The sequence below is a fragment of the Nuphar pumila genome, chromosome 7 (assembly GCF_984573655.1).
Source record: "Nuphar pumila chromosome 7, dmNupPumi1.hap1.1, whole genome shotgun sequence".
NCBI lineage: Eukaryota > Viridiplantae > Streptophyta > Magnoliopsida > Nymphaeales > Nymphaeaceae > Nuphar > Nuphar pumila.
The window spans coordinates 119,170,608-119,292,722 of NC_143255.1; the positions used below are offsets into that span (position 1 = coordinate 119,170,608).

At 38.0% G+C, this 122,115-nt stretch overlaps 3 protein-coding genes across 4 annotated transcripts; 2 read left to right on the forward strand and 1 right to left on the reverse strand.

The window, feature by feature from the left end:
- The first annotated feature begins 4,977 nt into the window (after positions 1 to 4,977).
- LOC149833169 (large ribosomal subunit protein uL13x) lies at positions 4,978 to 8,085 on the forward strand. The gene is made up of 4 exons (XM_090014966.1): positions 4,978 to 5,329; positions 5,475 to 5,591; positions 5,740 to 5,827; positions 7,727 to 8,085. The coding sequence occupies exons 1-4, from the start codon at positions 5,058 to 5,060 to the stop codon at positions 7,868 to 7,870; spliced, it is 621 nt and encodes a 206-aa protein (XP_089871092.1). The 5' UTR covers positions 4,978 to 5,057; the 3' UTR covers positions 7,871 to 8,085.
- A 16,855-nt stretch (positions 8,086 to 24,940) lies between these two features.
- PBS2 (cysteine and histidine-rich domain-containing protein RAR1) lies at positions 24,941 to 69,369 on the forward strand. Of its 2 annotated transcripts, none has more exons than XM_090014968.1 (5): positions 24,941 to 25,108; positions 36,163 to 36,245; positions 48,757 to 48,908; positions 68,827 to 69,059; positions 69,150 to 69,369. In XM_090014968.1, the coding sequence occupies exons 1-5, from the start codon at positions 25,013 to 25,015 to the stop codon at positions 69,243 to 69,245; spliced, it is 660 nt and encodes a 219-aa protein (XP_089871094.1). In that variant the 5' UTR covers positions 24,941 to 25,012; the 3' UTR covers positions 69,246 to 69,369. The 2 variants fall into 2 exon arrangements, with proteins under 2 accessions (XP_089871094.1, XP_089871093.1); XM_090014967.1 differs by having other exon boundaries at positions 24,943 to 25,108; positions 48,757 to 48,914.
- A 34,560-nt stretch (positions 69,370 to 103,929) lies between these two features.
- Positions 103,930 to 118,154, reverse strand: LOC149833171 (26S proteasome non-ATPase regulatory subunit 1 homolog A-like). The gene is made up of 14 exons (XM_090014969.1): positions 117,760 to 118,154; positions 110,152 to 110,215; positions 109,674 to 109,779; positions 109,459 to 109,570; positions 109,211 to 109,379; positions 107,654 to 107,791; positions 107,204 to 107,586; positions 106,955 to 107,090; positions 106,583 to 106,831; positions 106,274 to 106,494; positions 105,919 to 106,177; positions 105,407 to 105,639; positions 104,808 to 105,333; positions 103,930 to 104,626 (listed from the first exon to the last, which is right to left on the reverse strand). Exons 1-14 carry the CDS (start codon positions 117,900 to 117,902, stop codon positions 104,306 to 104,308), a joined length of 3,060 nt encoding a protein of 1,019 aa, XP_089871095.1. The 5' UTR covers positions 117,903 to 118,154; the 3' UTR covers positions 103,930 to 104,305.
- Between the last annotated feature and the right edge of the window lie 3,961 nt (positions 118,155 to 122,115).

Below are 122,115 nucleotides of genomic sequence, written 5' to 3' on the forward strand. Positions count from 1 at the left end.
TTGTCCTTCGCTTAGTACTCCAAGATAATATTCACAATATTGTAGGGCCTTAACCACGTACTTGTAGAACACCTAAACCAAACTTGAATAATGCAAATGAAGTTTATAATAGTACAACCAAAGTGTGATTCCTATAATTTATAAAATGAGGTTTAAGAGAATTCACAACAATAATCATTCATATAACATTCATTCATTCATATCCATGGCATTCATTCATTCACATCTATGGCATTCATTCATAAATAAATAATCATCAAGTAGTTCACATATAATTTCACAGTGTAATTAAGTCTAATCTCATTTAACCTTGTTCAGCATGAAGTACACACATGTTTTTCAATCAAGTCAAGACATAAGAGTCTCTATCAAATATAACATATGTATTCACAAAGTTGCATATGACAAACATGTCAAAATCTCATTTGACCATTCCAGCATACTTTATACGTACATATTTTTCAAGTAATTAAGACATGTCAGTCTATAAAAATGAAAACATTGACATTCTTTTCTCAGAAAGAGCATACGCATGTTCATCTCATGACTATGATATGCATTACATTTATATAATCATTAGGTCTTTTCTTAGGATCATTTATGCACTTTTGCATTCAATCATATAGGGAATAGTCCTTTTCTTTCGACCTTTCTCGTGTGTCTCACACACATGCACCTCTTGTGCAACAATCAACTCTGTGACTTAAATAAACATGTCAATCACATGGCACTAAACATATCTTTTTCATTCACATGTATACTCATATGCAATGTCATATGTAAACATTAACAAACTCTACATGTCTACATCTATATGTTTATACACATGATAACAGTGATTTTATAAATTTAATGCATTGTTTCTATTGATTATTCAGACCCATATGATATAAAAGAGGGTATAACCACCCAAAAACAATAATAGAAGTATTTATTATTCTATGTATTTTATTTTTCTCTCCTATGATTTAACTGAGTTTATCCCAAGCGATCAATCTTGTAATGCAGTGATTGAGAGATGGACATGGAGTCCTCGTACCGGCCTATGCCCATGTACGTAGCCCGAGCTAAAAATAAAAGAGAATATCTTCATTTATTCTGCAGAGTTTGTGGCCCTACCTTATGGATCCCCCATGTAGGCATGTCTCCTTAACCTCTGTGGGGCGGGGATGAGGCATACGTAGTCCTCCAACTTTCAAAATACCCCACAAGGTTTGTACTACCTTTCCCTCTTCAAGAAAGACATGAGATCATGATAGACCTAGTCATCTTGTTGAGATCAGGATAGACCCACTTATCTCTGAGAGTCCGGCTTCAATGACGCCTCAATTGGACCCATGGTCCTAGGGTTATCTTTATTATTAAATCATAGGCCACATTTCAGTGACATTATCTCACAGGATAACTCTTTCATGCTCTCATGCATGATTCAGTGGTTCATGAATTCATGAATGATTTAACAGTTCATGCCCATATGCATGGCTCACACAAATATGTTGTGATACATGGTACATGTCATGATCTATTCATGCCTTTATACATGAATCATTCAATTTAAATTTATATGCATGATATATTCATTTAATGTATAGCATACTTTCATATGCGACATTTGCATAAACATTCAATTTTATCCATGCAATCATATCAATCACGCAACATTTAATTCAATAATGCATATGCACACATGTACTTGCAAAAACACTCCATATTCCGCTATTTAAAATCATGTCAAGTATGATCTCCTGAACCATAACAAAAGAATACTTCTATTCCTATATTTTCAACTCATGCTCAACATGATTTCCAAACTACAAATTTATTTGTGTGATCCTTTTGCATCCATTTCACTTACCACAGGTATTTACCCGGTTTGCATGTTGCATTGCATTTTTATGTCCTTTGGCTTTTTAGCCATGTATGATACTTAGCATTAAGTATCATTATTTGTGGTACCTACATGACAATTTGCATATATGCATGGTACCTACATTCAAGCATTTATAAGATTCTCAACTAAATTTATATGTGCTTCTAAGCACTTTTAATATACGAACATAAACAATGCATGAGCACTTGCGAAAACCGCACTTACGATGTGTGTGTTAACATGGTTAACTGCTTATTCGCGCTGGCTTACATGCATTTTTATGATGTATTCACACTTATTCAAAACCCATGATATAATTATGTTATAAAACTCTTCAAAACGTAGTTTCAAATGCACATGCTTCATATTTAAAAATTAATTTAAAATCCTATTCAAAACCATTTCTAAAATGAAAAACTATGCTTTCTTAGGCATTTTACCGAACACTTAGCATGCAACATAATTTTCAATGCATAAACAATATTTTCAAAATTATAGACATATATATAATTACATAACATAATTTAGTCATGCTAATTGCATGCTTATTTTATTAAATAATTAAATCATGGTATTATTAAGTAATTAGGTATTTCAAAACCTAACTCGTTAAGCATGATACTACACTATGCATATCATTTAACATAACATTAAAACACATTAGATTGCTACCAAACAACTTAATTACGCATTTATCAAATTCAGTTTAGGGATTTTACCTTTGAAGATCATAAATATAGATATGGCAAAACCTGAAAATCCAAGGGGTTTCGCGAAGATCGCAATGAATTTTTGCTTTGGCAATTCACCAAACACTTGCATGTGTATGCAACACCAAGTATAAACACAACAAACTACGCTTAGCTGTGCGCTCTCTCATTGGTGGAGAGTAATACAACGCTGCACAAACAACAAGAAAGTGTGAGAATATCTTTCCGCACATAAACCAATACAAAACAAACTCGGGTAAGTCGATTTCACAAGAATCGAATAAGCAATACAAAAAATAACAATGGTTGAGTTGATCGACTATGATGGGCATCTCCTTTGTTCTGCATGCAAATCTAGGCATCTTCAATGCTGACACAAGTCTCGGGGCACCCGAATTTCAATAGAAAACTGATTTCCTTGAGGAAATTGGTCTGAAGTTGATGGAAATCAAAGAAGATGATGGTGAAGTAAACGAGATTCACTCTACAGCTACTAGCAGAGGCATTGTCAACTGCAGGGCATGATTCCCAATGTTGAGAATCTGGCACAAAAATTGAGATCATTATTTAGGGAAATCAGCTATAAAGAAAACTCAAAAACCAAAAAAATATGATGAAGAAGAAGGAGATGAGGCAGAATACATACCTCCACACCACAATGGGGATGTGAGAGGGCTCGAATCTAATGGCATACTGTTTTCAATGCTAAAAAATGGCACGCAAAATGAGAAACCCGAATTGGGTGAAAATCGGCTAGAAGAACACACAAAATGAGGGAAATTCGATGAGGAAGGTCATAGGAAAGAAAAACTCACCTATGATTGTTGATGGTATTGTGGGTGGCACAAATCTCGAAAATCTGGAAGGCATGAATCCCAATCCAATCGACTAGTGGAAAAGAAGAAGAAAAGGGTTCTTCTTCTCAAAACCCAAAGGAGAGTAGGGAATGAATGGGGTGTGATTGATTGGGAAAGAAAGGGAGGGATAAGGGAGGTTGGGTGCCCTAGTGGGCCCCACCTAACCCAAAAAATGAGCCCCAAAGTGCGCCAATACAAATGGGTTCTATTTGGATCGGTTTTGGGTCCATAAAGCCAAAAAACATAAAAATCGATTTCTAAAATTAAGCAAAAACTAAAATAACTACTAAAAGTTATATTTATACAAATATTTTTTTAATGTTCAAATTAAAATTAAATTTTATTTTATTTTATTTAGTTATTTAAAACCCATAAAACCTATTTTGTGTTGATCCATCTGGGTCCCAACCCACTTGTAAAACAAGTTTCAATAAAAATCTTAATTTTGTTGTAAAACTTTGAAATATATTTATAACTCATAAAATCCTTCAAAGATATTTATTTTAACAATAATTTGTTAAGCATTTTAATGAAATAAAAATAGTTATTTGGTTAAAATGACCAAAATACTCCTTGGTTAAAATTTTAGATTTTAACGGGCTTGCTTCAAAATTTGATGATATCGCTCCCATACAATACAAACCTCATAAAAAATATGTTTTTTTTAAATAATAAAATTAATTGTTAAATATCAAAAATAGTTTTAAAAATATCAATTTACCTTTGTTAGCTAGAAATGAGAAATTAAATATATAAAAATACCAATAAATAAAATTTAAAAATTAGAAACACATTGGATCAAGATAATTTTTTATTTATTTATAATCCTCAAAAATTACAAGTTTTACAGTATCCACTGAAATTACTTTGACTCGGGGTAGACCGCATGGCCCTTAGGGTGGTTGCGAGGGTGCTCAGATATAAAGGCACTGGATCAAACCCTGCTGATGCACGTGTGTATCAGTATCTTTCACATGTGGGTCATGTAAGGCAAGGTGGTCGTGTGAGCCCGAGGTTTTCATCAGTGGCGTAGCTAGGATTCATGTGAGGGGGGGGGCAAACAGGGGTGTAGCAAAAAAAAAATTTTGTGTGATAGTCGGGGGTTCGGGCCGCGCCCCCGATTTTTTTTTTGAGATAAAATAAAAAATGGCTATAATTATTAATAAAAATCTATTGCATATGGACGAATCAAACTATTTGTTGTAGTCAGGGCTGGGCTAGGACTGAGCTGGGCTAAAAAATGGATAAAAATCTATTTCATATGGAATGGGCTGGGGCTGGGCTAGGACTGGGCTTTTAAATTATTATTTTTTTAACTGTTTCGGGAGGCAGGACTGCCCCAGCTACGCCTTTGGTTTTCATTGCTTCAGCGAGGGTTCTCGTTATTAAAAAAAACAAACTAAAAACTAAAAACTAAAAACTTTCACTCGGATTAGATTCAGATAAAGATCCGACCCGCTTATTTACATAGGAAGAAGAAGGGGCATTGTGGTCATCACAATAAAACCTCGTAAAAACCCTAGACCCATCCTAGAAAATTCCCCTTTTCCTTTGGTTCCTCCCTAAGATAGCGAGCGAGCGAGAACGAGAGAGCGAAGAAGAAGAAGAAGAAGAAGTAAGATGGTGTCGGGGTCGGGGGTGTGCGCGCGGGTGGTGGTGGTGGACGCCCGCCACCACATGCTGGGGCGGCTGGCGTCGATCTTAGCGAAGGAGCTGCTGAACGGGCAGAGGGTGGTGGTGGTTCGGTGCGAGGAGATCTGCCTCTCTGGTGGCCTCGTCCGCCAGAAGATGAAGTACCTCAGGTTCCTCCGCAAGCGCATGAACACCAAGCCCTCCCACGGTCCCATCCACTTCCGTGCCCCATCCAAGATCCTATGGCGCACCATTCGCGGGTACCCATTTCCCAACTTTCCCTTTTTATCTTTCTGATTTTTTCCGATTTCGATCGTCGTGTATCCGAATTGGTTTCGCCTTCGTTGTTCGGGCTTGTTTTGTTTTCTGATTCGGATTTTGGATTGTTGGTTGTTTCTGATTCAGCATGATCCCTCACAAGACCAAGCGTGGCGCCGCCGCGCTCGCGCGGTTGAAGGTGTACGAGGGGATCCCGCCGCCGTATGACAAGAAGAAGAGGATGGTCATCCCTGATGCCCTCAAGTGAGTTTCCCTTTCTTATTCCATTTGCTTTGATCTCTTTTTTTTTCGCATATTTTGATGAGGGAGGGGTTTGTTTCGAGGCTGCTTCAAGCATTATGTTGGGGTTGTGTTGACTGAGATTAGTCTTTGTGATGGGTTTGGTGTTTAGGGTTTTGAGGCTTCAGACGGGGCATAAGTACTGCTTGCTGGGCCGTCTGTCTTCGGAAGTTGGGTGGAGTCAGTATGATACCATCAAGGTACTCTCTTCTTCTCTGGTTTATATCGTGAGGATTGCTTTATTGGTTGCATTATTTTCTGATCATTTCTTCAAATTTGTTTTGTAAAGTATACATGTTTAGCACGCTCAAACGCGCATACTTTTGGATGTTTTCTTTTTGTTTATGTGGTGTCATTTTCGTACTGTTTTGTTGCCAAAGATCTTTATTTATTAACCATTTCATCCCCCCCCCCTGTATTTTTTTATATTATATAATGGTGAATTGTTGGTCTGTTTCTCTTTCATTTGAGAATGCAATTTAAGCTTTGTGATTTATGCGAGTTAGATAGATGGGAAGATGCGTGACTCTGTTAATCTCCATTTGTCATTTGATTGTTAGTTGCATGAAGGGTATCGGACGGTAGTGTCATTTGATTGTTAGTTCAGGTAGATGCTATGATGTGTACATAGTGTGAGGAACATTCCATGAAGGGTATCGGACAGTAGTGTCATTTGATTGTTAGTTCAGGTAGATGCTATGATGATGCCACATGGAAATGCAAAGGAAAAGTAGGGGAGCATGCTTACAGGCACGATAGATCTTGGGTAACACTATGACAGATTTTCATCCCTATTGATGACTGTCAGAATTACGAATTCAAGATAAAATGCCTTTTGTAGTTATCCTTCCCACCTTGGAAAGTCATGGAGAGTACCAACAAGAAAACAAGTTGAATAAATAAAGAAGCATCTATATGTTTCCCGATGTTCTCTTTAAAAGGGAGGTCACTTGTCCTGTGGAAGATCTACAATAGTGTTAAAGAGGTCATGTAATATGGAAACATTGATAGCAATATGGGGGGACTTCACCATCAATCACCAATAACTTTGCCTAACATAAACTAGCTCCTCTTGGAAGTGGAGTAGGCCATCATCTTTGTTGACTACATCAATTGTGATTCAAGAAAATCAGTGTTAGATGCAGCCACCTTCTTACCCTTCCTTATGGTGATCAAGGCAAATTTAAAAGATAAAAAAAACACAAATAAATACAAAACAGATAATCAAGATGACAAAAGGAAATAGGACATGGTGTGATGGTGTTGATTGTGTCCAACACAAGAAGTGTTGTGGTGTGTCCACTGTCATGTTTAGTGTCATGTTGGGTCAACACGAGATATGTCTGCTAAGTGAATTGCCTGTGAGAGGTTTGTAGTTTTGGCTGTTATTTTAAATTTTTAAAAATTAAATGAAACTCATTATATAGTTGCACATTTGTATCATTCTTTAATGCTTTTATCCACATACTTTGTTGTATGCCCACTGATAAATGCCCCTCTCTCATGTGTGTGTGATAGATGCATGGCTGTTTGTGCATGTGCATGAATATGCACCACTTGGTTCTCAATTTATCATATGTTGCTGGCTATATGTATCTAGCAATAACAGGCTGAAATATAGTATATAGATGGTCAGATATGGTTTTTGATAATGTAGTATTTCTGTTTGTCAATTCTGTCTGTGTGTTTGATGTCGCACATGCATTTCTGGTCATATTAAGTTATGTGCGGTACTTGAATTGTATATGTTATGACTTTTGCTTGATCCAATCACCTTTAATTTTTTATTATGATGCCTGTGTTCTTGGTCATATGCTTCATATTGTATGATAGTGTACATGGTTATTGCTTATTTATACGATATTTATGTGCTTTATCAGTTGCAATTTTGCTTTGTTTTTCTTGTTTGCCATTGATCTGTTGTTTTGTAACTGCTGATTCATAATGCAATCATGCCTTCCAATTGGAACAATCTATTGTCTATTGATCTGTCTCTCTGTTGGTGCTATTTTATTTTTGTTCCCATCTTTGAGTATTTCGGTTTCCTCTTGTTTGAGTTACTTAATGCAATTTGGCATTGTTTTCTTACACTCCATTAGGAACTGGAGGCGAAGAGAAAGGCCAGATCCCAGGTGATGTACGAGAGGAGGAAGCAGTTGACAAAACTGAGGGTGAAGGCAGAGAAAGCAGCAGACCAGCAGCTTGGTTCCCAACTCAATGTGCTTGCGCCCATAAAGTATTGATTTACTTGAGTAAACAGTTTTGCTTAGAGTATCAAGAAAGTGAAACATTGTTCTTGGGTTCGTGTCTTCTTGTTGCTGTAGGTTTTGACGGTGGAGTTTACAATTATTATCATGTTTTTAGAATTTGTGCCTTTGAATTGAGCCATAGAACTTTGAAGGCTTACTATTTAGAACATCTTGAGGAGAATTTTTATGGAGATGGTTGCTTTTCTTTTGATTGGTATCTTAAGCCGTAGGCCCTGAAAAATTGTGTCGTGTTTTTTGTAGGTTAAAGTTGTGTTTAATTCAGATATGTGCCTGAAACGTTTTGATTTTGTCCTTTTGAATATTGTACTGCCAGTGTAGTGATTGTGCCAACGGTAATGCAGCCGACCGAGTCTGATAACTTATAAATATGTCAATTTCATACGCCCTGGGGTTAAAACTTAGCCAAGGAGTAATTTACTAAAATCTCCACTACATTGGCGTGTTGCATTCAAACACATCCTTTTATGCATTTCAATACTGCCTCAGGGAATCACTAGAATATAAGAACTGGAAATATAAGAACTAATGTGTAAACCATGATTTTCATGGATTTTGTCTTTTTCCCTTGAATTCTAACTTTTCAGATGTGATCTGCATGCTTGGTTTTATAAGAACCCACTCTTGAATCGTCCAATTTTGATGCATAAAGGAGATATTTTTAAGGCTTTAAAATCAATTGCTCATAATCTTCATAAATATTCAAGCATTCAAAAATCACATTTTTTCGTCGAAAATACACGATCCAATGGTTGATTCATAGCAAATTTATCATGCAAGTACATCCAGGCCGTTGGATTTGCAAAAAAAGTGTTGGAAATGCCCATTTTCTAGTTCTCATATTTCAGTTCTCATGTTCTAGTGACTCCCTCCTGCATATAAAGTGACTATTTTTTTGAACAATTCATTTTATGAGAGAGAGAGAGTTGTTTAAAACGGTTAGAACATTTAGTGCTGAGTCTATTATGTTTCTAATAATTAAAGATTGAAATAAAGGAAGTGGAAGGAATGAGGGAGAAAAGGGAAAACTGTTAGAAGACTAGTCCATGTTTGAAAGTGGGAAAATAATAGGAAAAGCAGTGTTGTGAGAGGCGTACGCCTCAGTACCTGAAGCGTACGCCTCAGAGGCGAGGCGCACGCTCAAGGTACTGAGGCGTGCTGTGATGCGCAAATTGCCGGTGGATCCACCTACTGAAGCCTTCCTTCATCCCCAAGTCTTCCTCCTCCGCCCGATTTGTCGGCTGTGCTAACCCCAAGTGCCGGTGGATCCACCGCCAAGTGCCGGCCAGCTGCTCCACCACCGCTCCCTGCCTCCCCTCCCACCGCTTCACTTTCATACCAGTTGTGAGAGGCGTACGCCTCAGTACCTGAGGCGTACGCCTCAGAGGCGAGGCGCAGGCTCAACGCCTCGCTTCGCCTCATCGCATTTAACAACCTTGAGGAAAAGTGAAGGTTGGAAAGAAAAAATTGGAACTTTTTCATCCATTTCAAACAAGAGAATTTCAAAATGGAAGTTTTTTAATAAGTTTGATTTTTGACTTGAAAAATTCCTTCAAGGGTGGAGGAATCTTTCTATAAATGTTTTTTTTGCATTAGGTCAATCATTCTTCTTCCATAATACATCTCATTCCATGGGCTGTCATAGGAAGAGCTTTCTCCATCTTTTCAAACCTCTTTCTCTCTGCTCTTGCATTTTTTCACTCTGTTTTTTTCATACTACACAGACAATAAAAAATAATAATTTAGAAATGTTATTATACCAAAACTTTTCCTAAGCATTTTTTTCTTATGACACTTTCTTGCTATTGGACCAGAAGGGAGGAAAAAAAAGAGCTTAGCAAATTCCCATAAAAAAAGAAAAATATCTGATTTCACGCTTTTTGAAGTGAGCTTTCAAAGATTTTAGAGATACTGGGTAACTGTGCCTGACCGGTGAATGCCATCTTTTTTTTCTACGGATAAAGCCCGGGTTAGGCAGACTCGTAGCAGTTATACTACTATACCATAGGAATTCGAACTTGCTACGTCCCAACACAAGGTGACGTGCACTTGTTGCTCCTACCAGACAAGTGGAGGCCCCCGTGTCAAACTTGTCTCTCGGCTTTACGAGATGCATATGTTGCACTTAAAAAATGTTGATGGTCTGCAATCTTCGCTACCAAACTGCAAGGTCTGGTCCTGATGGCAGCTCAAGGTTGGCACCTAAGTAGAAACCCTAACTGTGTCTTATGTCAAACCCTGATGTGAGTCAAGTCCGCCCATGGCTCATGAGAGAGTGGTTATGTGAAATTTTGGAATGGCCGCAAATGTCATTGCTGGGAGGGCCTAGTGGAACATTTGGGATGGGCCAAGTGTTGCTGGAAAGTGGATCGAGTTCGGGGTAGGGGTGTAACTGGATCAGTTTAACTGAATGGACCGATGTTATAAACCGACCTGATTTTAATAGATCCATGGGTTTGGGTTGGGTAAAATATCTAGAACAGTTTAACAAATGAGTCATTTCTGGCTATGAAAAATATAGACCCAAATACGATTAGATCTGACCCTGTTATACCTGAGCCTAACAGTTTTATGTAATTTATACCCCATCTGACCTTATCATGAACCCAGCATTTACCAAAATAGTTTCATACCCAACTTGTTTTCACACCCTACTGAAACGGTTGTATACAATATGATCCCGAACCTGTCTTAGACCGGACATCAAACCGACTCTAACCCAAACTAATGTATATTAATTATGAGAAATTGAAAAATATAATTATCATTAATAGAAATATAATTATTATTAATCTAATAGTTTTCCTTTACGTAATAATTTTTCTAATACTAAAAAGTTAAAAATACTAACAGAACTTACTTGCATTAAAACATGCTTACCCATTCATACTCTACTTAATTTATATTTGAACCGATTAATCCATACAAGTCTACAATCTTAGCAATATCTAGACCCAACCTGAGCATTTTTAAATTATGACCTGACCCATTTAGAACTGACCCATTTATTGTTTAAACCTGTTAACCCATATGAGTGGGTCTACTTAAGATCTGAACTGTTTGGACCTGATCTGATTTACATACAGCACATTAGCCTATATGGATCTTCAATTTTAGTCATACCCAAATCCGAGCTTAGACCCTAACCAAATTAGTTTGGGTTTAATTTTAGAATCAATCCAAAAACAGGTCTGTCATGATCCAACTCAAACCCAAACCAAACCTGACCCTGTTGCATCCCTAGTTTGGGAGCTGCAAAATTTAGATATGTTTTGTTGCCTTATTCCAATATATATTTTTTCACAAAATGACTGTATTATATGACAAAAAGGATGCATTTTTTAAAATGCCCTATAATTTTTAAAATTAGCTTCATGTTCAAATTCACAAATGTCTGCCTTTTTTAGAATCATTTTACCCTTTGCATGAGTGAACCACCTGAAGTTGGTGGAATATATTGGGTATGCTTTTCGGGTATTGCAAACTCTCACTAAAAGGTGATTCACACATTTTTTTGTGCATACTTTACGAAATTTGTATAATCAAATCTACGAACTTTCTGTAACTGAAACTTATCGAAACTTCACATATATTATGAAGTTTGCAAAACCAAATTTGTATATCTTCTGTAAATGAAATTTGTCATAACTTTGCAAATATTTTACTAAATTTGCATATATAGTACGAAGTTCACATAACCAAATATACGAACTCCTTGTAACTAAAATCTATTGTAACCACATATATAATATGAAATCCGCATAATCAAAATTGTAAACTTCCTTTAATTGAAACGTGCCAAAAATTCGTAAACTAACTTCACATATATAGTACAAAGTTTGCATAACCAAAACTGTGAACTTCTTGTAACTGAAACTTAGAAATGTCGCAAATATTTTACTAAATTTGCATATATAGTAAGAAGTTCGCATAACTAAATCTGTAAACTTTTTATAATTGAAATTTATAGTAACTTTACAAATATTTCATTAAATTTGTATATATAGTACAAATTTCACATAACCATATATGCAAACCTTTTATAACCGAAACTTATCAAAACTTCATAAATACTCTACTAAATTTGCATATATAGAATAAAGTTCTCATAGCTGAATATGTAAACTTCATGTAGCTGAAACATGTCAAATATTCACTAAATTCGCATATATAGAACAAAGTTCACATAACTAAATTTGCGAACTTTATGTAACTGAAACCTGTTGAAATTTCATAAATATTCTACTAAATTCGCATATATAGTGTAGAGTTTGTATATAATCGTGCATATATCCTTTGTAATTGATCTTCAAAAAGATTTGTAAATATGAGGCAATCTACACGATTTTTTTGCGTGCGTATTTTCTTACATTCATGTGCTTGTTGAATCATAGTCATTTTTTGTTTATTTTTTATTATTATTTCTGAAAAAAAAACTAACCCTTTTTCCTTTAGAACCCTCAACATTTTCTTTCTCTCCTTACGATGATTCCTTTGATTCTTTTTACTGTATTTCAATGAGGTTGCGGTATTCTTCGCATCGACTTTTCAGGTTAGGTCAAAAGGTGAGTCTAATACAAACAATATATATGCATATAATTTTATTTTATTTTGAATTATATATATATATATATATATTGTAGATGATTTATGTTCGTTTGTTTGTCTAATATCTTATGTCTTTGTGTATCTTATGCTTTTCACGATATAAAAAATATAAGAAAATATGACAGTAGAAGGGAAAAAAGGTTGATAATAACTAGCCACGTGGAAAGAGTATGACTGTAGAGCTGCCTAAGCATGATTTTTACAATGATACTTTATTGACTAGTAATGTAAGTATGATGTTTGCATGCTTATTTGTTTGTTTGTTATGCTTGTATGCAGATTCATTTGAACAATTGTGTAACATATGTATAGATTCATAGAAAACTTATTTAGAATCACAATCAGGACATGACACTAGGAAATGAACAAATAAAGATTATTTACCTTCTTATTTCTCGGTGAGTGTCCAAAGTGATAGTCCTGTTTTTTTACTGACTTAGAGAAACTAACTGCTTAACAATGTTCACAACAAATAGGTGAATGTCTTAATACAAAAGAAGAAGCTAGTACTTTCTTGGATAACCAAAGTGCATCGTATCTTTTTTAGGATTGTGATAAGGTATTCATTGAACAACATTGCATACTTACATTTATGTTTATATATAGATAAATTACTTATGTCTTGAACTTGATATATGTTGCAGATCTTAATTCTTTTCAATTGAAGTAATGAACACTAGGTCATGTGGGAGATGACTGTGAAAGAAAAAGAGTTCATACTTTATAATTCTATGGGGTCTATATATAATGCAGATACATACATAAGAAAAACTATTACAAACTCATTAGTTATTCAATAATACTTTTATTTTTCTCTCATATATGGTAAGATTAATGTTGGGTTGTAGGTTGCATTTCTTGCAGAGTGCTTTGGATATGACATTTACTCATATTGGATGACATGTCTCATGGATGGTATACCGCAACAATAGAATGAGTAATTACTTTGTACATTGTCTAAACTCAATGCGTATTTTTACATATTGTTGACTTTTTATATGATTGTTATGACAAAGATTACGGTATATTTGTCCTAATGTATACGTTGTACTTGAGCAAAAATATGAGCCTTCATTTTACGTAGGTACAAATTTATATTTCTTGTTTTAAATTATTCTAGCGATGAAAGCTAATTAGTTTTTTGTTGAAAACTATTTTTTCAAAATATAAAAAATTAAGAAAAAAGAAAAAAAAATTAGTCAACCCAAAAGAAGGTAATGAAGGAGATAATAAAGCAAAATAGACAACAACAAAAAACATCATCTGCACAAGAAGCAAAGCCTATTACCTCAAAAGGTCCAGAAGCCAAACAAAGGAATCTAGAGAAAGAGGCACCGAATGACCTTGATGAGGAAGTTAACATAAAGCAAATGTAGGATTTTCTGAGTTGTTGTTAACAACATTATAATAAGATGTTTTCAATATGTACTTTATAAATTATTTTGATTACAAAGTTGTGCACTTGTATTATCAATTTTACTTTAATTAAAAAGTTATGTAGATTCATTTTTCATGAATAGAATGAATATATATAGGAGCAAGTTTATTTTAAATCAATGAAATGAATATACGTAGGAGAAAATTTATTTTTTAATGAATGAATGATTGTATGAGCAAGTTTATTTTTGAATGAATGAAATAAATATATGTATGAGCAAATTCATATTTTAATGAATGAAATTAATATATGTTCATTACAAAGTTTATTTTTTAATGATTGAATGAATGAATATATGTATGAGCATGTTCATTTTGAAATAATGAAATAAATGTATGTATGCACAAGTTTATTTTTTAATGAATGAATGAATCAATATATGTGGGTGCTGGAGGATCTGAGCCCTAGTAGAAGCAGCTTGACAATAGGGAACATATAGTCAAAAAGGTTCATTTTCAGTCGAAGTATGATCTACGGTGCTCAAAATGTCATAATCACCACTTCAGACAGTCGTGTCACAGGGCACCTATTTCTACTGCAAGAAAATGGGCCATCACATCGAGCAATGCCTCCAAAAGGTAGCCAATTACAAGGAGAAGACCACGAGAGGAGTTTGGCCCTAGTAACAACCACAACAACCGCGTCAGTGGTAGACGGTATGAAGAAGGGCATTTTGATAATTGATACTGCATTAATTGATAGTCACATTATTTTGTGTTTTTTGTACGATCATGGTTTATACTATTATGTACTTCAGTGTGCTAAGGGACAATGTATCAGAAACTGCATGTTCATTTTGAATTAATGAATGTAAATGCACATTAGAGTTACAAACCTCACCATAATTGAACAAACACATCATAATGTGCGAACCTGAAACCCTATTTATGAATGTGGTCAAATATTTGTGAATAATTATCTTTGAGATTTGCGAGAGCTGTATAAAAATAACATGTGAATGCCCCCACATCTGCAAATATGTAACCACATTTACATCTAAGGAGTTTTTGTGAAATTCATGATTTTTGCATAAACATCATGCAAATACAGTTTTTAGGGAGAGGTTGCAAGATTTGGAAAGCATAGCAACGTATCGCCCAAAACTCAAGAAAAAAAATTACATATTTAAGAGAAAAATTGCATATTTGTGAGAAAATTTACATATTCACATATTTGAAACAAAAGTCATATATTTAAAAAGAAATTCACATATTTGAGAAAAATTTTACATATTTGCATATTTGAAAGAAAAATCACATATCTCAAAAAAATTCACTTGTGCAAAGGATAAAAAAGTCCTTTTAAAGCCAAAACTTTACGAATTTGGATATGGGGGATTTCAAAAATTGTGAGATATTTTGGAAAACTCATCATTTTTGGCGTACAATATGATTATTTTCCATAATTTTTTGGTATATAAAGCATAAGACGTTAATGAATGTCTTTCATTATTCATGTTACCCTAAAAAATGAATACAAATAGTTGATTTAATATCCAACTCAAATATGAACTTTGATACTCAAACAGGCACCCTTGGATTTTTGCCCGAAATAAAGATTTTTGCCACAAATATGAATCTCAAATGGGATTTTGCCCCGAATATGGATTTTTGCTACAAATAAGGATCCCAAATTGGATTTTTGTCCTGAATATAGATCTTGAATTGGATTTTTGGCCCAAATATGAATTTTTGCCTTGAATTGGATATTTGCCCTGAATATGTATTTTTGCCTCGAATATGGATCTCAAATTGAATTTTTTCCCCGAATATGAATCTCAAATTGGATTTTTGCTCTGAATATGGATCTCTAATTGGATTTTGCCCTGAATATGGATTTTTGACCTGAATATGGATATGATTTTTTACCTGAATTTGGCAAAAAAAAAAGATGTTTATCATATGATTGTAATGTGCGATTAAGAAAGATTTTAAGGTCTCAAAAAATTAATTTCCACAATGTGGTAAAATTTTGGGACAATAAAAAAATATCAATTTTACATAAAAAAATGATAGAAATTGTCATTACAAAGCAGTGGATGTAGCAATATTTAGCTATGGCAAGAACAGGATTTTTCATGACATAGCAGCGGATGATGTAGTATTTACCTTTCAAAAATATTATTAAGAACCCACAGAAAGGCAAACATGTAAGAAAGAAAGACATATCAAACATGACCAACCTAGCGAAGAACATTTAAGATAAACAATACACAATAAAACAAGAAAAAATATATGAAACTAGATGCATCAGAGGGTCACATGGCTTCATACACAGACTGTCAATGTGCATAGAGAATGACCTTCAAACTTCATTCTTACATTTGCTAGAAGTCCTATCAGCATGGAAAATTAGTGCATTTTCGTGAACAATTTAAAATAATGAATAACATTGCCATGTACCAACTGGCATTGCAACATGAACTCCAATAGTCTTTTTATCCTAGCTGTTTTTTAGGGGCAAGCACAGAATGTCGAATGTTAATTATGTGGATACACAGTACTTTCATCATCGGATTTGCAGAACCACAGTGCAAGGCCAAACAGACATGGGATTTGCAGAACCACAATGCAAAAAATGTCACAAAATCTGTGAGGTACAGAAAAATATATTTGGAGAACCACAAAATCTGTGAGGCCAAACAGACATGGTACAAAAAATTGTAATAAAGTAAAAACATATGGTTTTTTAATGTCACTTCTTATTCTTTACTGTAGCGACAGGACGAAGGAACATGAGAACCAAGGCAGGAGAGAGAGAGAGAGAGAGAGAGAGAGAGAGAGAGAGAGAGAGAGAGAGAAGATGTCGGCTGAGAGACTCGTTCTCTTTCATTAGGGCTAATCTCTATGTTAAATAGAGAGAGGCCAAACTAACAAATTACATACAAGTCCCTTATTAAACAAAAAATATCAAAATAACCTATGTTTAAGAAAACTTAAAAACCTCTTAATCTCAACACTCTCCCTCAAGCTGGAGCATAGATATCAATCATGCTCAGCTTGTCACAACATTTTGAGAAATTTGGTCTAGCAAAAGGCTTAGTAAACATATCTGCAACTTGGTCCTCCGACTTTAGATATTTGGTAGTGATATAACCAGCTTGAATCATATCTCTTGCATAGTGGAAATCAACCTCAATATGCTTTGTCCTCTCATGAAAGACCGGATTGTTCGCTATATATGTGACAGCCTTGTTATCACACATCATGGTCATATGAGAGAAAACCTTCACCTGAAGATCATTTAGAGCAGTATGAACCCACATTAATTCAACAGTTGTTTGGGCCATAGTCCTATTCTGATTATGCACTCGACCTAGCAACCACATTTTGCTTCTTACTTTTCCACGAAATTAGGTTATCTCCCAAGAACACACAGAATCATGTGATAGATTTTCTATCCACTACAGATCCTGCATAATCAGCATCAGAGTAAGCCACTATCTTCAGAGTTCCACCTTTCTTGAATAATAACCCTTTTCCAGGAGAGAATTTTAAATACCTAAGAATCATTATAGCTGCATTCCAGTGTACCTCAGTTGGTTTGTCCATAAATTGGCTAACTTTGCTTATTGCTAAAGCAATGTCAGGCCTGGTCACAATTACATATAATAACTTCCCTACTAGAGAGTGATAGCTTTTGCTATCAACCGGTTTCGACCCTTCTTCAAACAGCTGAACTTTATGGTCCATGGGAATATTTGCTGGTTTATCTCCCAACATTCCAATTTCCTTTAATAAGTCAAGAACATACTTCCGTTGAGACAAAACCATCCATTCACGTCTCCTGACAACTTCTATACCCAGAAAATATCTAAGTGAACCAAGGCCTTTTGTAACAAAGTGTTTTTGAAGATGAGCCTTTGTAGCTTCAATATCTTTCACATCATCTCTTGTAAGAATGATGTCATCCACGTATACCACCATCACAAATATGCCTGAGTTAGTTTTCTTGATAAATAATGTATGATCTGCCGCCGACCTATTAAAGCCAAAATTTGACATTACTTCAAACAACTTTTGAAACCATGCACGCGGACTTTGTTTCAAGCCATATATCGCCTTTCTCAATCTACACACCTTCTGACACTCCCCCTCAACCTCGAATCCAGGAGGTTGTTGCATGTAAACTGTCTCAGAGAGATCCCCATATAGAAATGCATTTTTCACATCTAATTGACACAATCTCCAACCATGATGAACAACTACTGAGAGAACAAGACGAATGTTGCCCATCTGTGCAACATGAGAAAAAGTTTCAAAGAAATCAATACCATAAGTCTGAGTATACCCTTTTGCTACTAATCTGGCCTTGTACCTTTCAATAAAACCATCTGATTTGCACTTTATTGTATATACCCATTTGCATCCAACAATGTCAGCATCCACTGAGGAATCAACTAGATCCCATGTATGCTGAGACAATAAAGCATCCATTTCTTTTTGCATAGCCAGCTTCCACCTGTTATCTAGCTCTGCCTGTTGATAGTTCAGAGGAATAGTTTCAGCAGATAAGGCTGACATAAAAGTTTTCATCTGATTTCCAATTCTGAAATCAGACACAAAGTTAGATATGGGATATAAGGTATATTGTCGTTTTCCCTTCTGTAGAGTGATTGACCTATTATCATCATCATGAAGATCACTGTTGTCAGTAGTACTTACCTCAGGAGAAGAAGAAGATGAAGGCACTAGAGGTGGTGGAGCTCTACACACATATGCCAATGGAGGATTATAAAATCGTAAAGAAGATGAAGTTTGGTTCGGTAAAGAGGGCATAGATTCCAATGGAAAAGGAGGTATAGGTAATGGAAAAGACTCAACTGGATCAACTTGCATCTGGAAACCGATACTAGAGTAATATGGAATGAATTCCAAGAAAGATACATCCGCACTGACATACTCTTGGCGAGAAATTGGATCATAACATCGATATCTCTTTTGAGTTTTTGGATAACCTTTAAATATGCATTTTGTAGCTTGAGCAGCTAATTTATCACGATCAGGGCCAAGTTTATGTACAAAACAAACACATCCAAATATTTTAGGTGAGAAAGAGAAGAGTGGGGCATTAGGTTTTAGGATATGTAATGGAATTTGATCTCCCACAGAGGATGAAGGCATGCGGTTGATCAGATAACAAGTAGTGATAACCGCATCACCCCAATATACCACAGGAACATTGGATTGTATCATAAGGGTCCATGCGACATCAAGCAGGTGCATGTGTTTCTGCTCAGCCACACCATTTTGTTGAGATGAATAGGCACATGTAGTTTGGGGTTGAATGCCATGATCTTGGTAGAATTATAACAAGGCTTTTGATTTAAACTCAAGAGCATTATCAGTGCGAACAATCTTGACAACAAATTCAAACTGAGTTTTTATTTCAAGAATTAAGAATTTGATAATACTTGGAACTTCAAATCTTTCTTTTATTAAAAACACCCACGACAACTTAGAAAAATCATCAACAATAACAAGATAATATCGACATTGAGTCCTAGTAGGAATCTTACTAGGATCCCATACATCTGTATGAAGAAGTTCAAAAACTTTATGACTGGACTGACTCTAACGCGAAGGAAATGAACTTCGATGATGCTTGCCCAACTGACATGCTTCACACTGAAACAATGTAGTAGAAGGAATTTGAGGAAAGGCATAACGAAGCTTTGACAATGAAGGATGACCAAGACGACGATGCCATTGAACAAGACTGGATGAGTGTTCCACTGCAGCATAAACATTACCCACTGGATGATGTAGGTAGTAGACTCCATTTTCTTCATAGCCTCTACCAATCTTCTTCCCCATCAGCAAATCCTGAAAATGACAACTCATCAAATCAAATATCACTCTTCAGTTTAGTTCTTTGGTAAGACGACTAACAGAGAGTAAACTTTGAGGAAATAAGGGAGCATGAAGAACATTTTTCAACTATAAGGAAGAGGATATAGAAATATTTCCCTGACCAACAATTGGTGAGGAACTCCCATCGGCTAATGAGACTCCTCGATGACCAGTAATATCCTTTAGATCTGAAAAGTAAAGTGAATTTTCACACAAGTATCTAGATGCACCAGAGTCAATAATCCACTTACTATCATTCAGATGAAGATGATTCCCAGTTGAGTAGGCCACACCAGCTACAGGAGAGGAGGAACTCAAAGGGAGAAGAGCTATCAGCTCATCATATTATGCTCGACTGAGAGTGATACTGTCACTTGCAGAGGTATTATCATGTGCATTTGCTAGTGTAGTAACATTTGCTTTTGGAGCATTTGACTTTTATGAAGAAGGAGTTGGCCGGCCATGCTTATCCCAACAACAATCTTCTAAATGTCCAGATTTTCCACATAATGTACATTGAAGTTTTGCTCTGCCTCCCATACCTCTGCTACGACCTCGTCCTCTGATATTCTGAATATTTCCATGCCCATAACCAGATGAGACAACTAAAGCAGATAACTGGGACACAGGGTGAGATTGTGGAAGAGAGATCGCAAGTCTACTTAGACGATTGTATGTATCAACAAGAGTAGGTACATCGGATCCGGCCAACATTTGTACTTTTGCAACAAAAAATTCTGAAGATAAACCTGTGAGAAATTGAGCTACCACAGTCTGTTTTTGATGATCCTTTTGCTACGAACAACACAAAGGCCTGTGGGCATTGAGTCTTTCGAACACTGCTTTGACAGAGGCATAATACTGAGCCAAGGACTGATCTCCTTGCTGCAGATTATATATCTCTCGTTCGACTTGCAGGATACGACTCACATTAGTTTCTTGAGAATACATATCTCGAAGATTATCCCACATATGTTTTGTTGTATTGTAGTAAATTAGACCATCTGCAATATGCAGTTCTACACTATTCATGATCCATGACATAACGATGTCATTATCTTCGTCCCAAGTACTGTATTTTTCCACATTTTCATCAGGTTCAGTTTCCAGTAAAATATGTTTTCTACGATGTCTAGATACCGACATCATAAAAGTTTCGGACCACCTGACATAATTTGTTTCATTCAACCTCACATACGAACCATACAAGAAGGGGTTCGCAAAAGCCTTATACTCTCCAATAGCCTCAATTTTGGAGTCAAATTTCGAAGCTTCACCCATACTGAATAGAGCTTAACAGGATATGAAATATTTGATGCTAATACGATTGCAAGGGAAAAAATAATCAGATTTAAACTCTTGGACAACGTGTTTTATGAGCACACGTCAACCAAGATCACGACAACATGTTCCATGATCATGCATCAACAGATTCCATGACCACGCACAATTTTCCAACCCAAATCACAATAGCTGATGCAGAAAACATGTGACCATGCACCAACAGATTCCACGACCACGCACAACTTTTCAACCCAAATCACAATAGCTGATTCAAAAAACAGTCTGTTTCACGATTATATCTCAGCAGATTCCACGACCACATATGACTATTCAACCCACATCAGACACAATGGGAAAATCAGATCATAAACATACATTAAAACAAAAAGAACACGTCAATCCCGACTTCCTGGTACATGATCAGATTTAAATTCAAGCAAAGCAGAACAACGTCAACACGTCAAACACGACTTTCTTTTTTCTGATCAGATTTCAGCAACTACGAAACATAATATTCACCGCAGCTTCCACGAAGAATAAATTTAATTTTTTTTTCTCGCATGACAATAAGAAGAACCACTATGCCGTAACACCCAACCACGCTGCAGTCGATCCAGATGCAACACTCTCATCGATCTGTAGATCTGATTACAAATCTATGTCCTGACTTTAGTCAAACATTAGATTTGTGATCAGATCTATGCACTTCAATGGATAGAACAATAAAAAAATTTGACCACACCTGTTTAAGCCACCTGTTCACGCTATGAGGCTCATGTTTACGTTATCAGGCTCCAGAGATCCAGCAGCTCTGATACCATGTAGCGACTGGATGAAGGAACACGAGAACAGAGAGAGAGAGAGAGAGAGAGAGAGAGAGGATGTCGGCTGAGAGACTCGTTCTCTTTCATTAGGCTAATCTCTATGTTAAATAGAGAGAGGCCAAACTAACAAATTGCATACAAGTCCCTTATTAAACAAAAAATATCAAAATAACCTATGTTTAAGAAAACTTAAACTTAAACCTCTTAATCTCAACATTTACCACCATTGTTTTGTCTCAAAGTTGATAAAGACAAAATGAAACAATTGCTTATGCTAAAATTGATAAACGAAAATGAATGTGTTGCATGCCTTGCATCTGTAAAAAAATTCTTAATTTAGCAGCAGTAATTGCGGCCACAAAATGGTCTTTTAGCTACTTTTAACTTCTTGTTGAAAAGGGAATTCCTTTGGATATTTTCACCTTAGCAGTAGATGATATAGTGAACAATGGATATATACAATAAAGGTAATACTGAATTTAGTTGTGAAGCCCCGTGCTTCTTATCTCTTTCTCTCCTCTCACAGTTCTCTTTTTATTAATTTCAGAGTGATACAGGTCCACAAAAAACAAGAGATCAGGAAGGTAACAGTCAGTAATATTCCTCCAGCTTCACCAAGCATAGTCCAAAGTAGCAAGACTAATAAGGGGGCAGGGTGCCTATTGATCATGATATATGAAAGTGGAAGCTTTGCCATAACCACTACCAACTGTAGGCCCCAAGCTTATCACTACACTTTCCCGAGCTTTTGACTGTTCATCATGTAGAAAAGTACATGTATCTCCATAAGGACAGCCCTCATCTGTATAGAACTTCTTGCAGTGTCTCCCTTTGTAAGATCTCTATTCTCCTCCTAAACCTGATGAACTCAAAGACGGTATCTGGTTTTCCTCTATTTGCTCTGAAGTCAGAGAGCGATCCACATCTTGGGTTGAGGCAATTTTTTGCCAATTGGGAGGTGGCTTTCTCAGCTCCTCTATTCCATGAGCAAAATTGCAGTGTTATATAAGGACAAGTACCTTGCCTATTTGCAGCAGATTTTTGTCTTAAAAAACATCCTCCCAATTGCCTTTGACCGACTAACAGATGAGGATTCCCTGCCAAATCCACTTCATTGTGGATCTCCCTGAGCGTTCCTTGATCTTTTTTGAGGAGGTTCACTTCTTGATCGAGATTGTGACTGCCGCTCATCAAAGCTGGAACCTGATAGATAGTCTGAATCTCCATTTTCTCTGATGTCCCCATCATAATCCATATTCAAAGAAAGATCAGTTCAACACTTAAAACTGTATAAATTAAATCCTTCAGCTTCATGTACAAATCAAACTAGTCCTACTGCTTCCCTCCATATTCACTAGTTTGGATTCACCATCAAAGAAATATAAACTTTTCTGCGCAATTCATTATAAAAGTCACTATAACAACACAACAAATCCAAGTAAGCAACACATAAAAAAGGGAAAAGAGAAAATCCCAAATGCAAAAACAACAACCCTAGAAAACTATTATAAGTGAAACAAGTCTCTTCTCTTAACTTTGAGAAAATATTGTGATTGTGATTTACAATCACAGGATCTTGAGAAAATCCAAGAATGAGAGGGCATTGCAAACATCTCAAGAGTGTTTGTTATGCCTGGCAAATAACAGAACTTCATTTGAGCATTCGAGCACGCATGCGTGTATATATATATATATATATATATATATATATATATATATATATATATATATATATATATATATATATATATATATATATATATATATATATATAGAGAGAGAGAGAGAGAGAGAGAGAGAGAGAGAGAGAGAGAGAGATCAAAATGAAGCCCATCATAACACACCTCAAGAAGACCCTGAAAAGATATATATGGCAATGATACATGAATAAGTATCCTAACCCTAAATCAAGTCCAACTAACAGATTCTCCCGATCAAAAGCCACCACCCCACAAATAAGTAGCCCCCAAAAATAAAGGACTTCTCTTAAAAATTCAATCCAAGAATCCTTAAAGGCCAGAGATTTCAATAAGAGAAAAACAACCTCTCACCCTCATCTTCCAGAGAGAGAGAAACTCGCTTTTCCTGAATAAACTCATAGAAGTTCATGAAATCCAAACCCAGATCTTAAAAAATCACATTTTTGACAGAAACCTGCATCACCAAATCAACAAATAAATAAAATAAATAAATGCGTGCACGCCAGAGAGAGAGAGAGTGCTCATTAAAGAGAACGAAGAGAGCCCATCAAAGATCCGAGTAGAAGCCTTCGATTTGTGAGGAGAAACGAGAGAGACTCGAATAAGATTGTGGGAGAGAGATGAGATTGATGTCTATGTTTCACCCTCTTCTCTTTTGGGGCCTAAGTCGTTCTTTTTCTTCTCCCTTTGGTTTCTTTTGCTTCCGTTGGTGAGAAGAGAGAGTGAGAGAGTTGGGATGAGAGAGAGGAGAGAGCATAGAGTGAGAGAGTTGGGGTGAGTGAGACGGAGGATGAGTGAGCGCCTCCATCGAGGTTTTTTTTCACAGGCTAAATGTTTATACTGTGCCTGTTCATTTTGTAACAGGAGGTGAGGTGAAACGTTAATTACATTAAAAGTGGGATGCGGCACGTTTGCTGAAAAACATGTAAAAAATGACATTCGCATTCCGCACCATCAAACATGCCCTAAGGGTTGGGGTGTGGCTGAACTCACTCGGTAATTACCCTGCATGGGGCGGGCTCATTAAGAGTGCATTTATGTGATCCGGTTTTCGGTGAGGGATCTTGGTCGTAAAAAAAATGCGTGATATTTCAAAAGTTAGGCGTGTGTTTGTAAACAGGCAAAGTAAGCATGCTTGTAAATAGACAAAAAATTGAGCGTGTTATTGTAAATTTTTTGAGACATAAATGTGACCGAGTTGGCAATAATTCTTGAAAATCATTATAATAAAAGCAGCTGCACGAAATCGTTATGTGGGGTCTGACTGCGGACTCGAACCGGTCGGTGGTTCACTCGAGCCTCGGCCGGCGATTTTTTGATGGTGGGCGTCTCTTCTTGTAAAAGGAGTGCTCCCCACCATCAAAAAATCTAGAGAGAGAGATTGACCTTGGTGGAGAGAGAGAGAGAGGGCAATGGGGGAGAGCCGGGTCCTGTGCCAACGGATAGGTTGCGACGCCATGTTCACGGAGGACGATAACCCTGACGGATACTGTAGATACCACGAGGGTGTACGTCTCGTCTCCTCCTCCTTTCACTTACCCAACTTTCCTTCTTTTGCACTTTCTATTCTGCCTCCTGCCTTTGGTTCTTCTGTCCTCTCCTCCCCTCTTCTTATCTTTCATTGCATCTTTGTTGGTTTCTTTTTGTTTTTTTTTCTTCATATTCTGCTGAAGTTTCTAATAAGAATTCCTGATTTGTGATTGATTTTTGTCGGTTCTACTAATACCATGATGCTTTTTACCTTGAAGGTTGACTCTAAGACCATGTATTTATGTCCCTCTTCCCCTCTTGGCATGGCATGAATGTGCCTTTTGCATGAACGTGGATAGATGGTATTGATGGGTTTGGTTAAAATTAGAAGATTTGTGGTTTATGTTGTTGTGTCAAAACCGCCACTAATCTGATCGCTCAAACCAATTCCTATGGCAATGAACTGATTCTAGCTTATTCCAGAATTGTTTCCAAAATATATTCCTCATAAGTAGTGTTACACAGAACAAAATACAAAGAAACAAAATAGCATACACATAGAGGGTTTATGAGGTTCAGCCACAAGGGGCTATATCCACAGGCAATCTTGGAAGAAGGAATATGCAATTAGCTAAGAGAGCCATAAGATTGAGGGAGAATGACCTTAACCTCCTCAATTCTGTGGAAACCTGAGCCAATTCTCTCACAGCAAAGCCTCAAGTTGCTGTATAACAACGAATTGCTTTGATCACTTTGCAGTTTTGGAAGGAACCTTGAAACGCTTGGAGACTTTAGGTATCCGATGCGGAATGAGTTGCCAGAGAGATGTTTTTCTGTTATTTCATCGTCTATCATGAGAAAAACTTACCTGTTGTGCTCTGAAAAAGCCGCCCATTCTCTATAAAAGACTGGTAACACAAAGTGTGGTGATTTAATATCACCTAATTCAACAGTTTCCACCTTAAATAAGAAAGTCATGTGCTTACTATTAACAAACCGTCGAGCTCACCTTGATTTGATAAATGGAGAAACTAAAATTCACATGACCCACTTTAGTGAGAATATCTGCTAAGTTGTGTTTACTTCCAATCAAGGTTGTTAGCATGGTATCGTAAGTCAGGCCCAAAATGAGAAATTGTAAATTTTGAAAAAAAAAATTAAAAATTCTAAACAAATCAGAAAAAATAGAAAAAATGTATAACACATGAAACAATGATAAAATGCACAAAATGCAACCATAAAATCACATATGAAGCATTTATGTCTCTATGAGATGCATAAGACAACATCAAACATCAACTATCTTACAAGAACAATGCAAAATATTAAATATCTTGCAATTAAGAACATGCCACAAGACTCGTACTTTCATATTACATAAACAAAAATATTATGACAATAATTGCACTTGATTTTCAATTGGTTTTGACTCATTACTTGAGTGTTTCATTGCCATGCCGGATCATCTGATGTCATCTTTGTTGGAGGAGTGTGAGCTTGATTTCTACTTTGATATAAATATCTACTTTTTGTAGATCCAACTTCGCGATAATTTGGCGGGGCATTGCAGGGAGTAGCGCCCCTCGATGCAGAAATTTTTTTGGAAGGTAGCTTTGTAATTTGACTCATAATAAATTTTTTTTACCTTAACCCATTTTCTTGAGTGAAAAACTGGTCCAAATACACTTTTACTTTTAGCAAATCGCAAAAGCCCTCTCCCTTGCACACTGATCGACCCCCAAATCACTCTAGAGTTCGTGAATACCTCTCTAATGACTTCTACACAAATGAGGGAGTCATTAAAACTAAAAATCGAAAAATTATGATTCAGCCATTTTAAGTGTGTTGACCATGTATCGTACGTTAGAGGCTTGTATCGTACTATAAGTCATGTATTGTACGATACATATGATACAGATATGATATGCACTTGTATGGCGATATGAGTGTGAATCGTATCGACATCCCTCATAGTAATGATATGTATTGTACCGTATTGTATGATACGGTACGATACGTACAACATTGCTTTCAACCTTCAATCCCTTTCACTTTGTCTTATTCCCCTAATTCATGAATATAGTGTTATGGATCTATAATATGATTTTTCTTCTTATTGTAAATTGATTTCTCAAATAATCATACTATAGTCATATTGCTACACGAAAATCATAGGTTTAAAATGTACACCTGTTTTACCAATCAAATCTTGAAGCCAAACCATTTTCTTGTCAGCTTTGTCAATGCTATATATTGTGCCTTCGTAGTAGACAATGCTTCTTACAATGGAAACTTGATACCCAGCTAATTGGTCCATTCTCAAATTGGAATATATAGCTCATAGTTGACTTTATTTTTTTATTAGCACCAAAAAAGTTTAGATATACATAACCAGGATTTGGTTAGGACTTTCACTTTCACTATATGTAATGACAAACATTTTTTACTTCTTGAGTATCAAAGTATCCGCTTGGTCACTTTTAATGCCTTTTTCCAGGATTTGTGATATATTGTCTTATAACATTTTCCAGGAACTTCTGAAACCACGCACGTGGACTTTGCTTTAGACCATATATTGCTTTCTTTAACTTGCATACCTTGTAGCACTCCCCCTGAACCTCGAACCCTGGAGGTTGTTGCATATACACCATTTCAAACAAATCACCATATAAAAATACGTTCACATCCAACTGGCCTAAGCTCCATCCATTATGTACAACCACTGATATTACCAGCTGAATAGTACCAAGGCGTGCCACAGGAGAAAACGTTTCGAAGAAGTCTACCCCATACGTCTGGGTGTACCCTTTTGCCACCAACCTGGCCTTGTACCGTTCAATTGAGCCATCTGACTTGTACTTAATGGTATAGACCCACTTACACCCAACAATATCAACGTCAACCGGAGGAGTGACCAACTCCCAAGTGTTCCGTGTAATTAAGGCCTCCATCTCATCTTGCATAGCAACTTTCCATTTGGGGTCTACGACTGCTTGATGGTGACTAAGAGGTAGAGATTCAGCACATAGAGCTATGATAAACTGCTTCATGTGACTCCCAAGTCTCGCATCTGTAACAAACTTAGAAATAAGATGTAAGGTGCATTGCATTTTACTTTTCCTGATAGCGATGGGCAAATTATCATCCACAATAGATGCTTCAGTCATGGTAGCTGGAGGACTTACTTCTGAAGAAGAAGGTAGTGTAGGTTCTGATTTCGGAGGAGATCTACGAGAGTATACCAGAGGAGGATCATGATACCGTGACTGAGTGTGAGGGGTAGGACCAGGAAAGCTCGTAGGAATTGACTCCAAAGGAAGATGGGGGATAGGTAATGGCATAGCATCACCCTGATCATATAGTAATCTGGAGGCAGTACTTGAAAAGAAAGGAATTGACTCAAAGAAAGAGACATCCGCACTGACATACTCTCTACGAGCAATGGGATCATAACACTTGTACCCCTTTTGATTTTTTGAATAGCCCACAAAGATACATTTTATGGCCTGAGCTGATAGTTTGTCTCGTTGAGGCCCTAGTTTATGAACAAAACACACACACCCAAACACCTTGGGAGAGATTGAGAAAACAGGTGCATTGGGATATAGGATTTTCACAGGAATTTGTTCTCCCAACGAAGATGAATGCATGCGATTGATAAGGTAGCAGGCTGTAAGAATGGAATCTCCTCAATATGAAGGAGGCATACATGATTGTAGCATAAGGTTGTGAGCAACATCTAGAAGATGTCTATGCTTCCTTTCAGCTACCCCATTTTGTTGGGAGGTATGGGCACAAGTAGTTTGAGGTCGAATGCCACGATTCTTATAAAACAATAGTAACTCATTGGTTTTAAATTCGAGTGCATTGTCAGTGCAAATGATCTTGACAAGAGAATCAAAGTGAGTTTTTATTTCAATAATGAGAGACATAAGGATTGAAGGAACTTCCGATCTGTCTTTTATTAAGAATACCCACGACAATCTGGAAAAATCATCGACAATGACCAAATAATAACGACACTGGGACCTACTAGGAACTCTACTAGGTCCCCATACATCAACGTGAAGAAGCTCAAATAATCTTTGGCTCAATGGACTCTCACTTGAAGGAAAAGAACTCCTGTGGTGTTTACCCAACTGACAGGCTTTACACTGGAATGAGGCAGAAGGAGAAATTTGAGGAAGAATTCGATGAAGTTTGGGCAATGGCACATGACCAAGACGAAGGTGCCATTGAAGATAGTAGACTCCTCCTTCTTCATAGCCTCCACCAATCCTCTTTCCCTGTCAGTAAATTCTGAAACATACAACATAAAGGATAAAAAATCACTCTACAATTGTGCTCTTTTGCAATACGACTAACCGACAATAAATTTTGAGGAAAGAAAGGAGCATGAAGCACATCTGTCAACTGAAGAGAAGGAGAGATGAAAACATTTCCTTGTCCCACAATGGGAGATGAACTCCCATCGGCAAGGACAACTTTGTGATGTTCACCCATGGGGTCTAGTTTGGAAAAAAATTTTGAAGACCCACACAGGTATCTAGAGGCCCCTGAATCAATAATCCATCTACTACCTTGGTGATTTAATCCTTCACCTGCGGAGCAAGCAATATCAGCAATAGGAGTAACTGCGTCTGAACTAGAAGGGCAGTGAGACACCAATTCTTTATACTCTGCACGACTAAGAGTGACTGAGTCATTGGAGGGACCAGAGGGAATCTCTATGTTAAGCTTCGCAATTTGGGCCTTGGACACACTTGATGTCTGAGAAGAAGTAGGGGGTCTACCATTTTTATCCCAACACTGGTCCTCAAGATGCCCCAATTTGCCACAGTAGGTACACTGAAATCTACCTCTTCCTCTTGTACCTCTGCCTCTGCCTCTACCACGTGTATTAAAGAAATTTTCCCTTCCCCGACCTGGGGTGACTACAAGAGCAGATGTTTGTGAGTCAGAGTGAGTCTGCGGAAGGGTGATAGCTAGTCTGCTCAGGCGATTGTAGGCTTCGGCAAGAGTTGGGACAACTGATCCTGTCAAGATTTAAACCTTTGCAACTGCGAAATCAGATGATAGTCTAGTCAGGAATCTTGCAACCATGGTTTGCTCCTAATGGGACTTCTGTGTAGTACAACAAAGGGGCCTATGTACATTCAACATTTCAAACACAGATTTTATAGATGCATAATATTGGGCTAGCGACTAATCTCCTTGTTGCAGTTGATAAATTTCTTGTTTGACTTGTAAGATGCGGCTCACATTGGTCTCGTGAGAATACGTATCTCGAAGGTTGTCCCACATTTCTTTCGCAGTGTTGTAGTAAATAAGACTATCTGAGATATGGGGCAATACGTTGTTCATCATCCACGACATAACGATGTTGTTATCTTCATCCCATGTGTTGTATTTTTCAGTTTTATCGGGTGGTTCCAGTTCTAACAGAACATGTTTTTTCCGATGACCAGAAACAGACATCATAAACGTCCGGGACCACCTCGTGTAGTTTGAGTCATCTAGCTTGACAGAGGACCCATACGAGAAAGGGTTCGCAAATGCTTTATACTCTCCAACCAGTTCCCTTTCTTGATCACCATCTTTTGACAGCCGAGATGTCATCTTAGCTGAATCACAAACAGTTACCAGACCTGACTAATCAAATCTGCAATACTACAGTAGCAAGGAAAAAAACACTTTTAGACTTGTCAGATCCGATATAGGCCCGGCTCCACCAACGCCAACACACCCAGATTCTGACGTCAGATCTGATTCCAGATCAGCATCTGACACACACAGAACAGATCCCTTACGACCTTCAATGGATCAGATCTCTGCTTGATCTGATTTCACGACTTCTCTGCATCAGATCTGAACTTCTCCACCATCCACACGTCAAAGATCATTTGTTTTGAGGCCCGCAACATCCAATCAATTTACACCGATCAGATTCCTACCAGATCTGATCATCGACAACGATCAGATTTTTTTATCATGTAAAAATCTATGTCGACAACACAGATAATCAATCAGATCAGCAGCATCACACGACCCATGATCTGAGTGCTTCCACGTTTCACGACACTTGCTGCAGTTTTCCATAATCAGCCACAACAGCATCACACGACCCACAATCAGAAATTGTATCCCAGGAGGGGACACGACTTTGATACCATGTTGAAATAGGCGTGATGATCTTGGTTGCTAGATCAAGATCTAGCGACCAGATGACACCCACACACACACACGGCAGCAGGAAACCCTAGAAAAGAAAAGAAGAAAACAAAAAGAGAGAGGAGAGAGAAGAGGGAAACTCGTTAACTGTCATTAGACCCTAATCCCTCCTTAAAAAGGAATTAGTAAATAATGGGTTACAAAAAGAGTCCCTCTACTTTTCACTAATTACATATGACTACCACAACTAAAAGCATATTTCCTTTTTAACAGAACCAATGCAAAAGCTGTTAAAGCATGCAAACAAGATTCTCTTTGTGCACTTCAACAAAGCCTTGGGGTTATTGTATGTATCCTTCCTCTTCAAGTTTACCATGTAAAATGTCTTCACATTCATATGCATAAGCTCCGAATCAATATTATCTATAAGTATTAACATAAATTGAATGAGAGCCAATTTATCAGCCATGTAAGATACCCAATTTAACACCTTTATTTTGTTCCAAACCTTTGTCAACTTACCTTCCTCAATACCTCCTGGGTGGTTCAATGATTTTTTATTGATTTTATTAACCCATTTGTATCTAATCACTTTTTGACTTTTTGGTAGCTCCACCAATCCCATTTTGGTTCTTATGAAGAGCATGCAAGTCTTAATCCATAGCTTGCTTTCAGCTTGTTAAGTTGGTACTTCCGATGGGTAAGAATACAGTTCTCCATCTTTCATTTGTGGAATTTTGATGGTGGTAGGATCTACACACTCCTCCATCCATCCAACAACTACATGATATTGTTGACGACTATACGAGATATTGTTGGATTTATTTTCAACAACAACAACAACGCCTTCATCCCAAACAATTGGGGTCGGCGATTTGAACCAAAAAGAAAATCATTTTGGGTCCTCCACATGAATCCTTCTCCTCCAATCATTTCTATCCAATGTCATGTCCTCGGTGAGGTTCAAAGCCTTCATTATCCTTTCTTATCATCTCCATCCAAGTCTTCTTAGGCCTACCCCGACCTCTTTTAGCTAATATATTTTCCCATTTCTCCATCCTTCTAACCGGAGCATGATTAGGCCTTTGTCGAATATGCCCAAATCATCGTAAACGATTCTCACTCATCTTATTTTCAATGGATGCAACACCTACCTTCTTACGTATTTCCTCGTTCTAAATCTTATCTTTTAGTGTCTTTCCACACATCCATCGAAGCATACACATCTCAGTTACACTCATTTTTTGAAAATGATGTCTCTTGGCAGCCCAACATTCCGTACCATATAGTAAAGCGGGTCTAATTGTCGTCCTATAAAACTTCCCCTTCAACCGCAATGGCATTCTACGATTGTACAACACTCCAGTTGCACTTTTCCATTTCATCCACCCAACCTTAATCATATGATTTACATCTCCATCAATTTCTCCATACTTTTGAATGATAGATCCTAAATATTTGAAACAGTCATCCACCGCTATTTCTTGCTCACCAAGCTTCACTACACTCTCATCACTACTTCGTTGCTTACTAAACCAACATTTCATATATTTTGTCTTACTCTTACTCAACGTAAAACCTCTTGCTTCCAAAGTCTGTCTCCATAATTCTAACTTAGCATTAACCTCAGCTCTAGACTCATCAATTTTTAGAACTGACTTTGGTGGAGGATACCTTTCAAGTGAATTCAAAAATTATCTTGAAAGTCACAGTATTCTTCACCAAAGATCTTGCCCGAAAACCCTTCAACAAAATGGATTAGCCGAAAGAAATCATAGACATAATTAGAGATAACTCGAACATTACTTGTTTCTCAAAACATCCCAAAAGGTTTTTGGGCTGAAGCAGCTTTAGCATCTGTCTATCTAATAAATCGGCTACCTTTTAAAAACTTGAACAGTATCTCACCTTTTGAAAAATTGTATACCAAAGAACCCGACTATAGTCGGTTGAGAATTTTCGGTTGTAAATGCTTCGTTCTTACTGACAAAAATGACAAGCTTTCACCAAAAGCCATTGCCTGCGCTTTTCTTCGATATTCCGAAACCCAAAAAGGGTTTCGTTGTTATGATATTAAGAATGACAAGCTATATGTTTCCAGAAATGTGAGTTTTCTGGAAAATGTTAATGGTTTTGAAAGAAGTGAACCCTTTGAAGAAAACATGGATTATTCTTTTTTATTTGAAATGTTAGCACATGATGATGATAGTGATGACGATTTCATTCATAATGATGTCAATGATAAAGAAGATGGCTCTTCCCATCCACCTATCTCCCAACATAGAAATGAAGGAGCATTGAGAGATCCTATAACATATACCCATAGAGATAAAAACAGTTTTAGGAGTGCAATTGAAAAATTCAATGAGCCTAGTGGGTCTAATTCAACAAATGATGAAAACGTACGAAGAACTCATTCATTCCTATATAGAACCCAGAAACTTCGAATAAGTAAAAAAGAATGATGAATGGTTGAAAGCAATGGAATGTGAGTTTTCAGCTCTCAACAGGGCAAAGACTTGGAAGTTTCAAGATCTTCCTAAGGGTAAGAAAGAATAGGGTGTAGATGGGTATTTAAGGTAAAAACTAAGAGTGATGGATCTCTTGAGAGATATAAGGCTCGATTAGTTACAAAGAGATATAGTCAAGAATACAAAATTGACTATTAAGAAACTTTTGCCCTTGTGGCCCGAATGGTCACTGTCCGATGTCTTATTACCGTTGCCTCAATCAACAAATGGAACATCTATCAAATGGATGTTAAAAACGCCTTCCTTAATGGTGATCTAAATAAAGAGGTATATATGGATGCTCCACCAGGAATGGAGACTCCCAAAAGGAAAGTGTTTCGCCTTCGAAAAACACTTTATGGTTTAAAACAAGCCCCCAAGGCTTGGTATGATAGATTTAACTTTGTAATGTTAGAAAATGGTTTTTCTTCTTGTTTCATTGTCACTGCCTTATTTGTTAAAAAAACCAATGCAGGGATTGTCATTCTGCTCTTATACGTGGATGATATGCTTATAACCGGAAGTGATTCTAAAGGGGTTAAAAGCATAAAATCAATTTTGAAGGATAGGTTTAAAATGTCTTATTTGGGATTTCTAACTTATTTTTTGGGTATTGAAGTAGCATACTCTCATAGAGGGTATTTTTTATCTCAAACTACGCTTGCCTTTAAGATTATTGACATGTCAAGTATTACGGATGATAAGGTTTGCGAAACTTCTACTATAGTAAGAGCCAAAATGAAGATTGATTATGGTATTTCTCTCTCCGATCCCACCCCCTACAGATAGCTTGTGGGATCTTTGATGTATCTGAGTATTACTAGACTAGATATCTCTTATGTAGTTGATACTGCAAGTCGGTTCTGACATGCACCAACATCAGTTCACATGAGAGCCATCTTGCGGATTGTGAGATACATAAAGGGCATACTAAACAAAAGAGTATTTTTATCCTCTTCTTCTGAATTAAAATTAATTGCTTATACTGACTCTGATCAGGGAGGTGACCCCAATAACCGTCACTCCATCACTGATTTTTGTGTGTTTTTAGGAGACTCGCTGATTTCATGGAGATCTAAGAAGCAACAAAAAGTGTATCTATTCTCAACAGAAGCTGAATATCGTGCTATGTTGACTACTACCATGAAAATTGTATGGATTCATCAGCTATTAGAAGACATAGAGATCTCAATAGAAGGGCCCACCAAGCTATGCTGTGATAACAAGAGTGTAATATACATTGCCAAAAATCATACTTTTTGTGAGCGGACTAAACACATTGAGATGGACTGTTACTATGTTCGGGAAGCGTATCTGAAAGGAGTTATAGATCTTCCATATGTAATTTCAGAATATCAATTGACAGATTTCTTCATGCTTCGCGGTTTAATTTCCTCCTTGACAAACTTTCGGTCATTTTGCCCTAAGTTTGAGGAGGGGGGGGTGTTAAATTGTAATTCATAAGACAATGTATTTTCTATATATATTTTATATATATAAAAGAAGATACATATATATATATATGTACATGTATCCATCTACTTATATATATAAAATATATATTTCTTTCTTGTATTAGCTGTAGGGGTATTTTAGTTATTTTTATATTTTATGCATATTCATGTTTTTTAATATGATTGTAATTCCTTCTTTTTATTTTTTCTTATTTTTGTATTTTTTTTTAATTTCTTATTTTTGTTCTTTTATATAATATTTTTGTGCACAGTCAGTGGCTGACTGTGTGTACAACAGTCGGCCACTGACTGTGGTACAGTGTTTAAAAAAAATAGACGTTGGGCTGATTCCCAACGTCTCTAATAAGAGCCGTTGGGAATAGCTCGACGACTCTTTAAGTGTGCTTATAAATAAGGGCTATGTGAGCCCATTGAATGCAGTATTACAGTAAGGAGTTGTCTCCTTCAGCTTATAAACAGTGTACATTTATTGCACTTCTTTTGTGGTGTAAAGCTTGTAAACACTGTGCATTTATTTTGTATCTTGAGTATTTGAAGTACAAGTTATTTGAAAACTTGATTGTTTGCAAGGATTCTTCACACCGTGTTCCTCTGATTCCGGCTACAACCCTTTTATAAAATTTGAAATTTAGGATGGGCTGAGAGTGGTCATTTGAAAATTTCTGTCGTCATTTCACTGCTATTGGAGCTTTGTTTTCATTTTCCATGATTATGCACACCTCAGCATGTTCTTTAAACGTCAAATCAACTCTTTGTTGATGCTAATGTGAAAATTTACTTTTTGCATGTGCGTGCTTGGTGCTGTTGGCTCATTCCTATAAATTACTTCAGGCGGTAATCAAATTATTATATAATTAATTTTTTCTATTCATAATCTTTTTCTTTTTCATTATCTTATTGTGTTTGGTATATGCATATGTAAATGTTTTTGTCCAGCCAATATTTCATGATGGCACGAAAGAGTGGAGTTGTTGCAAGAAGAGAAGCCATGATTTCAGCTTGTTTTTGGAGATTCCAGGGTATGGTATTTTCTTTTTGCAAAGAAGCTTATTCTAATTCTTTCAGTGGGCAATTAAAATAAATTTTTTTGTCATTGTGAAAGTTTTTCCTGATATTTGATATCCTTATCTTGATACATATTTGTAGTGGTATTTCAGAAGTAACTGATGTTTCTTTTGTTCCTGGCTGTACTTTTTGCGTTTGTTATATTTGTTTAGAAAAAGTTGATGTTCTGTCATAAACTTTAATGCATAGTGCATACTCATTGGAGTTCAGATTTTGTGGGTATCCAAGCTGTAGTATTATAACCTTTTTTTCAGTTTTTTGAATTTCAATTTGTTAGTAGCTTAAGAAAATCTCAGGACAAACTGACTTGATATTGGTAACATGCAATTGGATTGAATAACATAAAAGCTGTGTGTGTGGGTGTGGATGCGCATGCATGCATGCGTGTGTGTGCTGCTTTTTTAGATTGATAACAACTCCAATTTTTATCATGTCAAAATGAAAGGCTTATCCATAATTTGGATGATGGCAAACTGAGTTCTACAAAAAAGTATGGCTCATTGTTGACACACCTGCTGAGCAAGTAGCTCAGTTGGTCATGAAGTTCTTAATGCTGATGTGGGTTCTTGTATTGTAATTTCTCTTTTTTTTCTTCTAAACTTATCCATGACATTGATGGAATATTAGAAAAGTCTGATTAGGATCCAGAAATCCAAAATTGACTCTGTATAATAACTATACACATGGAATGTGTGGAATAGGAATCAATTCCATCTTTTAGCAAGCCTTGTAATGAAATGGATTGAATCCAATAAACATGCAAGAACACACTTTCAATCAAGTAGAATACTTGATTGAATCATCAAACCACCCACGCAAGGGTCTAACAAATTTGTTATTGCATAGAGTCACTAAAAAATGAGTTGAAAATACCTGGCCACAAAGGGCCTATTTATAATACAAATGGACCACTAGGGAGCAGCCCCAATATGGCTCTTGATGACCATTGGGAGCAGCTCCAACAGCTATATTGGAGCTGCCCCAAAAACACAAAAAACAAAAAAAAACAAGAATACAAAATAAAATAAAAGTAAAAGATTGTCAATCCCTAATGGGCTGACGCCTATTACAATAAAAGATCAAAATACCTTTGCTGGGTATTTTGGTTTACAGCAAATATATATATATATATATATATATATATATATATATATATATATATATATATATATATATATATCTTAACACCCCTCCTCAAACTCATGGTGGAACAATCAAGAGTTTGCCAAGTAGGAAGTGAAATCTGGGAGACAGAAGTGTTTTGGTGAATATGTTTGTTAGTTGATAATCAGACGGAACATAGGACAATGTGATGGTCTTTCTCAGAAATTCTTCACGAATGTAGTGGCAATCCATTTCAATATGTTTTGTCCTCTCATGAAATGTATGATTGCTTGCAATGTATACAATGCTTTTGTTGTCGCAGCATAACCTTGAAGGTTCCGCAATATGAACTCCTAAGTTTTTGAGAAGTTGTCTCAACCATACCAACTCAGACGTAGTTACGTAGTTGTTGCCATGGCACGATACTCAGCTTTTGTGGAGAAGAGAGACACCTTATGTTGTTTTTTGCATCGCCATGAAATTGAGGAATCACCTAAAAACACAAATAAATCAGTGGTTGAGTGTCTATCATTTCCATCCCCTCTTCAGTCAGAATCAGAATATGCAATGACTTCTACTGAGGAGAGGGGGATGATAAAAATAATCCATGATTAATGGATTTCTTAATATATCTAACAATTCTCATTACAACACTCATATGTATTGTAGTGGGAGCATGCTGAATTTGACTAACATAATGAATAACATAAGATATATCAGGACGGGTAATAGAAAGATAAGACAAAACCCCAATCATTTGTCTGTAGGGAATTGAATCTTGCAAAGGCTCTCCATCATCTTTCTTTATTTTGGCATTTATGACCTCTGGAGTATCAATCATTTTTTCATCCGAAAGTCCTGATCGTGCAATGATCTCTGTTGCGTACTTAGTCCGTGACAAAAAATAACCACGATGTGAGTAAGCCACTTCTATTCCAAGAAAATATCGTAAAAAACCAAGTTCTGTCATATCAAAGTTGGCTTTAAGCACATCTTTGATATGATCAACTCCCTGCCTATCACCTCCTGTGATTATCATATCATCTACGTAAAGTAATAAGATCACCATTCTTGCATTGCCATACAAGGATTTGCACAACCGAAGAGTTTTTTCATGTGCTAATTCCAAGCCTGGCAGAGGATCCATGTAAACTTCCTCGTCCAGATTACCAAAACGTATTTTTTACATCCATTTGAAAGATAGGCCATTTTTTAATTGATGCTATGAAAATGAGAATTCTCACAGTAGTCATTCGAGCAACTGGAGCAAATGTTTCATCGTAGTTTATTTCATATTCTTGACTATATCCCTTGGCTACTAACCTAGTTTTGTATCTTTTTAATGTTTCATCCTATTTAGTTTTTACCTTGTAGACCCATCTACATCCTATGATCTTTCTTTCTTTAGGTAGTGTTTGGATTTTTTAGGTTTTTCCTTTCTTCAAGGCTTCTAATTTCTCATTCATCGCTTTAATCCATTCTTGATGATTTTTAGCCTCATGATAAGATTTTGGTTCTGAATATGAGTGTATGGCCATGAGGCATGATCTATACCTTGGTTTAAAGGAATCATAAGATACAAATCTACCGGGAGCTTTAGAAATTCTTATGGATTTTCTAAGACTAGACGAATCTATATCTTGGTTTTGAGAATACCTTTCTAAAGCACATGGTGGATGATCTTCGGTACGTCAAGCATAGGTTTGTATATCATTGTGAGATGGGTCTATATCATTAAGATCCTCATTCACACTCTTACTTGCATTATGTATGTCTTCATTTCTACTCTCATGTGTGTCATGAATATTTTCACACCTTTCATGTTCATTGACAAGGTAAAAAATAAACGAATAGTCACAACTTTCTTGGATTTTTCCTTTACAAAAACTAATTTCATTTTTCAAGAAAAGTGACATTTCGAGAAACATACTATTTGTCTCTTTCAATGTTATAACATCTATATCCCTTTTGGCTTTCTCCATAGCCTAAAAAAACACAAGGGATTGCTTTTGGAGAAAGTTTGTCATTCTTATTGGTAAGGACAAAGCATTTGCATCCAAAGACCCTTAACCTTTTATAATCGGGAGATGTTTTAAAAAGTTTTTCAATAGGAGAGATATTTTCAATGTTTTTGGAAGACATTTTATTTATCAAATAAACTGTCGCAAGGGCGGCTTCGACCCAAAAAGCTTTTGGAACATTTCTAGACACAAAAAGTGTTCTAGTGGTTTCAATAATGTGTCTATGTTTCCTCTCGGCTAGTTCATTTTGTTGAGGAGTGTATATACACGATTTTTGGTGAATAATCCTATTTAGGTCAAGATAATTTTTGAATTCTTTTGATACAAATTATCCTCCGTTATTGGTTCTAAAGATTTGAATATTAGTTTTAAATTGATTCTTAATATAACAATGAAATTTTTTAAAACACTCAAATACTTCTGATTTTTGTTTTAAAAAAAATATCAAAGAATATCTACTATAGTCGTCTACAAACACAACATAATAGGATACCCCTTCTTTGGATTACGACTGGAGCTAATCTTCATACATCTGAATGTCCTAGTCTTTTGTGACAAATTTCTATATCTTTATTTTCCATAAAATTACAAAACGGTTATTTTGGTAACTCAAGATTGTCCACAACATAAAGATCTCCTCTTCTATAGCCTCGCTTAATTGACTTCTCAGACTGGAGATCCTGTATTAGACAATCATTAGATAAAAATAATACTTTACAACCATGGTCTGTAATTTGAGAAACTGATAAAAAAATTAAATTTAATTTTGGTACTACTCTAATATTTGGTATGTGAAAGATTGGATGCTTTTGAAAAATCCCAAAACTTTTGATTTTCAAAGATGTTCCATTAGCAGTTGAAACATAAGAGTCATTTGGATTAAACTTATAGTCAGACAATATGGACTCATTTGGTGTCATATGAAAGGAAGCACTGGAGTCAAGGATCCAATAGGTCTTACCATGGTCACCACTTGTAGATATAGCCGCTCCCGAAAAGGATGGAGCTTGAGCTTTAAGCATATGTTGTAGCGCCTCCATTAGTTGAGCCAATGAGAGCGAGCCAATGCACTTGGAGTTGTCTATCTCACTTCTTTCAACCAAAGCAACTCTCTCTTTATGATCATCCTTCTTTCTTTTAGGATAAAAAGGCTTGATATGTCCCGGTTCGTAACAATGATAACAAATTATCTTTTCACCTTTTTTGTATTCATGATCACCCCTCTTTTCATTCCTCTCATTGTTGGGGTTCCTTCTATTCTCATTTTTAACAAAATGAGGAAGTTTGTATCTTGTAGTATGATTTTCGGGCTTTAACATGGCAAGCACGGATTCTTTATATTTTGAAACGGAAGGCTTCTTTAATCTATTATCTTCCATAGTCAATTCTTTAAGAGTTTCCACTATGGAAGGAATACCTCCTCTAGGAATGAGAGCTGATTTGGTTCCCTCAAATTCGGGTCTAAGCCTGTTAATAAATTGGTAAAAATGCTCCGTTTTAATTTGGTTTTCACGGAGTTCTACGTCTTGTGGGCAATGTCACTTTGGCTCAAGAAAAGAGTGTGCATTATAGTATTCTCTAATACTCATCTATTCTTGAGTCATGGTTCTCACCTTGTTTTGAACATTGCATATATGTGCAATATCTTTAAGACTATGCATGTTTTTAAGATATTTTCACGCATCACTAGCGAAATCAAATTTTGTCAAGCTAGAACATTTGTGGATGTCCACACTATTGATGAGTCATCCAATTATTTTAGAATGACCCATCCTCCACTCTTTTCATTTCTTTTCATAGTCAGAAACAACTTTATCCATTTCCTGTCCTTGAAGTGCAACCTCCTTCACATTCTCAATTTTCGTAAGAATGAACTTAGGCTCTTTTTCGGTACCGTCCACCAAACCCCAGTCTTTTTTCCCATATTTTGTGTTTTACTATGGATGCCCACATCACATTGTTAGTATCGTTTAGGCCTACGGGAATGAAGAATATTACCTCTCTCTCATTCTCAATTTCTTTACAATTCGAAGAGAAAGGGTAGAGAAAGGGAGAGAGAGGGGAAGAAGAAGAGAAAGAGAAAGTAATAAAAACTTTCTTGAGATGTGACATACTTCTTAATGCAACAATCCATGATTTGTTGTATCCGCTAAGCTCACGATCCTCCTCTTGATATTGTCACAAACTTTTCTTTAAAAATTGTTGTTGGACTACCAAAGCTCTGATACCATGTAATGAAATGGATTCAATCTAATAAACATATAAGAACACACTTTCAATCAAGTATTCTACTTGATTGAATCATCAAACCACCCACACAAGGGTCTAACAAATTTGTTATTGCATAGTCACTCAAAAATGAGTTGAAAATACAAGGCCACAAAGGGCCTATTTATAATACAAATGGACCAGTAGGGAGGAGCCCCAATATGGTTGTTGGGCTGCTCCCAGCAGTCATATTTATGACCATTGGGAGCAGCTCCAACAGCTATATTGGAGCTGCCCCAGAAACAAAAAAAACAAAAATACAAAATAAAATAAAAGTAAAAGATAAAAAATAAAAGTAAAAAATTGTCAGCCCCTAATGGGCTGACGCCTATTACAATAAAAGACCGAAATACCCTTGCTGGGTATTTCAGTTTACAACAAATATATATATATTAACAAGCCCGACCCACACTAGCATTTGGTGGAAGAATTAAGGCTTTCACATAAATGGGAAATAGAGGACTTTGTTTGGTGGAGTTTGAAGATCGAACCTTAAAATCTAGTATTTGCTTGTCCTGTTCCATAGCTTTAATTAGATTAATCTTTTCATTCAGATTAGATTATGTTCTTTTAAATTATTCATATTCGCATTGTTGCTTTTGCAATAGGCAGACTTGGTTGATCTACATTTCATTAATGTGTTTATCATTGTTGGTTTTGACACCCTAAGATGCTTATAATTCAACTTCAGAGGTTCATGTCCATGTACTCTCACAAAGACAGAAAAGAAAAAGTAGGTTTTGGACGGTACTGATGCTTTGTTTGCATGGAATGTGCTTGTGTTAATAATAATAAAATACCTTCATGTTCTGGTTACTAATGAATGAAAAACAAATATCAGAAGTATGAAAGATGCCACAACTACCTTTCTGCAAGAGGTGAAAGAAGGAGAAAGAGAGAGAGAGAGAGGAAGATGCTCAGAAAAAATCGGCAGCCAGACACAATAGGCATGCCCTAATTGTATTATATGCACCTTAATATACATTAGGTTTAAAATACAAACAAGTTACAAAAGATGCCATTACATATAATAAAATAGAATGTGTGATCTGACGTCCTGGATCTGGATCCAATCCAGATCTAGGACATCTAATCATGTTTTATCACCCTCCCTCAAGTTGTGCATAGTCTTGTACGATGGACGACTTGTTCTTTAGGAACCAAAATTGATGCTTTGTTAGGCCTTTAGTGAACATATCAACAACTTGACTTTCTGTGCGAATGTGGTGAGGCTCAATCTCCTTGTCTTCAACCTTCTGATGAAGTGTTGATCTATTTCAATATGTTTTGTGGGACAATTTTGTATTGGATTATAAGCAATGTTAATGGCACTCTGATTATCACACAACAAATATGATAAAGAAACTTCTCATAGATCAGATAGAAGATGTCTGACCCATGTAGCTTCAACAGTCCTAGCTACCATGGACCTGTATTATGCTTCAGTAGTGGACCCAACAACAGCTCTTTGCTTCCTGCTATTTCATGACACCAAATTTCTTCTAATGAATATACAATATCCAGAAACAGATCTTCTCTCATTTGAATCCCCTGCCCAATCTATATTTGTATAAGTGTTGATTTTGTGACCCTTATTGTCAAGCTTGTTTCTTTGATAAATAAGACCATCTCCAACGATTCCTTTTAAAAATCTTAAAATTCTCTTCACAACATCAACATGACTAGTTCTTCGCTTGTGCATAAATTGAGATACCTGATTAACAGAATAGACAATGTCTGGCTTGGTGAAGGTAAGATACTGAAGCATCCCAACAATGCTTCGATATTTAGTCGAATCATTATATAAGTCTCCATCATTAGAGCTTAGCCTCTAATGCAAAACACTAGGCGTGTTTAGGGGTTTACAATCTGTCAATCCTGCCTTGCTCAAAAGATCAAGAGTGCATTTATGTTGTGTAAGAGTTAAAACATCTCCTCTTCTATCTACTTCAACTCCAAGAAAATATCTTAAATCATCAAGATCTTTGGTCTTGAAATTTTGCATCAACAATTTCTTTATTGTTTGTATATGACTGTCTGAATTGCCTGTAAGAATTATGTCATCAACATATATAAGTAATAAGGTAGTAACATATTTATTCTTGAAAATGAATAGGGAATGGTCAAGTGAGCATCTGCGAAAACCATAATTTTGAATTTTGATAGAAAAACTCTCAAACCAGGAGTTATGCTTGCTTTAACCCATAAAGTGCTATTTTTAGTTTGCAGACATAATTCTTGGGATCTCCTTCAGCATATCCAGGAGGTTGTTCCATGAAAACTTCTTCCTTCATATCTCCATGTAAGAAAGCATTTTTTATATCTAACTGGCTCAGCTGCCATCCATAATCAATTGCCAAAGATATAACAATCCGTATTGTTCCCATTTTAACCACGGGACTGAAAGTCTCATTTTAATCTTGCCCATACTTTTGTGTAAAACCTCGTGCCTCAAGTCTCTCTTTATATGTCTCATTGCATCCATCAGGCTTATATTTAATCTTATAAACCCACTTGCACCCAACAACATTTTTCTTCTTGGGCCTAGGAATAGTTTCCCAGGTTTGGCATTCATGTAGAGCTTCCATCTCTTTATTCATAGTCTCTATCCATTTATGGTATTTAATGGCTTGATAGAAGTTAACAGGTTCATCATGCTTCTCAACTTGAGACCTAAACAACTGAAAATCCATGGAAAATTTATCATAGCTAATCCACCTTTGAATAAGATGACAGATCCTTTCCGATCTTCTTAATGAAGGTTGACTCATATTCTGCTCGGCATTGTCCGTGACAGGATCTCTTTCTCTTCGAACATAAACTTGACCAGAGAATCTCTGAAATTCTCTAGGCCTTTCGTTTTCTAAAGAATGTGGAGGTTCGAGATTTTGTCCATTTGAGCTCAATTCTTCACAAAATAGTTGACAAGTCCTTTCACTTTCAAACAATCCTGCACTCATCCAGGGATCATAAACTTCAACATTTGGAGGTGGGTTCTACTCTTGAGGCAATGACGTGCTCTCAAAATTATGTTCATCAAAAACATTTTTGAAAATCCTGATATATTTAGTTACCGGATCATAACATTTGTATCCTTTATAATCATTCACATATCCAACAAACATGCACTTCACTGCTTTATCCTGAAATTTATTTCTCAGAGACTTGTCAATATGTACATAACAAACACAAAAAAAATGTGCAAGTCATTATAATCAGGATGTTTTCCAAAAAGAGTAAGGTATGGAGACTTGTCCTTTAAAATTCCCGTGGGCAGGCAGTTAATCACATGCACTGCGGTGTGAAAAGCTTATGTCCAAAGATTAATAGGAATATTGCTATTATAAAGCATGCGCATGGCACTCTCAACGATATGACAGTGTTTCCGTTCAGCCACTCCATTTTGTTGAGGGGTATATGGAAAAGACACTCATCTATTTATCCCATTATTTTGAAGAAAATCAATGAATCATTTGAAGAATATTCACCTCCACCATCACATTGGAAATATATAAATATTGGGAGAGAAACGATTTTTAATGAGTGCACAAAAGTCTTGAAATAATCTAAAAACTTCAGACTTGTGTTTCATGAAGTATATTTAGGTGAAACGAGAATAATTGTCGATGAATAAAACATAATATTGACTTCCAGATGAAGAACATACAGGAGTTGGTCCCCACACATCAGAGTACACAATTTTAAAAGCTTTTGAGGCTCTTTCATTAAAAAGATTAAAAGGAAGAACATGACTCTTACATAACTGACAGCTTGAACACTTTTTAGCATCCAACACAAGGTGCAAACAAGACTCTGGAATCAAATTTTTTGACACAAGTTTCGTAATAAAACCATGACTATAATGACCCAAACGATTGTGCCACAAATCTGGCTTATTACATTGAGAAAGACCGTAGACATCTGTATGACAAGACTTAAGACTCTGAGATGTCGGTTTAAAAAAAGGTGACTTCAAGGTAGAAGATGAATGAGATATGGGATCCTCCTTGAAGATATACATGTTTTCTCGTCGCTCCCCGCGAATGTCTCTTTAGTTCGAAGATCCTTAACATACACATAAGAGATAGTAAATTTGACAGAAGAATTTATATCATCAACAAGTTTGGATACAGAAACAATATTCTTTTTAATGTTAGGAGCAAGAAGAACATTGGACAAACTAAGAGAAGTACTAGACAAAGGAATTTTTGCACTTTCAATATGAGAAATGTGATGATGTGTGCCATCTCCAGTGACTATACTACCTTTTTTAAAATAAAAAGATAAATTCGAGAGCTTACCAACATTACCTGTAACATGAGTAGCTGCTCCAGAATCTACGTACCATTCTCCTTGATCATTCTGCTTAATACTCATCTGAGATAAAGTTGCCAGAAAAAGTTGTTGCATATCTTCAATGGATTTCTTCCCATCAGATTCCCTTTTGTTTCCTGCTTTGTTATTATTTCTCTTGTTTTGGGAATTAAACCAACAGTCAACTTTCACATGCCCTTTCTTATTACACTGAAAACTTGTGGGCACTCTTCTCTGATTCCCTGCATTGAAAAATTCTAGCATGCTCGGAGTAGGAAGAATGCCATGACCTCTCTGACCAAAGCGACCACGTCCTCTACCATCTTGAAAACTGTTACCCCCACGCCCAATACCATGAGACATATCCGAGGCCAAGACATTATGTGTTCTTCATGATCACTACCTTTCGTCATGCGTTTTATACTCATCTCATATTGAAGAAGTTTAGCTTGAAGATCTTCAAAACTAGGTAACACTGGCAGAGCCGATAAAGAAGTAGAGAGAACATGATATTCGGAGTCTAGTCCATTAAGAGTTTGTTGTACATTTTCCTTATCAGAGACTGCACTTCCAACAATAGCTAGCTGATCTGTAACAAACTTTACCTTGTTTAAAAATTTTATGACAGACATTGAACCTTTTTTAAGGGTTTGAAACTCGATTTTTAGAAATAAAACTTACTTCTGAAATCTGAGAATATGTTTGCGCAAGCTTGTTCCATAATTGACCAGTTGTACAATCATCCGGTATTGATATCAATACTTCCTGTGATAGAGTGGAAGTAATATAGGAAACCAAGGCCTGATCTCGCTTCATCCATGTTGTAAATTCAGGATTTGAAATATAGTTAACCGATGCAACTCCTTTATCATCTTTCGTTTCCTGTGAAATGAACTGTGGTGGGACTGAAATTGAACCATCCAGATGCCCAAACAGATCTTGGCTCCTTATGAAAGGAACAATTTGCCTCTTTCAAGTCAGAAAATTAGAATGATTAAGTTTTTCAGAAACAAGTTGGCTAAAAAAATTCGAAGAGAGGCCAGTGTAGGTAGACAAATTCATTTATAAAAGGTGAAGAGAAAAAGGATAAAACAAAGAGAAGATTATGACAGATTCAGCCAAGACTGACTATGCATCAGCAAAATCAGATTTGGCCAATAAGCAGGAAAGTTGTAGATTTTATCTAAAACGTGCCCCTTTTTTTTAAATGAAAGGCACTATTCTGGACTCAGTCCAAGCCCTGCAACAAACAGACCTGCTAACACAATAAGATGCTGCCAATATACATGCCGACTGAATATATGTGAAACAATGAAAAGAACTAATAGAGATAACGATAAAAGATGGCGGCAAAGAAAAAGGAAATTTCAGATCAGTTAGCAGATCCCAGAAAATAAAATCTGGGTTAATATCAAAACTGGAGAGATTTTCAGATTAAGATATTAAAAACAAACGAGCACTATTTTGACATCAAAAATATTTTTGGGTTTTAAAGAATGTTTGACGGCAAAGAGGATAATGCGCAATATTGGGCGAACAAATCCAAAGGAGAACCGATTGACAGGAAAGAGGAGGAAGAAAAGAAGAAAGATTAGAGGGAAATAATGAGGAAGAGAGATTCTGACCAGAAGAACAAAGTTCAGATCTATATGGGCATACCTTTTGGAAGAAGTCTGCAGCCCCGCTCTGATACCATGAAAGAAAAACAAATATCAGAAGTATGGAAGATGCCACAGATACCTTTCTGCAGGAGGTGAAAGAAGGAGAAAGAGAGGGAGGGAGGGAAATGCTTAGAAAAAATCAGCCACACACAATAGGCATCCTAATTGTATTATATGCACCTTAATATACATTAGGTTTAAAATGCAAACAAATTACAAAAGATGCCATTACATAGAATAAAACAGAATGCGTGATTTGACATCCTGGATCTGGATCCAATCCAGATCCAGGACATCTAATCACGTTTTATCAACTAAGTCTCATTTTTAAACTCTAATTGACTTTGCTGTTTGTTGTTGGGTATTGGTTGGATTGAAAGGGTTATGGCATCATGGTCTTATCACTAAAAAGAGATACATGTCTATTAACTTGCAAAAGGCAAAATAAGTGTTAAGCATTTTGAAATTTAAGGTCAACTAAAAATCTTCTGTTTCAAAAGTTCTAGTCTTATGTTCTGACGGCTATGGCCAGATGGAGCATTGATCTTGTCCAGTACTGCTTTGACATTGTGGAGGTCATGTGATGCAGTGTTGCGTGTCTAAATGTTAAAAAACAGTTGTCCATGGTCATGATTATTTGTTCCATTTTATTTACTGCTAGGCTATGACATTTTTGTTTTCCAGAATACATGAGTGTGGCTCTGGTGCACCTTGACGTGCTAAAAGCATATATTTACATTGTAAGTGCTGCTTGAGTTGTTTTCATGAACCCTGAGTTCCAGCCAACTATCTGGCTGCATCAGCATTGATGCAGACCATTGTGATTCTTGAGTTAAATAATCTGTTCATGTAATTAAAAAATGCAGTTATTGCCTCTGTAAGAGTCTTGATATCTTTTCCATCTCACAAACAGTGAGCTCTTGCATGCCCAAACCTGCCTTTAGAAAACTTTTGGTCCTTTAAATTGACTTACCATTTCCCACATTTGGTGCATTAAAATTGAATTACATATCTCTGACATGCTTGTTTATGTAGACTTTGTTTTGTCTATCAATATCTGCACTCTCTCATGGAGACTTCATCTTTTATTACTGAAGGTGTAAAACTGGAAAGCATACAACTGAAAAGTCAGTGACAAAGGCTGCACCAAGCCCAAATAAGCCGATTCCTCTTCCTGTACCAGCCAAGGAACCTGCTGATGCGGCAAAACTGAATTGTTCACGATGTCGGCAAGGCTTCTTCTGTTCTGGTCATGGTACTCCAAAACTCTAAATATTCCCCTGAAATTTGCTGACTTCACAAGGTTGATTAGTGTCATGAGTGGGATATATATATATATATATATATATATATATATATATATAATTTGTTGGGGCTGACCTGCTCCTGTCAGGACCTTCACAAGTCCTTTGCAGTTTGTCTGATGCAATAAATCAGATGTTCCGCTGTTTGCCGTGCAGCAGCAGCAAGGTTCAGTAGCCGCCCTTGGTCATCCTCAAAACTGGGTCGCGTCTCCTCACTATGGTGGTTGATGGTGTTAAATGTATTGGTTGACTATATATATATTTGTGTGTGTATTTGTTATTTTGGTTAACATATATATTTTTATTGATATATATATATATATATATATATATATATATATATATACTTGATGTATATATATTTATATGTATATATATATGTGTGTTTTTTAATCTTCTTGATGTAATAGGTGATATCCTCTAGGAGAATTTTAGTCTTTTTATTTTATGTAATAGGTCTTGCCCATTAGGGGCAGTTTTGTCCTTTTTTTCTTTTTTATGTCTTTACTAGTCATTGGACTAGCCCTCTTCTTCCTCCTTTGTTGTTTATATATGGGAGCTCTCCCATATTTTTTCTCATGCTTTTCTTAAGCATTTGAGAGTTAATAAAATTATATTTTTTTATTTTGTGCTCAGCCCTTGCCGGCTTGTGTTATGAACTATATTGTGTTCTTGTGCTTGTGCACAATGTCTCTTGTACTTTGCCCATTAGTGGCTTTGTGATTGTGCTTCTTCTCCGGTTCTCATTACATGGTATTAGAGCCAATAGACCTTTGATCATAGTAACCTTGGTGAAGATCATGCCTTTTCTTGGAAGATGTGTCAAAGCCTCAATTGTGTGAGAAATCAGATGTGGGAGTCACCTTACTATCGTAGCAAGAGATAGAGAGAGAGGTAAGAGGGAAGAGAAAAAAAAAATGTTGGGCGGCAATGATGTCTTCTCCCCTTTCCATTGATATTTATATGTTGTACGAGTGGTACAATACAGTACAATAGTACAATACAGTACAGTATGTTGTACAATACAGTACAATAGTACAATACAGTACAGTATGCTGTACAATACAGTACAGTAATACAATACAGTACAGTATGCTGTACAAGTGGTACAATACAGTACAGAAATATATTCATTTACATATACATATTTAACAGCCTCCCTCAAGTTGAGGATGATCTTCAATCATGCTCAACTTGCCCTTAAGTAACCAAAATTGATGACTAACCAATCCTTTGGTGAAGATGTCTGCTACTTGGTCTTCTGATCTGACATACGAAGCCTCAATTTCTTCTGTTTCAATCTTTTGTCTAACAAAATGCTGATCAATCTCAATGTGCTTCGTGCGACAATGATGAATAGGGTTAAAAGAAATATTAATGGCACTTTGATTATCACATAAAAGCAGAGAGGAAGAGATAGGTTCATTCAACTCTTGAAGAAGATGCCGTACCCAAGTGACATCAGCTGTCCCTGCTGCCATTGCCCTGTACTCTGCCTCAGTGCTGGATTTAGCAATGGCCTTTTGTTTCTTACTACTCCAAGTGACAATATTTGGGCCAATAAAAACACAATATCCTGAAACCGACCTACACTCATCAGGGTCCCCACCCCAATCTGCATCACAATATGTAAGTAAACGGTGTCCTGTAGTGAAGCTTTCATCTTTGTGATAGAGCAATCCATCTCCAATAGTCCCTTTCAGATATCTGAGAATACGCTTAATACATTTCATATGACAATCAGTGGGAGCATGCATAAACTGAGATGCTTGATTTACAGCATAAGCAATGTCAGGTCTTGTAAATGTAAGATATTGCAACATACCAACAATGCGGCGATATAAAGTGGAATCATGATATAATTGGCCTTCTTTTGCACTAAACTTATGATTTAAGACAGATGGGGTGCTGAGAGGTTTACAATTAATCATACCAGTGGTGTGAAGAATGTCAAGAGTATACTTGTGTTGACTTAGAGTGAGTCGATCATCTTGTCTATCGACTTCAACTCCCAAGAAGTATCGCAATGGGCCTAAGTCCTTCATCTTGAATTTGGCCATGAGTAAAGACTTGACCAAGGCAATATGTGCATCATCACTCCCAGTGATAATGATGTCATCAACATATATAAGAACCCAAGTAGTAACATGATCATTCTTATACATAAATAAAGAATGATCAAGTATACTCTTAGAAAAGCCATGCTGCTGAATTTCCATGGAGAAACTCTCAAACCAAGACCGAGATGCCTGTTTTAAACCATAAAGAGACCTTCTCAATTTACAAACCCATGTAGCCGCATCATGTTCACTATATCCAGGAGGTTGCTCCATATACACCTCTTCCTTCAAGTCCCCATGTAGGAACGCATTCTTGACATCCAACTGGCTAAGAGACCAACCATGCTGAAGTGCCAAAGTGAGGATCACACGAATGGTGCCAATTTTGACAATAGGGCTAAAAGTTTCCTCATAATCTTGCCCATATTGTTGTGTGAATCCGCGTGCAACAAGGCGAGCTTTATATCTTTCAATGCTACCATCTGGTTTACGCTTGATCTTGTAAACCCATTTGGAACCAACAACATTTCTATCAACAGGTCGAGGAACAATATCCCATGTATGACATTCATGAAGTGCTGCCATTTCTTCGTTCATAGCTTCAACCCAAGCTCGAGAATGGGCTGCCTGATGGAAAGTAGACGGCTCTTTCTCTTTGGCCACATTGGTTAGAAACAACTGAAAGTCAAGAGAAAAATTGTTGTAACTAACCCAACGATGGATAGGATGCCTTTCACGTGTGGATCGTCGAAGAGGGGGAGCCTCGTGAGATGGAGTTGAAGGGGCTCCTCGACGGGCATAAACCAAACCTGAAAACCGTGAAGGCGCATCCTGGATGATGGAGTTGTCTGCTTCAAACTGAATTGGTTCATCAACAACAGGATCTCTGATAGAGTCATATAGCAAAGTATCACAAAGCCATGGATCATAAGTAGTTTGCTCATATACCTGAGAAGTATCACAAGTGCTGAAATGGTCATCATCAAAAACAACATTTTTAGACACCTTAATCTTACCCAAAATAGGATCATAACATCTATATCCTTTATACCCATCGGCATATCCCAGAAATCTGCACTGAACTGCTCTGTCCTGAAACTTGTTACGTAAAGAATGATCCACATGGACATAACAAATGCATCCGAAAGCATGCAAATCATCATAAGAAGGGTGAGAACCGTGAAGCAAATAATGAGACTGATCTCCTAATAATTTCATAGGCAACCTGTTAATGATATGCACTGCAGTGTGAAAAGCCTCAGTCCAAAGAGAGAAAGAAATATCAATATTGTGCATCATACTTAACGCGGTTTCAACAATATGCCGATGCTTACGTTCTGCTACTCCATTCTGTTGTGGAGTGTAAGGACAAGAGGAGTTACGTGTGATACCATGGTCCTTTAAATATTCACTAAAATCATGAGATATGTATTCTCCACCACCATCACACTGGAAATAAGTGATATTTGAATTGAAAAGGTTCTGAACAAGAGCATGGAATTGTTTGAAAAGTTTGAACACTTCAGATTTAGATTTCATAAAGTAAATCCAAGTGTAACGAGTGAAAGAGTCAAGAAATAACACATAATAACAAGAGCCAGATAGAGATGAAACAGGAGCTGGGCCCCAAACATCAGAGTGAATAATTTCAAATGGCTTGGAAGCTCTTTTATTGATACTTTGAAAGGGAAGTACATGACTCTTGCAGACATTACAACTAGGACACTTATGATCTAATTTGACTTTGGGAATAAAACCCTGAGAAGACAATTTGTCAAGGAACCCTTGACTACAATGACCTAACCGACGATGTCAAGAAACTGGCTTATTACATTGCATAACAGAAGAAGACTGACTCAAATAAGCAGGAAAAGATGGAGACACGGTAGATGACGTCTTCAAAGTCCCGGGGGCTGCTTCGAAGACGTACATGTTTCCGCGTCGTTCACCCTTAGCGAGCATCTTCTTGGTTCGAAGGTCCTTAAGACAAACAGAAGACAGTAAATTCCATGGATGAATTTGTTTCATCAACCAATTTAGAAACAGATAAAATGTTTTTCTCAATGGCAGGAGTGAGTAAGACATTTTTCAATGGTAGTGTAGATTGTGACAAAGAGAGAGATGCATTTCCAGTATGAGAAATAGGGTGGTGGGAACCATCTCCCGTGACAATAGTGCCAGTGCCAATATAAGGAACCATGTTGGAAAGTTTACCTGCATCAGAAGTAACATGTGCGGCTGCTCCAGAATCAATATACCAAACTCCATCATCATTCTGACGCAAATTCATGTTGTTAAATGCAGTCATCAGAATTTGTTGCACATCATGTGGCAACCCTGCACTCTGTCCCTGATCAGTACCCTGTTGTGCTCGAAAATTTCCCTGCGGCTGCCCCTGAAACTGTCTAACATTCATCTGTCCAGCTCTTGGTCCTGGCCTCCCTGCCTTGTTGCAATTCTGTGGGTTGTGCCAACAATCTGCTTTCACATGGCCACGCTTGTTGCAATGGAAGCAAGTAGGGACACGGGTACCTCTAGTGGCAGGTGGAGCAGTAGGAGTAGGAAGGAGTCCTCCACGGCCCATATGAGCAGCAGGTGGACGAAATGAGGTAGACCCAGATGTAAACATGACAGGATGAGGATCATCAATAAGATGATCTTGAGTCAAACTAACTTCATACTGTAGGAGTTTGGCCTGTAAATCCTCAAAGCATGGAAGTGTAGAGGCAACCTGTAATGCAGTGCAAAACATACGATATTGGGGCCCAAGGCTTCCCAATACCTACTGAACAACATCTCTGTCAGAAACAGGATATCCAATAGCGGCCAACTGATCAATGATAATTTTGATATCCCCTAGAAATTCAGTAATGGTCTTAGTTCCCTTTCGCATAGATTGGAACTGCCATTTCAGTTGAAGTGCACGTGATTCAGAAACCTGTGAATAAGAGTGAGCAAGATGTCTCCATAGTTCTGCAGCAGTAAAATGGTCAGAGATAGTTTGTAATATACGATCAGATAACGTGGCAGTCAAATAGGCAACCACAGATTGGTCCTTCTGAAACCAAACATCATACGCAGGATTTGGAATAGCAATGCAACTCACCTTCCCATCATTACCAGTTACCTCTTGCGTAATAGTCATAGGTGGGGCGGGTGATCCCCCATCCAGATGCCCGGAAAGACCATGACTTCGGATAAACGGCAGAATTTGGCGTTTCCAAAGTAAGTAGTTATCATGAGTTAATTTGTGAGAAACAAGTTGAGAAAGAAATCCGGGGCTGATTTTAGAATCCATAAGGAAGAAGATCAAAGATGAATCAAACAGCACGACAGAAATTCGTAGGTTGTACGGACAGAACCGTACGGACAGAAATTTTTGAGTTTTGGAAATCACGATTTTTTTAGTTAATCATGCAGAATGTACGATTTATCAACTATATTGCAAGAAATAGATAAGAAATCACAAGAAGTTTGAGAAAAGAGGCACTTTTGAGAAATGAGGGTTCCCAAATTTGGGGAAAACAGAAATTAGGGTTGATAAAATTGGGGATAACAGAATATGTAAGAAGGAAAAGATGCACGATATGAGGAAATGAAGAAACGACGTCGAAATATAGTGATTCAACGGAGAAACAACAGAGAAAATATGAAAAAAAAAAAACACTTTCCTTGAGAACGCCCAAAAACGCACGTCAAGGTCCTTAGGGGCCTTCCAGATGATCGTGATTACCACGCCCTTGGCTCTGATACCATGTGAGAAATCAGATGTGGGAGTCACCTTACTATCGTAGCAAGAGATAGAGAGAGAGGTAAGAGGGAAGAGAAAAAAAAAATGTTGGGCGGCAATGATGTCTTCTCCCCTTTCCATTGATATTTATATGTTGTACGAGTGGTACAATACAGTACAATAGTACAATACAGTACAGTATGTTGTACAATACAGTACAATACAGTACAATATGTTGTACAATACAGTACAGTAGTACAATACAATACAGTATGCTGTACAAGTGGTACAATACAGTACAGAAATATATTCATTTACATATACATATTTAACAAATTGATCTTGTCTCTTCATTGCTTGTGCATTATAGAGGAGTCTATGTTCGTCATGCTCATCACGTTAAATGGCTCCAACTACCACACTTGAGCCTCTACTATGGAGAATCACATCTTATCCAAAGGACTCGTCAAGTACATTGAGGGTGAGTGTTCAGAGTTCCAACCATGGTTGCCGGTCGAGGAAGCGGGAAGCGATACGGGAAGCGAGGCACTTTCAAAATTTTAGAAAGCGGGAAGCATGGGACGACTTAGAAGCGAATCATGAACCGTCTCGGAAGCGACCTAGGAAGCGAGGGGGAAGCAAAAAAAAAGAAAAAATAAATAAAAAATAAAAAAAAGAGGGAAGCATGCTTTCTCCCAAAAAAAGGGATGCTTCCCCGCGCATTTCGGAAGCACGGCGTTTCGCGTTTTTGAAACGCGTATCAGGGAAGCGCACTTCCCCTACTGTATAGGTGCTTCCAGTAACTCTGGTTCCAACTCATTCATAAAATTTGAGAATGGGAACATTAAATTTCTCGATGAAAATAAGGTCGCCACCCTTGAGTTTGAGAAAAATCACATGGAGTGGCGGATGGACAATGCCAAAATATTGGCATGGATCGTGAGTAGCATGGTCGCTTCTATTCTTGATAGTGTGGCATAGTCCAAAGTTCCTAAGAGACATGTATACCATGAAAGACATGGCTCATTGGTGGGATCTCTACAAAAGAATGATGTCTTTGAGGCAAGGTGATAAATCATTCTGGGATTACTACAACGAGATGACCCTCCTTTGGAGAGAGTTGTTGTCTTGGAACTCAAGTAAGAAACTATTGGAGATCATTGCCTAAGACGATCACAACTCAAAAGCGAACAATTCTTCATGTTCCTTAATGGTTTAAGGTCTGAGTTTGAGAGAATAAGAATGATGTTACTCTACAAATCAAAGGTTCCTTCTCTCCATGAGAATCTCTCTGAGTTGAGTATGGAGGAAGGAAGATTAAAGGAAGACAAGGAAGAAAAGACCAATGACGTCGTTCTTGCCAAGACTTATATACCACCATACTTTAGAAAGCAAAATGGAGGTCAAAGAAAGATTATATGTCACTTTTGCAATGAGTCAGGCCATATCAAGCCGGCTTGCCCAAAATTGAAAACTAAGGTGGCTTCAGTTGGAGACACTGTTATTATTATTATTATTATTATTATTATTATATATATATATATATTGTTTCCTATTTACTCCAAAATACCCAATAGGGGTATTTTGGTCTTTTTACCATGTAATATAAGTTGTGTACAACTTATTTAGGATTTTTTTATTTCTTAATTTTTTATTTTTCCACTTTTAGGGACCATTGACTTGTATATAGGTTGGGGCTCCCCAACGTCTATCTAGTGGGAGCCCTAATGGCCCCCTCTCTCTCCTTCTTTCATCATGTATATAAAGGGGGGTGTTCCCCTTCATTCTATGGGTGTGTTCTCTCACTTTTTCTCTTTAATAATATTCTTCTTTTGCCTTTTGGCATTTCCCCTTAGTGAGTTTGTGTATTTGCACTTTATGTGCTTGTGATACTTTGTTCTCTGTTGAATCCTCAAGTGTTATCACTTGTAATTTGTATTTTCGCATATCTCATTAAATGATATTAGAGCCATTTGGGTTCCTTGTAATCTTAGAAGATTTCTTTTAAGCCCTTTTTTTTTATCTAAGTTCTTTCTCTCTCCTCACCTCTACCGTCTTCTTCAACATGGAGCATGACTCAAGAGTAGAGCTCTCCTTCATGCTCAACGGATCAAATTATTTGATGTGGGCATTGGTTATGGAGAATCATCTTCGTGGAAAGAAACTTTGGGGCTTCGTGATGGGGACCACTCTTGAACCAACATTGAAGCTCACCAAAAATCGAAGGTGGTGTTGAAAAAGCTCTTGATGATGAAGACTAGATTAAAGCTATTAATGAGTATCAAACAAAGGTAGATGATTGAAAAAATAATTACGCCAAAATTTTGGCGTGGTTCATGAACAATATTGACATAAAAATTTGTGCAAACATTGCTAAGTTTAGAAGAGCCAATGAAGCTTGGTTCTTTCTTAAGGGTATGTATACCCAAAAGGATCTAGCTAGACAATTTTTTTGTCAAGAAAAAATTAGACCAACTAAACAAGGGGACATGAGTGTCTGAGATTATTTTAGTGCCTTGTCTCTCCTTTGGGATGAACTTGCTCTTCTTGAGCCCAAGTGAGTGGCTTCGAAAGATATTGAAATGAGAAGAGAACAAATCGAAAAAGAACATTTCTTTCAATTTCTTTACGGTCTTAGACCGGAATTTGAACAAGGGCATCCCTTCTTCAAAAAAGCAAAGCCTTACCTATTGAAGATGCCCTTGCCGAAGTATGCCAAGAGGAAACTCGTCTTTGTATGACTCATAAAAATGATGAAATCTTGGCCGTTACTAGGTCGGGATCCAATGTTAAAGCATATAGGCCTCCCCACTTTACCAAAAATAATAATCGGTTTAGAAAGGGTGTTGTCACTATTATAATGAACTGGGACATATTAGACCGGTTTGCCCAAAGCTTAAAGGAAAGGTGACTTCGGTTGGTGAAAATGTTCCAAAGAAAGAAGAAGTGAACAACAATGGAGGAGACATTAAAGATACTCTCAATCAAATTTCGAAAGCACTTCAACATCTTCTTAAGTCTTCTTTTGCTTCAGCTACCGCCATCGCATCTTCATCATCTCCTTTAAGTATGTTGATTCTAGACTCAGGTGCTTCTTTTCATATGACACCACATAAAAACATTCTTTCTAATGTCTATTCCAACCCCACATTGTCTTATGTTTTAATGGCCGATGAGACTTCTTTAAAAATTGAAAACATTGGAGCACTTAATTTAAAATATTCTCAATATTTTTTTGTTCCAAAAATAAGGATGGTTCCAAAAATCAATTTAAATACATTTTCAGTGTCTCAAATTACCGATCATGGTTGCCAAGTCTCTTTCTCACCTAAAGATTGCACCGTGCAGGATCTTCGATCAGGGAAGCTGATTGGGCAAGGCTATAGGAGGGATGATCTATATTTTATAGATTTTTTTACTCTATCATTCAAGTCATTTTGTAACTTTGTAAATGTCAAAAGTATTGAAGTTTGGCACAAGAGACAGTCACTTGAATTTTTCAAAGATGTTTCTTTCTCCTTTTTGGGAAATACTTGTAATGAAAAAGTCATGACTTGTAAAGATTGCATATTTGTTAAATTAAAAGCTATTCCATTTCCTCAAAGAAGTTTTGTCTCCACACAACCATTTGAATTGGTTCATTCCGATGTATGGGGTCCTTCACCTGTCATATCTAAGGGAGGTTTTTCGTATTATATAATTTTTGTGGATGATTTTACTAGATACACATGGATCTACTTCCTAAATCGAAAATTTGATGTGTTTTCCTTTAAAGAATTTCAGGCAATAATTAAGAATAAATTTCTAAGTAATTTCTCAATTCTAAGATCGGATTTAGGAGGAGAATATATGTCAAATGAATTTCAAACTTATTTACGACAAAATGAGATTTGTCATTAAAGATCTTGTCCCAATACTCCGCAACAAAATGGCCTAGCGGAAAGAAAATATAGACATAGAATAGAAACAACTAGGACTCTCTTGATTTTAAAAAATATTCTAAAATCATTTTGGGTTGAAGCCGTTCTAACTTCAACATATTTAATTAATAGAACTCCTTCATCATCTTTAAACAATGTTTCTTCTTTTGAAAAACTTTATAACATGACTCCGGATTTTAAAAAACTAAGAATTTTTTGTTGCAAATGTTATGTTCTTACTCACAAGAATGATAAGCTTTCTCCAAAGGCTATTGAGTGTGTCTTCTTAGGATATGGTGAAAACCAAAAAGGATACTGACTTAATAAATAATAAACTTTATATTTCAAAGGATGTTACCTTTCTTGAAGAAGAAAATGGTTTTGAAAATAATGAACCAAAAGAAAACATTGATTACTCCTTATTTGATTTACTACCCCAAAAAGATGAATCTAATTCTATTGAGACTTTTGAGGCTCTTAATAATGATGAAAATCATTTACATGAAAATGTAGATGAACATATAACAAGTAATACACAAGTTTATACTAAAAGAAATGAAAGTATTCATTCATGTGCTTTTGACAAATTCTCTCAAAACACATCTTTAGAAGAATTTTTACAAAGAAGATCAAATCGTATTTCTAAATCACCAAATAAATTTGTATGTTATGACTCTTTTTCTCTAAATTTTAGAGCTTGCTTGATAGCCATTCATTTTTTTTATGAACTATCTCATTATAATGATACCAAACAATATCCACGTTGGAATGAAGCCATGGAATTTGAACTTAATGCACTTAAGAAAGCTCAAACTTGAGAAATAGTTAATCCTCCATAAAGAAAAAAAACTTATAGGATGTAGATGGGTTTTTAAGGTAAAAACTAAAAGTGATGGTTCTTTAGAAAGATATAAGGCTAAATTGGTAGCCAAAGGATATGCTCAAGAATATGGAGTAGATTATGATGAAACGTTTGCCTCGGTTGCTCAAATGACAAGTGTTCGAGCCCTTATTACTATTGCATCTATTAAAAAATAGCCTATTTATCAACTTGATATTAAAAATGCTTTTTTTAAATGGAGATCTTGGTGAAGAAGTTTATATGGATCTTCCTCCTGGCATGAATTTGAATGGAAAAGTTTTGAAATTAAAAAAGACATTATATGATCTTAAACAAGCTCCTAAAGCTTGGTATGATCAATTTAGTAATGTATTAATTAATTTGGGTTTTGTTTCTTGCTATACTGACACTGCTCTCTTTGTTAAGAAAACAAGTGATTCTATTGTAATTTTTCTTCTTTATGTTGATATGATCATCACGGGAAGTGACAAAGGAGTAAATAACACTAAGTCTATGTTAAAGAAAATTTTTGATTTGTTTGACTTGGGTTTCTTAAGGTATTTTTTAGGAATTTAGGTGGCTTATTCACATAGCGGATACATTCTATCCCAAATGAAGTTGATTGCAGATATTTGTGCTATGTCGGGAATTTCAAATGAAAAGAAAGTAGAAACTTCGGAAGTTATAAATGCAAAATTAAGACTTGAAGATGACGTTCTACTTGATGATCCTACTCCTTATGGACAATTAATTGGATCTCTTATTTATCCATCACTCGACCGGATATTGCTCATGTTTGTTCATACCGTAAGCCAGTTTCAGCATGCTCCTACGATGGTTCATATGGCAGTTGTTATGAGAACTGTGCGATACATCAAGAACACTATTTCAAAAGGGCTTTTCTTATCCTCTTCCTCATCTTTTGACTTAACTGCTTGTACTCATGCAGATTGGGAAGGTAATCTCAATGATTGAATCTCAACTACTGGTTTTATATTTTTTTAGGAGATTCACTTATTTCTTAGAGGTGCAAGAAGTAGCAAAATGTATCTTTGTCATCATCAGAAGCTGAATATCGTATCATGGCAACTACAACCATAGAGATTGTATGGCTTATAAGTTTTTTTTGCGATATGGGGATTATCATCTCAACTCCTTCAAAGATGTGCTGTGACAACAAAAGTGTGATCTACATTGCAAGCAATCATACATTTCATGAGTGCACCAAACATATTGAAATGGACTGTCACTGTGTTCGAGATGAATACCTAAGAGAAACTATTACCTTGCCTTATGTCACATCAGAATATCAGTTGGCTGACTTCTTCACCAAAGCGCTTCCAACCCCTCGTTTTTTGTTTCTCCTTATCTAACTTTCGGTCTTCTCCCCGTAAAGTTTGAGGAGGGGTGTTAATATATATATATATATATATATATATATATATATATATATATATATATATATATATATATATATATATATATATATTGTTTCCTATTTACTCCAAAATACCCGATAGGGGTATTTACTCCAAAATACCCGATAGGGGTATTTTGGTCTTTTCACAATGTAATATAAGTTGTGTAAAACGTATTTAGGATTTTTTTATTTCTTTCACTTTTAAGGACCATTTGAGGGCCCACTTGTATAGACGTTGGGGGTCCCCAACGATCATTAATATGATTGTTGAGGCTCCCCCAACATCTATCTAGTGGGAGCCCTAATGACCCCCTCTCTCTCCTTCTTTCATCATGTATATAAAGGGGTGTTCTCCCTCATTCTATGGGTGTGTTCTCTCACTTTTTCTCTTTAATAATATTCTTCTTTTGCCTTTTAGCATTTGCCCTTAGTGGGTTTGTGTATTTGCACTTTATGTGCTTGTGATACTTTGTTCTCTATTGAATCCTCAAGTGTTATCACTTGTAATTTGTATTTCCGCATATCTCATTCTAGACACTTCATCCAAAACTAGTAGTGAGGCCAATAACAAAAGAGGTGGTATACTTAAGGATCTATCTTTTGTACAATTGGTGGATGCTCTTCTACAATTCTTGAAGACATCTACTTTGGGAGTCATCGTGTCATTCACTTCTCCTCCGGGTATGACATATTGGATCTTTCACTCGGGGGCTTCTTTTCACATGACACCTAATGTGTTGTATTATCAAATTGTCGCACCAATAAAAACTTTTCCAGTGTTTCTACTGCGGGTATCACTAGTATTGAGGATTTAAAAAATAATTCTAAAAATTTCTTTGTTCCAAAAGTTAAAGTTATTTCAAAATTAAAATTAAATTTGCTTTTGGTTTCTCAAATTTCGATCATGGGTATGGAATCTCCTTCTTATCCAAGGGTTGCTTGGTGCAGAGGAAAGCTAATTGGGAAAGGTCATAAAAGGGGAGATTTATACTACTTGAACTTTTTGTGTATTCTAATAAACACTTTTTTGTAACTATGCATAAGAGAAAAATATTGAAATAGGACATCCAAGTATATTTAAATTATCTCATTTTTCTTTTTTGAAAAAAAATAATGAGAAAAAATGTATTTATAAAGATTATATGAAACTTTAAAAAAATATTAAGCTAGGTTAGTAGCCAAAGGTTATGATAAAAAATATGAGATTGATTATGATGGAACCTTTACACCTGTAGCTAGAATGACAAGTGTTAGGAACTTAGAACTTTCATAGTTGTAGCCTCTATTAAAAAGTGGTTGATTTATAAGTTAAATGTCAAAAATGCTTTCCTAAAGGAAGATCTTAGTGAGAATTGTATATGGACCCTCCGTCTGGGCTTGAAGTTGAGCAAGGTAAAGTTCTTAGGCTTAAAAAGGCTTTGCACAGTCTTAAAGAGGCTCCTTAGGCCTTGTATGACCGATTTAGTAAAATTACGATTGATCTTGATTTTATATCATGTTATACTTGTATTGATCTTTTTGCCAAGAATGCAGAAACAAACATCATTATTTTACTTTTATATGTAGATATGATTATTACTGGTAGCGATAAAAAAATGGGGTTGAATTTTTTAAAAATATTCTCAATGAAACTTTTGCTATATCTGATCTTGGTTTTTTAAGATATTTTTTAGGTATTGAGATTGCCTACTCTCCTAGAGGATATGTATTGTCTCAAATGAAATTCGCTTATGAAGTTATTGATAGATCGGGTTTAACAGATGAAAAGGTGGTAAACACTCCTGAAGTGATTAATGCAAAAATGAGGGCTAATGATGACATTCTATTAGAGGACTCCATGCCTTACCATCAGTTGATTAGGTCTCTCTCGACATAGCACACATAGTTCACAACACAAGTCAATTTCAACATGCACCTACTAGAGTCTATGTGGTTGCCGTTATGAGAATCATCAGATACTTAAAGAGACTATAACTAAAGAGCTTTTACTATCCTCTTTATTGTTTTTAAGTTTAATTGCTTATACTAACTTTGATTGGGGAGACAATCCTAATGAACATATTTTTACTACATATTACTGTATATTTTTTTAGAATTCTCTTATATCTTAGAGGCGTAAGAAGCAACAAAAGGTGTCATTTTCTTCTATCGAAGCTTAGTACCAGACAATAGCAACCACTACTCTATTGAAGGTATATTTAAATTATCTCATTTTTTTTGAAAAAAAATTTGTAATAAGAAAAAATTTATTTATAAAGATTGTATAAAACTTTAAAAAAATATTAGGCTAGGTTAGTAGCCAAAGGTTATGATCAAGAATACGAGATTGATTATGATGGAACCTTTACACCCGTAGCTAGAATGACAAGTGTTAGGAACTTAGAATTTTCATAGTTGTAGCCTCTATTAAAAAGTGGTTGATTTATCAGTTAACTGTCAAAAATGCTTTCCTAAATGAAGATCTTAGTGAGAATTGTACATGGACATCCAAGTATATTTAGCAGTCTATTGAAGGATATTGACATCGACATCGACATCTCTACTACACCTACGAAGATGTGTTGCAACAACAAAAGTGTCATATACATTGCAAGCAGTCACACCTTCCATGAACGAACTAAACACATGGAGATGGACTATCATTATGTTCGGGAAGAATTTTTCAAAGGAACCATTGAGTTATCATATGTAACATCAGAATATCAGATTGCCGACTTCTTCACTAAAGCCTTACCATTGCCTTAATTCTCTTTTTTTTAAGCAAACTGTCGAACGTCATATTGAAGGGGGTGTTAAATGTATTAATTGATTATATATATATGAAAGTGGATCCGTGTTAAACCAATTTGGTGCTAAACCGCATGCTAAATGGGGTTTCCGGGCTTCTTCAATGCTTTTTATGCGGTTTCGGCCCCATAAATATGTTGGGCATGGTCGATTTACTAAGAATCCACACCTGGATCATGTGTTTTTTATGAAAAAAATGATGTTTGGAGCCTCAAAATTTTACAAAGATTTTGGACTGTTGATTTTTTGAACTTTATAAAAAACCACCAATGTGTTGGAATCAAATACTTCAAGAGCTGCTCCCTCTAAAATCAATTTCATGGATCACGTCTGTACGGTCAGAATTTAAAAATAAAATGAAAAAACCTGAAAAACCCATTTATTACGTGGTTTAGCATGGACCCATTACTATATATATAGGGTGCTCCAAGAGCACCTACACATGCCCTTTTTAGTAGAAAGTAAGTTTTGAATCGTGTGAATGTGACATATATGCAGTTTTTTAAAGATCCTAAAAAATCGACGGCCCATACAAACAACAACAACAACTACACCTTCATCCCAAAACAATTGGGGTCAGCAATATGAACCAACAAAAGAAATTCATTTTGGGTCTTCCACATGAATCATTTTCCTCCAATCATTTCTATCCAATGCCATGTCCTCGGTGAGGTTCAAAGCATTCATATCCTTTCCTATCATCTCCATCCAAGTCTTCCTAGGCCTACCCCGACCTCTTTTAACTAATATATTTTCCCATTTCTCCAACCTTCTAACTGGAGCATCATTAGGCTTTCGCCGAATATGCCCAAACCACCGTAAACGATTCTCTCGCATCTTATTTTCAATGGGTGCAACACCTACCTTCTTACGTATCTCTTCGTTCCAAATCTTATCTTTTATTGTATTTCCACACATCCATCTAAGCATCTGCATCTCAGCTACACTCATTTTTTGAATATGATGTCTCTTGGCAGCCCAACATTCCGTACCATATAATAAAGCGGGCCTAATAGTCATCCTATAAAACTTTCCCTTCAACCGCAATGGCATTCTACGATCGCACAGCACTCCAGTTGCACTTTTCCATTTCATCCACCCAGCCTTTATCCTATGATTTACATCTCCATCAATTTTTTCATACTTTTGAATGATGGATCCCAAATATTTGAAATAATCATTCACCGGTATTTCTTGCTCACCAAGCTTCACTACACTCCCATCACTACTTCGTTGCTTACTAAACCGACATTCCATATATTCAGTCTTACTCTTACTCAACTTAAAACCTCTAGCTTCCAATGTCTGTCTCCATAATTCTAACTTAGTATTAACCCCAGCTCTAGACTCATCAATCAAAACAATATCATCAGCAAACAACATACACCACGGTACATTTTCTTGAATTGATCTCGTAAGCTCATCCATCACTATCGCAAATAGAAAAGGGCTTAAAGCAGATCCTTGATGTAACCCAACCGTTATCGGAAAATTGGTTGTCACCCCTCCACAAGTGCGGACATTGGTTACTACTCCTTCATACATATCTTTAATTATACTAATGTACTTGAGAGAAACACCTTTCTTCATCATTGTCCACCAGAGAACGTTCCTAGGTACTCTATCGTATGCCTTCTCTAAATCAATAAAAACCATATGCAAATCTTTGTTCCTCTCTCTATATCTTTCAATAAGTTGTCTAAGAAGATGTATAGCTTCCATAGTTGATCTTCCAGGCATAAAACCAAATTGATTCTCCGATATCATGACAACCTTCCTCAACCTAGACTCAATCACCCTCTCCCAAAGTTTCATAGTATGACTCATGAGTTTTATACCACGATAGTTTGTGCAATCTTGTATATCACCCTTATTCTTATATAAAGGCACCAAAGTACTCTTCCTCCACTCATTAGGCATCTTATTTGTTCGCCAAATCAAGTTAAAAAGATTTGTCAACCATTCTAAACATTTCTCTCCCAAGCATTTCCAAGCCTCGATAGGTATACCATCTGGGCCAACTGCCCTTCTTGATTTCATTTTCTTCAAAGCCTCTGCAATTTCTTTCTTTTGAATCTTGCGCATGAAGTCACGATTTATCTCATGAAAAGGAATGGAGAAGTCTCCAAGATCTTGAGCATGACTATCATTAAATAGCTTATCAAAATAATCTTTCCATCTCTCCTTAATCTCCTCATCTTTGACTAAAACCCTTTGCGTTTCATCTTTGATACATCTAACCATACCCAAATCCCTCGATTTCCTATCTCTCATCTTTGCAAGCCTATAAATATCCTTCTCGCCTTCTTTGGTATCCAACTTGTCATAAACCTCCTTATATACCTTAGCCCTCGCGTTTCGAACTACTTTTTTAGCTTCCTTCTTTGCTATCATATACTTCTCCAAATTCTCATTATCACGACTCTTACTTAGATTTCTATAACACTCTCTTTTAACCTTAATAGCTAATTTGACATCCTCGTTCCACCATGATGTATCCTTACCTAGTGGTGCACCGCCTTTAGACTCACCCAATACCTCCTTAGCCACTTTTCTCATGCCACCCGCTATCTTATTCCACATTGATTCTGAATCCTCCTCGAGACACCAATCAACTTCCTTAACTACCTGCTCTACAAACATTCCTTGTTTAGCTCCTTTCAGTGCCCACCACTTAATTCTAGGATCTATCTTATGTCTATCCCTTTTGCAGCATTGTCTAATTCTAAGATCTAAAATTAAGACTCTATGTTGTGTAGCTACACTTTCTCCCGGTATAACCTTACAATCGATGCAACAACCCCTATCTCTCTTTCTAAGTAGGAAAAAATCTATCTGACTCGTATTAACCCCACTTTTAAATGTTACTAGGTGAGACTCCCTTTTCCTAAACCAAGTGTTTGCTAAGATCATATCATAGGACAAACAAAAATCTAAAATCCTTTCTCCACTTTCATTTTTTTCTCCTATACCATAGCCTCCATGGGTACTCTCAAATCCATCCCTACTAATGCCTACATGTCCATTAAGGTCACCGCCGATGAAAAGCTTTTCTCCATAAGATATCCCTTGTACTACTCCATCTAAATCTTCCCAAAATTCATGCTTAATGGAATCATCTAAACCTACTTGAGGTGCATAAACACTAATAATATTAATAATATCCGTACCTAATATTAATTTAATAAGTAAAATTCTATCACCCTTCCTACGGACCTCAACTACATTATCTATAAACTGACGACTCATAACAATCCCTACTCCATTCCTATTCCTATTTAATGTACCAAAATTTCAAGACTTAAAAAATCTTATTTTCTGTCCAAAAAACATTATTCAAAGCATGATTCCTATCAAATAAACTATGTTGAATGCATCTATGAAGACTGATTGAGAATATATAACTTACACATATAGTTTCTACTAGGTGGGAGTAGGTGCTGAGGGAGCACCGTAGCATTACTCTCTCTCTCTCTCTCTCTCTCTCTCTCTTTATATATATATATATATATATATATATATATATATATATATATATATATATTGATATGTATGTAATAGGTAATGTCTTTTGGGGGCATTTTAGTCTTTTTTATGTAATAGGTCCTGCCCTTTAGGGGCAGTTTTGTCTTTTTTATTTTTTTGTCTTTTTTATTTTTTTGTTATATTGATACCTATGTAATAGGTAATGTCTTTTGGGGGCATTTTAGTCTTTTTTATGTAATAGGTCCTGCCCTTTAGGGGCAGTTTTGCCTTTTTTTTATTTTTTTGTCTTTTTTAGCCATTGGGACTAGCCCAACGGCCCTCTTCCTCCTCCTTTGTTGTATATATATATATATGGGAGCTCTCCCATATTTTTTCTCGTGCTTTTCTTCAGCATTTGAGAGTTAATAAAATTATATTTTTTATTTTGTGCTCAGCACTCAGTGGCTTGTGTTGTGAACTATATTGTGTTATGCTTGCCTGTAGTGGCTCTTGTACTTTGCCCATTAGTGGCCTTGTGATTGTGCCCTTGTGTTCTCATTACAGATGGTTTAGACAGGAGGATGGACTGTCAGACATTGTTCGCTGGCACGATGCCGGCAGTCAATCACTGGTGGTGATGAAGAGGGGTGGAAATAGTTGACAAGGCTTAGGAGATTGATGATGGTCAATGGATCAAACAGGAGGGTGATGGACTACGGTAGATTAGCTGCTGGCGAAGAGAGAGGGGGGGCAAGACTTTTATCAAATTGTGGCAGACTATCCAATTGATTGTGGCACCAGCAGGGATAATTTCCCGTGGAGATAGAACTTTCTAACAAGAACGGTGTGCTTTGATATTTGAAAGAATGGTGTCTCCCATATTTTTGGCATCCTCCAGGGCTCAATTCTGGTGAGGCGATACCATGATATGGAAGTCATCCACAGTTTTGGCCCCTGCAGTGCTAACTTTTGGCCGGGATGGCACTGTCTGGCAAGGACAGATCTCCTTCCAGATTTGAGCCTTGCTGGGGCCAGAGAGCCACCGAAAAAGTCTCCATTCACTTGGTGCCTTGAACCAAGGGTTTATGGTGGTGACTTGAGGTTTTGTCCACCAAAAACACTCGTCTGGAAGTTCTTTGGGGATGTCTGGCCCCAACAATGTGTTGTCTATTAATTTTGTGCGTGCACTTGGGGGATTGTGTCTATGTTCATGTGTGTGTGTATAAAATCATGTATGGAACCATAATTATTGGAACCAAAATTTATTTTCAGAATCGACTTGGTTAAAACCATACTTATCAGCATTTCTTCTTTGGGAGGTGACCCAAGACCTACAATATGGTATTCCAAGCATACCATATGTGCTTTCAGTTCAGATGTTCCTAGCAACCAACCACCCTGATGACTAGTTAGAAATTTCATTATTTGTGTTGCCATAGCCAGTTGTTGGTAGGCTACATTGATTGAGAATGGGAGAAGACAATTTTCTTTTTGAAGCCTATCTGATATTTCTTATTAAGACCAATGGGCACAGAATCTTCTCAGATTCATTGAGACACTAAGTTGGGACTGAACATCTTTCTGTATCAGTGTTTTGATACATGTCCAAATGTTAAGGAGATTGGTGGTTTCATTTTCAGGTTCGCAAGTCAGGCCGATGATTACCAAGACCAACCCCGCAAAGCCACTGGTGCCCCTTCCAGATAGTGCTGACAATGCCCCACAACCTCCTCCGCGTTTGGTAATCGACATCAACCAGCCTCAGACCTGCAAAAACAAAGGCTGTGGGAAGACCTTTAGAGAAAAGGATAACCATGACGCTGCATGTGAATATCATCCTGGACCTGCAATTTTTCATGACAGGATGAAAGGGGTATGTTTTCCTTTATACCCAAGCCAATTACCACCTCTCTCTCCCTCTCTATTTATGTCTTGATGGGTCATATGTTCATTGTCTTTGCAGTGGAAATGTTGTGATGTTCATGTAAAGGAATTTGATGAGTTCATTGCAATACCTCCTTGCACAAAGGGTTGGCATAATGCAAACCCTGCCTCCTGATCTTCGTTTTGTGAATTTATGATTGGGTTGTACCGGGTGAACTTTCCGTTGAAATACTGGATGACTAGTGGGACCAGTGAGTGAAAATTATTGAGTGATGACTCATTTGGAACTGTATTTGTTACATCTCTCTCTCTCTCTCTCTCTCTCTCTCTCTCTCTCTCTCTCTCTCTCTCTCTCTCTCACACACACACACACACACACACACTTTCCAACAGGAGTCACTCATTGGTACTAGCTTTTGAGAAAAACCTCCCTACTCAGCATTTCGATCATTGGCCTGGATTTTAGGCCATTGGAGAGCATTCAGCACGATATTGTGGTCGGAGGCATATTTGTAAATAATATCATCCTTGCTTATATCAGCCAACTAAACGATTCTTGACTTCACCGAATTCCAAATAATTATATTTTCACAACTCCAAGAACAATTAACTTGTATTGATTAGTGATTTCACCTTGGCATTCTCGAACCTACGGATGTCCAATGCAGCGTGTTGCGAGCAATTTGGATGCTATTAAGCGGCAACTCAAGTCATGGAATAGATCATCCTTTGGTAACATCTACCATCATATACGTGACGTTCGCCAAGCCCTTGTAGATGTTGAAACAACCATTAACGATGGCAATATATGCATTGTGGACTCTTTTGTTAGAATGCAGCACCATCTTTCAAATCGAGAAAGCCTTCTGTAAATAGAAGTCTAGATGCCATTGGATCTAGGAGGGTGATCTTAATACCAAATACTTTCATGGCAAATTTAATAAGTTAGTTCAGCACCAACATATACAAGCATTTTACAAACGTCTAAGAATTTTTATCGGTAATTATTCACTCAGCAGGGCATTGAAATGAAGGATTTCTTCTTGGGTCTGACTATCCTCAAGTTTCTGTACAAGAGAATCAGGCTTTGTTGCAACCAGTCTCCAGTGATGAACTACGGAAAGCTATCTTTGACATTAAGCCAGACAGTGTGCCCGGCCATGATGGATTTAATGCTTCCTTTTATAAAGCTTTCTGGAATGTCATTGGCCCAGAGGTTACTAATGCAGTCATCAACTTCTTTGAAACGGGTAGGATTCTAAAGTGTATTAACACTATGTTTATAGTGTTAATTCCTAAAAAGCAGGCTGCCTCAAGAATGGTTGACTTTGACCCATCAACCTCTATAATGTTATCTATAAACTTATTTCGAAAATAATGGTGTTCCGTATGAGAACCATTTTGTAAAGACTTATTTCTCATAATGAGAGCGCCTTTCTCAGGGATTGCATCATTCAAGAAACCATACTTATGGCTCATTAATTGGTTGAATCAATGTCCTCATCTCCTCCTTTATGTGCTCTTTAAAACTGATTTAGACAAAGTCTGTGATAGAGAATAAAGGGTCGATACAGTTTTTTTATTTTTGTGATGTATGGATTGATAAGATCATGACATGTGTTTGATCTGCCAGTTTCTCTGTCATCATTAATGGCCAGCTGTTTTAACAGGCAGGGTGACAACTTTCTCCTAACCTATCTTTTATTATAATGGAGTGGCACTCTTACATAGTGAATTTGGCGTTATATGTCCCCCCAACACCCACACACACATGCACACACAAAGATGGCCTTAGAGTACCTGTTTGGGGTTTCGCCGCTTATTTAAGCTCATGGGGCTTGTATCTCCATGTTTGTCAGCATAGGAGTCCCGTGTTATTGCAAAGACTTAAGTATCCTTTCTTCCATTGGTGCCATAAAACACCGATTCTAAAAAAAAAAATGGTTGCAAAGACTTAAGTACCTCGGAGATGGTTATTTAAGACCCAGTCCCTGCACTCTAGGATTATCCAATAAAAGAATCCCCCTGAAGAAGGTCATGAATATCAATTCTCTCTCTCTTCTTTATCTTTTCCGCCTTTGTGCACATTCAGCAGACGATCCTACATTGCTCCATCAAACACCGACTGACCTGCACACTGACTGTAGCTTGGTTCAACTTGATAAGCTATGGAGTCTAATTCAAAGTTTTTTTCTTTACAGGAGGGGGGGGTTCGGGAGCTCCCTCCGGCGCAGGTTCGGGGGTTCAACTTGAAGAAATTTTTGGGGGCATTGTATAAATTTTTTCTTTTCTTTTCCTCTTGTAACTGTCGAAAAAGAACAATAAAGTGTTTTGTTTGATCGTTCTTGTTTATTGTTTCTTTCGGTTGTTTCTTGCCCACAGTTTTCGTAACACCCTTTTTCGCGATTTTTTGTTTGTTTGTTTTTTGCTACGCGATTTTCATAAATCGCTACTCGATATAGCGATTTATGAAAATCAAATAGTGATTTGCCATTTATTTTTATTTTTTTCGCTCAATTTTCATAAATCGCTACTCGATTTAGAGATTTGCCTTTTTTTTTTGCTACACGATTTTCATAAATTGCTACTGTGTGTAAATTGTAAATCACAATGCCGAACTCTGCCCCCTTGAGCACGATCTTCACCGTGATCAGGCTGTAGTCGCCAGTCGTCCTGATGGCAGTCTTGAGGTCCGTGATGAGGGAAGTCGGAAAGGAACGTGTTATTCCCAATGTTGGTGGAGAGGTAGACCCTGTCGAAGAGCACGGCGCCGGAGGTCGAGATGAGCACCTCGCGGTGCCAGAATCCGACGAATGCCCACCAAGACTTGAGGGTGCGAACGCCCGTGTTGAGCAGCATCAAAGTGGCCTGGAAGGCATAGCCCTGATAAGAAGTATTGCCGACATAGGGGTAGACGAATTGTACTTTGAAAGACTCCATTGTAGGTGTACTGAAGGAAGATTCCGTTGTAGGTGTCCCTCGAAGGCGGTGAAAAGGCTGTCACAGTCGGTTGCTCGCTGGACGATGATCATCATCCGTTTCTTAAGATTTCGATCACTGCTAGCAGAAAGAGGATGATGATCATCATCGGATCGTCGGCTCTTTGCCTCCCTTAATTTCTTCTTTAGAGAGAGAGAGGGTTTTACAATGTTTTACGAAGAAGAAGATGACGATGGAAAGTTCAAACTGAAAAAAAAAAAAAGTGTTTCAGGTTTGTTTTGTTGTTTGGACTTTGAAGAGTTAACATCATCCTCGATTTTTTGAATGAAATATATTTTTATCTTTTTTTTTTGAACTGCCATTTTCCTTTTTTTTGAACGGAGGACATTTTTGTTTTTTTCTCATCGTTTCACGACGAAAATAGCAAGAAAGGGTACTTAAGTCTTTACAACTGCACCAGATCTACCCAGATGCTAAGTAATGCCGACACACGAGAACAGGAGCCCCATGTGCGCTCATTCTGACCTGAACACTCACTGTAGCAAACATTGCGTGTTTCGGGGAGAACACACAATACCCTCCCGAATTTGGCAGTGCATCATAATCTTGTTGTCCCTATTTCGGACAACAATTTCCAGTGGAGCCACAACGTTGATGATGAGCTCTTTTTTTATTAGGGACAATGGACCTCTTATCAACTTCCTTGCTCTCATCCATGAGTTCGAGGCAAAGTCCGGGCATTTTATAGGAGCTGAAAAATCACCGTTCATTCCCTTTCATACATCTCAGGTTCGTTGCCGTCAAATACAACATTTCACTCGATGGAAGATGGGTGGCCTTCCTATACCATACTTGGGAGTGCCTTTGTTTAAAAGAAGGCTTACTTCAACCTTGTGATCGTCCATGATTGAGAAAATTTAAAATTCTGTGGTGTCTTGGAGCAGTCGCTCTCTCTTGCAGGTAGAATCACTCTTTTTTTTTTAAATTGTTAAAAATAGTAAGTCATTACAGGTCTGCAACGAGTGATGAGGTATCACTTGCTGCAACGGAGGAAGAACCAGGAAACCAGAAAATCCAAAGACAAACACAGGAAAGAATACAATTGAGGATGCCCAGAAACGCAGCCCAGAAACACAGCACAACTACGTTTCTGGGCATCCCGGATGCACCATCCTTCAGACCAGAACCAATATGTCCCCAACCATAAACCCTGGAGCCGTTCTTGCAATGTCGAATGCTGCTGCAGTCCTTGCCGCACACTTCTGCAAAAAACAGAGCAAGAGCAGTGCTTGAAGACTCGCCAACAGCTCAAGTGAAAGCTCTGCTCTTCCCGATGGTCCGGCCATTTTCTGCGAGCTCTTTCCTGGACCTCCCAACGCAGCTGATTGATGATGGATTCAATGTCACAGACCTTACCATCAAAGATTCACTGATTCCTTCTCCAAGCCGACATGATCCAAACTCACCAAACGAATAGCCAACGGAAGCCTTTTGATTTCAGGTGAGGTGCAATCAGAACATCTCACGGATAGGAGATGCTGTCCCAAGTCATATTCTGATCAGACCAAGCACGACTCAACAGCGTGCGAAAGAAATTGCAGTTCCAAAAAAGGTGGGGAGTAGACTCCTCGCAAAAACAAAGCGTGCATCGGCTGGCAAGGTGGAACCCCTCTCCTCTTGAGTTTAATTTGTGGAGAATCATCATCTCATAAGAGACCCTCTAAGTGGCTACTCTCCATAAGGTGTGCTTTGGAAGCCAAGAGGGTAAAAATGGGCCGAGAAAACGGGCTTTTGAAGTTTCCATCACTCCTAAGAATATGGATGGCAGTGGGGCGGGGCGGGGCGGGGCGGGGGACAAGGTCTCCACCCCCGCCCCGCCTCAAGATTTTATCCTCCACCCCCGCCTTCATCCCTGTTTCATGTTCTCCATCCCCGGTTCAAACGGGAATGAGGCAGGGCGGGGCGGGGATATTGCGGGGAAAAGTGGTCGGGGTGGGGCGGGGAAAAGTGCACATCCATCCCCGCCTCCACCCCCGGACGGAGATGGATTTTAACCTTAGTCCCCGCCTCCATCCCCGGTCCAAACGGGGCAAGGCGGCGGGGCCCCGCTTTCCCCCGGTTCACTGTCATCCCTACCTAAGAACCTAACTCTAACCGTGTCCTCACACTGTGAAAGGGGATAACCCAATAATAAGCCCTAAAGTGCTGTCCATGGGTGGAAAACTGACTGTGAAGGTTCCCTAAGCAAAACAATGTCCCAAGCCTCCTCTCTACTTGACCAAAAAGCACTTACTTTACTCTATTTGGTTTTAGCCGCTTCATAGAGATCAAGAAATGAGTCCCTTAGTTTGGTCTCACCACACCAAATATCATGCCAAAATAGGTTTCCATTGCCATTACCCACATTTACCCGGGTTACCTGGTTAAAGTATTCCAATGCTTTGATCCATCATATCCATGATCCTTTCTTTCATTTATGATTTTTGGACTAACTCCACGACCAACCCTCTAAACCATATTTTTCTAAGAAAATTACCCTGAAGGTGCCTACCCTTTCACTTATTTTTCCATAACCACTTGGCCAAAAGGGCCGTGTTGAATCTACCCAAGTTATGAATGCCCAAACCACCAACATCCAAAGGTTGAGAAATAAGCTACCAATTGATGGGCGCCTTAGACCTTCTGTCTAAAGACCCATGCCAAATGAATCTTTGAATTAAGCAATTGAGACGTTTCTCAACCTTTTTGGGAACCTTAAAAAATGGAGCATCGAACAAGAGATGTTAAAGTGAATGAGATTAATTGAGCCTACCCTAGATAACAAGCTAGAAACACAAGACTGAATTTTTGGCAAACTCTATCTTACACTGTGCTCCAATAAGACTCATTAAAGACCCCCAAATGGAACAAAAGACCCAAATATTTTATTGGCAAGGTCCCTGCTTCACAATTAAAAATTATAGAGGCCAACCATTAGGAATCTCCAAAGGAATCATTAAACACCATTACTTATTATTTTCTTCATCCACACAAAGGCTCTTGATTTCAAAGAAGCATTTCAGCACCACCCATAAGGCCCACATATTTCCCTCCTACGCCTCCTCAAAAATCAGCAAGTCATCTGCAAAAAAAAGTAAAATTGTTATTGAGTTCGACACCTTACATCCATGGAAAAAACCTTCTGCCTCCGCATTAGATAACATCACTGAAAAAGCTTCCATAACCATAATGAAAAAAGGGGTGAGAGGAGGTCTCCTTGCCTTAACCCCCTCTTTGGCTTAAAGAAATTGCCAAGTTCCCTATTGAGAGACACCCCGATCGAGTTTGCAGGCAACAACCCCTCGATCCAATGCCCCCACTTCTCTCTGGGGCCCCATCATATGTATACAACTCAGCAAAAATCTCCAATCAAGAGAATCAAAAGCCTTTTCGAGATCTATTTTTAATACAAAAGATTTTGTACCTGCAAGTTTGATAGAGTGGATTGTCTCGTGGGCAATAACATATGCTTTGTGGAGGCGGTGGATCGTCTCAAAGGCAATAACACATGCTTTGTGGAGGCGGCGACCCGGTATGAAAGCACTCTGTGATTCTGAGATAAGGTATCCGATTATGCCTTTGAGTCATGATGCCAAAATCTTGGAGATAATCTTGAACAGAGTGCTCACCAAAGAAATGGGCTTGAATCTACCAATGTCATCAGCTTGATGAGTCTTTAGGAATAAGAACAAGCAATGATTTGCCCAATACTCTCAGAATTTTTGCATAATCCACCATCATTTGGAGTAGATCTGCTATAATGTTCTCCCAATTGTGCTTGTAAAACTCGATTGAAAACCCATCAATACCCGGGGTTGTTCCGTTAGGTAGGGATCAAATGGCTTTCTCAATCTCCTCCAAAGAGAAAACGTTAGTGATACCCATCCGACCCTTTTCGCTTAAAGATTTTAAATGCCATAAAAGAAACATCATACTCCACAATAACCTTATAAGAGAAGCGTACCTTGAAAAAATTGGTGACACTAGATAACATATGAAAGTCATCCTTTCTTGTCCAGTCAATCACCAAGGAGGAAATGCCATTCACTCTACGTCTTGTGGAGGCACATAGATGAAAAAAGTGAGAATTCGTCTCTTTCAATTTAAGACAATGGGCCTTCGCTCTTTATTTTCACCGTATGCATTCATGCATCTTCCATTTGCCAATTAGGTTAACAAGATTTTGGCATTCCATTTTCAGATTCGATGCATCCACCACATCCATTGTTTCCTCCTCGTGAAGATGTAAGAACTTTAACCGGCCTTCCCATGTATCTAAGTACTTGAACTTAGCAATGCATTTTGACTGGTTCCACTCAATTAGCTTACCTCTCACATATCCGAGCTTCGCATTGATTTTTTGGGCTGTCCACCACTCCATAGAAGAGGCTGAATTCCACCATTCACATAAGAGCTCCAAGAGACCCGGTTCTCTAAGCCATCATAGCTCAAAGCGAAAGCCTCGATTCTTATGTTCACTTCCCACACCCTATGTTAACTAAATCGGTGAGTGGCCCAATACTGAAATCGAGTCCATTGCAGTTGTAGTATCATGGATAGGATGAAGCGAATTCATAGAGACAAAAAAATCTATCAAGTTTCCTCATCAAGGGCGGCACCCTTTTGTTTGACCATGTAAATCATGACCCTTGCATGGGAAGGTCTGATAGTTGGCAATCATCCAAAAAAAGTGGCAAAATGTCACATGTTCCTGTGTACATTTGCGTGCAATTTGAGTCCTTCAAGCGAAGGATAGAATTGAATTAGTCATCGATGCACCAATCCTTCGTCAAGGACGGTCCCAAATCAGCTTGAATCTTCTGTAATTCAGCCCAAATTTTCTTCAATTGACTTGTGCGAGGTCCATAAACCGAAGTGAGGAATAGCGGATCACTGCTGCTCCCGCTAGAAAAAATTGCATAAATGGAAAACTTCCAATATGGACAACAAAGTCATCCAAACCATCCTTTCATGCCATCAAGATGCCCCTGGATCGTCCCATCGATGGGCGGGCAACATATGAGCATCCTCTCCAAAGCACATCCATAGAAGATCTAGCTTGTTTTGTCATTTTTATTTCTTGGATGCAAATCACATTCGGACTATTTTGATCAATGAATGAGTAGTTGTTTTTGTCTCCCACACAGCCCGCGAGCATTCCACATCATGTTCTTCATAAAGAACACTTTGTTAAACTTCCCCCATCCACGAAAAAAGAGCCCCAATCCTAGGGAACGGATGAGACCTTCCTTGAGCGAACCTTGGCTCTCGTAATTCTCATATCTGCTAAAATCAACAAACATGAAGATGGTGCCAATTTCATCTTGATGGCCTCAAGGATCTCCTTGAGAGTGCACTCATCCTCGAAACTTTCTCCATGGACTTCAGTGGCCAACGAGACGGGAGGAGACAACTTGTCGATGCTGCCAAGGTCATTGCCATTGGGAGCGGGTCAAACCGGTTCAGCATTCATCCCAATAGCCCATGCCTCCTCTGTCCGGGAGAGAGCAGGTTCCCGACATACAGCGACGTCTTGCATGGCGGGAAGAGGGTGGCCAACCAATCTGTCGAGGTAGTGAAGCTCAGCCAGTTCAACGTCCAGCGAGCAGGTCTGGATCGGAACGTTGTTATCCACAAGGTGTAGCCAGGTCCAGACATTAGATCAGCCCAAGATTGTTCGAAAGGTCTGAAACCAAAACGGTCTTGGGTCTTGGATCTAGATAGACATTCAAAGAAGCAGGAGCATAATAAGCTCCATGTGATTGATGGTTTGTATAGGACGAAGAAAAAAATGTTGGGTTTCCCTCCTTTGTGGGATCCATTGGTTCAATGCACAGTCAGTATCGCTGCAGAATTCCAAGCACGACGCTTGATCTTCTTGAGGACGATTTGGAGTATTCGTTGGATAAAGATTTGTAGAAGTCCTCTCAGCTGAATGACGATTCAGCTGTTTAGAGTTTGAGGTTCAGCGATTTGTCGAGGATGATTTATTGTTATCGTTGGATAGCGATTTGTGGTATCGCTGGATAGCGATTTATGATAAGGTGCTCCAAGCGCGTCGTAAGTTGTACAAGAGGTTTAGTCTTCCGCATTTAATGTGGGTCTTGTCCTATATATAAGGGATGGATGAGAAATGAGTATAGTGAGAGCGAAAAAGGCAGAACATTAGAGAGAGAGTGAGAAACACTTTTAGGGCACCGAAAAGGTGTGGAGTGAACAAAAAGCAAGAAGTGCTGCTACACTTCTTTCAGGATAACTTCGTCAAGCTGGTTCTTCAGATCATTCGTTCTTTGTTCCTCAGTGAGGTATATCCTCTTGTTCATTTCGTTACACATTGTGTGTTTGTAAGGCTTATACTTTTTGGCCACTCTGTAATCTTTGTTTGAAGATAGTGGAAGTTGTTGACCTATTGGTCGCCGTGGACGTACCTCAGAAGAGGAAACCACGTAAATCGTTGTGTGTTATTTTTGTTTTCGTTGTTGGTCTGGTTTTTTTTCACTATCATTGTTTTATTGTTTCCAGCGATTTACACTTGTGGGGAGGCCCGGTACATCCGTTTTAACCCCAACAAAAAACTCATCCGATAAATAGAAAAAGGAGGCTAAAACCGAATTAACAAGTGGGGCCATTGTTTGGAAAACTTGGGACTCCTTGTCTATCATTAGCTGTATGGGAAGCCCAATCATCTCTCCGCTTTTGGGATATAGTAGTTTGTTGGTCAAGTTGGCTTGGAAAATTGCCGTTTCTCATGATGATCCTTATACTGTTCTTTTCCAGGCTAAATACTTAACTAGGGTTTCCATTTGGCTACCTCTTAGGAGTGTTCATGAGTCCTTGGCTTGGTGCATGCAACATCAACAGCAGTATCAACAGTATGCATGTTGGCAAGTTGGTAATGGTAGAATGGTAGGATTCTGGTTCGACCCCTGGCTTGGGTCTTCATCTGTTGTGGCTTCCATTCTGGATCAGGTTGATCGGTTTATCTACAATCAGTTTCATTTTCAACCCGGTTCATGAGGGTAATTCCTAATTTGACGACTAGAATTACCAGCTATTCCAATCTCTCCATCCAGGCTCGCCAGAAGATTTTAGATCTTATTCCAACATGCATTATTTTTACCAACACCCCAGATGCTCTGACATTTAGAGGATCCTTTAAACTTACCTCCAAGATTGTTTGGAATTAGATGTGGAAAATTGGACCCCACTTCCTCCTTGCTTCTTTTATATGGGTCTCGGGTCACAGACCTCGAGCAACTCTCACACTTAGACTTGCTTTGGGCTCTTTTTTATTGACTGAAGACAGCCTCCAAGCTATGGGCCAGAGCTTAGCAAATTGTTGCTACATGTGTCTACAACAATCTGAAAGTAACAATCATCTTTTTACATGTAATGCTGTTACTCTTCTCTGGGTTAATGTTGCGCTTTACTTTAGTAAGAAACTGCATTTCACTTTCTCATTTTCAGAATTGGTGCAGACAAAAATTTCCCTCCAAACAGGTCTTTCGCTGCTGGTTGATTGCCTACCAAGTATCTGTTCGACATATTTGTGAAACTCAGAACTTACGGGTGGGCAATGGGTCGGGTGGCCTGGTGGGTCAAGCCACTCACCCACTATGGTTCGGGTTTGGGTCAAGGTTTTAGGTCCTGAGCTGCTAGTTACTGGGCCGAAACCCAACCCGGTCGGGGCCACAAGCTACCGGGCTGACCCCTGCAGCCACCATCTTCCTCCCTCTTCGTTGTTCACTGTTGTGGAGGTGGAGACGATCAACGTGCCTGAAGCTCTCTCGTTGTCCCTGTAGAGCCTATTGATAGAGAATTCCTTTGGCTCCACCCTTCTTTCAAGGATACCAGAAGCCCCGTTCGGCCATTTTAAGGTAAGGGAGATGCTGAAATATAAACCGAGGGTTCTCTGCTTCTTCTGCATGTTTTGTCGTTTGGAGTAAAGCGTGTGAATGATTTAGTTTCTATGGTGTATCAAAGTTTTAGTTTTTCAAAGATTTTTCTTATGGTGTATCAAAGATTGCTGCTTCATTTTTCTTATGGTGTATCAAAGATTTAGTTTCTACTTTGGTTCTCTGCTCGTCACTGAAACCGTGTGGATATGTAAATGATTATTTTCTTCTAAATATCTATAGTTTATGGTGGATGGATGGTTATTTTTACCATTTTGGATATATTGCGATTGCTCAAATCGGAGTAAAGCGTGTGAATGATTATTTGCTTCCGCATGGCTGTATTTTATGTGGATGGATGGTTCATTTTCACCATTTTGGATTTACTGCAATTGCTCGATTCAGTGTTCGGAACAATACAGTCGTGTTAGTAGGCTTTGATTTCTTTTTCCTTCTTTTTTGGGAGAAGCAACTCGTGGCAATAATTCTATTGTGAAATCTTGAATTGTTCAAAGTTCAAACATGCTTTTTCCTTTTAAATCAATGATTAATGAAAAGTTCTGGCAAAAAACTATAAGTATTTGCGATTCAGTCAATCTCACTGTCTGGTATTAGCTATGAGAAAATTGTGTTAGCAATTAATTGTAGGAACAAACACTTACAGGTATTTTGCACAGACTTGCCCTGGTTTATATATATAGATATAGATATAGGGGAAGGACAAAGAGATCTTCTAGTAAGACAGAGTAGCGTAAATAATTTCTCTGAAAATTGAAACTGTGCATGCATGTTTGCATTCTTGAAATAGAATAAAGATAAGAGAACAAAAATTGCCTGAAAAGTGCAATTTTTTTTTTAATTTGTGCTAATAAGATAGAAATATTGGACAAACGATGGCCCCACTACCAATTCAAGTTGGGAAAAAGTTACCAGGTTTTTATGCTGCCACATTAAAATTTCACTATTTTTCTCAAAAGCTGTCTGAGAACGTTTTGGTAATTCCATGACATGCTATTTGATATTGAACATGCTCATGGCATAATCAGGCTGTTTGTTGAAACAATCTCAGCATTCTGATATATTAATCATATTATATCAATACTCAATTTTTTTTGTGTTCATCATGTGAACCATCTTTCACTTGTAATCACAAACTGCACACAATCAGCTTTGTTGTAGCACATCATATGTTACGATAAAGCTGTTTTTGAGATGTCAACTTAAAATATACGAACACCACATGAGCCATCATCTAAAAAGCTAAAATTGTTTGGACCGTGGCCCACCAATTGCAACCTCTAACAATTTAATGATCAGGAATGAGTCAATGACTAGTGGTCAGCAGCAGCAACATTAATGTTGATGCATGTGAAATATATAAATATATATATATATATAATATTTTTGTATGTTAAGTTATTTTTTTAACTTCTATATTGATTGTTCTTTGTATGATTTGTATGCTAGTGATTGAAAGAAGGAAGCAACTAGTCACCATGGATGATAGAAGTTGGATTCAAAAGGATAGGTATTTATGCCAACATATAAGATTCCATTATTTTGCATTAAAAAATATAATACATGTTCATACATGCAAATAATTTGGATTATGTTTTGCATTTGATAGGAGTGGTGTTGACTATTTGAATGGAGTTATTAGATTTATCAACTTTGCTCGAGTGAACAATGTAGTTAATGAGGAAAAGCTAAGGTGTTTGTGTGTGAGATGCAACAATTGCTTATTGCAAATAGTTGGAACTGCTATTGATCACATGGTATATTTCGGTTTTGTTCAAAGCTACACACGGTGGCATTTTCGTGGTGAATCAGTGATCCCACTTTCAAGAGAGCATGTTGACGCATGTGAAGGTAACATAGATGCTATGGATGAATTTATACATGATGTATTTGGAATACATGATTCTCATGGTGATGGAATAGATGAGCCTATTGAAAAGCTAAGGTGTTTGTGTGTGAGATGCAACAATTGCTTATTGCAAATAGCTGGAACTGCTATTGATCACATGGTATATTTCGGTTTTGTTCAAAGCTACACACGGTGGCATTTTCGTGGTGAATCAGTGATCCCACTTTCAAGAGAGCATGTTGACGCATGTGAAGATAACATAGATGTTATGGATGAATTTATACATGATGTATTTGGAATACATGATTCTCATGGTGATGGAATAGATGAGCCTATTGAAAGTCATAGCTCAGAAGTTAATGCTTACTTCAAATTGCTGAGTGATGCTGAACAAGAAATATATCTCGGATGTGTTAGATTTACAAAGTTGTCATTCATTGTTCGCCTATGTCACATGGGTGCGGGTGCGGGTGATGGTGCGGGTGCGGGGATGCGGCACTTCCAAAAAACCCGGGTGCGGGGGTGCGGTAGGGGCAAAAATGTAAAAAAAAAATTATATATATTTTTGAAGTTTTAATAGTTTAACATTTAACAGTAAACATTGTCATAAACTCAGAATATGATTCATCATGCATGCAGTATATCAACCTAAATATCAAATTATCAATCAAATAAGTAAAGCAATTACATAAATCTACCTAAATATCAATCAAATAAGTATTGTATAAAAGAACTAAATTACATACCAAAGTATATCCTGATGAAGTAATGGATGTTAATAATTTTCTTCTTCATCATCAAATGCATTATTAGAAGGAATACTGGGCTCAACTAAATCCATGTTTGTTACGTTGAATTCATGTTCTCCCTCGAAGTCACACTCTTCTGGGTTTACATCCCAAAATTTGGATGTTCCTTGTCTGCGTTATAAACCCAATTTGAAAATGATAAATACAATACAAGTATATTTAAATGAAAACTAAGAAATAATCAAATAACTAAGAGAGCAAATTAGTATTTGTATTCATCATTGCTTCTTGAAAGTAATCGAAGATTTGAATGAACATATACTAAATCCTCTGCACGCTTGCTGGTGAGTTTGTTTCTCTTCATGTTGTGGATTTGAGAATATGTGCTCCAATTTCTTTCACAACAAGATGAACTAGCAGGCTGCGATAGCAATCTTAATGCAAGACGTTGCAGAAGAGGTGTTTCTGATCCAAATGTTGACCACCATGTGATAGGATCTATATTATCTTCTTCTCTCACGAATAATGTTGGTGCATATAATCTCGAAGATAAAAAAATTTCAAACTCTTGTGTGACTTGATGCAGAAGATATGCTTCTGGAAAAAGTCTTGTCATACACATATTTCTATGTCTTGATAGCTCTGGGTCTAAATTTGGAGGGACACGATCAATACCACCAGCCCGCCTTTTATTTGCATAATATTTTGGATTAAGAGAATGTGTCATGCAATGCAAAGGAGTGTTGCTCTTATCCCATCTTCTGACTAAAATTGAATAAATATGATTAAAAAAATCTGAATCATCCAATGCAGGATTTTTTTCTTCATGCATGAAAACTATAGCTTGTATTTTTTCAATCATATTATCCCACATTTCATAAACTCTGTGAAGCATGGGCTCATCCTTATCAACTTCTCTTAACATTTCCCAAATAGGTTGCGTAAATTGAAGGAAGTATATCAATCTGTCCCAAAACTCATCATCAAGAATGAATTTCTTAATTTCTTGAGCCTTGATATCATCATCAGCATGATAGAATGTCCAATTTTCATCAGTCACCATGTTAATTAAAGCATTCTTCACTCTTTTAATCCTCTTCATCATCACAATGATGGGAGCAAAACGTGTTTCAGCGACCTTCAACAATTTCAAATCAGAATGCCTATTAAATATAGCATTAGCACGATGGTGGTTAACAACAAAATTCCTAATGTTTTTGACATTTCTTTCTAAATCTTCAATCCATGAACATAAGGCATATGCTTGTGAATTTTCTTCTTCTTTGGGGTTGCAGATGCTCTTTAGGGCTAGATTTAAGCCCTGTGCTACACAGGGAGTCCAAAAAATATGAGGGTACTCACTCTCCAAACTCAACGCTGCACTTTTACAAACTGGAGCGTTGTCTGTAATGATTTGTACCACTTTCTTATCACCCACTTCTTTTATCACTTCTATAAACAATCCCTTCAAATACTCTGCATTTTTATATTCCCCAGATGCATCAATTGCTTTCAAGAATATTGGGCCACTAAGCGAACAAGCAATGAAATTGATTAATGGACGCCTTTGAATATCTGTCCATCCATCAGACACAATATAAACTCCATTTTGCTCCCATGAATATTTTTTAATCTCTAGCAATCTCTCCACATTTGCCCTCTCTTTTGCAAGAAGTGTGGTTCGTATTTTTTCTGAACTTGGAGGCACATAACCACTCAAATTACAATTTGCCAAGGATGTTACTAAATCCTTCCAATAAGGATTTCTAGCCGCATTAAATGGGAGTGAACCAGAATAAAAATACCTCCCAACTTTTCTATCCAATTCTTCTCTTCCATATGTATTGAATGTTGCTTGTATTGTTCATCTACCTCCTACATTGACTTTTCTTTTTTTTCTGCATCTTCTTGGTGGCTTGCAAATGGCGCACTTACTGCAGAAGAATCGGTCATTGCCTTTCCGTCATTTTTATCCTGAAAACACAAAAAAAAAATACATTAAAATTTTCAAATCAATTCGAAAACACAGGGAGAAGGGGGGGCTCAGCCCCTCCCCTGCCAACCCAACAAGAGAGTGAGAGTGAGGGGGGCTCGGCCCCTCTCCTGCTGAAAACAGAGAGAGCCAGATGGGGGAGGGGCTCGGCCCCTCCCCTGTCGACCCAAAAAAAAAAACAGATGGGGGAGGGGCTCGGCCCCTCCCCTGTCGACCCAAAAAAAAAAAACAGATGTGGGGAGGGGCTCAGCCCCTCCCCTGTCGACCCAAAAAAAAAAACATATGAGGGAGGGGCTCGGCCCCTCCCCAGCTGACCCAAAAAAAAACAGATGGGGGAGGGGCTCGGCCCTCCCCTCTCGACCCAAAAAATAAAACAGATGGGGGAGGGGCTTGGCCCCTCCCCTTTCGACCCAAAAAATAAAACAGATGGGGGAGGGGCTCGGCCCCTCCCCTGTCGACCCAAAAAAAAAACAGATGGGGAGGGGCTTGGCCCCTCCCTGTCGACCCAAAAAATAAAATAGATGGGGGAGGGGCTCGGCCCCTCCCCTGTCGACCCAAAAAAAGAGCCAGATGGGGGAGGGGCTCGGCCCCTCCTGTGCCAAAAAACGAGGGAGCAGGGGGGGGCTCAGCCCCTCCCCTGCCGACCCAACAAGAGACCGAGAGGGGGGGGGGGGCTCGGCCCCTCCCCAGCCGACCCAAGAAGAGAGTGAGAGACATACCTGCGAAAGGAGAGGAGGAGCTGAGAGGATGAGCCGAGAGGAGGAGCTGGGGCGGCGATGGGAGAGAGAGGAGAGATTAGGGCAAAAAAAAAATTTTGCCCTAATCCTCCTTTTCATCGGGGAAAAAAATTTGTATGCCCAAATAGTGGACAAAAATGACCCTGGGTGTGTTGACCGCACTCAGGGTCGTGTTGACCGCACGCGCACCCGCATCGCGTCGATGCTGGTGCGGCATCTGTTTTGCCGAGTCCCTGTGACATAGTTGTTCGCCTATTTCATATAAAATATCTTAATGGTTAATGTAATAAATCGTTTGATATGTTGCTCGACTTATTGAAAGAGGCATTCCTTGAATGTGTAGAATTGCCAAAATCATATCATGACACAAAGACAACAATTAGAAAATTTGGTCTCAGTTATGAAAAAATTGATGTATGTCCTCAAGGTTGCATGTTATTTTAGAAGGAATCTACTAAAAAAGAGGTATGTGATGTTTGTAAGGCATCAAGATGAAAAGAAGTTGAAGGTCAATCAAATTGTATGCCATCTCCGTGCAATAGATTTGATATACTTGTGTAACTCTGATTTGTTCATTGTGTAAGTTAATGCATAGCATCTTTCATGATTTTTTTCACTAAGTTTCAATTATGTATTGATGCATAAACATATGCTTCTGCTATTGACTGCAATGCTCTATTTTTGTATGCCCTCTATCTGCACCTTCATTTATATCTGTATGTTTCAGTTAATGGATTGTCACTGTTGAATTGTTCTTATGGGAGAAGAAATGATGTTACTATTAATATTTATGTGATTGAACTGTAGATTAGGATATATTCAAGATTTTCATCTTCCAGTTTGACCTTTTTTCTTGTGATTCACTTATCTCTGTCTGACACCACAATTAGCATTTTATGCTGTCATGGTGGTTGCCTTCTAGAATCAAGAATTTGGACTTGAAATACTTCCATCATGCTTATATACTCAGCCTAAACTGATTATTAAAAATCCTCAGATATTGCTAATATCAACTCTAAAATAGAAAGGGACAACAGACGGATTATTCAGATGGAAAAAAAATGCTCACTGTTTCCCCGTACCTCTTTTTTTTTACAGTAATTATCTTAATCTTCTCATATAAGTTCTACCCATTCTAGCAAACAAAAGAATACCCTGATTGCCTTTTTGAACTTTAAGAGAAAGTGAACACCTGATTGTTGCTTTCTGACAGGTAAGATACAGGAGAATAACTGGCAGATCTTGAAAAGTTAACTTTGGTAATCTTCAAACCACTGTTGTGTCTATTAGCAAGATCAGTCAAAGAACTTGTGGTGCTTTGTCATAGAAGAATACAATTTCATGGCAGGATCCTCAGTTTGCCCCCTCTGCATTGGATAACTGGGATGTGAACATAGATAATTCTTATTGACTATTTGGTTCAGTCAGTTTGTACAATATTCCAGTTCTAGCTGCTTTTTCTTAATGGTTTCTGGTCTGCTAAATTTGTATCATGCAATTCTGTTGCGGGGCTTTGTTATTTCATATTGGCAGGGCATCGACAAGATCACATACCTAGGCTGAAAGGTGATGGAGTGGAAGGTGATGAAGTTGGAGCAGATGCCTGTGCAGGAGAATGCAGACTGAGATGTCTAAGATCACGAAGAAAAGGTAGGAAGGCATGACAATGCAAGACTAGTTAGTTCATGATATTTGTAAAATGTGTTTTCTTACCTTTCTTCGTAATTTGTATGATAAGTAAATTTTTGTTCAATGATTATGTATTGAAAGATATGTACATTTTTGTTAATGCTTATGTATTGGATATATGTACATTTTTGTTAATGCTTATGTATTGGATAGTGTAAACTAATTTAAAAACACTTTTAAATGTTTCACTGGCACAAAAAGTGCGCCAGTGATAACATTTTAACTGAACTTTCGCTGGCATAGCCATTAAGCCAGTAAAAAATATAACTTCACTGGTGCAATATTTGCGCCAGTGATAAACTTTCTCTGGCGCACTTTTTGCATCAGTGATAAGCATTCACTGGCACTGGTTGTGTGCCAGTAAACTTTTATTGGTGCAGAGGTTGCGCCAGTAAAACATGACCAGTGATAAACTTTTACTGGCGCAGAGGTTGTGCTAGTAAAATTCACATTTCCTGTAATGAAAACTGGAACTTCGCTGGTGCAACCTCTGCGCCAGTAAAAGTTTATTTTTGCTGGTGAATGTAAATTGCATCAGTAAAGCCTTTACCAGCAAGGTTTTTACTGATGCATCTACTGGCACAGCAATTGTGCCAGTAAAGACTTTTACTGGCGCAAAAGTTGTGCCAGTAAAACTCCAATTTCTTGTAGTGATGGTTTTTCTTTTGGTGGGTCCGGTTAGACCCAGGTACGGACCAGATACCATTCCCGAAAATTGAGGCCAAGACTGGTTCCACCTGGGTCCAAACCAAACCAGACCCGTTGACACCCCTAAATACAACCTAGAGAAACACATGTAATCCCTTCTAAGACACCATTCAGGTGGTTTGTATTTTCAGATGCAACCTACAGACCACAGCCAGGATGCAGTCTTGAGCACACACCACAGCCATGTTAGCTAGACTTCTAGCAATGCAATTGCATTACTTAGGGGTTTTCATGCTTCTGAATTGGTTAGAATCCCATTTTACCTAGTTTAATCATTGAGGCATCTCCTTTCTTCAAGTGCAATGCCAACCGTTCATCAATATCAAATCATAAATATTCACGGATTACCTGCTGGTCTATGAGAATATTTTCATGCTTGAAAAGTTATTGTTTGAGGTTGGAAAGGAATTTCCCATGCAGTCTCATGGCAAATCGGTGATAGGGTGCACTCTCAGACTCTGTACTGGACCCTGACTCAGGGACCACTCATTTCAAACTTAAATGTAGCAAAAATGCTCTCAGCATTCATATTCCTCTAAATGTCACAATGGCAGAATGTATTAATCTTTGAAAGGAAGATCAAAATGTAAGAAGAATGATTTTAATTGGGCTATGTCCGCTAAGGGAAAAACTATTTTTTATCTCTCTCTCAATGTTTTAGAGAGGGGGGAGAGGTTCCTTTACATAGAGAGTTGGATGAGGATTTGTATGTGGTTTAGGATTACAATTCTTATCACGGTGAACCTCTACATGTCTAGACGTTTTATCTCAGTTGGTGTCTTCTCTTGTAAGGAGTTTAGCCTCATTATCCACCTCATTCTCATTAGGAGTCTTCATGAGTCCATTCACATTAGGAGTTTTCATGAGTCCATTTGCATTGGCATAATCATTGGGAGTCTTCATGAGTTCATTTGTATTGGCCACTTGGGAAACTGTGGGGTCCATTGGACCTGAACCCGATATCTCCTTCACTGTTTTGCTCAAACTCAACGTCTAGGGAGAGTGTTGAGCTTGTCACAAAGGAAATTGAATTTGGAGCTAAAAAGGGGTTCTGTCAAGGCGTCAGCCAACTGATCCATAGAAGATATATACTGAACTTGAAGGTGCTTTTTGGCAACATAATCACGAATAAAATGGACATCGATGTCAATGTGTTTGGTGTGATTGTGAAAGACAGGATTGGCGGAGAGGTAGGAGGAACCAATGTTGTCACACCAAATCATCTGTGGAACAGAGCTTGTAATGTGGAGATCGTTCAATAAAAATGTGAGCCAACACTTCAGCAGCAGTGTTGGACAATGGCCGATATTCTGTTTCAGTAGTGGAATGTGCCACCATGTACTACTTTCGAGCATACCAGGAAATAAGGGAATCACCAAGGAATACAGTGAAACCTCCCATAGACCTGCGATCATCGACATTGCTTGTCTGCTCAATCGGCATCCAAGAAGGAAAAGATGTAGAAGTCGTGGCATTTAAGAATAAGAAGACCATAGTTTAAAGTACTGAAATATTCACTTGACAGTTGTCCAATGAACACTAGTAGGCTAGTGTATGTATTGGCAGACCTTGTTGACGACACATGCCAATTGCCAAGTCTGGTTAGGACATAATCAGATACTCTAGGCCCCCACGACCTGTATGTACTGGGTGGGATCGGCAAGTGGGTCACCATCATGAAGAGCTGACTTAGTTGATGCAGCCATAGGAGTGGTGTCCGGTTTAGCCCCACTCATGTGAGTCTGGTCCAGTAGTATTTCTGTTGGGAAATAAACCTTCCATCAGGAATGCCCTAAAAAAACTATAAATCGCTGAGATCCTTAAGAGCAAATTCAAAGCTCATGTTGTCGATAATGTGGGCCAAAAGGCTAGGAGAGTTGTCTGTAATAATGATGTCATCGACATAGATAAGCATATAAGCAAGAAGTTTGGGCATGTTAAGAACAAATAATGAAGTGTCGACCTGATAACCCACAAAGCCAAGGCTGAGGATAAAGGACCTTAACTGCTAGTACCAAGCTCGTGGAGCTTATTTAAGACCATAAAGAGCTTTTGTAATTTGCATACATAGTTAGAAAATCGAAGATCAACAAAGTTGTGTAGTTGTGTCATATAGACATCTTCATTTAAAACCCCATATAGAAATGCATTATAGACATCAAGTTGTCGAATAGTCCATCACAGGGAGACAATAATGGTGAGGATCGAGCGAATAGTGGAGGATTTTACAACTAAGCTAAATGTCTCAAAATAATTTATTCATTCTTTTTTATTGTAACCTTTGGCAACAAGTCTGGCTTTATACCACTCCAAGGTACCATCTGCACGACATTTGATTTTCAAAATCTACACGCACCCGATGACATTGGTGTCAAGTTTAGAGGGAACAAGACTCCAGGTGTCGTTCTTTAAGAGGGCATTGAACTCATCTGCCATGGCTTTGTGCCAGTGTTAATCCTTTTGAGATTATGTAAAGCAAGTGAGTTCACAGTCTTGGGAAAGGGTAGTGAGAACCTGGGCCCATGGGGGTAGGTTTATGTTCAAGCTTAAAACTGAGTTAGGTTGGGTAGGCTAAGTTAGGGTTAGGTTTTGTTTGGGTCTGACAGGTTTTGAGAAAAAGATTAGTATGCCCAAAAAGATTAGTATGCCCAAAAGATTGGAAGTAAGTCATGGTAAAAAATCAGGGTCAAACTCCATTTCGTTCAGGATTTATAGGCTCGAGATTAGGTTGCATGAAACTGGGTTAGGATTGTGTTTCAAGTTCAGAAGGGTTCAGTAAAAAAGGTCAGTTCTCTTTACTGGGTCAAGGTTTTAGGCTAGTTTTTGGAGAGTAGGTTTGAAACATATAGGAGAACCTATGGTTAAAATTTAAAGCTTAGATCAGGTCAACTTAGAGAGTTATGACTCGGAAGTCTGGTCAAATTTTATAATTCACATCATGCAAAATAGGTTGGGTTCTTGGGATTGGTTTATGTCAAAAGGGTGCAAACCTAAGTTTGGGCTTAGGTTAAGGTTGGTTTGACTTACTGGGACCTAGAGAGGATTCTTGAGAGAGTCTGCTATAAGTCTGAAGGTATAGGGGGTCGTTTGGGTGCCAGGGATTCGACCACTGTCGAGCTCGAGTCCACCGTCTACACTTGGCTTAGGTCAAGTACCAAGGTGCAAACCTACTCAAAGTATAATCTTGATGTAGTAGAGATGCAGAGTGAGTGAGACGTGAGAGAGGTAGTAGGGGCCCAAGAGAGAGAAAGAGAATAAGATGAAGCCTAGGGGCCTAGGGGGAGAGAGAGATAGAGAAAGGAGAGAGGCCCTTAAGAGGGCGTGAACTAGAGAAAGGGATAGAGAGATTGAGGAAGGCAATTCTTTGATTTTTCATTCATGTTCTAGCAAAGGAAATACATTGCCTATATATAGGCCTTAGAAAGTTATTTACAACCCTCCACAAGTTACAGACAATTTGTAAATACATAGTTAAATCTAGTTAAAACCTTCTAAGACTAAGCCTATTTCAATATAAAGACTTAGGAGACTAAAAACTAAAATTGGATATCACCTTTAAGCTAAAACATATTCTAAGTAAACACCTTTTTGAACTTAGATACAACCTCCAAGACATAGGCTAATTCTAGAAGACACCTTATGACTTGGTTAGAATTAGCCAAGCTAATTTTAATCCAGCCTCTTCCATTCTTAGATCCTTACGGCACATCCATCCAGACTTCATAAACAGGGCAAGGCGCCCCCCATAAGTGGGCCCCACAAGGGCCAGCTGGTCCTGAGATGGATCTTGGGTAGTTGGAGGATTTGAGTCTGAATCTAGTTTTAGTTGGGTCATGCTCAATGGATACGGGTCCAAAAATGATCTATATCATCCTTCATGAAATGGAGTCGTCCATGTGGAAGCAAAAAGCGAGGTGTTGTTGGTTAGAGGAGGGGGATTAGAACACCGAATTTTTTTTTTGTTCTCTTTATAACAGGAATACACAGAAGAATCATATAACCTCTCTAAGCTTGGAAGATGGCACCTCCATTCAATAGTCAGAAGAGATTAAAGCAGAGGCAATTAGATATTTCTCAACCATCTTCCAAAAACTAGTATCAATTTGGACGTCTTTTCGGGGGAGAAGGAACTGTCAGTCAGCGAAGAAGAACATAGCAGGCTAACCAAGGAAGTGACAGATGAGGAAGTTAAGTAGTTTTTGGAGCTTCATGCCAGCAGTGCACAGGCCCTAATGGATTCCCCTGGTTCTTCTTCCAAAAAATTTAGCACATTGTAGGGAGAGGTATAACGAATGCCATTAAAAATTTCTTTCAAACATGTAAGCTTTTGAAGAGAGTGAATTGCACCCATATGGCACTAATCCCGAAGTCTGAGGGAGTAAATAGACTTAATCAATTTCATCCCATTGGGTTATGCAATTTTGTTTACAAGATTATCATCAAAATCTTGGTAACATAGCGAGGGATTCCAAATCGAATTATAAGCCTCAACCAATGGGCTTTTCTTAAGAGAAGAAGCTTGCAAGAGAGTGTTCTCCTGGCTCATGAGATGGTAGATTCAATGTTCACAGGTAGGAAGAAATGAGTGGCATTTAAGATGGATGTCGTCAAAGCCTATGATAGGATAGATTAAGACTTCTAGAAGACACATTATTGTTCTTTGGCTTTGACAGATACTGAACAGAAAAATTAATGAAATGTGTCAGACCCCATCCTATGCAGTTGTTATTAATGGGGAGGCCAGCAAGCAGTTTTGGGAGAGCAGAAGCATTCAACAGGGAGACCCAATGTCACCTTATTTATTTTTTCTTGTCATGGATAGGCTCGCTAGACATCTCAATCTCTCTGTAACCAGGGTTCTTATCATCCCAACCTCCATAAATGATTTTCAGTGGCATCACTCTTTCTATGCAGATGACACGCTATTTTTCATATGTGGCCATAGACAGTCGATACCTAACTTCCTAGAGATCATGGGATTTTTTCAGGAAGCGTTTGGTCTTTGAGTCAACAAATTTGTTTCATGCAATATGTCCCAAAATAGGGCCAACATCATTCCTTGCTGAAGTGGCGATCAAGGATCTCCCCTTCACCTACCTGGGCTTGTCGATCTTCAAAGGAAGATTGAAATGGGTGATGCGCCAGCCCCTTATACACAAGTTTTGCTCCAAACTAGAATCATGGTATGGGAAGCAGTTGTCGATGGAAACCAGAATCATCTTGATCAGGTCATTCATGCAAACTTTACTTTATACTGGATGGGGTCGATCATCCTTTCTATCAACATCATAAGAACAATAGAATCCATTATTTGTAATTTTATTTGGCAAAGCTCGACATCTCATAGGCATGCGCACCTAATGAGTAGGGAGAAAGTGTGCAAACCCCAAGAGTAAGAAGGCATAGGCATTCACAATTTGAGAGAGATGAATACATGTCTAGACAAATTAGCTTGGAAGGTATCAAATTAACCTGAAACTCCATGGGTGAAACTTGTCACAAGTAAATACCTCAGGTTGGAATCTCGAATCATATTAATAGAGGTTCTTACAGGTGGAAAGGAATCAAACATGGAGCAGCGACCATTTTGGACCACACAAGATGCGTGATTGGTGGAGGGGACAAGGTTGAATTTTGGTTCGACCCTTGGTGTCCCCAAGGCCTTCTTCTAAACCTTCTTCTTCCTAGCACCAAGGAGGTCATGTATCACAGCTTGGGAATCATCAAAGTTATTGATCAGCTAGAAATAAACCAAGCACCCCAATCCTGCTGTGGAGTCCATATTTCGTATTCTGGAAGAAGTAAAGGTGATAGTAAATGGTCAAAAATGGACTCTTGGTCTCCCGGATTGCCTTAAATGATTACCGAAGGCAGAATTTTTTATCAAGTCAGCTTGGGAAGGCGGGAACACAGTCAAAAGAATAATCTCTTTGGTTTTGTGTGGATCAAAAAGGCTTATCCCAGGGTGACCATTACCTTTAGATGGGCCCTGGAGGATCGGCTTCTCACCTAGGAAAGGCTTCATAGGTGGGGCCACCCATTTTCGAGTAGGTGTGAGCTTTGTGTGGTAGCAAATTTGGATTCAAATCATCTCTTCCTGCTATATCCAATAGCTGCCTATCTTTGGAAGCTATCCACAAATATGTATGGCATCAAATGGCATCCAACAGGAACCTCACCAAGGATGTTTAGTCTTGGTTTGCAATGAAATTCAAGGTCAAACTCATTCGGTGGAGTTGGGAGAGGACATTCTAGGTGATTATTTGGGTTATTTGGAAGTTGCATAATCATCAATTTTTTGGTTGTGGTAGAAGAACCTTAGATCAGTTGCAGAGAGAAGGGACTCATTTGGTGAGTGCAGGTGCTTTGCATCCTCAAAAACTCGAAAACAAAGTAGCAGTGAGATGGAGAAGGCTCGAGTACTGGTAACTTCTTGAACAGGGATGGACGGACCTAGATTACTATTTATGGGCTTTATCATGCAGGTTGGTGCTACGGATACACCATTCAGTCCCATACTGGTCGCTACATCAATGCAGGATGCATCATCAGATTTGGCAACCTAGAGGATAAAGAATGGTGTGGTGATCAGGTATTTTGAATTTGATCATCCCAAGTTTGAAAATGATTCTAGAGACTGGACTGTCTGATATTGCATCTAGACTCTCACATTTTTTAGGACGATACCAGGGACAGGATATTCCTTAAGAAGTGAGGACGATTTTTTATAGCTTAGATAGAGTGATTGTACAAAAACCAAAATAAAACTCCAATTTTATAAGACACTTAGCCAAGATGGTTAAAGGGGGTTACAAAAATCTTGGAAAGATCCCCCCCCCCCCCACCCAAATTGGTCCCCATTGGGGGAGAAAATATAATATTATAATGAATTTCATAGAATTCAATGAAAACTGGTAGAGGTACGCTCTGGTAGGGGTACGCTTAATTTCATTGCATGTACAGTAGGACAAATATATTGCAATCATACCTATAATAATTATATACCGAGTCAAATATGTACAAATTGAGTTAACAAACATATTCAAGGTAATTACCTATTTTCTTGTTAAGAAATATCTTTCATGAGACAGGTCATCCAATCGATGTAACAGTTGTAGTTGAATCACCCTAAAAAAAATGAACTTGCAACACAACTTTAAACCTACTAAGTACGAGAGAGCAATAAGCATATTTTTGAATAAGTTATGTTATTGTATTATTTCTTTGATATTATTATCTACATTAGTTGTGGACCTCGTAGAATTGTACAGCCTAAACTCTCTCACATTCATATCTAATTTCCAAATAACCTAGTGTTGGTTGGCCCAGTTGATAAGAATTAAGATCTGCAATATAAATCGGGTTCAAGGTCATTCTGCACATAGAAATTTATGTTTTGTAAGTATGCAAAGTTGTTCAACAAAAACATTGTCAAATTCAAAGAAAATATATGATAATTCATTGTCTCCAAGCATCCACGAGACCCACAGTTTTAATTTTAACCTCCATGATAAATTTTTATGTGCACAAAGATATTATAACCTGGTGTTTTTCTTGCATCCCTTTAGTTTCGATTATTTGTTGTGAACAATTAATGTTATCAATTAATTTTTATTAGTCGATAGAAAAATAACAGAAACATCATTTTTGATACTCATAGAGAAATATGAGGTAAGGTAAATGGTTATTGGCAGTTTTAATCCTATTGTCATATCCTGGTTGTAGAACGCTTCAAGTCTTTCTATGAATCTTGCTAAATGCTAGATAATGAAAATATGTGACACATTCATGTTAGATTCAAATGGATCTACATACAAACGTAACAAAGGAGCAAACAAACTAACGTGCAAATATAACACTTACATCACTTGTCAATATAGTTTTTCATAAAATTCACGCTCTTTTGACTCTTTTGGTTGTTGCATATTTTTTTTTTTATTAACGTGTTCTCATCACCAATTGAAAAAAAATATAAACATACATGTATGTACCATTGGTTTTATACACATATGACTCAGAGCATTCATTATACCTCATGCACCATAATTGGGTCCTTGCTTGTGGATGGGGTGGGAGTTTGGTTTCCTATTTATTGTCATGTTTTTCTTTATGTCTATAAGTATTTATCACAAAATACCTATGATATAAATAAAAGACATAAGATATTGAAGTAGTTCATTAAAAAATAATAGATAAATAAAAAAATAATTCATTAAATAACTCATAATAAATACACATTTTGCAAAGCATAGGTACTCAAACATATTGTTATTTGTGTTTATGCTTATTGTGGATACAACATCCATGTGTTATGTTCTCTGTCTCTTCACTTTAGGTCACCCTGATTTACGAACCACTTTTGATGGATAAATAGAAATAAGAGTCAATGGAGTGATGTGTGTAACATTATTCGTCATCAACATGAATGGATATGCATTGTATATAGTTTGATATGATTTAATTATAAAGAACTTATCGCAATAATCCTTTGATAGCTTGTCATCATAAAAAATGCATGTGATCACATGTTCGCATGGATTCTCACTAATTTATCACTCTTTACAAGAGCATAATTGCTTCTCAAGATCAACACTATAACTATGAGATCAATCGCGGGCTTTATACAGACTTTAGTTGCAATGCACTACCTATACATGTAGTTGTTATGTCTTTCTCTTAAGTGCTTTTACATTTTCTTTGATCTCAGGCACCACAACGCCATATATTTTCTACCTAATATTCTTTCTTTTCACAAAAAGGTTCAACAGCATGAAGCTTTTTAATAAGAAGAATTAAGGGTTTGTCACATATAGCGAGAATCTACGAATTGAAGTTTTATGTTATATCTTTTTGCTAGAAAGTGATTGTTGGCCCAATATTCTAGTTTCATGTCAGTGGCAACATAATTGTATGTAGTTAAGTATTGCTCCCAAATTTTTTGAAGAAAATAAATGCATTATTATCTTGTAGATGCTCAAGAGTTACACTTTACCAAATTGCACAGGGTGATGGACTAAATTTCTTAGAAAAGTTTTTTGTTAATTATTTCATACAATTTCTAATATGACATGTAGGTCATGTGTGGGAGACAACATACTTTAAAATTTTATGCCTATCTGAGATAACTGTGAATTGTAATCTCTCTTTATATTCGTGGAAGACAATGAACTTTTTCTTCACATGCTCCAAAAACCATACCCATGAATCATTCGACTCTTTATCTATAACTACAAATGCTACAATAAATAAAGGATCAATATTATAGGCCGATAATAATATACCCATGTATCTTCCTTTTAAGAATGTGACATCTACCATAAGTACTAGAGGGTATCCTTTCAAAAAATCATCGATATATGGATGAAAGGATAAGAACATGTACATAAGTCTATCTTTTCAATCTGTCTGAATGTATCCTAACGATCATCGATTAACTTTCATCAAATGATCCAAATATGCAAGAAGCATCTTGAAGGACACTTCAAATAAATGATATAGTGTCTCTCACATCTGTTATCGTTCACACCATTCTTGGTTGTAACCTCCACACCTTCCTCGTGACTAATGTCATTCATGATTTTTCTTAGAGTTATCTTTGAGTTATCGAGCATGTGTTTATGAATAACACTTAAAATTCACTTAGAAGTCACTTTTTTTACTACAAGGTTGTCCAATGATCCAACACATATATGTTCGCTTTCATACTTCTTCACATAAAAGAATGTTGCTTCATGCACTTTTGTGTAATGAATCTTCCAAGAGCAATCAACTATATAGTCTTATAAGTTCTTTTTCGTGCATGTGATAATGACTTTGTTATTGCAATTTTTTATGAATTTTTCTTTATAGTTATTTATGGTCACATGATCTTTCAAAAACTCACGGCAATGCTGAAGATCATTAAGCCTTTTGCATAAAATAATTTTTCGATCATTTGAGCATGTTGTTAGCTACTGAAAATGTTTACAATCATTAAGTTTTTCGTTATACAATTGAAATGACTTTGCTTCAATGATTTTTAATTGTTCTTCATTATATGAGAATCCATTGAACGAGAATATGTTCAACCACGTCTCATTAGTGTAAAAACATAAAATAGTTATATTGTCCAACAAATGCTCATATAACTTATAGAACATACCAAGGGTTTGACTTCCCAATTGTTATTTGTGCATCATTTTCACCAATCATTATTTGTCCCATCAGTGTATTGGTCCTCTCATATCATTTCTGAGTTCGGCTTAGCAGACATGGTATAATCATCATTATTGATATCATGCAATTCCCCACTATGTACATCATTGTTATTGTCACTAATTAACTTTTTTGTTACACAAACTTAATAAAAAATCATCATATATATCGCTTTATTTGCTTTCATGCATGCAATATTCTTGCATTTTCAACTTTAAAAAATAACTATAAAAATATAATATATATCATTACACCTACATCTCAAGCATAAATTATAAAGTCCAACAACTTGCACCTAGCTTTGTCATATGCCATGTAAGGTTGGATGTCATCCATATTACTACGATGAAGATCATCGGTAATAGTTTGCCCATGTAGTTTCATATTTTTTACGGTGATCATCTGACCATGTACAACATCAATTGTTCGTGGAAGTTCTTCATTACATACACATTGAACATTTATTTTCCTAATCGATTTGGGCAACTGCATGCCCTCCACATGCCTAAGCTCAATGTTTGGAACATCAATATCGTCCATTGATTGTAATAATTGGATGTTCGCTAAATCACTTAGCTCGATAGATGGTGCTTAAGATAGATGCACATTCTCTACTAAATTTTTATCATTTTATTCATTAACTACTTCTTGTACATCACTTTTAATTGTTTCTTGTTTAACTCTGAAAGCAACTTCTTCTTTAACTTTGCAAGCAACTAAGTAAACATCGCCTCTAAATAACATTTATTTCATATAATCATCGTCAAATACATCTATACATATATGTTGGTCATCTAATTTTGGAGAACTATACTAGAGGACCATTGACTCTTCTACATATCTGGTTGTATGAGACATCAAAGCTATAAATTCTTTATAGCTACTATTTTTTGAGACTACTATAGATCTTCAAATAAGGAGATCAATGATACGATAGTATATTTTAATCCTTTCGGAGGTCATCATTAAATGTTTACACCAACCACACAACATATCATTCATCTAATAAAAATAGCATGTGAAAAAATATCATCTACATATACTTTATACATTCAATTAACATAAATACCTATAACAATCACTCTCAAAATTAACTACCCACAATAACCTCAACCCTTGTTCAATGTTTGTGCAAGGTCAACCCTAGTTCCATTACACCCACATAAAACATTGAGTATTAACTAAAAGACAAGCAAACAAACATAAATCATTTATAATACAAACAAATATATATCTATAAAAAATCTAGTAGCAAATATAAATAAAATACAGAAAAACATACAAAAAAGCATCCACAGTGATCATGCATAATTTTTGCATTTTATATACATATTTTTATGCATGATTTGTCGAAAAAATGAATTAAGAACTCATTCTTGTTAACGTTTTTCGAGAAACTGCTTTAAAATTGAAAATAAGGGGAAAAAACCAATTTCAAGCACACCCTACATGTTTTACAATGTCTTAATTAGTTTAGGAGTTTTCAATTAATAATTTTATGTGTTTAGGAATGTCCTTTTCTGAAATATATTTTTAGAAGTATGGCTTTCAGAATTTTTGAAACATTAGTGGTAGTTTTTAGAAATTTTTTTTTAACCTAGATTTTTTTAGTATAAATAATAATTTTAAAGAAGAGATGGGCGTCTTCCTCTAGGGATTCACGCCCAGCCTCTTCCTTTCTCTCTCTCTTCTCTCTTCTTCCTCCTTTTCAATCCTTGGTTGATTTTCTTCCTCCTTTCTTCCTTCTTCTTTTTTTTCCTACTTCTTGCTCTCGTCGTCGTCCACTTCTTCTTGTCGCCATCGTCGGAGGCACGTGCAGCCTGAAGAAATATTGTTTCTTTTTCTCAACCCCTCATTAGAGGCAAATTGTGAGGCCTGCTTCTTCCTCCCCCGTCTCTTTATTTGTTTTGCATGTAGTTTAGTTATATTTTGTTTCGTTGCATGAATAAAACATGATTTCGCATTGCATTTAGCATAGAATAGCAAGTAAACTTCTGAAATCTTTAGTTTGTAATCGGTATTGTTGTTTGTTTCGTGTGTCCTGGTAATCTAGAAAATTTTATATTTTTCTATTTTTGAAACACACATAGTGCAAAACCAGCCAACGGGCCTGTAGATCTGTTGGATGGGTTTATGAGTGTGTTGAGTGAGTGAATCAGCGTCTTCACGAATTTCGATCAGCAGACTTACTTTGAATTTTTTTTTCTTGATCGTTTGTTCGAGTAACACCAAAACACACTTGATTGGATTCAAGAACTCGATCCGCGGGTTGTTGGAATCAGCGTTAAAACACGGTATAATAATCATGATTATTTTCTGGATCTCCAGCAAACAGTGTGATTCACATTGATTAATCATAGTTCACGCATCAGCGTGATCAACGATTAATTAGCTTTATTTGCAACGAGTGTGTTTCAGCCTCGTTTGTTTAGTTTAGATAAATTTTCTTTTGTGTTTAAGTTTTCATTAAATTAAATCTGCATGTTTTCATGTTTAGCTAGTCGGTATAACCTGCAGTTTATTGTTGAACAGAACCAGCGTGTTATGAGATTAACGCCATTCATGCAAATTCTAAATATGTGTGATTGATGATGATCATTATTCAAGTTCTATTTAGTTGGTTATTTAGTTAGTAGTTTCCTTGTTTTTATTTATTTTTCAATCGGGTGCACCATTGCTTTAGCATATTCAGTGTGTCTTAGACTTTTAAAGTATAGTGATTAGTTATGTATACGTTTCTTTTATTATTTAGCTCATATAACAATCCAGCATTAGTTTGTTAGCTACATTTAAGTTAGTTCTAATTTTAATTGGTTAGATTAGATTTACATGTTTTATAATTTATTTAGTTAACATTTTCTTTAGAATTTGTTTTAGTTTGTTTACAAGTAGTTAGAACTAGTTAGTCTGTTAATTAGTTAGTTTTGATTCAATATTTTTCTTTATTGTAGTTAGTTAGTTTGCTACAAGTTTGTTAGATTGTTAGTTTTAAGTCTTGATTCTTGTTTTTGCTCAAAACTAACATTAGTTTTAGGAATAGTTCATTGTTTGTTTTGTTTTTGTCTTTTTGTGTTTTGTAGGAAAGTGTTTGCATGTGCAAGAGTTTCCCAAAAGGTCCCTCAGAAGAGCCCTCAAGATAAAATATTAGTAGCTTTTATAAGTCTGCTAATTCATTTGACATGGGACTAGATCACAAGCAACAGAAGTTCCTTTGTTTATTCTTTTTCTTTTCTTTTAGTTTTAGGGTCATTTACTTTTAAGTGGATTTGTAATAAGGCCGGTTTATTATTTTTGAACCCTCTGCGAAGGGTAACTCATTGTAATTAGTTAGTTGTTTTTATTTTTAGGCAATAAAGACTGCATTTCTGTGGAATACAAAGTTGTTCATTTTGTTCCCTGAGTTTGACCCGGATCTCACCCTAGTGTGAGTCCATTTTTATTATTTGGTGTCTGTCTTTCACAAAATATTTTATCAAAATATATCTTTAAAAATTTATTTCATAAAACTTATACCACACAACAACAACTAAACACAAATACATATGAGCTATTAAATGCACATATCTAAAAAAAAGAAAAAAAATGAAATGAAATGAAATAAAATAACAAAAAATGACCATATTGTATGATTAATTTGATGTGTTTCCTTAAAAACCCTCAATTTTTTATAATCTCCCCATGTCTAAAATCGCAAATATATATATTTAAAAAGACCTTTTTACCCTTCACACATGCAAACTTTCTCCTATATATGTGAACTTCCTCCCAAATATGTAATTGTTTTTTATAGAATAGTCTTTATTCTCATATTTTTATCTCTTTGATTCGACATCAAAAACATGTGTTTTTAGGCCTATAACTTTCATGTTTTGGGTCAGAATCGAAAACCTCTTTAGGGTTTTCATTTCTGAGTTCCCAAACCGGAATAGAAGCATGCTCTACAAACTGAAACAACCAAATAATCTATCTTCTAGAGGACATTTCGACAAAGACAGTTTATTCTAAACATGCGAACAATGAACACCATAGGCAAATTTAAGAAAGTCTGCATAAAATATTTGTGAACTTGAGAAAATCCACATAAAATATATATACGAACTTAAGGAAGTCCACCTAAAATATATGTGGATGTAAGAAAGTTTGCATAAAATATATGTTGACTTGAGGAAGTCCATATAAAATATATGCAAACTTTCTTATTTTGTTTGAGTTTGACAGGATGTTCGCAAATATTATTATGCGAACTTCTTGAAGTTTTCAAAAAAATGTGTAGACCTCATTTTAAGTGGGAGTTTGTGGCAGCGACGAATGGAGAGATATTTCGTGCAAACTTCATGAGTTTCATGCATGCAAAGGGTAAAAAAGATATTTCAAAGCTGGTTATTTATAGTTTTAGACATGGAAAGAATATAAAAAATTATAGGGTTTTTAAGAAAATGTGCAATTTTTGTATGGAACTCACCTTTCGACATAACCGAAGAAGTCGATGAGAAGGATACCGCTAACTTCATCAAAATACAGCTAAAAAAATTCATGAAAATTGTTGCAAGGAGAAAAAGAAAATGTTGAGGGTTTTAGAGATAAAAGGGTTAGGGTTCTTCAAAGAAAAAAAAAGAAATAAAATGAACAAAAATAAGTTTAAAAGGCATGCAAATTTTACAAAAATTTGCATATCGGTACCTTATTTGTGAAAGTCATTTTAGAATATGAACTTCATGAAAATTCGCAACATGTTATATATGCAAATTACTTGTGAATCTCCTTATGGATCAATTACTGAAAGAAGGTTCACACTGTATCTCGTGAATGTCATACTATATATGCAAATTTAGTACCTTATTTGCGATGATCATTTCGGAGTGCAAACTTCACATAAATTTTTAACATAACATGTGCACATATCACCACATATTTGTGAATATTCTTGAAGATCAGTTATGAAAAGAAGTTTGCATGATATCTCACAAATGTCATATTATATATGTGAATTTAGTCTATATTTGTTATACATGTTTCAATTGCATGAGATTAGCAAATATGTTTATGCCAATTTCGTGAGGTTTAAAAAAAATTATGTGAACCTACATCTTAGTGAGAGTTAATGATACCAGGAAAACATATTGATATGTCTAGCAAACCTCAAAAGGTTCGTTTGAGGCAAAGGGTAAAAAAATCTTAAAGAAGTAGGGCATTTGCGAATTAGGACATAGGACGGATTTAAAATTTTATAAAGCATTTCATAAAACGTGTCATTTTTGTCATAAAGTACCTATGACAGCTTGGGTGTTGTTGCCTGCTTGTGACGACAATACTTAAGATCAGGTCAAAAAGCTTGAAAACTCGCTGACTAATTGTTGTCATCCATGTTACTAAGAAAAAACAAAGATATCACATATTTTCTTATCATAACAGTAAATGTGTGGCAAGCCATCCCACTGAAGTTTGGGAGAAACAGCGCAGGAACTGAAATGATGGTTTACTATAAAACATGAAGTGCAATGATAGGGTCGACAAATGTTTAGCATTTTGCATCACAGTTTTTTTTTCAAAGGTAAGCTGGGGTTAGGCAGACCCCTACCAGTTATACAACTATACCATTGGGTTTTGAACCTGCAACGTCCCAACACAAGGTGACGTGCACTAGTTGCTCCTACCAGACAGGCGGAGACCCCGTTGGTGACTTTGCACCACAGCTAACCAATGTAAATGATGATACAGCACAGGTATAAAGGTTAACTTAATATGGTCTTGCTCCTCTATTTGTTTATTGTTTACTTTGGTGAATAACAACCCAGTACCTATCTGATGGAAAGATAAGTCCGTTGATTAGGTTGCACAAAAGAGTCAATCTTTAAATTCAGCAATACCAAGGAGGGGGGCTTAACCCTCCTGCGTGGTTGTCAAAATCCAAACCAGAAAAAAATACGTTTTTTTAAAAACCACACATCTACAAGAATGAAGGAACAAAACCGCATTTTTCCTCAAGTGGTGGTGGTGTGTGTGTGTGTGTGTGTGTGTGTGTGTGTGTGTGTGTAACAAAAAGGATGAAAGATAATAAGCTACAGTTAACTGCTGTGTAACAAAAAGGATGAAAGATAATAAGCTAAGTTTTGCTCCGTTGATTCAAAACTTCTACAAGATGGTGTGCTAACCTTGAATAACTGAACCACACGCTATGCCTACACAATCCCCTCAGCTTAAGAAGGGGTATCTGTTTTCAGAAGCAAATAGCCAAATCCCTCCACCCCTCTCAAATCAAACAAATAAAAGCAGAACCATCAGCAGAATGGCCATGAACACACCAGGAAAAATAAAGATCTCAAACGCTGACGGCATTCTCTTTGACAGAGGTGCTCATTTCACCAATCCATTCCAACGTGAAACCCTCTTTACCTGGTAGGCTGCTCAAATTCCTGATTTGATTTCACACACTGTACTGAAAGGGTTGTGGTGGCTGAGGCTCCTCATCAACAGACATGGCGGAAACAGGTCCCTGTGGAACCGCAGAACCAGCCACAGTGGAAGCTACAGAAGATGGTGCATCGGTCAACGAAAGTACCTCTGGTTCGGTTGGCCTTGTGTCTCTCAAGAGCACAAACCCAGAGGGGGATAATTTCACAGGTACATATCGGCTTTCCTCAAGGAACTTAATGTACTTCTCCTGAGCAGGCACCACACGAGCTGGGTTTGTCAGAATTTCAAAAGACGGCTCTGCCTCTCCCTTCTTTTCCAAAGCACTGTCCACCTGAGAGAAGTTCCAAATTTCAGATAAAAAAAAGTGAAGGGAACAGCAGTAAAACAAATACTAGTGATAAAGTCACACAACATAATAGACAGTCCAGTTTTGAGCACCCAAAGGGATTTGAAGATTTTCCTTTTATCCATGTTCGACAATGACCACTAACAGAAGCTCTGTAAAGGCTTACCTGCATAGAATCACCATCCTTTTCAGTTGCTTTGGCACCTTTCCCAGAACTTGAAGTAGTGTTCGATGATGATCCATCTTCAGCAGCTAATTTCTCCATTGCAGCCTTCTGATCAGCCTCTTTCTTAGCTCGGGCTTTAGCCTTTGCAGATGTCGATAAAACGGCTGTAGGCAGCTTAACGGTGGATGTTGCAGAAGGTGGACTTGTGGGCCGAGGATACTCAAATAATGAAGGTTTGGCATGTGATAAAAACTCAAACCTTGGGACTTTGAGATCATAGTTTAACCCGATCAAAGCAGTGGGTGAAAATGAAAGGCTGATGAAATATATTAGAGGGTACCAATACCAGAATTGGCTGAATACAGCAAGCCCAACAACTGCAGTAACTTTATCATGCTTGGTCTTGGAAAGCAGCCTGATGGTCACATTCCTTCCACCTGCATCAAGGATACCAGAAGCTAAAATTGCACCCATCTTGCTCATGGTGTCCTCATGCTTGTCAAGAATTATTTTCTCCAATTGTCGCCTGCATAACCAACAATGTCGTGAAAGGTGAGGCAAGTTTGCTGGAAGAGGAATGGCACTGGGACAGAAAATACCTAAAAGTGCCAACACGAGGGTCACAAGCTTCATTGGTCTGAACCATGACCATAGCCATTGCAATAAGAGCACCCTGGCGGACAAAATCTACTACATCTGAAGTAAGAGGCTCAAGCAAAGAAATGGCTTCACTTAAACCTGTACCAGCACAAGAAATGCCCACTGCCAGAGCAGCACCATATCTAACATGTGGATTATAGGACTCCGAGAGAAGGGAAACAATACGTGGAGTCTGCACAGATAGCACAAAGATTGAGAGCTTAGCTAGTATTATCTAAATGATAGCTGCACAGAAATAAGAAATGCAAACAAGAAATACAAAATCTTAGAACCGACTTAAGGGCAAAAATTGTAATAAAAACATCAGACGGGGAGAAAAAAGACAAACTTTAGAATTTAGATTATAAAATAGTCAAGGTGTTTCTTCCAGATTCCATGTTGTAGAGAACCTAAAATGGCAATTACTCAAATAGAAAAAAATGATACAAATTAGAATTGGTCGAGAAATAACCTGCTCTGGTTCAGAGTATAGCACAAAACCAAGTGCTAGAACTGCAGTTCTCCTTACATCATCACTGACATCGGATACTGCAAAATGGAGTAGCTGACGGATGGCTTTGTTGTTTGCAGTTCCTCTATATGCCAATGCTAGTGCATACATGCCTCCATATCGCAGGATTGGATCTTGATCCCTTGTCAGTTGCTCAATAAGAGTGTCTGCTTCCTCTTCCCTTCCATATACTGTAAGTGCAATACCAAGTGCCAAGCCCCTGGATGAAAAGATTCCAAACATACCAGTCATAATCAAGTTTTTCAGATATCATATGAAGATAAAAATCTAAATAAAACCTGAGATTCATATAAACCTGATGATTTTTTCATGTTGTGTTTCATGTGCATATGCAAGCATCTCTCCTGCCTTCTCAGTGGCAGTTCCAACCATGAGCAAACCCATACTAATACCAGCAGCTTCACCTGCCACAGCACTATCTGTATAAAGCACATTTTTGACATCATCATATATTTCTTCATCTGCTGTTCCTAGTGCTGCCAAACCAAGACCCAGGCAGGCACCATGTTGGATAATCTGCAGAAACCATAATGATATTCAGATCAGCACGATGCATAATTTCAAGAATTAACCCTCAAAAGTACCATGATTGGAAAGAGCTCACCTCAACATCAGTATTGTGCATGCTATCACGAAGAAATTTCTTGATGCCCTCACCATGGTTGGCATGAATTAGACCTAAAGCATATAGAGCACCACCTTCTGAATAAGGGCTACCCCCACCAGCAGCACCACTTTGTGGCAGGTAAGGTGCCATTAGAGACCTGCCTTGCTGAAGGTGACCCCTGTGAATAACACCAAGTCCGGCAGTAGCACTAAACTTTGCCCAGTTTGTAGCTCTACTAAGCCAGTCCTGCCAGAAAACAGATGTGAACATCTTTTTTCGGACTATACATATCTTCTGTGGTTAAAAAACTATAACATGTTAAATTTAGTAAAAAGGTGATAGGACAAAAGACAAAGAAATGCCATTTACCAAATTTTCCCTAAGGAAGGTATCCACAGTCGTTCCTGCATGCATGATTGCATTGGCATATATGGTTGCACTGTGGCAGACACTATTCCTCATCTCCACTGACTGTTTTATAGTTTTCAAAATAAGAAGATCCGACCTATATCAGTGCAAGCAGCAAAGTCAGTAAAGATAATAATGGCATCAGGTGAAATATGTTGCTATGATTCAAAGGCAAAATAACCCACACATTGTAGCTAAAGATCAATGAACCTGTTATGACTGTATAAGAACTGCAATGTCAACTGGATGGAAGTTTCGCCAGATAGGATCCCCTTTATCTTTGTCAACCTCTCCGCATACACAACCTCCACTGGATCCATTTCATGCAGGTCACCATTGGGAGCAAGGGATCGATCAGTCATTTGAGCATCTTCACCCGTGTTTGTAACAGCATCTGGTCCTGAAGTATTTTCATTTTGAGAATCAGCCCCACTAGAACCGTTTTGTACTGCATCTGATGATTGTTCAGGGGTGATCTGGTTTGACGGTCGTGACTCAGGATCAGGGAGGCGGTTCCTAACATTCAGAAGAAACGCCTGATGCTCATTATCCACGAGATCAAAGGCTATCTGAAATGCCAGCAAAGCATCATCCTGCAAAAACAGCACTTGGTTAACAAAAGCATGTTTTGACAATAAATGGTGAAGGGACAGCACATGCCTTGTTGCTGGATCGTAACAATTTAACCAGTAAATTGGCAACAGCTTCAGGTTCATCCAGAAACATGAGGCACTGACAAATGCTCAAGTGATCTGGTGAAGGTAGTTGTTGATATATTTGCACAAGAAGGCGCAGAACCTGGGTTAAAAACCAAGACAAGGAAAAAAGATCTCAATATGTTTCAATTGCATTACAATTCCCAACGTAGATAATATCAATCTAATGCATATAACAAATACATCAACATCCAAAGGAAAACCAGTGACTAACACGACAATTTTAAAAAATAAATATTTGAATCTTGAATCTGGCACCAGATCTAATTGAATTGTGTGGCAGCATCCACATATAGTGAAAATAATATCCTTGAGACAAAAGGAATTGTAGTGCACAAACTCCAGATTTAACAACACCAAAGAAACTTACTGACAATCCATGAACATAAGACCATCCATTCAATCAACATGAGGACAATTGTGAATTGCTGACTTATTAGCTCACACTAAGCATAAATTATTACTGAAGATAAAATGCTCGGGGAAAGCAAGCACGATCTTGTTAGTGTGATTGAATCCCACAGTCCTAATGCAAACAATATGCTTAAATATAAAGTGATAAACTGATTCGGTAGTGAGAAATTGGCAAAACTTCATATATTGAACATTAAATGCCCCAAACTAGTTGTCAATTGGTACAGTGAATTACTCAAAGAAGGTTGTAGATGCATACTCGACATAGCCATATAAGTAGGTGTCATCAAAATTTAAATAAAGAAAGCATCCAAAAGATACAAGTTTATATTAAATTGTGCATCCCTAGGCACAAATATATTTGGTTCTGAAGAGATCCTATCTATTCAGACGGTTTCATCTTAATTCAGTGAAAAAGGAAATTAGGAACCACATGTTTGGTCCCGATACATTCCATAGCACACTTACATGTAGGAAAATCCAGATTCAAATCAAATATGCTATCCAGTATCGAAATTTGATTTACCTCAACCCCTTAAATAAATTATTCCAAGTCTTAAAACCATGACATAAAAAATAAATCCAATTTAAGGTCATGATCAATAAACAGCCTTTAGCTTGGTATAACCATCTAAGACAAAATACCATCCAATTCAGTATGGATGTACCAGGTCCTGCCAATATTTGTGAAAATTTTGCATTTGATGAAAAGGATAACCAAATTTACACTGTATTTCCATTGAGAAACAAGCATATAGGCGGTTGTGAATAGATGTATTGGTGGCCCCAACCCAGCCTGTTATTATCTTTCTGTCATGTATTGTTAAAGAGATGAACCACTTTCTCATGGTACAAAATGAATGTGAGATCGAGGTACCTACCTACTATCCATGATAAAAACCAACAAGCAAATGGATTGGTTAAAGTCTAAATTATCCATTTTTGACATGTGAAATCAGAATCATATTTGCCAACAACAGGTTGAAGTTTATGGGTGGCTCTATCATCTAAGTGAAACACCTACTAACATGTTGAAGCATTTATCTTCTTGAGAACATAGACCAAGAGGATTAGATAAATGCCATACCTCACGCCGATATTCTCTTCTATTAACATATGAATGAGAGGCATTAATACAGTACGCAAGTGCCCCTTGAATGTTGTCACTATGAGTGATTGCTTCCTCCAATTTATCCAATCGTCTACATTCAATAGCCATTCCCATTGCTTGCTGAAATTTTCCATCCAGGATACACCTGAATCATGAATTATATAAGATCAGAGGTGCAAACAATGAAAGTATGCTAGAAACAAAAAACTATTAAAATCACATACTTGTCTAGAAGCCTTTCAACAATGGCCTTCAATCTTGGATCCACCTTTGTTGCTTCCTCACTCAACTCAGCTGCTTTCATATGAAGACTTGCATACTCATCTAAAGCTTTTGCTGGACAGAGAAGTAAACAGAGTTCAAAAAATCATAACATTCAGACAAAAACCCCAAGGTCATGAAAGTAGATGAATGATCCAAGAGAGATTGCTCTCCATACCAAGAATTGTGTGAACATAGTCAGAATCTTCAGAAACATCAAATAGAGGTCCAGCACCTAAGGCATAGGATAATGAATCATTCAATTCACCAAGATGATAAAAGACCTGCAGGAAATCAAGAATAATCATTAGTTAAACAAGGGACAAAAGGATTTTTAATTGAGAATTGCAACAAAAAAAAATAGTTCAGCATTGCATGCTGATCCGAAAGTTAGAAGAACAGAGTGATCCTTCACCAACTGCAACGTCGTACAGATATTGGTGAAAATGCATTCAAGCATAAAGTTTGTTTGTTCCTGGTTTTTCATGGATTATTTAGTGAGCTCATACAGCCACTTTATAAGTGCTGTGAATTCAAGGTCAAGTTGAAAAAAATATTTAGGCACTCTTAACTTCAAGTTCTACAAGAATAACATATACCATTTATTCCATACACATTAAATTAATGAAATACCACAGAAGAAAGTAGCTTACAACCTTTGAAGCTACCAATGCAGCAAGCTGTTTTCGCTCAAATCCTTCATCTTCATATAAACTTTCACTGCATACAAAGTTATACAAGTCATAAACCAGACCATGATTTATAAAACCACATTTGGAAGTGGTAAAATTCTTCCTAGGAAATTGATTACTATGAAAACTATTGGATGCAAGGATATGAAAATTTTCACTATTATATTTCCACATCCCTAGATGGAGGAACTTTTCATATATCCAACTGGTAAAATCATTCAAAAAAGCAAAAGTTTTTCATATGAAATCTTTCTCTTGTTTGAAAGTGCATGGCCCATTTTGTACAGAATTTTCACATTTTTGTCACCACTTCCACACATACCCTCAGATAAAGATGTTTGTTTCATGTGATAGTGATAAAGATTTCACTTCCCAACAATAAGACAGTAAATCCCAAAAATCAGCATGGCACGGTAGATTAACATAGAAAAAATAGCCACAAGTAACAAAGTGACAATCATTATGGGAAATTTTGAAAAAAAGAAGGTACAAACACATGCCCAATCTAACAAACCCAGTGAATTTTACTGAAAAACAAACTATGCTCTAGTGATCTGAATCAGGATCAGACTTAAAAGAATTTAACTTCCCTTTTTTGAGGTCTATCTTGCCAACACGGATGTTAATCTTTATGTTTTCCGTCAGTTCATCACCAAAAATTCCGAAAAGATAAAAGGTAGGTGAACATTCTCTCATCTTCACCAAAAGCACCAGATACCCCCACGGGTAAGAAAACAAAAGAAACATATTACCTAAACCATTAGAATATTTAATCACAATGATGTTTCATAGGAAGATTAAAAGACATCTAATGGAGGAAGAAGATCGATAGAACATATATTTATAAATGAAAGGTCAATCTGCAGTCTTCTCTGGGATATCATTCACATTGACAGAGGAATAAGCATAGATTGGCATAAGAAAATAGAAGCCTCTCTCATTATAATAGTTACAGAATCCTATGGAGTAAAAGATTGGTTTCTTTCTAAGGTAACTCAGTCTTATTATAAATGGCAGCAATAACAACTACTAAAGAGATGATGTTCAAAACACTTTTTACTTACTATGAGAATATATCATATGGTACAATTTTGTATGACATGATACAACTAAGCCTCCTCTTAAAGTTACAATTTCTTGGGGTTGAGCCGTTTCAGATGAAAAACTGAGTCATGTCATAGAATACCATATGATTTTTTACAACACGAAATTAATGGATCTTGCTTGCAAAAAGGCTAGGATTCAATGGTAGCTATACTAATCATTTCAATTACAAGATGAATGGTAGCAATACCATCAAGTTTTGGAATGGTAGATCCGAATTCAGCTAAGCATCACATATAAGATTGAAGGGGATGGAAAAATCTGGATCTTCTGACTAGGAGGTTTGCTGTGAAGGACTATGATGTCCAATGCTTAAATGGAATCCTAAGGACGACAACATGGACAACTAGTCTACTACTGATGCAGAGCAGGATGGACCCGGATCCATACAGCCTGACCCAGGTGGTGGACCGGATTTGCACCATGGGATTGGGGATCGGACCCAAGTAGTGGATCCGATCCAGATTCCCATACCGAGATGCAGAGAAGAGGTCCCTCTGCGTACCTACTCCAGACGAGCACAGAAAGTACACGCCGGGACGCCCCAGATCCAGCAGCACTCAGAAGTTGTCTCGGACCCGAGACCCGGATCCAGTTGAAGCCTTTTAAATACCCTTCCTAGGGTTGCGTACAAGCTATTGAATTCTGGAAAAAGAAAGCTTCTTGCATTTTGGCTGCAGCCGCACGTTCCTTACAAAGTTTTTTTTTCATTTCTTTTGTCTTTGCATTCCGTCTGTTTTACTTCTTTCTATTAATCTTGTTGCTTAGTTATTTACTGATAGCATCATCATATTGTAACCATTGTCACTCCATTAATATATTGTTGCTCGGATCATTGATCCGAGCCTATTTGCTTCAAACAACAATATAGGACTCTCAAAATATTGCACAATCGTGGATTGAAGGGGCGCCCACAGCAGTCACCAATAACACAATGTCGATCCCCTCACTGCTACACTGCTTACAGCATCGGCATCCACGTGTGATCGATAATACTCCCTCTCTCGCTGCATCAAAGTGGTATCTGAGCCCAGGCGTCCTCCTTCGACAGCGGGATGGCTCAAGAGGCGAGGCATTATCCTACCGGTGGAAGAGAGCGGCAGGGAACCGTCGTTGAAGATCCGGTGTTGCGGGTGCTTGACGCAGTAACTCGGATTCAGGAAAATCTACAGTGCATCAGCAAAGAGGTCGCAGGTCTGTCGAGACGCGTGGACGGGATTGACGAATAGCTCGGAGCCATCGAGTGGACCAGGGAAGTGTGTGCGGCCTCCATGCTAAAAATGGGAGCGAAAGTGGGTGACGGTGCGGAAAATCAAGAAGTTGTCGCTGCAGTCGAAGCAGGCCAGTCGATCCCTCATGGCCACACCACCGCCCCGAACCTGGTACTTTCCCTAATGTCGGACTCGATCACGGCTGCTACCCAGCCTCTCGGTGCCTACCGGGCCAAGCACGGGGCTCTGGCCGCGCCTCCCAGCGTTAGCTGGGGTGCACAGGCTTGGCCTCGTGCCCCAGCACCTGTGCCGCAGCCTGGGTTTGGCTCGCCAGGTCCCAGCATGACGTTGGGCCCGACTGCTGGCCCAACCACGTCCGCCCGAGCAGGGACCGACCCAATCCATTGTCCTGGGCCTGCGCGTGGGGGCGTTGTCGTAGGCCCTCCGCGTGCAGGAAGTGGTGGTACCCTGTGGGTGGGTCCGGACCCGAGAGGGTCCAAACCCAACCTTGTGATATCAGGTCCCCGACCCGGGTCCCAAGGAGCAGGTCCGGGCCTTGAACCCATTTACCCGACCTACCCAGTTGGGTCTGGTTCGCAGTTCACCCCGAACCAGATCCAACCTATTAATTTTGATCCCCAATTCAGATCCCCAATCGACCCAAGCCCATATCGGACCCGGACGGAGCTCCAGTTTGAATTTAAGTCGGGTCACAACCAGGCCCATAATCATATGGATCGTGGGTCGAGTTCAAATCAAACCTTTTATCCCCACAACTCGATCCCCGATCTAACCTACCCAAATCTGGGTCCGACGAGTAGTTTAGAAATAGACCTGATCCACATCCAATCGGGCGAATCAACCCAATATTATACCATCCAGACCCAATTCCCGAACCAGAACCAACTCATTAACCCTTCTCCGATCCAAAACCCAATACTGTATCCGACCCAACACCACTATCCTAGCCCGACCAATAACCCAAACCCATATTATCTCATTCCTACCCACCTAGAGCCTGAAACCCGACCAGTCCTTCCACCTATAGCAGGACCTCCTGTCAAAATGGTGCCTTAACGCCGGCCACAGATGGCTCCCGCCCACGGGCAAGCCAGGCTGAGGCAGATTCAGCATGGACCGACGCGACCTGAGCGCCGACCACACGTCGTCGGAGTACATCAGCACCAGCAGCCAGGCGAACAGAACCGTGTTGATGAAGTAGTGTGGGATGATGATACTTTTTGGAACGAGTACCCCGCAGGCATGGTGGAGGGCAGTCAGCAGAGAGCACCAGAGCGCCCCTCCACGTACGGGGTGAAGTTGGAGCTTTCAGAGTTCGCAGGTCAGTTCGATGTGGAGCAGTTCTTCGACTGATCTTATGTCGTACAATTCTTCTTCGACTACCACGATGTCGTTGAGCACCATCGTGTCTCCCTAACCTTTATTCGGTTGAGAGGCCTAGCGCAGACATGGTGGGTTGAGCTGCAAAGGTCGAGGGAGCAACAGGGACTAGAACGCGTACTGACTTGGGAGGAGATGCAACAGTTGATGCAGTCTAAGTTCATGTCGTCAAATCACGCTGAGAGGGCCTACAAGGAGTACCTGACTCTGCGTCAAGGCACCAGTACTGTGGCGGAGTAAATTGTTGAGTTCCATCGTCTTTCCCTACGAGTGCAGATCGAAGAGACCGCCCGCCAGCAGGTCACGAGGTATATTTCTGGTCTCCGTCCTGCTATTTTTTACGACTTCAGTTGTATCACAGTCGAGTCATTAGATCAGGCAAGCAGTTATTCCATGAATGTAGAGGAAAAATTGAAAAGGAGGTAGGAACATAGGACATCCCGTAGTGATCAGTCCAGTCAACCCAAGTTGAGTTTCCCAAGTCCACCCCTAGAGTCGACCTTAGCAAGCCCGATCAGTCCGGACCCGCGTACCACACCAGATCCAAAGGTAAGCCCAGTGAGTCTACCATTCGTTGTTTTAGGTGTCAAGAGTTAGGTCATGTTGCGTCCAAGTGCCCCACTGTGAGCAAGAATACACATCTCGCATAGGGCATTGTTGAGTCAGTGTCCGATAGTGAGAGCGAGGTTGAGTCGCTTGTTGAGGGGGATGACGAGATGAAAGTCGTAGAGTTTGAAGGCAGCATCAAAAATTTGTTAACCATCCATCATGTTTTGACCACATCCCGAGAGTCGGCCCCGAAAAAATGGTTGCGGCATAATATTTTTAGAACCCGGTGCAACTGTGAGGGGCGCGCGTGTGATGTTATCATTGATATCGGGGCGTGCGAGAATATGGTATCTGAGAATGTCGTGTCCACCTTGAACCTAAAAACGAAAAAATTGTCCCAACCTTAGAAGATGGCATGGTTCAAGAAAGGGAACGAGGTACCTATCACCCTGTGTTGCCTAGTTCGATTTTCCATGGGGGAGCATTACCACGATGAAGTGTGGTGCGATGTGGCCCCTATGAGTGCGTGTCACATCCTTTTGGGACGTCCCTGGCAGTTTGACCGTAAGACCATCCATAATGGCCGTAGGAACATGTACACATTTATTTTTAAGGGTCATAAGATAGTTCTTCTTTCCACCAAGGAGACCGGGTTTCCCCGGCTCGCGGGCCTATTTTACCGGTCTTACCTCCTTGAACTGCCCAAAAATTGGAAACTTTCGCCTATATTCAATGTGTTTGATCTATATGCATACTGTGGAGACAAGAAGTCCTCCGAGCCAACTTTTTCCCAACCAGGGGAGAATGATGCAGAGCGAGATGGACCCGGATCCATACAGCCTGACCCAGGTGGTGGACCGGATTTGCACCATGGGATTGGGGATCGGACCCAAGTAGTGGATCCGATCCAGATTCCCGTACCGAGACACGGAGAAGAGGACACTCTGCGTACCTACTCCAGACGAGCACAGAAAGTACAGGCCGAGATGCCCCAGATTCAGCAGCACTCAGAAGTTGTCTCGGACCCGAGACTCGGATCCAGTTGAAGCCTTTTAAATACCCCTCCTAGGGTTGCGTACAAGCTATTGAATTCTGGAAAACGAAAGCTTCTTGCATTTTGGCTGCAGCCGCACGTTCCTTACAAAGTTTTTTTTTCCATTTCTTCTGTCTTTGCATTCCGTCTGTTTTACTTCTTTCTGTTAATCTTGTTGCTTAGTTATTTACTGATAGCATCATCATATTGTAACCATTGTCACTCCATTAATATATTTTTGCTCGGATCATTGATCCGAGCCTATTTGCTTCAAACAACAATATCGGACTCTCAAAATATTGCACAGCCGTGCATTGAAGGGGTGTCCACAGCAGTCACCAATAACACAGTGCTGATCCCCTCACTGCTACACTGCTTACAGCGTCAGCATCCATGCGTGATCAATAATACTCCCCCTCTCGCTGCATCAACTACCCTGTTATTATTACTAGGGAGCACCATGATTAGCATAGACAGAAAGTTCGATGCTTTCTTAGAAATTACTATATTTGCCTCACTGATAAGATGTGATCCATTTTCTCACATATTGTATTTAAGATGCTAGTCTAACTTTCACAAAAGGTGTTAGGATGACCATGGGCAAATGACAGACAAGAGACGTAATAAGGGGAAAAAATTGAAAAGTATGTTTCACAGTTTCAATAAGTCAACAATGTTGTTTAGTCTGGACAGTAGTGTGATGAAAGGTGCATCTTTCTGCCTTGTAATGTGCTAGGGTAGAACTCTTATCTGAAGTCACCCATTCAGGCCACGCTTTTCTTTCCCAGCTGCAGGTGGGAACTAGTCCTAATCTCAATGGAAGCCTCAAGGGGAGATGGATAGAGTCTAGTGTGGCTGCTTCACTTTCCACTACTGTTATTCCATTTCCAACAGTGATGTCTCAAAGACTCAAACTCACTTGTTGCTTTTTTACCATGTATGCATGTCTATGTTTTTGTGTGCATGTTTGGATGATTCATCTCATTTTCTATGATGTCTAGATAAAAGAAATATATCCACGCTGGATCATTGTGGGGGGTGGGGAAAGGAATAAAGGGGGGAATAGAAAGATGATGAAATACATAAACAGTGGCATCTGATTTCTATAAGTGGAAAATTAAGAAACAGTAAATAAGCTGACATACACTTAAGGAATAAGAAACTTCGGTTATGCTCATGTAAAGATTGTTCATACACGAGCATAGTGCTAGAGCTCGAAAAGTACAGGAACCAAACGCCAGCAAAACAAGGATTGCATTCTTCACCCTAAGGTTCTGATTCAAATTATACACCTTATCCTTAAGTGATTGTTCTGTAAATTTCTAAGAAAAGAATTTACCACGCCAAAAGTTCAATCCAATCTGAATTTAAGCATGTGTACTCCAGCAGAGCTCAAAATCTGCACCCTAGTGGTGCCCAACCTCATAAACCTATTATACCGCTTCTTTTGCACCATTCTTGTACAAGAGGTATACAGGCGCAACAGTGAACAGCTTGCCACATCAATAAAGGAATGGTTTCCCAAAATTCCCACAAAACAAATGAACCGATTCTTATTGTACTCAAATAAAAAAAGCTTAAAGCAGCAAATTTGACCCATATTCTCCACGGAGAAAACCATCATAGCGTCTCTCTGGAATTACGGCTAGAATGACAATGCCTCCACCCAAAACCCCCCCTTAAAAACATAACTATAGTGAAAAGGGAGAACCATAACCCTCAACGAGAAACGTCCTTTGTTCTTCATGATCCCATGCCCATGCTGCTAAACCACCCAATCCAAAGGAAAAAAACCCTCTCGCAACAAACTGAACTCTACGAAACCGCCGCACTCAAACAGACGAATCCCTCATCCCACCCAATCCACCAATATCCATCTCCAAAATCTTCTCTTTCCACACAAACATCAATCAGGATCTATCAAGAAACCTACCAACCCCCACAGATTTCCACTAGAAAACCACAAAATAACGAAATTGCAAAAGATATACATATATAGAGAGGGGGGGAGGACAACAAAACCCTGAACATACAACAGCATAGAGAAGAACGCATCCAGCGAAACCACGTACCGCAAGCGCAACAATAGACAGAAGAAAACCCTAATTCAATCCGACAGGAAAAAAACACTCAAACCAACAGCGCAAAACCCTAACCCTAATTAGCAAAATCCGCTCCCAGAATTCACCACGGAGAAACCGAGAAAGCGCAAACAAACGCGTCCGCACGAACGCTACGACGAGGATCGAAACTAGAAAAGGGGAAAAAACTCACATTGTGGAGACGCTCGTGGAGATCTCGGGCCAGAAGTTGTCGACGAGGGCGTTGAGGTTGGTGAGGGCGTGGAGCTTCAGCACGGGGTGCGTCTCGTTGAGCATCGCCAGCAGGCCGCTCGCCGAACTCACGACAGCCGCCATTGACGCCGAGGACGAAGAAGAAGAAGCAAAACCCTAAAGAGAGAGAGAGAGAGAGAGACAATCGGCCAATGGATCACAGAGAGCCCCTCGTCTCCCTTCTTTTCCCCTTTTTCTCTGTGCAGAAAGAGGAGAGAAAGAAGCGGAGGAGGGGAGTTGGGTGGAAATAGTGGCGCAGGAAAATTGGGAGTGAGGAATCCTGTTTCTTGCGGATCGAGCAAACAACTCAGACCCAGAGTGAGACGCAATAGCAAGCACCAGCTTGAGGTCTGGGAGATGAAATTACGCAATTATTCCTGTTCCGTTATTCATATGACCGAACTCGTCTGTTGCGTCCGATACGAATCGGTTGTTGTTGGTACAATGTACCGGATTCGGGAGAGTGAGAAGTTGGTGAACATTGTGGGTTGCAACATGTCAGTTTGGGTCGAGTGGAACTGTAACCCGGTCAAGGAGTGATGCAAATAGGGCTGTCAATCGGCCGGGTTTGTACCTGGTACCCGACCCGACCTGCTACCAAATTCCTGGGTATGGGCATGAAAAGTGCCGACCAAAATAATATTCAGGTTGACCAGAACCATACCCAAGCACTATGCAGGCCGGGTTTGGGTTATGATTTTTTGTCGTGTACCCGATCTGGACCAGCTTTTTTGTTGAGTATCTAACCTGGTTGGAGTGATTTATATGTATTTTTAGTAATAAAATTCTAAAATTAACCGGGTTCAGGTCTGGGATTCCATTTTCATGACCTAAAAAAACTGAACCCGGCCATTTGTTATATGAGTGGGTTTGGGTATGCCCTGATCGGTGGGGTACCCGGACCCGTTGACAGCCTTAGATGCAAATGTTCTACATTTAACACGTTTTTTATGTTTTTTTTATTTTTTATTAATTCCCATCCCGTCCCGTCTCAAAATCCTGCCCCCGATCCCCACATGAGTTTTGATTTTAACCTCCATCCCGTTTCATGTCCTCCATCACTAGTCCAAAGAGGGTGAGGCGGGGCGGGACCCCGATCCCCCACGTCCACTGCCATCCCGATCAGTGTTCACTATAGATTTTTCTTTTATTCAAAAATATCAGTATATATAAATTTAAAAAATATATGAAAAATATATAAATAACAATAATAACATTAAACTTTTAAAAAGTTATATACATAATATTAATAATGTGAGTATCACGATAAAAACATGATATTTTGCAAACATCCCATTTTTTCCAGAATTATGTGTTTTTTTAGAATATCGTGATAAAATCACGAGATTTTCAAAAAAAAAAATAGCTAATACTTATGACTATGGACAGAACCCACCTCGGGCTTGTTAGTAATAATGTAAAACGTAAACATTATTCTAATGTTTTAGATCAGAAGCAGGTTGGACCGAAAATATAATTCGCAGACCAATGGACGATGTATTTGGGTTTAAGAAAATGAAGATCGGATATGGTCTTCATTATGTCTGACCCGATGGGCACCCGAATCCAACCTTAAAAGATTAAAATCTACATAGACAGGTTGGATTCAGCTCTGACCTAACCCAGATCCAACCTGTTGACAACCCTAATCCAGCATTTATTTTTGTTGGTGAATTCTAAAGTTACTCCTACAAATAGAAAATAAGCATGGACATCAGACCAGTTGGGATGGATCGGGTTTGGGCTGCATTGGCAGCCCAAAACTCAATAAAACCTTGGGTTTTGCCCGACCCAAATAGCAAAATTGCTCCAGGCACATATATGAGCAAGATATGCATCTTCCCAATAGGACCTAGGAATGCAAACAAACCGGATCCAGTATGGATATTGTGTGGTTTTTTTGGCTTTCCAACCCAATCTATATAGGACCTTTGTACGTATTTAGTTGGTTCAGATCCAAACCATTTGCATCTAGAGCCTAGCCCAACTTGACCTAAGCCCAACCTGGTTAACCATATACTCCTATTTTGGGTCCAAGCTTGATAAGACCAGGCCCAACCACCACATAATAAGAGATGGGACCGACGGTTGATGGAGCAAGCCTTTTTGGTGGCCTGTTTTTTATGACGATAAACCCTCACCGAATAGAGGGAAAACACCAGGTGGGGCCCCACAACCATCATGCCTTACGTGACCCACCTTAGCCGGGTTGATGCAGGGAAGAAGCTGGATGTGAGTCGGGTCTACAGGATCCATTTGGATCTATTTTTGCAGTTTGGAATTTTCATTTGGATTTTTAGCTTATATTTGGATATTAAGTTTATGCATGTGATTCATATTCGATTAAAATTTTAATTAAATTTGGGAAACGTATTTTAATTATGGAACTTATGAGAAATAGGAAGTTCATCAGGATTAGAAACACTCGTCAGTGGTTTCCTTACTGGGCTGATTGAATTCAAATATATGAATTATGAGTTTTTTTTTAAATTTATAACCTGAAGAAGCCGCACACACGGCACGAAGACCTGGTTGCACTAGCTCAGACTGTCGTATCTACTGTCATCATGTTGACAGCATAAAACTCCGAGGCTATGGCCCCTGTCCCGAGCAAGGTTGCTAAATGCGATGAGGCGAAGCGAGGCATTGAGCATGCGCTTGGCCTCTGAGGTGTACGCCTCAGGAAGACCTGGTTGCACTAGCTCAGCCTGTCGTATCTACTGTCATCATGCTGACAGCATAAAACTCCGAGGCTATGGCCCCTGTCCCGAGCAAGGTTGTTAAATGCGATGAGGCGAAGCGAGGCGTTGAGCATGCGCTTCGCCTCTGAGGCGTACGCCTCAGGTACTGAGGTGTACGCCTCTCACAACTGGTATGGAAGTGAAGCGGTGGGAGCAGTTGGTCGGCAAGTGGCGGTGGATCCACCGGCACTTGGGGTTAGCATAGCCGACTAATCGGGCGGAGGAGGAAGACTTGGGGATGAAGGAGGGGGTTCTGGAGGTTGATGAGGGCCAGTTTGCGCATCATAGCACACCTCGGTACCTTGAGCGTGCGCCTCGCCTCTGAGGCATACGCTTCAGGTACTGAGGTGTACGCCTCTCACAACACTGGTCCCGAGAGCCTATGCTACACATTGGCTTGTAGAAGAGGGGTGATGCCTATGTGAATCGAACCTTGACTGCCCATCTAGCAGCTAAGGCTCCACCCCACAAAGCCAATCCCCCTTGGAGCAGATGAATTATGAGCTAATTTTTAGTTAGTTTCATTTATTTCCAGCTTCCTCTTGATAATTATGTTTAATAGTTGGTCTTGGTACGTGATCTGATCTGCAGGTTTCGATGATGACCTTCCTGATCTATGTCACAAATAATTTTTGTAGGTTACAAAAGGGTTATCACTTGTATAATCCAATAACCAAGAGGTTAATCATCCGGTGGGATGCGGTTTTTGATGAATTAAATTTCTGGGATTAGAAAGTGACACAAAATCAACATCTATCCATTCTAGAGAGTGAAATGTGTCCAATGCGTGAAATACGTTCAATGCAACTTGAAGAAGAAAGTATGGCTTCTCACTCATTCCCTACATCTAGTAGGGCATTTAGGACTTCACCTATGGATGTGATAACTCATGACAACAATGAACTTGGTCTAACATATGATACAAACACTCCACCAAGGAAGGTGCGGTCCTTGCAAGAAATTTATGAGCTTTGTACTTTTGCCGTTATGGTTGCAGAACCCATGACCTATGAAGAGGCTAGTGAACAAATTGAATGGAAAGAAGCTATGATGGATGAAATGACTGCCATTAAAAAAACAATACATGGGAACTTGTAGACTTGCCAGTGCAAAAGTCTCCCATTGGTGTAAAATGGATTTACAAGGTGAAATACAATGCTGACTAAAGTGTTCAAAAGTACAAGGCATGGCTTGTTGTCAAAGGATATGCACAACAACATGGTATAGATTTTCTTGAAACTTTCTCTCCTGTTGCTAGATTTGAAACTATCTAAATTATTTTGGCACTAGCAACTCAAATGAAATGACAAGTTTTTCAATTTGATGTAAAATCTGCATTCCTAAATGTTTTTTTAGAAGATGTTTATATTCACCAACCACAGATATTTCTTATTGCTGGGAAAGAGGAGAAAATATACAAGCTTAAAAAGGCTCTTTATGGCCTTAAACAAGCTCCTCAAGCTTGGTATGAAAGACTCAACTCATATTTGACAACAAGTGGCTTCCGCAAGAGTGAAAATGAGCCAACCTTATATGCAAAGGAGAAAGATAATGAT

What these genes read in the sequence shown, in the direction of transcription:
- LOC149833169 (XM_090014966.1), top strand. Translation starts at nt 5,058, where the DNA reads ATGGTGTCGGGGTCGGGGGTGTGCGCGCGGGTGGTGGTGGTGGACGCC. An exon ending in CTATGGCGCACCATTCGCGG is followed by an intron (nt 5,330 to 5,474) that starts GTACCCATTTCC and finishes TTTCTGATTCAG; the next exon opens with CATGATCCCTCACAAGACCA. An exon ending in GTCAGTATGATACCATCAAG is followed by an intron (nt 5,828 to 7,726) that starts GTACTCTCTTCT and finishes ACACTCCATTAG; the next exon opens with GAACTGGAGGCGAAGAGAAA.
- PBS2 (XM_090014967.1), top strand. Translation starts at nt 25,013, where the DNA reads ATGGGGGAGAGCCGGGTCCTGTGCCAACGGATAGGTTGCGACGCCATG. An exon ending in ACTGTAGATACCACGAGGGT is followed by an intron (nt 25,109 to 36,162) that starts GTACGTCTCGTC and finishes GTTTTTGTCCAG; the next exon opens with CCAATATTTCATGATGGCAC. An exon ending in TTGTTTTTGGAGATTCCAGG is followed by an intron (nt 36,246 to 48,756) that starts GTATGGTATTTT and finishes TTATTACTGAAG; the next exon opens with GTGTAAAACTGGAAAGCATA.
- LOC149833171 (XM_090014969.1), bottom strand. Translation starts at nt 117,902, where the DNA reads ATGGCGGCTGTCGTGAGTTCGGCGAGCGGCCTGCTGGCGATGCTCAAC. An exon ending in GTTGAAAGGCTTCTAGACAA is followed by an intron (nt 109,380 to 109,458) that starts GTATGTGATTTT and finishes TTCATGATTCAG; the next exon opens with GTGTATCCTGGATGGAAAAT. An exon ending in CAACATGAAAAAATCATCAG is followed by an intron (nt 106,178 to 106,273) that starts GTTTATATGAAT and finishes CTTTTCATCCAG; the next exon opens with GGGCTTGGCACTTGGTATTG.